Source organism: Bubalus kerabau, chromosome 21, assembly GCF_029407905.1.
Source record: "Bubalus kerabau isolate K-KA32 ecotype Philippines breed swamp buffalo chromosome 21, PCC_UOA_SB_1v2, whole genome shotgun sequence".
NCBI classification, from domain to species: Eukaryota; Metazoa; Chordata; class Mammalia; order Artiodactyla; family Bovidae; genus Bubalus; species Bubalus kerabau.
The window spans coordinates 5738931-5881660 of NC_073644.1; the positions used below are offsets into that span (position 1 = coordinate 5738931).

Here is a 142730-nt window from a genome sequence, read left to right on the forward strand (position 1 = left end):
AACTGAACTGAATGGTTGATTATGCGTATTTTCTCTGTTTCTTAATTAGACCTGCCAGTGTTTATCTGTTAATTTTCTTAGTTTTTCTGTTGAACTCAATTACTGATTACTATTATTTTTATCTACCTCATTAAGTTGTTTGACTTTTACTCTTTTTCTTCTACTTTTTTAAGATTGATTTTATTTCATTTTTTTAGACAGCTTCCTGATTTGAAACCTTAGTTCATGTAGTTTATAATAAATGTATTTCTATTTAAGACTTTGATATGCAGAGCTGTTATTTTTTTTCTAAGTAGTTAGTAATTTTCAACTGGTTCTTCTTTTAAACATGTTTTAATTTATATAAGGTATTTAAAATTTTTGTTCAATTTTTAATTACTTTTTTATATTAGGTGGTTGGCTATCTCTGTATCGTTAAAGTTGTCTGCATATGGCTCAGAAAAATGCCTGTATGATTTCTGCACTTTTCCCTGGCTTTTTTTTTCTTCTTTAAAATGATTGTTTCCTAACTATTTTAAGAGAGGGTGTCTCCTCCCTTCATTAGCTACAACATTCCATATTAGCTCATCCTTATGAATTGTGTCATTTTCAACTATGTTTCTTCACCCTGTGAAGATGTGTGTTAAGTCCTTTAATATAACTGATGATTTGTCTATTTTCTTGATATTTTTTAGTGCTTGCTTTATAGTGTTAGGTATCTAAATATCCATGACTCTAATCTTGTAACGTTTACCAGTTTGAACTATCCCTTTTATTTCTTCTCATCATAAATTCTATTTCATCTGCTGTTTCTATTATTACATTTAAGTCATTCTTATTAATACTTGCTGGATGTCCACTCTTTCATACTTCTTGTTTTGTTTTATAGTTGTCTCTCATGAATAGCATATAACTAGATCTTAGACTCTCACTTCTCATTTATTTTCAATCTTAGTATAAACCCTTTTTGCTCTGTGTATTTTCTGTTTATCATGATTTCTCCAAATTTCTGTTAGTTTTGATCAAATTTTCCTCCTTTTGATTCCTTTTCAAGTTGTTACTCCTAAAGTTTGAACATATATATGAATGCTTCTTTTTTCTGTCCAACACACAAAAAAATCTCAACATGTTTTTTCCTTTCTTTTTAGCCACACTGTATGGCTTGCACAAGCTTAGTTCCTCTACCAGCGACTGAACCTGAGACCCGGCAGTGAAAGCTCCGAGTACTAACCACTGGACTGCCAGGGGACTCCCAGCAAGTTTTTAAAAATCTGTCTCCCCTGGTCTTGACATTTGGGGAGATTATTCTTCCAGATAGGTTTTTCTTATATCTTTTACAACTTAATGTAGTAACATGTTTTATTTCTGGTTTCTTTAGGCATCCCTATTTCTCTCCCTTGTCTTCTTTTAAACCTTCTTCTTCTTTTTTTTTTTTTTTAAATTTCCTTTAGTCTGTGGTTCAGAAGAAGAACCCAGGCCCTGAGGTTGGCCAAAGCTCGGTGAGAGGAAAACATACAGCTCCAGTTCTACATTTTGGGGGGATTTTCATTAGGGAGGCAGCAGGGACGTCCACAGAATAGGCGCAAGGTCTAGAGTGAGCGTCAGGATGGGTCTCGGGCCTCAAGGACAGGAGGACAAACGCCGGGGCGGGTGGCCCAGCAGCCACGACGTGCAGGGCCTCGGGACGGGCCTTTGGAGAAGAGGTCCCAGGGCGCGCTGGGCGCAGGGCGGCTGGCGGAGCCCGTGCTGGTGCCCCCACGCCGGCACCACGCTGGCCGCGTTCCCCGGCCGCGTCCGCCCCAGTGGCCGCGTACCGGGAGCCCACGGCGGTGTCCCAGAAGCCTGGTGCCTTGTACGTCCTCAGCCTCCGGAGCCCTGTCGTCACTTCTTCTGACACCTCTGCGTCCCGTCAGACACACTCATCAGAACCACAGAGATAGAGAGACCTCGGCCTAGACCCCAGCGCCCTTCCACGTAGGACCTCACCGCCAGCCTCTCCCAGGTCTCTGAATCGGAGGGCACGGCGCGGTCTGACCCCTTCGGCCCTTCTCTCTTCCCCAGGAGGCCTCTTCCGCCCCCAGGCAGCACTCCGCAGGCCTTTCTCCTTTCCAGTGTTCTTTCTGGACCCCCATCTTCTGCCCAACCTCTGGATTTTGATTTTCAAGTTTGGTGGGCACTTAGCTCTTATTGGATTTCTCTGACACTAAATCTTCCTTCTCACGGGATCAGTCATCTTTAGGAACATATCTGATCGTGTCCTTCTGTGGTTGAAAGTGCTTTGGTGGCCGCCCAGTGCCCGGAAGTCCACCTTCCTTCTGCAGTCCCCACGACCCGGGCCTTTAGAGTGTGTGTGTGGTTTTACTGGTAATGGGTGTATTTAAAGTCAGCTGTTTTTGTGTTCCATTAGTCTCTTAAACTTTGTTGAATATCATTCTTTTTTTTTTCTTTTCTTTTTTGAAGAGTGTTCAGGTTATTATCATGCGTGGCATTGACACTGGTGGAGAGAGTTGACTCCTACCAGGAATTATTCCAAATTTGCAGCTCATCACTGACTGCCATATTTTGCAAGAAAATCTTGTCTAGAGAAAGAATCAGCACTCTTTATTAAAATTTCTCTGTGTCCAGTTTAGAAACTGTAGAGAATACGACAAGGACATGAGTGCCCAGTTGCTCACGTCATGTCTGACTCTTTGCAACCCCATGGACTGTAGTCCACCAGGCTCCTCTGTCCAAGGGTTTTTTTGTTTTTTGTTTTTTTTTTAAGGCAAGAATACTGGAGTGGGTTGTCATTTCCTTTTCCAGGGGATCTTCCTGACCCAGGAATCAAACCCATCTCCTGCATTGGTGGCAGGATTCAGTTACCTGGGGAGCCCAGAACAAGGATATTATTCTGCCCTAAACAGGAGTTGGTGATGGACAGGGAGGCCTGGCGTGCTGCAATTCATGGGGTCGAAAAGAATCGGACACGACTGAGCGACTGAACTGAACTGAACTGAAACTTTCATAACAGGGCAGAGCAACACAACTGGAGGAAAATCTTTCCTGTGTACATGGGACAAATGGATTTTAAGAGCTCTACTCTCAGACACATGATTCTTAAACACATTATGTGAATTCAAAACAATTCTGCTTCTAAATGACTGCACCACAAAGAAACATAACCACTTTGCTATGAGTTTTCAACTTTTAAAGGAGTTAATAGTTGTGAGTCATTTCACTTTGCACTGTGAGCAGAATTAAACTAAATGGAATAAACTTTAAAAAAATGTAGCATGTGTAATTATTGTAATTCCATAGACAAACTCTCTACTTCTCCTTTATTTATTTTTTTTGTTTTTTTTTTTTAATTTTATTTTATTTTTAAACTTTACATAATTGTATTAGTTTTGCCAAATATCAAAATGAATCCGCCACAGGTATACATGTGTTCCCCACCCTGAACCCTCCTCCCTCCTCCCTCCCTATACCATCCCTCTGGGTCGTCCCAGTGCACTAGCCCCAAGCATCCAGTATCGTGCATCGAACCTGGACTGGCGACTCATTTCATACATGATATTTTACATGTTTCAATGCCATTCTCCCAAATCTTCCCACCCTCTCCCTCTCCCACAGAGTCCATAAGACTGTTCTATACATCAGTGTCTCTTTTGCTGTCTCGTACACAGGGTTATTGTTACCATCTTTCTAAATTCCACATATATGCGTTAGTATACTGTATTGGTGTTTTTCTTTCTGGCTTATTTCACTCTGTATAATAGGCTCCAGTTTCATCCACCTCATTAGAACTGATTCAAATGTATTCTTTTTAATGGCTGAGTAATACTCCATTGTGTATATGTACCATAGCTTTCTTATCCATTCATCTGCTGATGGACATCTAGGTTGCTTCCATGTCCTGGCTATTATAAACAGTGCTGCGATGAACATTGGGGTACACATGTCTCTTTCCCTTTCTACTTCTACTTTAGAAGGAATATGATGGTCTTCTGTTCTGATCACAGCTGGTGTGGGGACCACAGACTCAAAACAGCAACATGCCTCGGTCGCTGGAAGATTAGACATCCCACAATAAACACTCTCATTTTTTTTCACTTGTAAAAAATCATCTATAATTCATGGTTCCTACCTTCTTGTCTATGGCATTCTCTACCTGTTAACTTTTGAGTTCGAAGGTAGGTATCTCCACACACGAAAGAGAACAGTCATGGGGTTTTTATGACTCCATTTGAACATGGACAAGACTAATACATATGAAATTCCCATCACATTTTGGAAATAAGTGTTTCTGCAGTGTTTATTGAGCAAAATTTTGTTTTTTACTTGGTTTCTATATTTTTTCTCCGAGTATTAGATGACCAAACTTTTTACAGTCCCCTGTGTAGATGTTCAGTGTTTATTCCCTGTTGGTTAATCAAGAGTAAAACAGTACTGAAATGAGTAAGTCATGTGTTCACACCATCAGCTTACTTGCAATTTTACACAGCAAGGAAGGGTGAAGTTAGACGGCACAATGATGTGTCGTGGCACAGAGAGACATTGATTCCATTATAGCTTCTTCCAGTGCAAATTTTTAGAATCCTTTGGTGGTGTTGGGATTGAAAGAAAATTTCATCAAATGTTCATTTGGAGGTAACTGTAAGCACATCTTTGCATTCAAAAATAAGATAAAAATATAAGATGAAATTTAATATAGTTATCTATATAATACTTTACAGATACAGTTTTTTTTTTCCATTAGACTTCTTTTGTATTGTTCTGAAGAAATGTCTTTTACCATGAGAAATATTGCTAAAACCATGTTTTAGTGATGTGTCCTAACGAACAGAAGGCCTAGGATGGAAGTTTACGATCAGTTTGCCTAAAAGTTATTTCTGTGCTTCAATCTAGAAAGCCCCAACATAAACAACTAGATAAGCTCAATTGCAAACATAAACTCAAAAAAGTGTAGGCAAGGGGTTGAAAAGTGGAATATTGTTTTCTGCCCAGTAAATATGGGATAACTTATTTTTTTTAAAAAGACATGACATATAGAAAACCGTTTCATTTTTAAGGACTGCTTTATTTCTACCTCCACCCCACTTTACTGAAGTATGATAAAGTCGAGCAAAAAAGAGAAAGCCACAAGCCGCTGTCTGTTGGCCCACTTTGGCTGCACGACGGGGAGACCCCGCTGAATGGTGGCCCCTCCTCTCTGAATTTCCTCGCTTTTGTAAATTTGTCAGTCTGTCCATGAACCTTGTTTGAACAGAGTTTGGTACTTAATGGATGATTGTACTGTATTGTAACTCACGGTGTAACACATCTTTTCTGTATTTATTTTAAATAAAGGCTTTCTAGAAACCAAAGGGCTTAAGCTGTAGGAAGTACAGAAGAAAGTGTGTGTCGTGTTACTCAAATGCCCCAGAAGTTTCTGCCAACCCAGGACCATGGGGAGGCCTGGCCGGCGGCAGGAGGCAGGGCTGGGTAGTTCGGAGTTAGCCAGGGAGAAGCCGGTGCTGACAAGTTCTGCAGCCAGAGGGTCTGTGGCCCCAGGGAATCTGATCTCTGCCCAGGGACGTGGGCAAAGAGCCTGGCGGGGGTGGAGCTTACATTTCCCAACAAGTAGAAAACCTCTAGATCAGGTATTCAATGGAAACGTTTCTTATTGCAGTTTAGGGTTTAAATCCAATATTTGTCTAGGCTCGACTATACCAGTGGAATTTTATGAAGACAAACAAGTGTTTGAAAATCAATGAGGGTGGGGTTACTAGATGCAAAATCACACATACAGAATGGATAACTAACAAGGTCCTACTGCATAGCACAGGGAGCTGTACCCAAAAATCCGTGATAAAATATAATGGAAAATCCTATGAAAAAGAATATATAAACACACATATATATGTGTGCGTGCTCAGTTGCTCAGTCATGTCCGACTCTTTGCAATCCCATGGACTGCAGCCTGCCAGGCTCCCCTGTCCATGGGATTTTCCAGGCAAGACTACTGGAGTGGGTTGCCCTTTCTTTCTCTAGGGGATTTTCCTATTTCAGGGATCAAACCCAAGTCTCCTGCATCTCCTGCATTGGCAGGTGGATTCTTTATCACTGAGACATATAAAACTGAATCACTTTGCTGTACAGCAGAAGTTAACACAACATTGCAAATCAACTGTACTTCAACAACAATAACAAAAAAAATAAAGTGACTTGGACAGTTGAAAGAAAAAAAGGAAAATCAATGAGGAAAAATCAAATGGTTCTAGAAATGATCCCCTTTCCAAGAGTACTAATACAGTTTAGGATAACACTTCTGATGTCTTCAGCTATTTTAAAACAATGTATTAAAGGAATGTATACTTTTATAATATTGATTACATCAGCAGCTATATGATGAGGAAGAACATGCATATTCAGAAAAGAACTTAAATTTCTCCGCATGAACACACTATTAAAACAATTTCAAGTGATCACACATTTTTCTTGTTCCTAATAACTTGAAGTGGAATTCCCACTTTGTATATCAGGTAATTCATGTAAATTCTTCCTAAATTATAGGTTGATAGTCTCACCTCCAAAATACAGTGAGGAACACTACGGATTTTTTTTCCCCCCAACTATTGTTGGGAATGCAGTCCATTACAGACTGAAATCTCTTCTTTTTGAGAGAGTGTAGGATAAATTTCACTTAGATACGAGTATTAGGATATAATGTGTTTTTTTGGTGGAAAAAATGGACTTCTCATTTTTTAGATCGTGCAAATCTTGTGAAGAACAGTATCCCCTCTTTGTGTTGGGGCTAGGAAGCTGCACCTTAGAATCCTCTGTGAAGTCGCTGAGGCCGCTTGCTCTGGTTGGCGGGTGGGTTAGTGATGCTCTTCCCGGGCTCGTCAGCCCTCCCAGCTGGGTGGGGTCGCCAACTCTGAACTCGAGCATCCGTGAAATAGGACGATAGTGGCGCCTATCTCGTGGGGCTCTTGTGAGGATTAAAAGACATAAAATGTAAGTTCCTATATAGTAAATATTCTTTTTAAATAAGCACCTAATCTAGTACTTGGCTTAGAGTAGGGAATGTGGAATGAACGAGGGAAGGCAGGCACTGCTGTGCTAAACCAGAATTTAAAAATTAACTTCTGTCATCATGTGCTTTCAATGATGACGGCCTACCTGAAATATTTTTAAAATGGTCCATTGTATAAGCTGTCTCAGCGATCTGACACGACTCCCCCAAGTCACCACCCGACCCAATCACCAGGATGCTGCTGTGAAGAACAAAAGCTTTTTGGTGGCTCAGCGAGTACAGGTTGGTGGTTCAATAAGAGATTCAACCACTGGTCTCTCTCAAAAATGTCATCCTGGCCCCCAGGTTAAAATGAATGCCATGGGTTCTCTATCTACTGGGGGGCATACCAAAACACCTCCATGCACCCTAGAACTGAATATCGGCTCACAGCCGGGCCCCAAGGCCCCCGAGACACACAGGAGCCCTGGTTCCAACCCCACAAAGACAGACCCTCTTAACCACTGGTTTTCCTTCAAGCCAGAAGCCTGGCTGCCTTCATGAACTCATCTAAGGTGCCTATATCAACTTCACTGTTTGTTTTTATTGGTTTTAATTTTTAATTTTCTTATTTTTAATATGCTTCCTCCATTTTAAGGGGGACATAGCCTGGTTATAAGTCATCAGCAACCATGAAAATACTAGCCAGCAAGTAGTTAACTTCAATTTAGCCTCAGGTTTGCTTTGTGTAGTTTCTGCTGCATGGGTTTGCATTTGGTAAGAAGATGCAGCTTCCTTTCGTATTTCTCTTGAAACTTCTAAGGAGGCAAAGACAAGCCAAGACAGCCAGATAAGAGAAGATACATTTTCGAGAATGGTTTTTGTTGAGATTATAGTCATTTGGTTAATCAGTTTGTTTGGCAAAGTTCTTGCCCACCTGTATATATAAACACTACATTTTTTACAAAGAAGGCAGAATTGCACCTCATTGCATGCTACGGCATGGATGGACCTTGAGGATGCTATGCTCAATGAAATAAGCCTGACACAGAAGGACAGATAGTGTGAGATCCCACTGACAGGAGGTTCCCTAGAGGAGTCGAATTCATAGACACAGAAAGTTCATAGACACCCTGGCCCCAGGTTGCAGGGAGGGGAGTGGGGAGTGGGACAGAGTTTCAGTTTTAAAAGATAAAGAATGTTCTGGAGATGGATGGTGCTGTGATGATGGTTGTTCAACACTGCGAATGTACTTAATGCCTTTGAATCGAATGCCTAAAAATAGACATAGCAAAATGTTATGTCTGTTTTATATAACAAAAAGCCACTAAAAAAAAGTTGTACCCAGCTCTCCTCATCAACAAAATGCCTTGACTTGTTAATTATGACATTGATTCATCCATATCCTGACAACTCCTTTTCTTACTGTGCTGATTCTAATACCATCGACCACGTAAATGCTGAACTCTGTTTTCCTTCAAACTGTACTCTGTGAGGTGCCCGATGAGACCTCAGGCAAAGGTTTCCGAGCATTTGTTCCCACCGTGGTTCTCTTTACAAGTGCATCTGACAACCCAGCAAAGAGATGTTGCAGCTTCCCGTATTTTATTTTCAGTTCTCTTAGAAAAGTTTGCATCAACGTGCACATGGAATCAGTGATGCATGGGGAAACATAATGAGATTTGGGGGCAGAGAAAGTCAATGGTTTTGCTGCTGTAAGAACATCTGGTGTTAATAACAACCTATCTGTTAAGTTATTAACATACTGTGGGGATTATAAGAAGAGGTGCGGAGGAAAACACTCCCTCCCTTCTCTAACACGGGAAATTTTTCCCAAGAAGGGGTCCTCCCTGAACTTGTCTTTCCTTCAGTGAAGACTGCTCTGTGGCCTACTTCCTCTCTTTCCAAGAAGACATGCTGTCACAAACCACATCTGGGGAATTCTGTATCAGCTCTGTGCAGCCAGCTGTTGCCGAGACCCTTTGATTAAAGTTGAAATGAGGAGCCGTTCTGAGGGCCCTCCACCTGCTGGGAATTCCTGATGGAGTCATCCCAAACTGCAGACTGTGAGACAACGTGCCTGTGAATCCTTGCGACTGAGAGTGTATTTGCCATGATGCTTTGGCCTCCACTGTGGATCTGCACGAACACTGTGACTGAAAGTTATTAATGACATCTGTGTCGTTAACCAAAGTAGGTGCCCAAAGTAAAAGAGAACCCATGTTGCAATAAGAATAGGATTAGGGGGTCATCGTGGAGTTTTCCTCTGAGCAGGAAACCAGGACAGATTGTTTAAATAGCCGATTCCCTGGGAAGGCTAGGGTTTCTGGCGTGGGGGAAGATAAGGAAGGCTTTCTCTGTACATGCATCTGGGTCCATTTTGCACAAATCTGGAAGAGATGACTGGCTGATTATCAAACTATTGAGAAATTCAGGTAGGCACCTTAAAAAGGTGACTTCAGGCTCGGATACCACGGAGAGATGAAGAAATCGTCACAAAAGTCTTTTAAACAACATGCAGGTTTCCACTATGACCAACTAAGCCCAGACAGACTGACCCCAGATTCTTCAAGTTACACAAAAGATGGTCCCAGAGGAAGCAGCTCAGTGAGAAGCTGGGAGAACCTAGGCAAGGGTCACATGAGGGATAATGGTGAGTGTGTGTTTGTGTGTGTTGAGGAGAAATGTATAGTGTCTATTTCACTACTACAGGATTCATCCCCTTCCAGAGAATTAAAATTTAAGAAACAATTGAAATCATTTTCAACACCAAGATGAAAAATACTCTGTTGGTTAGGTTCAGATTCCAGCAGGCTGAAACCATTTTGTAAGGACTATTTAGAATATAATCACAACTTCGCCTCCCATCAGGGCACGGGATCACCATATGCTGAATTCCATACTGAACCACTCATGCTGACGGGCTGTTTTCTCTTCCTCCGTAATCTAAACACAGAGTTGTAATCTCTGAGTCCCCAGGTTCTACGAAAGGGAAAGATTTCAGGAAAAAACAGCTCGTTAGGATTGCACTAATGTGTTCCATTTATACGTGAAATTGTTACCTACTCCAAACAGTATAAAAGCAGGCAGCATATGTACTGTTCTTAAAACAGCCTTTATTGAGGACTACTGGTTGACAATTTATATCAAATATATCTCTAATCCACTCTGAAATCTGTAAAGTTAAGTTAGTTCAGAGAGCTCAAGGTTATTCTTGGTCTTAGGTACACAATGTCACTCTCCTTTCTCAGATATAATTTAGAAAATCCCAAGAAATTCACGCAGAGACTTAACATTAAATATTCATTAATAAGTAGTGCACTTAAATTCTTGAGCATGCATATTTAATAAATATTTTTAGTGTGTCTTAGATTTCATACTATAGTTTAGACAGTTTCACTTCCAGCTTTCAGACAGACAAGGCCTTTTAGAAGATTCTCTTTTTTGTATCTGTTTTTCACTTTTAACTATTTAGTGGAGTCTCTTAGGAACCTTTCGGATCTAAATGTCCAACAATCACACACCATTGCCTGACTTAGGCAGACAAGCAATTAAACATTGTTTCATTAAAATGCCATTTTCCTTAGCTTGAAGGAACAGAGCCCCAAATCCTGTACAAATAATTCAGTGGACAATAACAAGAGAAAATAAGTATTTTTCTCCATCTATTTCACTAACCAGAATTCTTGTTTGTTATAAAATTATAAATAACCAATATATATCCAAACATTAGTCCATTCGACTTGCTGATTTCTTTCCACCCAAATAGTCTAATTTACTTAGACACTCCAAAATGAATTTGGAGAATTTCAGGGAGTTACAGAAACAGTGTTCTTAATCTTTGGTGGGGACTTTAAATGTTTGGAGATATTAAACAGTTGACATTTTGACAACGCTAAGTATGTTACAGAAGTGGTATGAGAACTCAGATATTTTGTTTTTATGCCATTTTTTAAATCGTGTGTTGACAAACGAACAGTGCTGTAAACATGCTGGGCTCGGGAATGGCGCTCTCAACAGTAACAAAACCGTCCTGGCCCTCAAGCTGCCATTTTCCAGGATGTACCTCCTGCCTCTCAAGTTACATTCTCAGATTCTGCATGCATTGTAAAGAAACGGGTAGAAAGGAAACCTTTTAAAAGTACAGTATCAATATTATTGCAGAATCCGCGTGGCCCTGAGTGAAATCATATGTGGGTGATAAGCGGGTGAGAGAAAGAAGGCAAGTCAGGAAAATCACAATTTTATGAGGAGGAGTGCGGAAGTTTTGCTCACTGACTGTTGGTCTAACTTGTCAATTTTCCACACATGGAAGTTATTATTGCAATACTGTTGTCTTAAACAGACCCAAGGATTTTCACCATGGACTCACATCCATTTCAAAATATGACAAAAAAATATTAAAGCTTCCAGTATGCAAATTTTAATCTCTTTGGGTGTCCACAAATATATATGTGTGACAGTATGTCTCTATATGACATTAATATCCATGTCATCAGTTGCAATGCGTGACACTTTTATTTGTGCATGTTTACTCTGCATGATAAAGAATGGTGGGCACTTCAATACTTTTCTGTGAATCGGACTTAAATCTGATCAAGAATACATCGCACTTAGGCATTCAGGCTGAAAGCAATAAGAATTGTCAACGACCTTCTCCAAGCCTGCTCTCGCGGAGTTAGTGCAAATCATTAATCATATTTTATAAACAGGGATCCTTCTCTCGAAGCTTCTCAGCCCTCTTGCTGCCTCCCTGTCTCTCCCCCCCGCTCCAGCCCCTTCCTGCGTGGAAACACACGCACATGCACACACTTCATACATGCATGCAGGCTGCACTCACATTGCACACATGCAGAATGGCCCCTGGCTGAGCGTCCAGCTTTGCAGGCACAAGCCCCTCCCTTGGCGCTCGTCCGGAGTAGTTTCTGTTGCAAATGCCCTAAGTTGGAGAGGGCCCCGAGCTGCAGCAGCCGGTTACGTTAGCGAACGTTAGGCACCGAGAGAAATGCCACGGCGGAAGGTAACGCCTGGACTGAGGCGCGGCCTCCCCTGAGAGCGCAGTCCGGGTCCTGGATGGAACCCATGTCCACCGCGGATCGTCACGAGGTCAGCGGAACACTGCCCGAAGCCCGGTGGGCGAGGGCTGTCTCACCCCGCGCCCAGATCTACGTCACCGCGGGCTCCGGGTGGGGGGCTCCGGCTCCCAGAGCCTCCCCCGGCCTCCTCCCCGCCTTCCCCTCCATCTGCCCGCTCCCGCCCCTTCTCCTTCTGCACCACCCCTCCCCCCACCCCATGGAAGCTTTCTGGGGTCAAACTGGAATTTCTATTCCCAGACTTAACTTAGTGCAACTAACTATGGCCCACGGAGAGTAGTTGAGATGAGAAAATGGAGTTTGAAATACAAAAATCACACTGGAACTTTTCAAGGATTTAAGAAAAAAAAAGTTGTATTTTAAAACTGATATCCAGTAGAACGCTAGTTTTGAAGTCTTCCCAGTGGGACCCCATCTTGATCTGCTGTTAATCTGCAGATACTCTGCGCCTGGACTCCCCTAAGCGCCTTTAGCAGGAAGTTAGGTGAAACGCACACCCGGAGCGGTTGGTAAAGCACGCGCGGCTGGGACCACCGGAAGGATATCCGAGTATAAATCTGGATTCGAGGCTTAGCGCTCAGGTGCCCGAGTCGGCTGGAAATGCATCCCCAGCACGCCTGCACGTATGGATGCGTGCTCGTGTGTGTATCCGTGTGTGCGCGTCAACAGCTTCCCCTAACTGGATCTGCGGCAGCGCTGGCCCTCGGGAAGCAGGGGCGACAACTAGCCACTGGGATCGTGATTCAGTGCTATTAGGGGAAGAATTATCTGTGTCTGAGTCATCGCGAGCCTCCAGACTTTCCCCGCAGTGTGGCAGAACTTTGTGCTGATGAGACAATAGTGGAGCGTGTGCGTTTCCTACAGGGCAGACCATTCCGGTGCTGGGGGAAGCCTCGGGCCTGCGCCCAGCTGCTGGGGCCCGGCCCCCTCCCCGCGCAGCGTAGCCCCCGGAGCCCGGCCGGCGCCGGGGTCCCCGCGGGGCGGGCGCGTCCAGGGCGCGCGCGAGCGGCGCGGGGAGGGGGCCGGGCGCGTGGCGGGCCCCGCGCGCCCTCGCGCGTCCCCCGCGCCCGGGCGCAGCTGGCGCGGTCGGTCTAGTGCAGCGCTCGGCTCCGCGCCTCGGGCGCTCGGCTTCACCTTCAGAGGCGCGGGGCGTGCGCGTCCTTCTCCCCTGGCCTCCGCCTCCCCTGCAAGGTAGGGGCTGCGGTGGGGGCGCGGCGGGGCCGGCGGGGGCGGAGGGCGCGGGGACCAGGCCTCGACGTGTGGGGGACCCGGCGTGCGCCGCGGGGGTGGGGGCGCCGGGGAGGGGCTCCGGGGCGCGGGGAGGGCTGCTCGCTTCCTCGGTGGGTAGTTGCTCCGCTCCGCAATTCCGGGAGAGGGAAGATGCAACTTCAGGCGGCCGGGCGAGCGCCGGAGAGGTGGCTTTTACCGCAGTGGAGGGGCGGGGTGGGGGCCGGAGGGGAGCGCGGAGGAGGCGCTGGCTTTGTACACTTCGTCAAAGGCGACGCGGGAGGAGGGGAGCTCGGATGCGCTCTCCATCCATTAGAAGACAAAGAGCAAATTGCCTTACTTTAAAGTAAAACGCTCCGGCTAATGAAGGTGGGTGATGGGGTTGCGGGGCCGGAGGAGCCGCTTCAGTTATTAAGGGTTCGGCGGATGGGGTCGTTGCCTGTGGGCACCGAGCGCGGCTGCCTCGGGGACAGGTTTGCAGGAGGGGCGTCGCTTTGCCTCCCCCTTCCCTGGCTCCCTGCCCGTCAGCTGGGAGCGCAGAAGTGACCCTAATGTTAAAAGAAGTGAGAGCTCTGAAGGGAAGTTGGGGCAGGGGTGGGGGTGGGGGCGAGGGTTCTTGCAATGACTCTGAGGAGCGGTGGGGAGGGGCTCTGGCAAGCGGGGGCTCCTCGGAGATGCACCCAGCCTGCTAAGGGTGGGAGCAGGGGTGGGGATGGTACTGATCGCTATTTACACCCGGGCATACACTAGGAAAGAATACCTGGGGTGTGTGTATTTGGGGAGGGGAGGGTCGAAAAAGCGCCTGGTCTGCCATTTCCAGGGAGAGCTAACCTACTGAAGAGTTACGATCATTATTTAGATTAAACCGCCTCGTCAAGTTTTAAAGAATAAGTTTGAATGAATAAGTTTGTATGAATAAGTTTGGTAAAAGCCAGCCGAGCTGGGTATTTAAAACAGTGGTTCGTGGAGGAGGTTTGGTGTGCGGTGACAATCAGCGGTGGTGGGCTAGGGGGCCGGTGGACCCTGCTATCAGGGACCAGGGAGACTGAGCCTTTTACCCGAAAAATGTGGGTCTGTTCGTCAGCCCCGGTTATTATCGGCGTTAACAAGCTCCCCGCTGCAGACCCGGATCTGACCAGGAGCTTCTGGGTTCTGTGTCTGTATCCTACTCATTCCGCTGGGCTTATTGATAAAGAAGTAATTGGTCTCCGGGTGTGCAGAGATCAACTTGCTCAGCCCTCTTTTTAAAATATATTCATCCTGTGCCTTATTTAATCCAGATGCACAAAAAGCCATTTGCTGCTGCATTGTTGGTTTACATTTTTTGAAAAGGCGACTGGTGTAACCTGTGGAATTTGAAATGCAAATAAAAGCTCGTGGGAGTTGAGGCAGAACAAATCAGCATTTATAAAGTGAAAAAGATTTAATGTCTCTGAAATCATTGCGGAGGAAAAAAAAAAAACTGGAGAGGGGGAGTGCTTTTTCAGGGAGTGAATTGTGACGTCAGGTCTTTTTGGAAAAGATGTTATTTTTAAGGTCTGAAACCCGGGTATGTAAAGTGCTTACAGGAAAAACAGATTACAAGATTAACATCTGTTAACATGATCGTTTATCTCCAGCCAAAAATAGGTCAGTTCTTTCTTAAGGAAACACTATGACTGGCGCATGCTTAAATAATAAAATTAAAATAATGAATTCATAAACTAGGACCGGCGATGGTAATACTCTGACCTGTGAAGAACATTTTTTAATTTCGAGATCAGTGAAAGGTCAAAGTTCCTTTTGGGTGTTGAGGACAACTTCACCCCGCGTCCACTACCCGCCCCCCCACCCATGACCCCTCCTTTTCACAGCTAGCTTCCTCTCCGCCCCCACCCCGATTGCTAATTTTCCCTTTCATCCATTGTGGAAGTATAAAATATATTTAAATGGATATTGTCTGACGCCCCCGTAGTTAAAGAAGGCAAACTCTCGGCGCAGATGGCTAACTTTCAGAGCTCTGCTGTTGTTTTACCAATAAATGAAACGGTAGGGAGGGGGGGATGAAAAGGAAACAGCCTTGCAAAGTCTCCCTGCCCCCTGGGTGTGAGTGACGGCTCTCCTGGCCAATCCGCAGCGGCTTTCTCCATCCCGGAGGTAATTTGGGGTGTGAGTGTGTACGCGCGCGCGCGTGCATGCGCCCATGTGTCTGCACACTGTTAAGTCCGACCATCCCCGCGCATCCGCAGGCTCCGGATTTGCACAGTTGTGAGCTGTAGACGTGGACACGCTTTTTTCCGAGTCTGTGCAGCTAGGTAGGCACGCAGCAGTCTCTCCTCTGAGTGTCTTCCTGTAAAGAAGGAGCATCAGAGGTGCTTTCGGATTCAGGGCGAAACCTGCAGAAGGGGAAGCCAAGGAGTGATGTGATTGTGCTTCTCAGAGATTATCGAAATGTGTGGTTTCTCCCGTCTCGTTCCCACGCGACAGATGCGCCCCGCTTCTTGGGGTTAGAGTGTTGGAGCCCACTCGCCCGGCGCTAAGCGTAGCGAAATCGGGAATTGTTGAAACTGGTGTTCACTGTGAAAGTGAAGGGCAGCGTGTACCTTCCAACTTCAGATTTTTTTTTCCTCTATGGCAGTTGATACTCCGTCCGTGGCAGAGCCTAGAATGTGATCAGTTCACGGTCAGGGAAAGTTCAGCTGCCCACCCGACTTACGAACACGCAGCGCTGGCAGTGCGCTCGCGCACAATGCGCACATTCACGCGCGGAGAGCGTCCCGGGCCGCTCCGCGTTTCCTGCGGTTTAGCCCGGCACCCACTTTCCTCGGAATATGAGTGGTGGTGGCGTGTGGAAGTGTGCGGGCCGGACTGGCCACGCAGCATCTGCTCAGTGTTGGAGCCGCGGCGCCGCTTCGCCCCGGGGCGGACGGCGGTGCTGCGGGGAACGGGTTAAGGCCCCACTCGTGCCCCCTCCTTCCTGGAGACCTTCCCTGGGAGGGACCTACGCCCCGGCCTCGTCCACGCGCGGTGTATCCGGCTGCGGGGCCGCGCAGCGGTCACCCGGACGGTCCATGGGCGATCCCGGGCGACAAGATCCTAACTGGGCGACGAGGTGGTGTCCAGCCCCGCACCCACCGCCCAGGCCGTTCCCGACCCCTAATCCGAGTAAGACTCGGTCCTCCCCCCCGCCCCCCATCTCTGTGAGCTCGCGGATGGAGGAATGGGTAGCAGGGGGAGGTGTCGCTGGATTAAATCATTCCTGTTTCTGCTCCTCCGGGGGTGCGGCGCGGGGCCCGGGGCGCCGGGGGGCGCGGGGGCCGGGCAGGGGCGGGGGCGCTTACCTGCCCGCCCCGGGGGCGGGGGCGGCGGCCGCGCGCGGCCTGGCTCACTGGGGGAGGGCCGGGGGCGGGGCGGGCGGGGCGGGGAGGGGGGAGGGCCCGGCCTGCGCCCCCGCCCCCCGGCGCCCGCCCCCCGCCCCCGTCATGTGGAGCGGACGTCACACGCCTGCACTGTAACCCAAGAAGTGAAAGAGACGGGGACCCACGGCCCAACTTCGCACCGTAACAAAGGCGGGGGTCCGTGCGGGCCGGAGGGGGTCTAGCTGGGGAGGGATCGGGCTCGCCGGAGCGAGTGGGGGATGGAGCTGGGGGTGGGGCCGCCCTGGGGGGAGATGTTGGGGGGGGGTGCTTGGAAGGGGCGTGAGGGCCTGGTCTGGGAGTGGGGTCCTGGCTGGGGCCGGGGGAGCGGGGACCCGGGCAGGGGTCCACGGGGAACGGGGCAGTGAGGGCCGGGGCGGGAGTCCATGCGGAACGGGGCAGTGGGGGCCGGGGCGGGGGTCCGCGCGGAACGGGGAAGTGGGGGCCGGGGCGGGGGTCTGCGGGTGATGGGGCGGTGGGGGCCCGGGCTGGGGTCTGCGGGGGTCCATGGCCCGGCGGGGATGTGCGCGGCGGCGCGGACCGCGCTCCAGGGGCCCCGGCGCCGCCAAGGCCAGGTAATTGGTTTCTATTTTAAACTTCACTTTGTCCTGGCGGAGGTGGGGCGGTGGGAAAGGCGTGGCCCCCGGGCGATTACATAAGGGTACGTACCTGATCCGGTCCGGGCGGCTTTGGGCGCGAGGGGCTGGTGGGCACCGGGCCCGGGCGTCCCGGTGCGGGGCTGCAGGGCGTGGAGTTGCTGCGCCCTGCCCGTGGGTCCTGGTACGTGTCGGCCGTGGGGGCCCAGGTGCACCCCACGCTGGGACTGAAAGCCCCGGGGGCTGGGGGCTGGGCCTGCCGGAGGGGTCCACCGCGTAACAAAGGGCAGGGCTGCGGGACCCTGGGCCGCGCGCGGCGCTGACCTAACGGCAAGTCACAAAAGTCTCAATTAAGCGTGCAACAGAAAGGCATTTCCCCCGTGAACCTGCCCTTATTCTCCAGTCTTGATTAAAGATGATTTAAACATTGAGGTGCTCCAACCCGGTGGCTGTGTGAGACATACCATTAAAGGACTGACTGGAGGAGAATCTAGGGTGGTTATTCTCCCAACAGGATCTTCTCCGGATTATTTTTCCTGCCTCCCTATTAATACGATTGGAGTATTTTGGTTGAGGAATGTAAGTGCTACTTTAGGGAACTCGGCATGCCTGCTATTCGGTAGGATCTTTCTGCTGCTGCGCAAAAAAGAGCTGATTTTATCATTTGTTTGTTCCTTCATTTTCTCTGGCATTCTTTGATTGTGGCGTCAAAATAGCTGTGTATTTATATTTACACAGACCGGCCGGAATTAAGTGCCCCGCAAGCCACTGCTGCGCAACTTTCCCTGTGTGTGAAGTGGGAGGGGCGGAGCTGGCCCGGGTCTGAGGGCTCCGGTTGCGGAGAGGGACAGACAGTTCCTTGAGAGCAACTCCCAGCTCCCTTGAATGGGCCCTGGGAGACCCTGAGTTCTGAGCCAGACTCCAGTATTTTGGTAATGGAATTCGAAGTTTGATGTGTTAAGATACAAATATATCATGTCTGATATTTTTCTTGGTTCATTAGTAGGGCTTTGTTTTAACTTGCCAATTTGAATATAATGAAACGCTTAAACCACAGTAACATTAAAAAAAAAAAAATCCCAAGGGATGTGCCCTCAAACTCACAAAGAATGGGGGAAGTCTCTAAAATGAAACAGAACAGTCAAGGAGCCTATTTGGTAGGTAAAGGAGAGGAGTGCTGCTTCGTTTTATTTCTAAAAGCTGTTGTTTGTCAGAACAGTCTTTCCCAATGGCTTAATATACTGAAACTTACTCAATCAAGAACTTTTAACGTTTGGATGTGTAATCGATATTAGTCACTGATGACCCAAGAGTAGTTTTCATCACCAGTCTTAATCCCATTGTTAATTTGTAAAGGACCTTTAAAGTTGACTAATTTAGAGATTAAAGTTTTCTAGGTCTCTGAAGTCCCACATGTCTAACTTTGTAACATGTCCACAGACCAACCCAGGGTAAATTAAATGGGTGATGTTTGTGAAAACAGGTCGATGCTGAAATTGCCTTGTCTCCACTTCCATGAATTAAACTTTAACTTTACTTACCTTACCTGCTCCTACTTGAAGATATCTGAGTCTTATAGGTGGAGCATTTGGTGTGGAGATTAAGTTTAGCAACAATTATGGAGAAAAGAAAAGGAGACTTCTTGAAAGAAGAACTCAGAGTGGGGTAAGCTCTAACAGATGGTTTTCAGCCTTACTAAATAGGGAAAAATGATAATGTGACCTAGGAATTTAAGGAGAGTTTAGTCATGGATAGTTCTTGAAAAACCAGTACTTGGTTTATTGGGTCATTGTGGATTTTTCTTTATTCATTTTCTAGGATACGTATTGGTCTTATTCATAAGTTACCAGATCGGCTCTTTTATAAAGAATTTTGTGAGAATGCCTGTAAGTCTGGCCAGAGATTGTGTTTAGAGTTTCAGCTGCATTATACCTTAATGGCATAGAAATAGGAAACTGAAATAGAAGCCGATTCCGTTCAGTGGGAAGGAGCTTGTCCAGCCGTGTCTGCTTTCATTTGTTAATATGTTTGTTGTCAACATTTAGGATACTACACTCTTGGTTTTTATTCCATTTTCAACATTGGTGTTAGTTATATCGTTAAAAGTGGTATTTTGCTTATAATGTCGTTAGAGTTCTAACTGAATAAAGCAACTCTGTTGTGCAGGAAACATAACTTTTTCACTGGTGTTTGATGGCCACATTTAGCTGGAGACAGCTAAAAAATTTTCTCAGTAACAGGCATAGATTTTGGCAGAAGGAATAGAACTAATGAAGAAAGCAGAAGAAAGTGAAAAGATTTTGATCAGATATATGCAGTCATAAATATTTGAACGTAGAAGTAGCATTCCTTCTTCAAAAGGGGATACTGTAGGTGCTGTGAATGTTTCTACATCCTAGCTCTTGGATGGAGTTATTCTGACACAATTCTTTAAAAAATGCATCCCTTTGCTTTCCTAAGCCCTCCCCCTCAGAAGTTCTAGAAGATGTGGGAAGCATTTCTTTAACTCTCTTCTTGCTGAGAGCTGTTGGGAGATACTAGTGGTTCCCTGTGCCGCCCTGGCCGTCTGCGCTGTGCTCCTCTCGGGGTGCTCACAGCGGAGCTGGCACCCAGCACGTGGACCTGGCTTGGCTTGCTTAGCACTGGGCACCTTTCATCTTCTTCTCCAGAATTCTGAATGTCTAAATAGGAAAAACTCATTGCATCACCGTCGTTAGCTCCCAGATCCTTACTCTCTTGGTAGGAAACCACATCTCACTTGGCTTTGCATCTTTCAAGTGAATAGCAGCGTCAGGATGTGGCTTCCTTCTGCAGTCTGATCGGAAAATGCAGAGACCGGCTAGCAGGATGGAGCTTTGGGATGGCAGATGTGAATGTGGGGTGTGCGTGTGCGTCCCTGGGCACCTGGAGTTTGGGTACCAGCAATTTTTTGACTGGTCGCTGGGTTTGGCGCTCACTGGTGGTGTGAGTCACTCGTGAGACTGTGGCCCTTTTCTCCTTCCGGTCTCCTCCTTGGGGATGTCACCCCTGACCTTTTCCAGCTGATGGCCAGCAGTATGTTGGCAGAGGTCTGTTTGGGATTAAATGAGCCTTGGGACCATGAGAGTGACAGCATTTTTCAGATTCAAGCCTTGGTGTCTCTTCTGTCTGCCTCCAGGAACAAGTGAATTTGGGGAGGGGGGAGGGGGGACTTTTCTCTTTGATGGAGGGGTGACCCTTGCCCTGAGTGAGATTCGCTCCCCACCAGAGTGAGTGTGGGGGCACTGATTTATAGGAGGGCATCCTCTTTATTTTTGGACTCCAGCTATGAATAACTTGCAGTTTACAGAAATGCTGGCAAATTGTCACAAGCCTGTATTAAGAGAGGAATCCTATCAAATGTTTATTTATGAAGAATTTCTTAATAAAACTAACCTTATGGGAAGAATAAGGAAAAAGTTTCACTATAAATTTGAAATGTCTTACCCAGTTCTTTAGAAAGCATCTTTATTTTAAAATTAATTTTCTTCAGGAGAGAGCTGTTTTAGGGTCTCCACTTAAATAGCTATGGGAGGAGTATGCACGCAGGCCCCATAAATGCATTACTTGTAAGTGCGAGTTACACTCTCTGCCAAGGTGTACCAAGTGTGTTTCAGACAGACTGGTCAGAATGAGCAGTTGCAACTGCCTGTTTGGTGTATTCCTCATCCCTCGCATCTGGCTACCTGTGATTTGGGCAGCTGCAGATTCTCTTTCCAGAGCTAATGCTGGTTGTCATGTTTATGTCCAGAATGAACTGTTTTCCAGCAGCATATATCGGAATGGTAACAAAGTGTAATTTTTGTGGCTCTCGACATCCCTTAAAAGTAGTTTTCCAAAAAAGAGCTGGTGTTTAGTCTTCGATTCAAATGGCACTGAGAATCACAAAGCAGAAGTAATTAGAAATGCAACTCTTTTTGGAACCCAAACATGTAAATACGTGTAAAATGATGAGTCAAGCACCACCGCAGAGTGTCGAAAAAATCAATTCAAAAAGCAGCTCCATTGGGTGTAGGTAGATTTTCTGTGTATTTCAAATATGTGTTCATTCTGGTAGGTTTTCTTTTTCTTTCTGTTCTGTTGTGGTTGATGATGTTTTGCAGTCAGGAATTTGATCCAGTTGTTACATTCTGAAAACAGACTTTAAGAAATAGGTATTACATGTGACCTGAAGTTCAGACACTTCCTCAACGGAGGGTTGAAAGGAGGAGACCTAATGTGTTTCCTTCAGGAGGAAAGTAAGCTGGCGCTCTCTTCCTCCAGAACCAGGTAGGCTGCCTCTCACCATTGCTGGCACCGGAGACTGCTGTTGTCAGCTCAGCCCTCCGTGCAGCTGTCTTGCTCTTTTCTTGCTCACTCAGGAGATGGGGAGCGTAGGCTAACGTGGTGTTAGCTTTCACGACATAGTTGAAGGGAGACTGAAAAATTGAGGTTCTCTGGTAAAACGCTAGTTTTTTCTTAGGCACTTGGAATTAAAAAAGAAACCCTTTCCCAGCATTATTTGATCTTCACTCGAAAAACCCTCCCTCTCCAACTCTTCCCATGTGAAAGGAAGGATATTTGTTTAGGAATTTTTGTCCTTTGTCTCAGAGAAGGGCAACATGTGCCTGTGTTTGCCATATGGCACTGTTTAACCTATGTTGCTCGGACTGACTGGGGCTGCGTGAGGCGCTGATTCCTTTCAACATTCCAGAATGTTCTTTGAAAGTTGGGACAGTGAAGGATGCATCCAGAGCTGTGCTGAGAGGCCGTTCCTGGCTTCCGCAGCTTCTTGTTTGGTTGGTATTTGAGGGCTGTGAGCAAGTGTCGCTTTTCTTTTTTTCCCCTGAAATAATGTTTGTGGGAAAAGAGTTTGACATTAAATGTTGGCTGATTGTGTGGATTCAGGAAGACACACAGCCCCATGTGAGTAGTTAAAACTTCTGCTGGTTATAAATGGGCTGAAAGTTGGGCTGGTGAGACAGGATTTCCACTGTGTAGTTCCTAATTATTTTGGTGACTTTAACCTAGAGCTAAAAAATATGTGTTATTTTCCTTCTTAAAAAATTAGATTTTTATTATTATTTTTTTTGATGGATGGATGAACCCTTGAACAGATGGGTGATCCTAATTTATAGTTTAAACTTTTGTGGCTGCTTTTGTTCTGGGATTATCTAAAGGCAAGTCTGTGATGTTTTCACTGAAGAATTTGTTTTATTTACACATGTTATTTGGAATGTTTAGATAGACATGTATGTGATCACAAGCTTCTCTGTTACATGCTGCATCTCTGGAATGGATGGATGTGGGCATGGATGAAGAGTCTGCCTCCAATATTTTGGGGGGGATGTTTTTATTAAGATGTAATTGACATTTAACATTGTATGAGTTTAAGGTATGCGATATTTTGGCTTGATATTTATTTAATTGAAGTATGGTTTACAATACACATAGGTATCAGGTCTATAACATAGTAATTGGATATTTTTATGGATTATACTCCACATAAAGTTATTATAAAATACTGACTACAGTCCCTGTGCTGTGCATTATGTCCTTACGTCTTGTTTGTCTTCTGCCTATGTAGAGGTACCTTTTACCTCTTGGTCCCCTTCGCCTATCTTGCCCGTCCCCCACTCCGCTTGCCCAGAAACTACTAGGTTGTTGACTGTAACTGTGAGTTGGTTTCAGTTCTTATTTATTTACTTTCGGAGAAGGCAATGGCACCCCACTCCAGTACTCTTGCTTGGAAAATCCCATGGACGGAGGAGCCTGTTAGGCTGCAGTCCATGGGGTCGCTAAGAGTTGGACACGACTGAGCGACTTCACTTTCACTTTTCCCTTTCATGCATTGGAGAAGGAAATGGCAGCCCACTCCAGTGTTCTTGCCTGAAGAATCCCAGGGATGGGGGAGCCTGGTGGGCTGCTGTCTATGGGGTCGCACAGAGTCGGACACGACTGAAGTGACTTAGCATAGCACTATTTACTTTTAGTTGGGGGGTGGTTACTTCACAGTGTTGTGTTGGTTTCTGCCATACATCAGCAGGAATCAGCCATTGGTCTACACATGGCCTCCTTCTTTTGACTCTCCCTCCCACCCTCCACCCCATCCCACCCCTCCGGGCCATCACCGAGCCCCGGGTTGAGCTCCCTGTGCTATACAGCGCCTTCCCACTAACTGTTTCACATGTGTAATGTGTGTTTCAGTGCTACTCTGCCTGTTTTTAAGGTCCCGTATGGCTGCAGAGCTCCTGGGTCTCTAGACCGTTTCTTGCTGAGTCAGCCTCCGCAGCTTTAATCATGCTGAGTTCCCCGTTTTAAGAAAAGAAGTGAACACATTACCTTCATCCATGTGTGCGTTGCCTGTAAAGTGCACGTGGGCACGTGAGGATGGGAGGGTAGTGCTGGGCACCACTCAGGGAGTCAGACGGATGAGAATCACGCAGGTGGGCACGTGAGGATGGGGCTGGGGTGGGCCGGGTACTGCTCAGGGAGTCTGAGCGATGTGAACGGTGCAGGTGGGCACGTGAGGATGGAAGGCGGGGCCAGGTACCGCTCAGGGAGTCTGAGTGATGTGAACTAAGGCCACTTTGCCTGACACATAATTCCTACTGACACCATCAGTGACCCAGGGAGATTTCTGTGCCAGTTTGAGAAAATATCATCATTCACATTGGTAATCATAGTCCCAGCAGATTTAGACTCATCACTCCAAGGCTTTCTGTGTCTTTAGCGTGACCATTAGCATAATGGTGATAATTTGTTCCTTTGACTCACACTGAGCGTAATTGAAATCAGTGTTATTGTGATGAGCATAGCACAGCCCAGGTGCTCAAGTGGCTTCCTTAGCTCAGAAACGGCTTTTTATGCTTTAAAACAAGAGGCAAGGATAATGATCTCATTCCAAAAAACAAAAAACAGAACTCTAAGTAAATAACTGAATTCCTAATGTAAAAATACTTGCCATAGCAACGTAAACTTGGGACAATTCTGTAGAGTCATAGGATTAGTGGTTTAGTGGTAGGATTAAAATTGGCCTCAGTAAATTACCCTGGTGACAGAAAAGCAGAGTCTGTTAATGGTTTTACAGGAAGATTGGCTTATCAGTTATTTTCTAGGTTGACGAAAGATTATGGGCTGCTTAAAATTTGAACTTGACAAAGGACGGTTAATTTTCCTAACAGCTATTATACACTTGAAAGTATCTGTAGGGACTGGTTAAAAAAAGAAGATACTGCAGTTAGAATTTGGGATTTATTTTGTGCATGTGGGTGTCGGTTGATGGACGGTCCAGTGTTTGTTTAGCTACGAATGTTCAGGGCTGTTGAGAGAGTGTATTTCAGCCAGCGGTTAAATGAGGTCTTCCCAGTGTCCATGGAAATAGTAGACTATTTTGGAAAGTGCGTGAGCTCTTTGGGGCCACAAAGGCACCATTTAGACGAGCACTGAGCTGCACGTCGTGGCCCAGGCAGGCTACGGTGGCCCACTGCTGCCCAGGGCGCTTGTTACCTCTGCGGGGTTTTCAGTTGATTGTATAGAATGACCGTGAAAGGAAACACTTACTTCCCTGGTTATTTACCTTTCTTTGTGCATTGATGTTATTTCTGTTTGGGCTTGTTTAAAAGGGTTCATATGGAGAGTTATACTTATGTCACTGGCCGGCGGCTTAGGGATGCTTTGGGGTGAATTGGACTTTTTACAGGTCCTGAAACACAGAAGGATTCAGTGACCCAGCGAGGCCACGGTGACGGAGTCGAGCTCACACCCAGGGCTCCTGAGTCGCAGTCTTGTGCCCCCACCCCCGATCACCACCCCCCCTGCCGATGCGCGAAGCAAGGTTGCAGCTTGTTGAGAAAGCTCAGGGCTGATCGGACCTCTGAACTCTGCGAGTGTAGACCCAGCAGGCAGGTTCTTTACCACTAGCGCCACCTGGGAAGTAAGGTGTAAATGAAAGTCAAGAACCAGGAAGTGAAATAATAGGTCCTGATGAGGGGATAGTAGGATTTCGCATCCAGCTCATCGTGTTCCCTCCAGCGGATTTACTTGAACTGAAATGTAGAATCTGAGTCTTCTGGCCACTAAAAGTGAGTGAAATAGGGCTATTGATATGTTGACTAGATGATGAGGACAGAACTCACGAGCTCTTCCGTGAAGGAGGAGGGTTTTGTCCTCTAAGTTTATATGTTGGGCTTTTTTGCACAGGCCTTGTGTTTTCCCATAGCTGACCTTCAGCGGTGCTCTTGGAGAGAGTCTGGTGGCTTGCAAAGGGGGTTCCTTGGAGCTCCCCTGGAGCAAGGGTGTCAGAATACAGCATCCCGAGTTGAGAGCTGTTTTTTGAGTCCCCATGACAACATGATCCCAGGTATTGAGCACTACAGTTTATCGTTGTAAATTGAGTTTTTATCTTTAAGGGCCTAACACAGACTTGAATCGAATTGAGCGACCACCTGAATAACCGGCCCCCCCCAAGCAAATAGCTCATAAATGTTCTATCAAGGCTCATTCCTTTTTATGAACATTGGTTCCACGCCTGCCACGTTCTGTGTGTTGTTTGGTATTCGTCACAGTTGGGAGAGAGGAGCTCATTCTAGCCCCTTGCCCCCAGGAGGATGCTGAGACCCTCGTGGTTAAGGAACTTGGGTCGTCTGAGCAGACCAGATTGTGGGTGGTCACCTGGAGTCTGACCCTCCTCATGCTTGCTGAAACCTAACTTTGAGTCTTGGTCTGAGCCCCCTGGAGTTGTGTCTCTCTGTGGAGATCACGTCGTGGAAGGCCAGTGTCCCTCCTCTGGGCCTCTGTTCGAAGTGGCCTGGGTGACCAATGCGTCACCGGGGGGACTGGGAGCCAGGGTCAGGGTGCCCTCAGCGGGGACCGGCCCCCGAGCAGGCGGGCCTTGTGCAGTGTGTGGCTGTGTCTTATGTGAAGATGAGCAGAAGGAGGAATTTACAGGGTGGTCTGGGGATTTGAAGCGAGGAGACCCCTGCGTCAGCGTCCAGTCATCCATCCAGCCAGGGGTCCCAGCCCCTCTCCTTCAGGTTGGCTTGCGGAGCCTGCACCAAAGCCCAGGAGGGCCCGATCTTGGGAAGCCAGGTCCTTGTTGGGCAGGGGTCAGCAGCCTTTTTCTGTGAAGGGCCGGATAGTAAACATTTGGGGCTTTGTGGGCCAGAATTGCTCTGCAGGGGCTCATTCTGTCTGCCTTGTAGCAGTCAGAGAAGCAGTCACAGACAGCGTATCGGTGAATAAACAAGCTCTGTGGATACTGAAACTTGATTTCATGTCATTTCACATGTCATAAAATGCTATTCTCTCTTTGATTTTTACCCCAGCCACTGTCCTCAGCTCATACACAAGCTGCACAAAAACAGGTGGCTGGCAAGCTGACTGGCCCCAGTGGGCTGACCATCCTGCTAGGCCGTGCTGCTTGGTAGTAGAACATTTCAGTTTTGATTTTCTAGTTACCCCGTGCAAAAAGGGTAAAGAAATGGTAAAATTAATGATATGGTTTATTTAACCTGGGAGATCCAAAATGTTCCTTGAACACGTAATGACGTAAAAGTTACTACTGAGATGTTCTTGGCTCTCTGTCTCGCTCTGAGCTGTGGAAATCCCCGTGGATCTTACACTCAGAGCTCAGCCCGACGTGGCCTTGCCCCATTTGGCCCCTGTGGGGCTGGAACAGCTGTGGGGCTGGAGATGCTGTCGGGGGTGGGAGCCGGAGCTGAGATTCATCAGGGACTTGCACTCCCCCAGTTCAGCTGTTGGTAGACAAGGATTCTAAGGGGCGGTGCAGGACACTTTGGAAATATCTCAGATATTTCCAGAATCAGAGGAGCATAATTAAGGGATAAAAGTTCCCTTCTACCATTCTCAAGGTCTGTGCAGGAGCAGTGTGTGTGGGGTGCTGGGAAGGGCAGCTGAAGGAGGCACTGGGGTGTCCAGCAGCCCGAGGCTGACCCCGCCTCGTGTCTGTCCTCCGGAGAGTCCCTGGTAAATCGGCCCAGCACCCTCGGAAGCAGGAGCCGGCCTGTCCAGATATTCCTCTGGATTCCTGCAGCTGGGCCCCTGCCTCTGATGTAGCATCCGGTAACTCAGGTGTGTTAATCCTGGATTATAGGCGTGTGGGAAGCAGTTGTAGTGCAAGATGCAGCCTCTGGCTTCCTGTCTCATATCCAGTCGTGTTGACTTCTGGCCGGTTGTGAAGCCCATGTGCCTTAACTTGTTCATCTGTGAAATGGGGTCAGACGCTGGCCTCCCCCGAGGGCCCGCAGAGCACAGTGTGCGGTGCACCAAAAAGAAAGGGAGCCCGAGAGCAGACTGAACTGCAGATGAAGGCCACTCAAGAATTTCAGAACACAGAAGGAAAGTTGTGATGGTTCCGGTTTATTCTGTCTCATCTAGTGGTAATTTTATATGTAGCATGTAAAAATATAAACTTTACATCCAGCATAAAAGGCATTTAATTCTTCCTACTTTTTGCACAGTAAAAAAAAAGTCTGTTTATTTTACAAGCAGGTGAGACTTGTGGTCTAATTCAGTTAGATAGATGTTCTTTATATTCAGCATATGTGTGTGCTCAGTTGCTCAGTTGCATCTGACTCTTTGTGACTCCATGGATTGTAGCCCGTTAGACTCCTCTGTCCCTGGGATTCTCCGGGCAAGAATACTGGAGCGGGTAACCATGCCCTCCTCCAGGGGATCTTCCAGACCCAGGGATTGAACCTGGGTCTCCTGCAGGTGGATTCTTGATTGCTGAGCCACCAGGAAAGCCCTCCCTGGGAAGCCTATTAAGGCTTAAATCCTAATTCGCCTCATTTTTGTTTTATTAACCTCACAATACAGAGAGCGACTGTATAAAATATAGAAACTGTCTAGTTTGCCTGGGGGCTTCAGGCGAGCCTGGAGTGTAAACCCCAGGCAGAGTTCACTGATAATGTTGTGTGTCGTTGTGGCAATGACGATCAGGCACCAACAAAATGCTCTCTGTGCGGAGGAGCAGAGTGTTTTTCTGAGATTATGGTTTTGCAGAGCCTCCCCTCACATTCTTCACGGATGACCTCGTGCCCATCTCGTTTCTGCTCCCAGGTCCTGAGATGTGAAATACGGGGGTTGGATGAGAACTCAGTGCGCTTTGAGCTCTGTATCAAAGCTCGTGGAAATGCCATCTTGGGGGCTTTTCACTCAGGAGGGCGATGTGGATGCAAAGGGAAAACCTCTTTCCCTCACGATGGACCTGGAACCAGTGTCCTTCATCAGTCTTCTTAAAGTAGGTCATTTCAGTGTAACCCTATTAATAATAATAACAATGAAGATTCCTTTTCCCCAGATGGGCAGCAACAGTTCAGAAAAGCTACTTCTCAGAGGGAAGAGTCAAGTCAGTAATAAGAGCAAATGGACCTCCTTTAAGAGGGTGATGCTGCTTTTAAGGAGAAGAGGGTTAAATGTAGTGTCATGATTCCGTTCCTTCGTATCCGCAGTGTTTTTGAGGATGGTTTGTGTCTTATTCCTGCGCTGTAAGGAATCACAGTGAGAGACACGGAGGTCCTGCCCTCGTGGGCTTTACAGTGGGCCATGTCGTGAGTGTGGCCGAGTGTGATGGGGGTGTTTGGCTACCAGCTGGAAGGGGATTTACGGGTTTAAAATTGCAAGAGAATCACATTGTGTCGGTATATTTATTACCTGCCACAGTCAGGCACAAAACCCTGCCGTTCCAGGAGTCGGCGCAGAGCGAGTCTGTGTCCCCACGAATCTTGAGACTGCTGCTCCTGCTGGCTGTTAAGCTGTCACGTTTCTGAGGTGAGACCTGGTTAAACTGCTTCCTGATTGTGGGGCTGGTCCTGCTCTTGGCCTCCAGGCTACGGTCTACCTGCTGCTCCTGCCTGAGAGTCCAGGTTCCAGTCAGCACATTTTGCATTTAGACTTAGTATTTAGACTGAAGGTCACGTTGCATTTCTTACCCTATCGATCACCGCAGTGCTTCTTTGGATAGATAAATGGTGTTGAAACAGACTAGAATTCTGTTGATTCTCTCGCCTATGGACTCACAGTATCAGTGTTCAGGAAACTTACCGGGCCTAGAAGAAAAAAAAAGATCGACTGGCATTCCTGCGGGATAACAAAGTCCAGGTCAACGCTGTTCAGCTCTGAGAAAAAGCGCTGGTTCTCTTTTTCTGTTTCAGTGGCCCAGCTAAACCATGCTTGAGATGTGTGCAGGTTGAGGCAAAGGGATATTTCCACTTAAAGGAGAAATGAGAACTGTCGGTGTCAGGATCACCATTTTTTACTGTGTGGACCTGACATTTTTAGCAGAGTTTTGCCAATTGACATGCATCTCAATCTGTTGGATTTCATCAGTTAGTTCAGTTCAGTTGCTCATTCGTGTTCAGCTCTTTGCGACCCCATGGACTGCAGCATGCCAGGTTTCCCTGTCCATCACCAACTCCCAGAGTTTATTCAAACTGATGTCCATAGAGTTGGTGGTGCCATCCAACCATGTCATCCTCCATTGTCCCCTTCTCCTCCTGCATTCAATCTTCCCCGGCATCAGGGTCTTTTCCAATGAGTCAGTTCTTTGCAGTTGGATTTCATAAGTGGATCCTTTGCTAAGAAAAGATTGAAGGCCCCGGAGATGGTCACCCTGAATTGGCTGCACATCTGGGGGCTCAAAGAGCTTAGGCGGTTTCTACCCGTCATGTGAAATTTATGGGTATTCATTTGCCTGAGGATCTGCTAGTCAGATGGGACTTCAGGATGACAATAAATTCAAGTGTTCTGATTAAAACATCCCTTTCTTAGACAAACCATGGCTGGTCTTGGAGGTTAGTGGGAAGCAGACACAGGATTGCAGGCTTACATTTAATCACACAGGGCAGAATTTCTTTCCTCTCCACTTGCACGCTTAATTCACCGTAAGATGTCTGAAGTTGAAGCTGTGAATATGAGCTCCATCCTATTTTTAATTTTGAGGATTCGTGGGAGCTGAGCACAAATGATGTCCTTTCCCATTCTCCCAAAACTTTGTCTTCTTTGGTAGCATCCCATTTTCTGGCAGAGAGTTGATCTGAATGTCATTATTCTGGAAATTCATATGAAGCTTCACATTTTAATTATCGAGCCAGAATTAAACGTGGACATCTGGGGCCCGAACCTTATGTTGTGTTTCTCTTGTGTAAGGGGGTAAAGACTGACACAGTACTTCACTTTGAAGACGTAGAGGTTTTCAAAAATAAGTTACATATAAGTTCACAAAATGGTACGAAGACATGGCACTTTTCCTTTAGGTCTGCTTCTGCTCCTTCATTCAATCATGTCCGACTCGTTGCGACCCCTTGGACTGTAGCCTGTCCATGGGATTTTCCAGGCAGGAATACTGGAGTGGTTCCCACTTCCTTCTCCAGGAGATCGTCCCAACCCAATCAAACCCAAGTCTCCTGCGTCTGCTGCATTGTAGGTGGAGTCTTTACCACTGAGCCACTGAGGAAGCCCTCGGTGGGGGTGGAGTTCAGCATAAATAACTTGTTAAAAGCAAGAGACTTCCAGAAGACCATCTATTTCTGCTTTATTGACTGTGCCAAAGCCTTTGACTGTGTGGATCACAATAAACTGGAAAATTCTGAAAGAGATGGGAATACCAGACCACCTGACCTGCCTCTTGAGAAATCTGTATGCAGGTCAGGAAGCAACAGTTAGGACTGGACATGGAACAACAGACTGGTTACAAATAGCAAAAGGAGTACATCAAGGCTGTATACTGTCACTCTGCTTATTTAACTTCTATGCAGAGTACATCATGAGAAACACTGGGCTGGAAGAAGCACAAGCTGGAATCAAGATTGCCGGGAGAAATATCAATAACCTCAGATATGCAGATGACACCACCCTTATGGCAGAAAGTGAAGAAGAACTAAAGAGCCTCTTGATGAAATTGAAAGAGGAGAGTGAAAAAGTTGGCTTAAAGCTCAACATTCAGAAAATTAAGATCATGGCATCTGGTCCCATCACTTCATGGCAAATGGATGGGAAACAGTGGAAACAGGGGCTGACTTTATTTTTTGGGGGGCTCCAAATTCATTGCAGATGGTGACTGAAGCCATGAAATTAAAAGACGCTTACTCCTTGGAAGGAAAGTTATGACCAACCTAGATAGCATATTAAAAAGCAGAGACATTACTTTGCCAACAAAGGTCTGTCTAGTCCAGGCTATGGTTTTTCCAGTGGTCATGTATGGATGTGAGAGTTGGACTGTGAAGAAAGCTGAGTGCTGAAGAATTGATGCTTTTGAACTGTGGTGTTGGAGAAGACTCTTGAGAGTCCCTTGGACTGCAAGGAGATCCAATCAGTCCATCCTAAAGGAGATCAGTCCTGGGTGTTCATTGGAAGGACTGATGTTGAAGCTGAAAATCCAGTATTTTGGCCAGCTGATGTGAAGAGCTGACTCATTTGAAAAGACCCTGATGCTGGGAAAGATTGAAGGCAGAAGGAGAAGGGAACAACAGAGGATGAGATGATTGGATGACATCACCGACTCCACGGACATGAGTTTGGGTAAATTCTGGGAGTTGGTGATGGACAGGGAGGCCTGGCATGCTGTGGTTCATGGGGTCGCAAAGAGTCTGACATGACTGAGTGACTGAACTGATAACTGATGACTTGTTAATTGATTTTCAATCACGTATTTGAACAATTGAATTATAGAGAAATACTTAGGGTAGCATTCTCCTTGCTGAAATTAAACTATTTCTTTTTGAATAATTGTACAAAATGCATAGCTGGTAGACTGAAAAGACTCTTACTATCTTTGCCATCGAGATATTTGCAATCCAAAGTAAAAGTTGCATTTTGAGAAAAAAGGACGTGTGTGACATTTCACAGTGTTTTTGTAATTTTTACTTTATGCAGTCTGCTGTGTACTGACTGCCTTCTCGATATCAATCACTGTATTAGGCATTGAAGTCCATCAGCTTCATGAATGTACTTGGATTTTTAATATACATACATGTTGTTCAGTTGCTAAATCCGGTCTGACTCTTTGTGACCCCATGGACTGCAGCATACCAGGCTTTCCTGTCCTCCACTATCTCCCAGAGTTTGCACAAACTCATGTCCCTTGAGTCAGTGATGCTATCCAACCACCTCATCCTTTGTCACCGCCTTCTCCTCCTGTCCTCAGTCTTTCCCAGTATCAGGTTTTTTTTCCCCAAAATTAAAATGGGAGTTTTCCATCAACTTATTTTCTCATTTTTTTTTTTGGCTGCATTGAGTGGTTGTGGGATCTTAGTTCCCCAACCAGGGGTCGAACCCTCAGCCCCTGTATTGGAAGGGCAGAGTAGTAACCACTGGATCACCAGATAAGTCCTACAACATACTCTTCTTAAGGGATGAGCAGAGGGTAAAGGCTGGCACACCCCATCCTGGTTTTTAAATGCCCAGTACCCAGTGTGGTCTGCTCTGAGCCACAGGGAGGGGACCTGGGTGGGAGCAGCCAGTGGGCAGGGCCCATAGCCAGCAGCTGGATGTTGCCCTGGAAGCTGCACTGTGTGTGTCCCCGTAGTGGACTCTTGTGCCGCTGAGGGTTTCCTAGTGTGCAGAGAGCCTCTCTGACACACATGGTTTTGTGCATGTGTTAGAATGTTTCTTTGGGATTAGGTCCCCAAGATGGAGTTTTTGGCCGGAAGGGGCGTTTTCATTGAGTGATATTGTCGAGTTTCCATCAGGATATCAAACTGTCGTTCCACACCCTCAGCAGCAGTCAGGGACATGAGGCTTTGTCTTTGTCAGCTCTTGATGTTATCAGTCTTTCGGTCTTGGGCAATCTGATAGGGAAAATACGCACCGGATTTTAAAAATTTAAAGCCACATCGAGCATTTCCTAGTGTCTACTGACTATTATTTCTCTTGTGAACCACCTCTTCACTTACTCGGTCAGTTTTTCACTGAGTTATTTACGATTTGTTGCTTTGTAAGAACATTTTCTTTATTAGGACAGTAGCTCTGTGCTCTGTTGTCTCAGATAACTTTTGGTTTCAGTTCAGTTCAGTTCAGTCGCTCAGTCGTGTCCGACCCTTCGCAACCCCATGAATTACAGCACGCCAGGCCTCCCTGTCCATCACCAACTCCCGGAGTTCACCCAAACTCATGTCCATTGAGCTGGTGATGCCTTCCAGCCATCTCATCCTCTGTCGTCCCCTTCTCCTCCTGCCCCCAATCCCTCCCAGCATCAGAGTCTTTTCCAGTGAGTCAACTCTTCGCATGAGGTGGCCAAAGTATTGGATTTTCAGCTTCAGCATCAGTCCTTCCAAAGAACACCCAGGACTGATCTCCTTTAGGATGGACTGGTTGGATCTCCTTGCAGTCCAAGGGACTCTCAAGAGTCTTCTCCAATACCAAAAAGCATCAATTCTTTGGTGCTCAGCTTTCTTCACAGTCCAACTTTCACATCCATACATGACCACTGGGAAAACCATAGCCTTGACTAGACGACCTTTGTTGGCAAAGTAATGTCTCTGCTTTTGAATATGCTATCTAGGTTGGTCATAACTTTCCTTCCAAGGAGTAAGCGTCTTTTAATTTCATGGCTGCAGTCATCATCTGCAGTGATTTTGGAGCCCCAAAAAATAAAGTCAGCCACTGTTTCCACTGTTTCCCCATCTATTTCCCATGAAGTGATGGGACCAGATGCCATGATCTTCGTTTTCTGAATGTTGAGCTTTAAGCCAACTTTTTCACTCTCCTCTTTCACTTTCATCGAGAGGCTCTTTAGTTCTTCTTCACTTTTTGCCATAAGGGTGGCGCCATCTGCATATCTGAGATTATTGATATTTCAACTGGCAATCTTGATTCCAGCTTGTGCTTCTTCCAGTCCAGCGTTTCTCATGATGTACTCTGCAATATTAAGAAAAGGTGGCAAGAATGCACAAAAGAACTGTACAAAAAAGATCTTCACGAATAAGATAATCACGAAGGTGTGATCACTCACCTAGAGCCAGACATTCTGGAATGTGAAGTCAAGTGGGCCTTAGAAAGCATCACTACGAACAAAGCTGGTAGAGGTGATGGAATTCCAGTTGAGCTATTTCAAATCCTGGAACATGATGCTGTGAAAGTGCTGTACTCAATATGCCAGCAAATTTGGAAAACTCAGCAGTGGCCACAGGACTGGAAAAGGTCAGTTTTCATTCCAATCCCAAAGAAAGGCAATGCCAAAGAATGCTCAAACTACCGCACAATTGCACTCATCTCACATGCTAGTAAAGTAGTGCTCAAAATTCTCCAAGCCAGGCTTCAGCAATACGTGAACTGTGAACTTGCAGATGTTCAAGCTGGTTTTAGAAAAGGCAGAGGAACCAGAAATCAAATTGACAACATCCGCTGGATCATGGAAAAAGCAAGAGAGTTCCAGAAAAACATCTCTTTCTGCTTTATTGACTATGCCAAAGCCCATGACTGTGTGGATCACAATAAACTGTGGAAAATTCTGAAAGAGATGGGAATACCAGACCACCTGACCTGCCTCTTGAGAAACCTATATGCAGGTCAGGAAGCAACAGTTAGAACTGGACATGGAACAACAGACTGGTTCCAAATAGGAAAAGGAGTATGTCAAGGCTGTATATAGTCACCCTGCTTATTTAACTTATATGCAGAGTACATCATGAGAAACTTTTTATCTCTTTTCTATTCTTCACTTTGTGTAAGGTCTTTTCGCTCCAGAAACATTCAAATAGCCTCTATCTAAGTTGTTTCTCAAAATCTGTATGACCGTAACTGATTTTCTTTTTTTTTTTTTTTTTTGCATTTGAGCAAGTGAATAAGTGTGTGACAGGCCTTTTGATTTCTTACCTGATTATTGTTCTGTTGCTGCTTCTATTGACTGCTGAATAGATTTTGGATGTTTATTTAGGGCTTACCTAGTGGCGCAGGTGGTAAAGAATATTTTAATAGAAAATTAGTAATTTCTTTCAATATTATCACATTTGTTAATGTAGAGCTTTGAAGAACATTATATTCTTTTAATTCTCCTTACTTTGGTGGTCCATGGATCTAATTTCCCCCAGCTCCTACTTTATTTTTTGTTTTTGATTAGGCCAGATTGTCAATTTTCTCATTCATTGGGCTTATCAAAGAGCCAATTATTGACTTTATCAATTTTGCTGTTTTTTTTTCTCATTTGTAGTTACCTTTTAAAATTCAAGTTTAAGGCTTTTAATGCTTTTTTGGCTACTTCTTGACTTGAATACTTCACGTACATGTTTTCTCTATGTTTAATCCCACAGCTGGTTACCCTTTCAGCTTCTTTGTGCCCCATACATTTTGACACAGAGGGGTTCAGGAGAGGTTTGCAGTTGCCCCATGATCTTCCCCTGCCCCAGGAGTTGTTACGGAAAGTTCAAAATTTTCCAAATGGCTGAACTTTTGTTAGTGTTGTTTTTGCTTTCACTTGGTAGTTTTTGCTGTCACATTACTATATCTGAAGCTTGGGAGACCTGCGCTGTTTCTGATTTATGGAGCCGTTAGAGCCCATCTTTGTGGTCAGCATGTAGCCGCCTTATGTTCTATCCTTAGTAAAGCAAACTGGCCAGTACGGTGTCTGACGTTACATACTCGATAATCCCTACTGTTTCATTCACGTCTACTGTTGTTTTTGCCTTTTTAATCTCTAGGTTTAAGAGAGATTTGTTAATTCTCCCAGATCCATTTTGTCTCTTGTGATCTATCCATGTATTCACTGGGGTGTTTGCTTTATGTATTTGGTTCTGTGTTACATGATTTTAACATGTAGGACAGCCTCATCCCTGATGGTTTCTTTTTTTACCCTTAATCATTATAATATGACTTTTGTGCAATTGAATACCTTTTTTAAACCATGAATTAAACTTTTAGTGATATTTCTATTTTCACTCTTGTTTATTTGCATTTTTGTTTTATTTTATCTATATATTATCCAGCTTTTCTGAATTTCTTCATTTGGGGTGTCTTTTGTACAGGGCCAAGAGTTGGATTTAGTTGTTAAGCCCTTCATTGAGTCTTTTTAAATAAATAAGTTGATCCATTTATATTTTTTGCTGAAACAGATTTATTAGATGTTCTTTCCTACTTAGAAAAAACTTTTTATCTGATTTTATGCTTTCTTTTTTATTTATTGGTAAAAGAATCATGTTTGTCTTCTTTAATCCTTGAAATCAGAAGGTAGATAGAAGGTTCAGTGTTTTCAGTTCTATCAATGGTTATATTTATAACTTTTGCTTAAACCCCTGTTTCTCAATTTATCGACTTCAGTAACAATGTAATTCGAAGGGACTTCCTCTTCGGGGAAGATGAAGAAATGAAAGCGCCTCTGTTCCCTTCCTCCCTTTCTTCATTTCTTCCCCTCTCCCCTCATGCTATTGTAGTTCCTTTTCTGCATGTGGTTTTAGTCTACAATTGTAAATTTATTATTCTTACGTTGTATATAATGTCTTGCAAGAAATGTAACAATTGCATGTTTATATATACCTCACAAATACTTAGGCTTGATTCTATCTACACATTTCTTTGCCTGTTAGGTTCAATAATCATTGCCAGATTTGTTTCATTTTTACTGTTTTGCATGTGAGTTCTCTGAGTCACCTGTTTGACTGGATTCTTTTTCCCAGTAGATTGTAAAGGAGGTTGTGGTGAGGACTGGGGCCCTTGTGGAAGTTGGTTCTCTGAGGAGAGGGTGCTGGGTGAGGACGGAGCTGTGGGCAGCGGTCAGAGCCTCAGAGAGCCTGGAGGGCATGTGGGTGCATGCGTGTGCGTTTGTGTGTGTGTGTGTACACATATATACGTGTGTGAGTACAGCAGGTGGTGTCTGAGAGGTCTCTAAGGGCTGTGAGTGATCTTGAGGACGCTGGGCTCTCACCAGTTATGAGGTGATGGGTTCTGGGTGACCCCTCAGTGTCTGCAGCAGAGTGCTCACCAGAGCAGGGGACTGAGAGGGGTCCATTTTCAGAAGATGATGCCGGGCAGTGCTCAGGGAGGGTGGTACTCCCGGCAGACCAGTGACCATAAGACTGGAGAAAAGGGGGACCTGAGAGAGGTGTTGGAGGGTGCAATCCTGGAGATGCGGTGATGGATCGGGCAGGTGGGAGATGGAGGGAGGCCCAGTGTAGACATGGTGCGTGTGGGGCCCGGGCCCCACTGGGCCAGGATCACTGTCCAATTATCCCACACAGCGGTGTGAGGCCATCACATGTTCGGGAAGAGGCCTGACCGCTCTTGCGAGAATGCTCGGACAGCAGCGGCTTGGGCCTGCCGAGTCCCAGAAACACTTGGTGTTCCCCCTTCTTCCTCAGAAACGGGCAGGTTACAGAGCACCCACTCCGCACACCGGCACAGTTAGGGCCCGAGAAGTGCAGAGGCCACGCCTCTCGTACAGAGAGCACGCCTCTGGCGCAGAGACCACACCTCCCAATGCAGACGCTATGCCTCTCTTACAGAGACCACGAGTCCTGAGGCAGAGGCCATGCCCCCTGCCGCGGAGGCCACGCCTCCTGGTACAGAGACCACACCCCCAATGCAGAGGTCATGCCTCTCTTACAGAGACCACGAGTCCTGCCGCAGAGGCCATTCCTCCTGGTGCAGAGACCACATCCCCAATGCAGAGGCCATGCCTCCTGCTGCAGAGGCCATGCTTCCTGGTGCAGAGACGGCACCTCCCAGCACAGAGGCCACGCCTCCCAGTAGTGTCCCCATTTTCCAGTGCAGGGGCCATGCCTCTCTTACAGAGACCACGCCTCCTGGTGCAGAGGCCACACCTCCCAGGAACCCCTGAGAGCGGTGGCTCCCACCTCTTGCCAGGTGTTGGCTGGAGGATACAGTCTGGCCTTCTCTCCTTTAGTGCCAGGACACTGGTGGTAGAGGATGCCTGCCTTCTAAGTGCAGGAGGTTGAGGGTTTGATGAATGTCGCAACTTCTGAATTGCTGATACATTGTGCATACTGGTAAAATTATTCTTTGAAAATTCTTAATAGCAGTAATGTTTTTATCTGTTTCTAATTTCTTCTGGCCCATAGGTTGGTGAGAGAGACTGCAGTTCATGTCTTTGATGTGGGTAGAATAAGACATTTGAAAGTTGTCTTTTAATCAACTTAGAAAAATACTTTTTAAGAAAATTACTTAAGAAGGAGAAAGGAATATAAAAGGAATTTAAAAGATCAGATTTATTGAACTTTATGGAAGCATTGTCAAGGGTAGTGTAAGCTATGCAGTATGTAGGATTTATATAAAATCACAGATAAGAAGTTCTTAATGTGAATTAGGTCAGAACTTAAGGGCTTTTGGCTTGAGGATGGTTGTAAAATATTTGTTACAAAAAATGAAGTGGATTAAAATTCTCAGAATAAACCAGAGAGCACAGAATAGGATTCGTATGGAATTTCGAGTCAGGAAGAAGTGGGACATTCCAAAGCTGATTTATAAAAGGGCTCCTTGGATCAGAACACCACACGGTGTCAGTTAAACGCTGCCTCTAAAATAACTTGAACTTGGAATTTCTCAAGCTGTTAGTGCGAAAAGAGTCACTGTGTGGAGGCATGTTTGTGTTGGATAGAAATATATCCTTAATGGAACTCCTCTTTCTGTATTCGAATTCAAATTGTATTCTGAAAACTCTTGACTTGCTCCAGAGTTAAGTTAAAATTATTGGGGGGGAGGGGTGGGTGGAAAGGGACACTTTTCTGTGAGTTTTCGGCCCACAGGGTTCAGCAGAGCGCATGAAGTGTAACAGGGAATTTAGAGACAGGCTGTTCCAAATTTGGCATGAAAATTGGCTGCCTCATCTAGAGGAAAACTTTTCTAAACAGTTGGTGGGTTCTAGCGATGACCTCTGACATTGCAAGGTCTAATCCTCACTTGGCATAATACTGTTCCCAGCGCAACAGATTTTATGTAATTTTAAGAGTTGATTATTGACCTCATGATGCCTATAAATATTGTTCATTTATGTTTTGTGTTATGACTTTTAAGGGAGTACAGAATTAAAACATTTTAAATGATTTTAAACATTGAAAATCTACACTTTTGCATTTTTTATTGTGGTAAAATATATATAATGTGTATGTGTGTGTAGTGTTTACCATTTTAACAATTTTTAAATGTACTCAGTGCTTATATTGGTTTTTAAATTAATGAATATTACTTGAAAGGAACATAAGGCAAATATGTGTGTTTTTCTAAGTACAGTGTGACTTAACCTTTCAGAAGCCAGGATTTGGGAAGAAAAGATGATAAAAAGAGAAAATGAACTCTCTGTTTAATCCCAGCATGAAGATTATATTTTTTAAAATATTAAAGTTTTGTGGTCAGGAGACGAAAATTACCTAAATCCCTTTTATCTAAAAAGTGAATCTCCTCCCTTGGCCCAACCCAATAATTTTATTAAGTTTCTTCTTACATTGAAAGAAAGCACTTTTCCCCTAAATGCAGTAGTGGAAACTGTTACTAGATTTTTGGTTCTTTCAATGTCGAAGGGAAAATATGTAAGCTAAAATCATGAGTACTTTCTTGTAACTGTCTAACTCTGTACAATACAGACATTCATAGATCCGTTCTCAAACTTATTTTTAAAAAGCCCTCTAAATATAAAGCTATAATGAGTGTAACTTTCTTAGCAATAGAAAAACAGGACACCAAATCCTTAATAATAATAAGTTTGGGTGTAATTTTGGGCTGGTGACCTCACCGTGCGGCACGGTTTACTAATTTTACATTTTGCCGGGAGAAGGCAAAACCTCTCGTAGCAGGCGAGGGAACTCTGCACACAGCCTGACTTGACTACATCAGCTATTTATGTTCAGGCAGACAGAGCTAAACCGGTACAAAGACTGTAGCTTCAAGAAAAACTCTTCAAGAACGAACTTTATATGCTTCTCAAACTGACAGGGAAGGTTGGAGGCTTGAGACCTGGAAGTTCTCTTTCAGCGTTCCTCCTTAGTCGTGTTACACTGAGACGGCCCAGGTCCCTCGTGGCTGGGGAGGCATAGAGAATGGGAAGGAGCCCTGGGACAGGCTGTACACCCTGCCCAGGCCCTCCTTCGAGGAGTAAACCGGATCGTTAACAGGGGAGGATGGATCAGCATTTCCATTTATTCCCCCCAAGTGAGAGTTTGTGTCACACAAATAACTAGTTTGGGTGGATCTCTTATTAAGTGGACATGGATCTGCTCCTCATCACACACAGGGGACACTGCCAGCCTTAATCCTGGTGTCTCTAATTTCAGGTAAATGAACACACTTCTGCAAAAGTGGGGAGCAGAGGTTGATGGCCCGTTTCTTGCCCTTTCCAGTCCAGGAGCACGTGTCTCACTTTCATGTTGTCACAGGTGCCCTGGGAGGCCCCCTCCAGGTGCCTGTCTGTGTATCTGGAAGGGGTGCTGGGCAACCTGCGTGCAGATGGGTGCGGACAGGGCTCTGGTCCCGGAAATCCAAGGTCCCTCAGGGTGTCCCCTCGTTCTCCAAGTACAAGTCTGGATCAGGCTGTGGGTGGGCTGTCCATGCAGGACTGAGGGAGCGAGAAGTGACCAGGTGGTGGTCAGAAGCACTCAAACTGCCCCGCCTTGACTCCTACGTTGAATGGAGCTGCCTTGAGGGGCTGTGATGCATGTGGCTGCCCTATCCACGGAAATGCATTTGTCTGGTAACAGAAAAAATCAGGAATTGAATGTACTGACAGTTTGAACGTGTCTACAGATGCAGGAAATTACTAAACTTCTGCTTTGAAAACGAGGCTGCCTATGCGGATTGCCAAAGGCTTTTGAGGCTCAGACTGTATGTAAGTTGATGTGACATGTCATGTCTTTCTCAAGATCACGGTCAGCACTGGGACCAGAGCCTGGCTTCGCGTCCCCTGACCAGCACTTGCTTCTGAGCCGGTTGTCACCTGCAGCTGGTGGGGAAAATGGTCACCCCTGCTCCCGGTGCTCAGTGGGCGGAGGGGAGGTGGGCTGGCAGGAGATCTGGTGGGAGGCAGTTGTTCTCTGAGGCAGAGAAATGGGACCTCCAGCCCTGGGTTCATGCTCCTCGGGCCCTGGGCTCCAGGTGATGCTCCCCGAGACCCAAGGGTGCCTCTGATGGACTCTGCGTCCTGGACACCAAGGCCTGAGGTCAAGCCTCTGGGGAGCCCTGTCCTGGCCTCTCTTTTAGTCTCTCCTTTGGAAATCTCGTCCTCAGCCCCTGCCCTGTGGGCCCCATCCTCGTGTTGCTGCCGGCCCTTGGGCCCGGCGCTGCAGGTCCCCGGCCACGGGACATAGCTTTCTGTGTTCTTGGGAGCGTGACTGAGGTCACCCTCACGGTGAGGACTTCCGTTGCCTTGGCCTTCTCTGTCCACTTGTCCCTCCGGGTCCTCCTGCCCCCTGGGGCCTGCTTCCCGGCCAGGCCTGCCTCGCCAGCTCTGTTCCCCAGATGTGGGCTATGAACCTGGAAAGTCCCCTCTGCCTTCCAGGTCTGCCTCAACATCTCCTCCGCATCTGCTGGAGCCCTCCTCCGCCCATGTCCCCTAGAGCCGACCATGTGCCCAGGGCACCCCCCTGCCCTCCACAGGTTCAGACACCGGGGTCTGATTTGACCCACTGGGCAGGGCTCTCTTCCGGATCCTCCCCCCACGTCCCAGGGCCCAAGGGGTGAAGTGTGTGCGAAGAGAAGGGCCTGTGTGCGCATGTGGTCGTCATGGTGTGGGAGCCTAGATGGTCTGGGCTGCATGGGGTGACACGGGGGCACGGAGGCACAAATGCAGGAGGAGCCTGGGGGAAGCGTGTCCCCGGGTGACGTCATGGCCCGGAGTCGCATGGGGAGGCAGCCACACAGTCATGTGCTGTGCCTGTCTTCTGCTGGACCCCAACCCTGGTTAATGTAATTAATATCCCACATCAAGAAACTGCGGGAGCTTGAATTAATATTTGCTCCCAAGGGACCTCAGCAATTTCCAGCAGTGCTCAAACGAGTCACTGGGGACCAGGAAAGTCAGAAGAGCAGTGGTTGGAAACCTGGGTGTTTTTAATCCAAAGAGCCTCTGTGTTCCTGCAGCTTGGATCGGGGTGCGGTAGGCACGGGAGCGTGGGCGGGACCGGGGTCTCTGTGGTCCTCCCCGCGTGCTCCAGCATATCACATGCCTCTGGATTTAGAAGCTTCTCCCTGCCTGGTCTTCCCTTGGCCTTCTCCTTCCCGCCCCTGTTTCTCTTCTCCCTTTCATCTGCTGCGTTCTGCCGTCTTTATTTCCAAGGTGGCCTCTTAAATATCCGAGCGTGGAGCTCCTCCAGAGCAAGGCACTTGGCCTCCCTGCCCGGCTACCTCCATGCTGTGTGACCTCAGCCAGGTGCTGGCCCTCTCTGTGCCCCACTTGCCTTATTCATAAAGTGGCCAGGATGACCATAATTCCTTCGCAGGGGAGATGGGTTGATGGGTGGAATATGCTCATACCTGGCACCTGGAAAGCACTCAAAACATGTTAGCTGTTCTTTCCCGACAACTCAGTGACAGCTTCCCGGCGTGGGAGAGCAGGTGCCCCCAGGAAGATCTGGGAAAGAGGCGGCAAGGACCCTGGCTCTGCAGAGGCGGGTCCATCATGTGCTTGGCAGGACCACACCAGTGGTGCTCACATCCCCTTTGTTGGGAGGGGCCTGTGTCTTCCAGCTAAGCCTGGAGATGAGAATATGTCACCTGAGCGAGTGAAGAAAGGGAAATTACCATGAGCTCCGATTTCCGGGGATCTCTGCCCGCCCTTGTCATTTATCAAAGTGTGTTTAATTTATGATGGAGAAGCTAGACTTCCACGCACTGCTTGTGGCTCATGCAGCAGAAATACTTCATTTTAGACTTTAAAAGATGTTTGCAAGAGCTGTTCTTGTAGCTCGCTGTAAGATATGTCTGGCAGGACTTTCTGGGGGGTGGAGCGGGTGGGATCACTAGTACACCTTGGTTGCAACTCCGCTCCAGTTCTCTGCTTGGTTAGCGCGGATGGCCAGGGCCGGGCAGCCTGGAGGTGCTGCCCCAAGATCCGCGGTCCAGGATGAGCCACTCGGGGTGCAGTGTTCCTGGTGGGGCTCGGGAAGCTGCACAGCAGGTCTTTGTTGGCCATGCGCTGACAGCTGGCATTGACGGACAGTCAAGATTTTGAAACCAAAGAAGATGTGTGAGTCGCTCAGTCGTGTCCGACTTTTTACGACCCCATGAACTGTAGTCTGCCAGCCGCCTCTGTCCATGGGATTTCCCAGGCAAGAATTCTGGAGTGGGTTGGCAGGGAATATTATTGACCCAGAAATCGAACCTGCGTCTCCCACATTTACTGTCTGAGCCACCAGGGAAGCCCATGAAACAAAAGGCCCTGCAGAGCGTGGTGTGAGCGGAGAGGTTGAGGACTCTCAGTTTTACTGTCTGGGAAAGCCTTGCGGGAAGGATATTTGCATATGAGTAGGATTTTTTTGCCCACATCTGTGCAGCTTGTTGCTCCTGGGACAGTATTTTTGGGCAGAGGGCTTTTGAGAGGCACAGCACTTTGCTTCTTTCTTGTTGAAAAGCAAGAGCAAACGTTTCTTAAAAAGGTAGTTACTTTAATACCGACTTCTGGTCATTTCAGACTCTGAGAGGCTGGGGGTGTCTTCCCCTGAGCACCAGCGTCACCTCCACCCTCTGGGAAAGTCAGATTTGGTTCCGCGAGCATTCCTTCCTGTTTAATCCGTTGGACTTCTCTTTTGCAGTTGCGGATTGAGGACAGGCTAATAAGACCGGGTGTTACTTTGACCTTGGCATGGGACCGCTCTTCCCAGCTTAACTGGAAATGTGTTCAAAGGAGTCTGACAGTAAATAGAAAAGTAACTGAGCACACACACCTCGTGGTGAAGCCCTGTGGTCACCTCTGTTGTTGTTAGGACCGAAGGATCAGAGGGTGAATTCCAGCACAACTCTGCAGGAATCTCTCCCTGAGAGATAGCTGGGTAAGCAGCTCTGCAGAGAGAGCGTGGTGCGAGCGGAGAGGTTGAGGACTCTCAGTTTTACTGTCTAGGAAAGCCTTGTGGGAAGGATCTTAGTTTGCATATGAGTAAGATTTTTTTTCTGCCCACATTTGTGCCGCTTGCTGCTCCTGGGACAGTATTTTTGGGCAGAGGGCTTTTAAGAGGCACAGACCTGCCCTCTCCCTGCTGGGAGGAGCCATCTCAGTGCCGAAAGCAATGATGTGATCAACTAGTTACAAACTCTGGGATGTCCCTATTTCCATCTTTGGTTTTATGGGTGGTCTTTAATGAGCAGGGCTGCACATCTTTCTCTGCACCCCGTGTGTAGCGGGGACACATGTGTGGACTCAGGCCTTTGTGGCTTTGGGGTTTTCCCCAGAACAGACATTCTAGACGATCAAGTACATTGTAGTTGCAGTTAAGGAGACTGTGGTGGTGACTCTTTTTCTTTCGCCAGTAATCGTGTAGATTGTCCTGTGTGTAAAGTCATGAGATGGTTTGCTGTGAAGGAGACTCTGACTTTGAAGAACGGAAACTGCAGGGGATGTTGCTCGTCTGGGAGGATCGCAAGCAGCGCCTGGCGTGGCGATGGGCGTGCGTGTGACTGCATGGTTCCGTGTGGCCATGGCAGGCCCCCAACTGCCAGGGAAGCCTGGACAGCCCTGCCATGATGGAAATGCTCAGAAAAACATTTAGAAGCCCAAAGGAAAATACTAACTTTGATTTTAATCTGAAAGATATTATGATGCAAAATAAGGCAAAAAGGGCAAGCTCGTATGTGGCTCAAAACAGTAAGGGATTTACTTGCAATATGGGAGACTGGGTTTGATCCCTGGGTCTGGAAGATCCCCTGGAGAAGGGAATAGCTACCCACTCCAGTATGCTTGCCTGGAAAATCCCATGGACAGAGGAGCCTGGTGGACCACAGTCCATGGGGTCTCAAAGAGTCAGACACAACTGAGCGACTAACACTATACAGTTTCTTTGTGGATTTGGGGAAATCACCGGGTTTTCAGTGTCAAAGGAGGAAGCAGCAGAAGCATTTCTTTAAGCAGTCGTCCGCCCCCGGGACTGAGGCCAGCATCCTGACTCGCAGGTACTGATGTCCGTGTGAGCCAGCCACTTGCCCAGGTGTGAGCGCCACCTGGTGGCCCGGCTGGCCCAGGTGGGCCCGCAGCAAACATCTCCAGGCTGCCGAGTCCCCAGACCTGGGATGTGGGCTCACGCCCGGCCTCTGACCTCTCTCCTGTGCAGTGGCCTTGGTTTCCACGTGCTTCCACCTTGTTGCTGTTGTTTAGTCTCTCAGTTGTGTCCGACTCTTTGCTTCGACCTTGAGTTTTACGTTGTTACCGAATCTTGGATTTGGGTTGGAAAGAAGAAGGGACCTGAGTTCTCTGAGAGCCTACGAGGTCCCAGGCACTGGCCCAAGGACCTTGTGGACACTTCTATTTTACATTTGTGAGACAAGATTCCCTGGTGGCTCAAAGAATCTGCCTGCAGTGCGGGATACCCACGTTTGATCCCTGAGTTGGGAAGATCTTCTGGAGAAAGGAATGGCTACCTACTCTAGTGTTCTTGCCTGGAAAAGAGGATCCTGGTGGGCTACAGTTCATGGGGTCACAGTCAGACAGGACTGAGTGACTAACACCAAAGATGAATTTCTCACAACTGCAGAAGCTGTGGGTGACAGATGACTCTCCTTTAAAGGCCACCGTTACACAGGGCTTCTCAAGAGCGTGGGTCCAGGCACGTGAGATGCTGACCCCTCTGACTGCCCCCCCGCCCCGCCCCAGGCCTCCTTCACTTGCCCGCACGTAGGATGGATGGTCCTGTTTTCCAGGGGTCGCTGTCCTGAGAGGTGGGGGAGCAGCCATGGTTCCCAGAGGAGTGTCCTGCAGCGGGGGCCTTGGTGGCGGTAACCAGTGTCCAGTTCTGTGTCAGAAACATCACTGAGGAGTCTGGTGGTGAAAGTCCGTTCTGCCCTCCTCGTGGCTTCCAGAAAGACAAGGAGCAAGGCAATGATACATGGTGAACGGAGGCAGTCATGTACCATGGATTCTGCGGTGTGGGAATCACAGCTCTTGTTTTAATGCAACTTCTGTCCGGGGACTGGCCCCTTGTTCGGGGGAGCGGTGGTGCCCAGAAGGCCACTGAGGAACAGGTCAGTATCTGCGACCTGGCGCCAGGCGTCTGTTGGGCTCCGATGCTGGGACTCACCAGCTCGCATTGGGCTACTTGGGGATCGGAAGGGGCTGGAGCTCTGGGCTCATCATTGGGTTTGCTCACTTCTCTTGCCAACAAGTCCCCGGCGATGGTTCAGACTCGGATTTGGATCCCCGTCGGTGAAGCGGTACAGCTGCTGGTTACGGGCTCAGGAGGGTGGACGGGTTCCGCTGGACCGAGGCTGGTTTGGAGTGAGAGTGGAGGAAGCACCTGCCACTCGGGCAAGGAGGGGTGGGGAGACATAGCATCTTCCTCTGGGAGTGGGGAGCCCTGTGAAGGCATCTCAAGTTGAGGGGACCTGCTTGCTCCTTGAGCTGGACAGGAACTGTTAGTCACCCTCGCGCCCAGTCTGCTCGGGAGGTCAGGGCAGCTTCTGATCATTAGTTGTGTTTATCACGTAATGTGATAAGCTCATTTAGACGGTTGAGTTGGGAACGCGTACTTTAGGGCGATTGCATTTTGTTTCGAATTGCGTGGGCAGGACACACAGGTCCAGCTGTTTTCTTTCCCAGGCCTGTGTAACTTTTCCTGGACCAGGGTGTCCATCACCTGGACGCAGCCCCTGACAGCCCAGCAGCCACCGGCCTGGCTTTGGATTGTCGGCCACCAGTGCCCACGTGGCCCTTCACCTGTTCTGGGCAGCTTACAGCACCTGGCTGAACAGAGGAAAACCCTGTCGAGAAAGGGCGTCTGGGGTCTGATGTGTAGTAGCGAGTGGAGGTGGGGAGTGAAGAGAGGTAGGGGCACCCCAGCACCCTTCAGTGTGGACCCGGTTCTGAGTCGGAACCAGACCGACGTGGTCGCTGATTAGGGATCTTGGCCTCTGGGTTTCTGGAAAATGTTTGCAGCACCTGCTCTGCCCCTTGCTGCCTCTCTGTTCACCGTAGGCCTGTCCTGAGCTCAGAAGCACAGCTCTTCCCAAATATTCAGGCTCGACTGCCAGTGGAGAGACTCCATTTCAAGTTCGATACCATTTCTCTCCAGGGACCAATGTGGTGGGGCTGGGAGCTCTGAAATTAAAAAAAAAAAAAAAAAAAAGGAAAAACTTGATTGTATTTTATATTTACTGTTTCCAAAAGCTGATGCTGGGTAAGATGCTTCAATTTAGGAAAAACACTTCCATCCTCATTTCTGCAAGTTCGTCTATGACCTTGTGCAGAATTTTCTTAACTTTAGTAGCTGAATCACACAATAACGTTATTGTGGGGGCTGAAAGTGGATTTTTGTTTGTTTATTCTTTTATCCTTGCAGGGAAAGTATAGACAGTCTTTTATCTGTAGAATTCAGAACTTGCAGCGAGGTGTCATTAACTGTGCTTGAAAGTATATTTTTAGACAGGAAGGAGGATACGTCCTACAGCCATGTGACATCATGTTCTTGTCAAGAATTGTGCTTTGTAAACATTCTCTGATAGATCACTCTCCTTAAGAGGCTGGAATATCCAGCTGCTTGGGTTAGTGATAAACCAGGTCATGTTACAGTAGTTGTTGGCAGTCGTGGATCTGAAAAACTTAAACTGGTTATGGTATATGTGCTTTATATAGGAAAGCATTTGGGGAAAGATTTGTCCTTTTGTTGGAGAAGGAAATGGCGACCCACTGCAGTATTCTTGCCTGGAGAATTCCATGGACAGAGGAGCCTGGTGGGCTACAACCTATGGGGTCGCAGAGTCGGGCACAGCTGGGCAACTATCACTCACTCACTTGTCCTTTTATAATTTTGACCCTCTTACAGTATCGATTGGTGTCGGTACAGTGGTAAACAGAATCTTAAATAACTTCTTGCATGAGATGCCTTTCTGCTGTCCTGCCAAAATGGACTCAATTCAGTGTACCCTTACAGAAAATGCTTGTAAGCTGTTGCTTAGAATTTAGTACAATTGCTTCTTGAAGTATTTATCTGCTGTGTGCTCCTCACAAGGCATTTCTGGGGCTGAGTTCTGTGCTCACAGAACTACCCCGGAAGGTAATGTTTAACAGGATGGTTTATGGCTTACTGCACGCAATTATCTCCCTCTGTATTCTTGGGCTCAATTCTTTCTTTTACTCGGTGGTGGGGACTTCCAGGTGCTTTCACAAAAGCACAGAAGAATGAGATAATATTTGAGAAGTATTAATGGCGATCTGTTTTCTTATACTGGGAGAGAAATGTTGCTTTGAAGTAAAAGGCTAGAAAGCAGGTCAGTGTGTGTGTGTTGGGGGCAGATATTGCCCTTTGCTGTTGATTTACATGAAATAGGATGCAGCTTATTTCTAGAAGCAAATTTCAGTTAAAATGTATTTATTATACAATGAGTTAATAGGTGTTTCAAAAAGGCGTGTCATTAGACCAGGAAGTGTTCCATAGTAAGAAAGTATAATGTGTCTGCCCAGGACAGTTTTGTTTTCACCACTGATTAATTTCTAAAAAAAAAACAAACTAAAATTGGACACCAAATTGGTGGCCGTTTCTACACGTTTGAGGTTTGCCTGAGTAAAGACCTCTAAACAGGATTTTCCCTGCCGTTTGTCTAAGGCCTTCTGGTGATCCATGTTTGTTTTAAAAAAGAAACTGATGAGTCCTCATTTTCTCGGTATCCATGAGTTTCCAGTGTTTCTGAGTTAGTGGAAATGTTGCCTTTCATCGTCTCAGTGCAGGATGGAAAAAGAGTGAAAGTAAAAAACTTGTGCTTTTGTGGCTGCCGAACTGAATAGCGAGTGATTTTCCTGTATTTTTTTTAATAAAGCCCTTGGGCGACGACAGATTTCGGGGAGCCGCCCAGCTTGGGGGAGATACAGTTCTGAGCTCCTGGAAGCCCGGCTCTTATTGGAAATGTTGACAAGATCATTAACTACTCAGCCGTGCGGGGCCCTCCAGGAAGCTGGGTTTACCGCCAGATCGCCAGCTCTTTGTGGTGGACTTGGGGCTCCAGCAGGACCCCTATCTGCAGGAGACTGCAGAGCAGCCTCTGGCTCCAGATACTTTTCTCCCCAACACCCCCCCTCCTTTTCCAGTTTTGTGAAGTTTCCTTTTTAAAGGATAAATAGATTGCTAAGGCCACTATTTAATATGAGACTTGGGAACTAGTAAATAAAAAGCTTTGCTGGATTCATTTTTGGAGAGTAGCAGAAAAAGCAAGGAAAAGGACCCCTGTTTCCTTTTGAGACTAAAAAAAAGAAAAATCCACCATCTTTATTTTCACGCGGATGCCTCGTTCTCAGGCTTAACTGTTTTGGGTTTTCCAGAATATGTTACTAATGGCCAGGAAAGAATATTCACAAGTCCTTCCTTGTTTATTCTGGGCCTTTTCTGAATGTAATCAATAATTATATTGTGTATTCATCTGCTTTTGTTGTTCCCCTGTAACGTCAGAGCTGACTGCGAGTTTTTGTATTTTAGTAAAAGGACATGTGGGCAGCTTATATGTTCACATTAATTTATATTTCCTTTAGCAAGGGTCTCGGAAGGCTGCCTTTTCTGTTAGGGGATGTTCTTGTCTCTGGAGGCAAAGATGGCATCTCTGTCTGCTCAACCAGTAATGTACTGGGTTTTTGACACATTGTGGTAAACAGCCTCATCAAAGATACCCTACTTGTGGAATGACGCTGAGGTCTTCTCTGCATTTCCGCGTGAATGGGTGGAAGATTCAGAGGCTATGGCCTGAGGTACAAGAATAGAAACGAGTCTTGTTTTTAAGTGACCGCAGAGTTTAGTAAATAAACCCTTATCATAGATGGTTACGTGTGGGGATTCGCGTTGGCACTCACATTGGTTTATTTAGGCCTGCCAAATAATCTAAAGGAAAGCTTTGTTTAGGAAGATGGACTTTTATCACCATTGTGTCTGTGGCCTGGTCAGGTCACCTCGTGTCCTGAACAAAGCATTTTTCAGGTTTACCTTTAAAACGAGTGCTTTTGGCAGAAAAGTCCGAGCACGTTGCTCTCTGGCTGCCGGGTGCAGGGGAGTGTCCCCCAGGCGCTGGGACGTCAGTGTCCTCCTCCGCTGGGGGAGGCCAGCGGGCTTCCCAATGAATGCCCCGATTCTCGGGGTCGCCGCCTCCGCTTCGCCTTGTGCGAGTGGAGCTCGCTCATAATAGATCATTGACCGGCCTGAGCCAGGCGGCCCGAGGCCCTCGCGCCGGGCGGTGAATGCGCCGCTTCACGGGCGGCCCGGACCAGGGCTGGGGGCGATAAGCCGGGATTGTTCATCGGGCTCAGACCGGCGCGTGGGGAGAGGGCCCTCGTCGTCGTGACGGAGCCCTCCGCGGTGGCTCAGAGAAGGGCCTTCTGTCTCCGCGGTAGAGGAGCCCGTGCGGGGTGTCAATGGTGCATGTTCACTCCCGGCTCGAATGCCCCAGGCTCGCTGGGAAGGCCCCCGCCTTGTCCGCTGGAGGGCAGGTGGGCGTCTCTGAGACCCACGGGCCCAGCCCCAGGAGAGGGTGCCCACTGTCACCCCGGAGGCCGCTCTGGGAGTTGTGTGACCTGCCTTCCGGAGCCAGAATACCGTCAGTATCCTGAGCGGCCTGCCTGTCTGCCCCGAGCTGTCTCCTTCGTGAGGGCATCTTACTCTCAGCACCGACTCCTCAGTTTCCACTTTCTCCACCAGCGCCTCCCCAGTGGCCCCCCCGCCGTGAGCCCAGCCCTGTCCTTCCGCCTCCCGGAAGCCCCCCACCCCCAAGGTGACCCCCGGAGAGGAAGGGAGGGGAGACCACAGGGCGTCTGCAGCCCAGCTGGTTCTTAGCGTCACAACGTGGTTAACCCGGACTGAAGGGACTTGGTTTGCAGCAGCTGGAGCCGCAGCTTTGCCTCTGTCCACATAGCAGCCCAGACCCAGGACAGGAAGTGCCCTTCTTCCTGCAGCTCCAGGTCTGGAGTCTGGTTTGAGTCCCTTGAAAGAAACGCTCATCTTTTCCCCACCCCCACCCCCAAACTTGAAACTTTTTATTTCGCATGGGGTTATAGCCTATTCGAAGCTTCCAAGATGGCGCTAGTGGTAAATAACCTGCTTGGCAGTGTAGGAGACTTAAGATTTGAGTTCGATCCCTGGGTCGGGAAGATCCCCTGGAGGAGGGCATGGCAACCCACTCCAGTATTCTTGCCTGGAGAATCCACATGGTCATAAGAACCTGGTGGGCTACAGTCCATAAGACTGCAGAGAGTCAAACACAACAAGCGATTTAGCATGCATGCGTGGGTAGCCAATTAACAACCTTGTGGTAGTTTCAAGTGAACAGTGAAGGGACTCAGCCGCACATATACATGTACCCATTCTCCCCCAAACCCCCTTCCCACCCAGGCTGGCACATAACATCGAACAGAGTTCCGTGTTGCATGGGTCTCTGATTCTTTTCTCAGGATGGGACCTGGATAGAACAGATTTTGATGGTTTTGGGAGAAATGAATACAAAGCTTTGTGTTGGTGAACTTCACAGAGCAGAAAATGGCGACATTTCCTGTTGAGTCAGGGCTGAGCTTACTGTGTGAGAATATAGGACATTCTGCCTTCTCCCCTGACAGTGCTGCACTGAACCGGTCAGAAGGTGACTGTTTAGGGAAGAGAAACCTCAGCCGCCTTGCCAGATTTTTGCCCTGGGACGTGATGGGAGGGTCTTCCTGAGCGCCCACATCCTCGTGCCTGACTTTGCCCTGTTGGCACAGAGGCTGCACCCCACGGAAGTTTGGGGGCGTCCCTTGAGCATCAGCAAGCAGCCTCCTAAAGTAAATGCTGCCTTCACTTTAAAGTTTCATATTATTCACATGATTTTTTTTCCTTTGAGTTTTGAATACTAGAATTTAACAAAAGGTAATTTTCCCAAAGTGCATTGCTTAGAGACCCCTGCGATTCCTGGGGGCCTGGAGAGGGAGAGGGGAGACAGGTGAGGGGGAGGGCCCACCCGCTCCACCCAGCTGCCCCAGAGCAACTCTGTTTCCCATTGTGTTACTTAACCAGAGTTGCAAGGAGTTATTATTTTTTTTAACTTCTTTTGTGAAAACTATCCAAAACTCCATAAAAATGGACAGAGTAAGGGAAGAGCATCTATACACCCACCATCCAGCCCAAGCACTTGTTAATGGTTTGACGTATTTGCCTGCTCCTCTCTTTTGTAACCCACCTCCAAAATATTTGATTATACACCCCGCAAAGCTAGAAATGTTCTCCTGTATTACTGACCTAACAGAACAGTAATTCTCAAATATAGTCTAATATCCCATACTGTATGGGGCCTGGATGGAGCCAGAGCAGGTTGGATCCTGTGCACTGTGGACAATTATAGCTGTTGGGGGAACACTGTGTAATTGTATTTAATGACCTCTGCAACAAACCCTCCAGGGTCCAGTGAAGACACAGGGGTTACTGTTTAGCCATTTCCATCCTAGCTTCCTAAACTTTCATTTCCCCCTTTTGAACCAAACAGTGTCACTGTCAGGGACTCAGTATCTTTGCGTGCTGCACTGCCATTTCATTAATTTATTTAATGATTATTAATAACAACACCTACTATATGTTGACCATGTATTATGTGCTAAACATTGCACCTTGCCTGCATTTATCCTCACAAAAATAATGCAGTTCACATCACTATCATTTACACTTAAAAAAATGAAAAAATGGACCAGGGATTTAAAAGACTGAGACACTCGCTCCCGGTCACACGGCTGATCCCAGGGAGTGGCAGAACTGGGTTTGGATCTTGGGTAGCCCAACCTCAGAGCTCATGGTCTAGACTACCTGTTATGGTGCTGTGATGCCCGCTGCCTGCTTATCTCCGCTCTGGCATCAGGATTCAGTGGTACTTGGCGAACTGGCCTTCTCACTGTAGGATGCCTAACCCACGAGTGACCCGTTAAAGAAGCTGTTACAGAACCATGTCCAGACAGGCACTGGAATTCGTCCAGGGCTGGCGAGGGGGGGAGAAGCAACGTGGGTCTGACCTGGTCACAGGGCCAAAAGGGGTCAGGATGGTGCGGAGAGACCACACCTGAGAAAGTGGGCAGTGCGTAGGACCCGCACGCCTGAGGGCTCAGAGGCGGGAGTGAGCAGGTGTGCAGCGGGGTGTGGGGCAGGCACTATCACTGGCTGAGAGCCCAGGGACCCCAGCGATGGGGGTTCAGGCCTTTAGGAGCCCACTGGGGGGAGTCTGGGCCTCATTTTCCTGGTGTGAAAAGCCTGCAATGAGCTGAAGTCTGAGAGAGGGCCCCAGCTGGGAGGCCCACGTGGGTGTGAGAGGAAGGCAGGCGTGTGGGTTTAGGTGTGAAACAGAGGTCCAGCCCACAGGATGTTGGGGTCACTCCTGGCTGGGGGCGAGGGGCGAGGGGCTCGTTCTGAAGGCCCGTTGAGCCCACAGCCCCCTGCTCCCAGGCTGCCCGGGCTTCCTGGGCAGGTCGTCGCTGCCCTCCCTGCCCCGTGGCTGCCGTGTGGCTCCGTGTTCCTTTCCGACATCTGGGACCTGCAAAGGCAAGCCTGTTGCTTGGTTACCCGTGCGCGTAGGTCCCCAACGTGGCCTGGCACCCAGTCGGCCGTCAGGGACTGTGATGAAACCCTCGCTAAGTTGCCCGACGACCGCGCAGTGGGGATTCCACCGGCGGAGCGGTTCCTGGACGGGGGTGGGACGCAGACCGTGGTCGTGTGTTGGTTCTAACAGGTCTGACAGCTCGGTGGTCACAGGGAGTTTCCTCCTGGTGTGTGTCCTGGGTCCCTGCCTGCAGGGCTTGTTCAGAAAGGCCTTGCTGTCGGCAGGGGAGTGGGGGGGGCTCGCTGGGTCCCGGAGCCTGTTCTCAGGGTCGCCGGGGGCCCTGCAGGAAGTGACTTCTCCGCGTGGTGTCTGGTCCAAGACTCAGTTCCCAGGGTCCTCACTTACAGGAGTGATTTATTCGCTGAAACATTTACCCACAGATTAAACGTATCCCAGCTCCAGTGTCAGCAGTCTTGAGAAAGTCCACGTATTTCATTTGTGCTGTGCAGGTGTGAGAAGAGAGTCTCTCTAAGGCGTGGCAGTGCCTCACATATATTCATTCTGACCTGCTGCTTTGCTGTTTGTGCCTTCACAGGATCATTTCTTAAAGTTTAGCGACGTGTTTTATTTCCAAGATGTTGATATTTTTGCCCTCTTTTAAAACCCTCCCCCATCCCCATGATATGCATTTTTAAGTTATGAATAGAGTTATATTTTCTTTAATAAATATTTTACTTTTTATTATTGTAGTTATCAAATAATATTGTTATTGTTGTTTTGTTCCTAAGTCGTGTCCAACTCTTTTACGATCCCATGAACTGTAGCCCGCCAGCCCCTCTATCCCTGGGATTTCCCCCCTAGAATACTGGATTGGGTTGCCAGTTCCTCCTCTAGGGCATCTTCCTGACCCAGAGATTGAACCCTAGTCTCCTGCATGGCAGGTGGATTCTTTACCACTGAGTCACTTGGGAAATAATATAAACCATAAAATAATATAGGTGTATATAAATACAAATATTTATATAAATATAAAATTGCCTAACCTTTTCAAAAAGAAACTTACGTAAGGCATTTTTAAAAAGTAGCTTCAAACTATTTGTTACATTCCTTTGAGAAACACACACACACACACACACACATAAACGGAATGATGCACTGGAAATCTATTTTAAAACCCTAATCAGCAAGCCATTTTCATGCCTAAACAATTAAATTACAGGCTTGTCTGGCAAGTTCCCAGGCAAGTTCCCAATTACAGCCTTGGAAAAACTTTGTAACACAACAACAAAAGTGGTTCTTTATGGGCCAAATGTGACTCCGATGGGGCTGTGCTTCATGTGTGTATGTACATGGGTCGTGTATCAGCTAAAACACACGTAACATGCATGTTCTCTGCCCTCTTCCTAACGTTTGTGTTGTTAGAAGTATGGAAGGTCTGAGTAAAAAGCTCACATTTAGTGACGCGCTTTATAAGGCTAGTTATCTTAGGTTAAAGTGTTTTAGGAAAAGTTGAAGCACCAAGTCGCACATGGTGTGCGTTTGCCTGAGAGAGTGTAATAGCGGCTGTTTAGTACCTGGATGTATTTGCTGAAAACTTCTCTCAAAGGGCAGTGTTTGGAGGAGGACCGCTCACCACCAGAGCAGGGTTTGAGAAACCATCTGAGACCCTCAGGCTCACGGAGGCTGGGGATGGCTCAGTCGCTCAGTGGTGTCTGACTCTTTGTGATCCCATAGACTACAGCCTGCCAGGCTCCTCTGTCCATGGGATTCTCCAGGCAAGAATACTGGAGTGGGGTGCCATTTCCTCCTCCAGGGGATCTTCCCGATGCAGGGATCAAACCTGAGTCTCTTACATCTCCTGCATCGGCAGGCAGATTCTTTACCACTAGTGCCACCTGGGAAGCCCAGTGCTATGGAATATGGGGCCAATAAGGTCCTCCTGAATCTTCTAACTGGGGCTGCCGCCCATGTGCATTTTTACATTGGAAGTCCTGACAACACCATTCTTTTCTTTTGTGGAAAAGAAGTGATGACCCGTCTTAAGCAGCGATTTTTGCTTGCAGCTAAAAACGATCGTGCAGATTATTGATTGGGCCACTGACTAAGGAAAGCCAGTTGTGGGAAATTCCATTTTGACTCTTTCTTTAAACGTTTGCAAGAAACTTTGTGAGTCAACCGTGGGCTTCAGGAAGGGGGTCACTTAGTGGTGGAGCCAGTTTTGTTAACGTTATGATTTCCTTAACGATAATGGTGTTCTGAGCTTAAGTGGTCATTACTCTTATGGTGTTTTTCCATTTTCTCCCTCCAAATATTTTTAAGTTCTTTAAAAAGACATCCCAGGTCATTCTCAGAGGGACAGCAGGGCTTAGTGTTGAATGATGGGGGTGGGCAGAGAAGTGGAAAACAAAAGAGAAAGAAGAGCTTACTGTGCTGGTTCACGGGCACCATGGACACCCTGCCTAAGACTTTTCCTGTAAATTGCAGGACCCTGCTGCCTTTCGCATGAAGCTTTTAAGCTAGTTTTTCAGGAAGCCCAGATAAGAAATGAAAAGTATATTCTCTAGCATTGGGTTTCTAGAGTGGAAGCATCTAGTCTTTGGCTGGGAGGTTGGGGGTGTTGGGGAATCAGAAACTAAACATCAAGGCTGTAATAAGGAAACAAAATGTGGATTTCTCTGGCAGCAAAGGTGGCAGCATTATGCCCCCCCCCCCCCCATGGAAAGGAGGACAGTCCAGCCGCATCCTTGGGATCCAGGTGAGCCTGGATGCTGGCTGGGACCACCTGAGCCGCCTCTCCTGCCTCTGCTAGAATGGATGGGGCTGCGCTTACAGTCAGTCCTCTTTGCTCTGTGGCCAGCTGGGAGGCTCCTGGTAGTAGAAGCGAGGCCCCAGTGGGCAGGTGTCTCACTGTCTGTGACTGTTGGCTTGGCCTGTGCCCGGGGGTCTGAGTGGCCCTCAGAAGCTGTGCTTTGCAGGGGGTTTCCTCATGTCCTTTCCCGATTCTCAGCACCTGACAGGTGAGGGCATGCCCAGATGGGAAGGACATCTCCTGAAATTCACGCCCTGGAAACAGGAGTCAGCTCTAGGGTGAGTTCTGCCCACACCTGAACAGCAAGGTTGGGGTCTCTGTGCAGAATCCCGAGAGCAGCCTCTTGGCTCTGAGAGCATTTCACTTTCTGTGGCCCCAGTCTGCAGGGAGGAGCAGAGAGGGAAGGAACACTGGCTACAGAAGGAGTGTTTGGAGATTGGAACAATTCTTACCCCTTGAAATTTTCATTTAATTTCCAGGTGCATTCATAGGTTGCCTTTTACGATCCCTAATCAGCTGAGTTTTTCTTGTTCCATGAGTCTTGTCTTTGTGCCTGGGTTTCAGATGTTTAGTTCTCAGGAATTGGAGGTTCTGATATTTAACATCCTTTATGGACCAACTTGGGGCTTCCCAGGTGGTGCTAGTGGTAAAAAACTTGCCTGCCAATGCAGAAGATGTAAGAGACATGGGCTCCATCCTTGGGTGGGGAAGATCCCCTGGAGGAGGGCATAGCAACCCACTGCAGTATCCTTGTCTGGAGAGTTGCATGGACAGAGGAGCCTGGCAGGGTACAGTCCAGGGAGTCGCAAAGAGTCCGACACTACTGAAGCGGCTTAGCACCCACGCACGCACGCAGGGACGGATATCTATGACGATAAATGACTTTAGCACGCAGTCAACTACAATGATTTATTTTAACGATTTAGCACACAGTTATTACCAGTCATTGATTGTTTAGTGACTGATCTTTTAAAGGAAACAGCTGTTCGTTGGTCGGTTTAAACTTTGCTGGATGCTTCTTTTCTTTAAATAGGCCAGGAATGGGATTCAGAACGAGCAGTGTGTAGACGTTATATATCCGCGGACGTTATGGGGCCGCTGTTCCCGCGGGGAAGCCTGGTTCCTAAGGCCTTTGTGTCTTTTCTGTTCCAGGTGCTCGCCGCCAGCGCCATGCTCTCCAGGTAGGACACGCCCGCCTGCGGGGCAGGCGCACCTCTGCAGCGGGGCAGCGGGAAGCATCTTCTCGCCTGAACATGGAGAGATAAGGCGCCCTCCGGCAGGCAGGCCCGCGTGACCAGGAGCTGTGCCCGCCGCGGCCGTCGAGATGGAGCACTCCGAGGCGGAGCTGAGAGGGGGCCGCAGCCCGTCCAGGGCCAGCCGGAGCCCTGAGGCGGACGGGGACAGGGCGCTGAGCCACAGCTGCTGTATCTGCGGCAAGACCTTCCCCTTCCAGAGCTCGCTGTCCCAGCACATGCGCAAGCACACGGGCGAGAAGCCCTACAAGTGCCCCTACTGCGACCACCGCGCCGCGCAGAAGGGCAACCTCAAGATCCACATCCGCGGGCACCGCGCGGGCACGCTAACCCAGGGCCGCGAGCCTGAGGCGGCTGAGACGCGCGTGTCTGAGGGGCTCGGCGGTTGCACCAGCCCCACCAAGAGCACGTCGGCCTGCAACCGCATCCTGAATGGCGCCACGCAGGCGGACACCGGCAAGATTCTGCTGCGCAGCACGCGGAAGGAGGCAGAGGGCGTGGCGGCGGGGCAGTGCGCCTTCTGCAAGAGCAGGTTCGAGCGCAAGAAGGACCTCGCGCAGCACGTGCAGCAGGCGCACAAGCCCTTCACGTGCCGCCTGTGCAGCTACGCCACCCTGCGTGAGGAGGCCCTGCTCAGCCACGTGGAGAAGGATCACATCGCGGCGCAGGGACCGCGCGGAGACGCCTTCGCCGAGAACGGCAAGCCGGAGCTGCCGCCTGGCGAGTTCCCCTGCGAGGTGTGCGGCCAGGCCTTCAGCCAGACCTGGTTCTTGAAGGCGCACATGAAGAAGCACAGGGGCTCCTTCGACCACGGCTGCCACATCTGCGGCCGGAGATTCAAGGAGCCGTGGTTCCTGAAAAACCACATGAAGGCACACGGCCCGAAGGCGGGGAGCAAAAACAGGCCCCGGAGCGAGCTGGAGCCCGTGGCCACCATCAACGACGTGGTGCAGGAAGAGGTGATTGTGGCCGGCCTGAGCCTCTATGAAGTCTGCACCAAGTGTGGGAACCTGTTTACGAACCTGGACAGCTTGAACGCGCACAACGCCATCCACCGCCGGGTGGAGGCCGGCCAACCACGGGCCGCCGTCGGGGAGGGCTCAGCGCCCGGCCCCGCCGATTCCCAGCAGCTCTTCCTTCAGTGCCTGAACCTGCGCCCGGCGGCCGGCACGCCCGCCCGCGGGCAGACCGGGCGGCGCGTGGCCGAGCTGGACCCGGTCAACAGCTACCAGGCCTGGCAGCTGGCCACCCGGGGCAAGGTGGCTGAGCCGGCCGAGTACCTCAAGTACGCGGCGTGGGACGAGGCGCTGGCCGGGGACGTGGCCTTCGACAAAGAGCGACGCGAGTTCATCCTGGTGAGCCAGGAGAAGCGCAAGCGCGAGCCTGAGCCGGGTGCACAGGGCCCCCCGCGCAAGAGGGCAGGCGCACCCGGGGACCCCGTGCCTGGGCCCCCGGATCCCCGGCCCGCCGCACGCCCCAGCCGCCGCGCCGCCGTCCCTGCCGGCCACGGCAAGTCGTCCGAGTGCTTCGAGTGCGGCAAGATCTTCCGCACGTACCACCAGATGGTGCTGCACTCGCGAGTGCACCGCCGCGCGCGCCGCGACCGGGAGCGCGACGGCCCCGGGGACCGTGCACCGCGTGCCCGCTGCGGCTCTCTCAGCGAGGGCGACTCGGCCTCGCAGCCCAGCAGCCCTGGGTCGGGCTGCGCCGCCGCCGACTCCCCGGGCTCGGGCCTCGCTGATGAGGCTGCCGATGAGAGCGGAGAGGAGGCCCCGGCTCATCCCACAGCAGGTGAGTGCGTGCGCCCGGGTGGCCCAGGTCCCAGTAGCCCTGCGTCCGGGTTTCCCTTGCCCTGGTATCTCACGTCCAGGTGGTTTGGGCTCAGGTAGCCCTGTAGCTGGGTCGCCCTATACCCAAGTGGCCCGCGTCCAGGAAACCTTTGCCCGGGTTCTCATGCTCAGGTGATCCAGGCTCACTCAGGTTATCTTGGACGCGGATGGCCCTGTGCCTAGGTACCGTTGAGCTGGGGAATTCCAGATCCAGCAGACTGCTGCTGCAGGGCGCAGGCATCATTAATGCCCAGGCAGTTAAGGTCAGGTAGCCTTGCCCCCAGGTGGCCCAACATCCTTGGTGCTCAGATAGCCTCATCCTTCGGTGGCCCTACCCCCAGGTAACTCTGTGCTTGCTACCTTTTCCCAGGTATTCCAGGCTCGGGTAGTCCTGACTCAGGTGCCCCTGCACTCAGAGAGTCTGTACCCAATGTGTACTTGGAGCGTGGGCTGGTGGGTCCAGACCCAGGCCCCTGGCAGCTCCACTTGAGGCTCCTGTTTGCTGACTACCTATAGTGTTTGCATAAATCAACCCTGGCTGTTGAGGTCATGGTCTCTTTGGAGCATCAGATATTTCTGAGTGAAGACCGGGTGATGGAGCCCCTCCGAGGTGGGCCCTTCTCTTCGCACCATCAGCTGGGGCACACACGCTTTCCTCTGCTTCTCTCCTTGCACCAGACAGCTGAGTGAAAGAGGACCTTCATATTGTGTGCAGTTATAATTAATCTCCTCGGATTCCAGTAACCCTGTGGGTTTAGAGATGGCTAATTGGAACCAGATTACTTTCCAAGTTGCAGCTATGTAAATATTTAAAGATGCTTAGCCAACTTTATTCCCACCATGTTTCTATTTTTTAATAAATTTTATACATTTTGGTATTTTCTTCATTAATTTTTGTCTTGGGTCATTCCTTTAAATGGAGGTGATGTTTTAGTTACAAGCTTGTAACTTTCTCCCCATAGCCAGGAATGTTTTCCTTTCTCCCTGAAAATTGGTTTGACTGGATGTTACTTTTAGGGAAAGATTGGCGATGATGGAAATCCCAGTGCTTCAGCTTGGTGTTTTGTATTCTGTAGTGAGGAAAACCGCCCCTGTGCACCTCTTTAAAACAACACATGAGTGTATGTCATTTTCCCCGTACTGAAAATGAAGCTAGTTCTCTTGAACAGAGTTTAATTATTACAGGTCTGGACAATGTATTGTGTGAGCGTCTGGTACACTCAAGTATACGCAGAATCAGTAGAAGTGTAGTAAAAAGTTTCTCTGATCCTGCAGGGCAGTCTATACTGAATCTGCACACGTGTACATGTCCATAAATGAAACATAGCACATTATGCATCAGCTCGTATTTTGCATTTCATTTCTTAGTCATTCACCCGTGGGAGGAAGCAAGATAATATCCCTTTCTCTGAAACTGTACTTTGCATTCTGGGAGATCGTCTGGATTCTAACAGCAGTTGATCATGTATGACCTGGGGAACCCAATTGTGACCCCGGGTGGCATGTTTGAGGACTAATTTTTGTTTTTCCTTTTTAAAAATGTTGACAACTTTAGATTTTACTGGTCACATACCAGTAACACTGTGTCTACTTTTTGGAGCACATTTGGATAAAATGCTAAGCTGGTAATAATTTTTTGTAACTTTGAAGACAAATATTTTTAATATTTGGAAAAGCTGTCCTTCACCTCATCTATTATGATAGATGTGAGATGCCCAGTAATAAGCAAATTCAGCAGTGCCTTTAAAGTCAAGATGTGGGAAAGATCAAATTATATTCACTGTAAGTTGAAATTTACTCTGTTTTTTTCCCTCAGGTTCATTAAATTTTAGAGGTTATCATTTACTTCTTAATGAGATTATATGTGTTTTCTCTATATGTAATCTACTTTTTGAGAAATTTGGTGCCTCTGATGCTTCCATAGCAAGATTATATATAGTAGTGAATTTTGCAAGTTGACAACAGAATATTATAGCTTGTTGAGGGACTAGAAAATTTTATGTTATGACAATGGTGTAAAATGTTGAACATTGTAGGTCGCACAGGTCATTTTTTGTAGCCCCAAAGGACAGTATCTTTCCTCCTAAAGATACCAATTTTATATCATAGCAGGCCTTTAATATTCTTCTTGTTCAGTTGCTCAGTCGTGTCTGACTTTGCAGCCTCATGGACTGCAGCACACCAGGCTTCCCTGTCCTTCACTATTTCTTAGGTCAGTGATGCCATCGCACCATCTCATCCTCTGTCACCCTCTTTTACTCCTGCCCTCAATCTTTCCCAGCATCAGATAGCTTTTGCCAGTGAGTTAGTTCTTCACATCAGGTGGCCCAAGTATTGGAGTTTGAGCTTCAGCATCATTCCTTCCAATGAATATTCAGGGTTGATTTCCTTTAGGATTGATCTCCTTGCTGTCCAAGGGACTCTAAAGTGTCTTCTCCAGCACCATGGTTCGAAAACATCAGTTCTTCGGCGCTCAGCCTTCTTTATGGTTGAACTCTCACTTCTGTACATGACTACTGGAAAAACCATAGCTTTGACTCTATGGACCTTTGTTGAGAAAGTTATGTTTCTGCTTTTAATACTGCCTAGGTTTGTCACAGCTTTTCTTCCAAGGAGCAAGTGTCTTTAGCTGGTGTTAGATCTCAGATCTCAGATGCCCCTTATGGAGAGAGGAGTGTTACATGGATTTATGACTCACAAAACAGTTTCATTGGCCGGGATTGGCGAGAACTTGGAAACAACCATTAATACTTGGGAAAAGCAAATGGGTGCTTGGAATCCTCTATTTTGATCTGCAGTGAACCTTTCTTTTGTTTAAAAAAATGCATTCATCTTTGGAAAATATTTGCCTTTCTTATCACTGAAAGATGACTTATATCTTCAAACATTGAAATGACTTTAAATTCTCATAGAACCTGGGTGGAATGACTGGTTAAAATTATGAAAGGAAACACATAGGAATTGAGTCATAGAAAGATCAGACTGGTTCTCATGGACGTGAGTTCACCTGTGGTGGCAGAGTTGACATCAGAATTCAGATTTTTGTGACCTTTCCAGTAAATTCCCATCATGCCATAATTTCCTCCAAAGATTTTTGACATCCAGGAGTGGGTTTGAACGCTGCTTCTGAATCTGGAGACAATTCGCATGATCAGATTAATTGAAAGAAACTTTTTTTTTATGAAACATTCTTTGTTGAGTGTTGCCGCCTCCTACTTTGGAAAGCGCTGATTGTCACATTACCTGTATTTCCACATAAGACTGAGTCACTGCAGCCCTCATTAAGGACTTAAAATAGTCTAAGAGCAAAGCTGTGAATAAAACTCAATAATTTAAAATGTGTTAGTGAGCTGGATTTAAGTCTCCATTGAGAAAGTGACTTGACACCGATGGAAAGTACACTTCTGGAGTTCACAAAAATTAGTCCTTTTAATTCGGGAAGAGGAGCCTTGAAAGGGCATAAAACTGAAATTAGAAAAACTAATATTTTCAACCACAGAGTAGAGTGCTCACAAGTCATCACTGTGGACTGGTGAACAGACCAAAGAGGAATTCTGCTCAGAAAGCATTGGAATAGGTGGCTTCCATGACAGTCCAGTGGTTAAGACCCGGCACTTCCACTCCCACATGCCTCGTGGTGCCGCTTGGAGAAAGAATTGAAATCACGAGAGTGCTGGGATGACTTAGGAGTGATGGAAGCCCTCTGAGTGTGTCTTGAAGGACTCTCTTCATGAGCTCACTGTCCTCTAAGACATGGCGCCCGGGGCAAGCCTGGCCTCATGCTGGGGGCCCTGACTTGATGCAAAACCCATTCCCACTGGGTATCTCCATACCGTTTCTGCTAACACTTAGGTGATTGATTACCCCAGGTATTTTTGTTGTTGTTGTTAAAGTATAATGGCTTTACAATATTATATTAGTTTCAAGTGTATGACATAGTGATTCAATATTTTTATAGATATATTGCAGTTAAAGTTATTACAAAGTAATGACTGTTTCCCTGTATTGGATAATATATCCTTGTTTTGACTATCTTCTGTTATTCTAACTTCTTCTATCACATCAAATCCATAATCCACTGAGCCCAACCTCTCTCTGTATCTTTGGATGATGGCTGTAACGTAATTGATAGTAAAACCCCAAGTTTTGAAATTGCAGATAATGAAATTGCAAATATTTGACTGTTTCTAACTGACAAATCATGACTCAACTTTCATAGAATGGAAAGTTCTGTGAACAATGACACAGTATTATATGTAGTTGGAAGAATTAAGGAGAGAGTTTTCAGGATTAAAAAGTACAGTCAAGGGAAGAAAAGACCATCAGAAAGAGGAAGTTATTTATTTCAGAAAGCCTCCATTTTTCTGATATTTCTTCATTTGCTTCCTCCAGTCTAACACTTTGGGACGTTACAGCTCATCTTTTTCCTGTTGTAACTGCAAGAAGGGCCACAGTGTTCTGGTTGTAAAATGTTGGTGGAGCATGTGCTCTGAGCCCGACCGCTCGTCCACATTGGTGTATGGGTGGGTGAGGCCGGCCAAGCCGTGGTCACCCAGCTTCCAGAAGGGTTAACTGGCTAGTCTCCTCTTTTTTTTTTTCCATAGAGTGTGGGCAGTCATTAGAGCAGTTTAGGGAGGAAACATTGCTACGTGTCCTCCCATTGTGCCGGGATTTGGGGGGACTCTAGAGGACAGTAGTCCCAGTGTGGAGTGTAGGGTGGGCCAGGGGGAGGCGTTTACCGGCAGCTGGGCCTGCTGGCGTGGGAGGCTTTTGTTGTTACTTAGCGCTTACTTTGGACAGAGCAGGAGGGGCTCTGGGCATGGATGCTCCCCACTGTCTTTCTGTCTGGATCCATGTCGCGGTGTGTTCTGAGCCAGGGAGCTGGGCCCCACTTGCAGACCTACCTGGTTCCCATCTCTGGTGCTCAGTGACCGGGAAGGACTTCTGTCCCTACGCAAGGCTTCATCAGTGCCTCCCCCACTCAAGAAGCTAAAAATGATACCACAAGAAAGGGGCTGGAGGCAAGGAGGAGAGACCATAAATACAGTGGAAGGATGGGAAACAGGATGTGTGTAACTGGCTTGGGTAGCTCAGCGGGTAAAGAATCTGCCTGCGATGAAGAGACCCAGGGTTCAATCCCTGGGTTGGGAAGATCCCCTGGAGAAGGAAATGGCAACCCATTCCAGTGTTCTTGCCTGGAGAAACCCGTGGATGGAGGAGCCTGGCAGGTTATCGTCCCCGAGGTCATGAGAGTGGGACACGACTGAGTGACTGAACCACCAGCACCACCTCTGGGGTGGCAGGCGCATCCAGGCACAGTCGTGTGCCTGAGACGAAGCCCCACTCCCCGGGGCCCTGGGCTGGGGCAGGAGTGAACCTGGGACCCCGGGCGGTGTCCGTCCTGCGTGGTCCTGGGACCCCGTTAAACGGGAGCCCGCGGGATGGGTCCGAGTGAGACCAGGAGGTCGGCTCCCCTCGGCCACGGTTCCCGCTGGCACGCCGGGCCGTTTCCCATCCCTGGCGGCCTCGGCACCTTGGGCGATGAGAACCTGATAACCGCACGTGCGGGTCAGTCAGCCGCTGCGGCAGTGCCCGGCCGCGATGCTGGCCCCGGGCCAGGCCCTAGGGCTGGGGTGCTCCCTGCACCATGCCCGCGAGCGCCGGAGCACAGCCCCGGGGTGGGGGCCCAACGGGAGGAGACTCGGGACAGCAGAGGGAGGAAGGGAGAGCAGGTTGATCCCAGACCACAGAGGAGGGGCTGCGAATGCAGGCGGATGCCTCTGAGCTAGACACGAGGGCGACCGCCCCGCTTCGTCTTTCCTGCTGGACGAAACACCAAGGTATTTACTTAGGTGGGAGTAAAGCGAGAGTTGTAAACCCTCCTATCAAATCCTTATTCAGTAGAAAGATATACTGAAGTTCTTTAAGAAAAATATCCAGATGCACTTGACAGCCAACCGCAGAATGCCCTGTGGTTCAGTCAGCATCTTAGCAACCAGGAGCAACGCATGCAGACACTGGTAATTATTCACCGGCCCTGCAGTCCCCTGGTAGGCCTGGGAATTATCACAGCAAGAGTGAGTTACGATGGGAATAGAGCCTCAGAAGTGTGTTTTATTCTATTCTAATTCTTCAAACACTGATCATCTGTGCATGGCGTGCGTGTTCATATTTGCTTGATCACCATGCTGTGTCCTCTGACCTTCCAGAATGAATGAATTACACTGTGAGACATATCAGACTCTGGAGATGATGCTCTGAGCTTTTCTCTTGATGCTGAGGCACCCACGTGGGATGCATGGTCCTCGGGCTGTGAAGCGGACGCCGTGCAAACACTGTGCCTTCTTAGCAGGATCCAAATGCTTCTTTGTTGTCTGTCTCTGTCTCCATTTCTCTCTTTCACACAAGATGTGCTGTGCTCTGCTAGATCGCTTTAGGACTGTCCAGCTCTGTGCAACCCTGTGGACTGTAGCCCGCCAGGCTCTTCTGTGTATGGGATTTTCCAGGCAAGAATATGGCGTGGGTTGGCATTGCCCTCTCCAGGGGATCTTCCTGACCCAAGGATCAAATCCCTGTTTCTTATGTCTCCGGCATTGAAAGATGGATTCTTTATCACTAGCACTACCTGGGAAGCCCTTCACACAAGACAGAATCGTAGAATCTAGAGCTGGAGGGAACTGGGGAATAGTGGTCTGTCCCCTGTTTTAACAGAGAGGAAACCAAGGCACAGGGGGATCCTCGTGGCTTGCCCAGCGTCTTCAGGCCTCCAGGCTGCGGTTCTCCTTGTGCATGAAGTAGCGGTGTGTCTTCACCCTTCAGCCACTGGGGGTCCGGCTTCCTGGGCTGAACGCGGGGGCCAGAACCCGCCCCCTGCGGGGTTGTTCCTGCCGTATTCCTTGCGGTGCCCAGCTCCGCCTGGCGTCCTGTCCACACGGCTCTTGTTGGTGCCAGAGTTAGAACCAGAACCGACGTCCACAGGGTCCGACTCCCAGCCTGGGAGAGGATGTCTGTCTTGGCTTGTCCCTTGAGGGGCAGAAGCCTGTGGTCCTAGATACACGGTCCTAGAAAAACGCACTGAAGTTCAGGCCCCGCCCGGGGCTCCAGATCCACAGTCTCCACGGCCACCGGCCCCGAAGGCAGCCAAGATGGAGTGGAGGCTGAGCTCTGCAGTCCTCTCTGGCCCTCATTGGGGTGGGCACACCGGCTCCATCCTGTCTCCAGGAGGCTGCTTGTGGGCAACATCGAGTGGGTGTTCTCTGGAGGAGAAATTAATGATATTCCTGGATGCCAATGAAAAATGCATGCCCTGTGTCCATAGAGGCTTACTTGATGTGACGCCTATTCAGTCTGTCCTGTCTCTGCGTTTCCTAAAGTCCGTCATCCCCCGTTGTCCTGCTGGCTGTCGGCTTCCCCTGTGCGCTGTGGTGCTGCTGGCTTTGATTTTCGGCTCCTCCCCTGTGGTCCTCTTGTCACAAAGAGGAGCCTGGTCTCCTCCAGTTCAGACAGGAGCTTGTAACTTGACGTGAAGTGTGAGCCCCCTCTTTGTAGATGTTACCCCTCTGTGTGCATACATACATGCTCGGTCACTTTGATCACGTCTGACTCTGTGTGACCCTGTGAACTGTAACCCGCCAGGCTCCTCCGTCCACGGGATTTCCCAGGCAAGAATACTGGAGTGGGTTGCCATGCCCTCCTCCAGGGGATCTTCCTGACCCAGGGATTGAACTGATGTCTCCTGCATCTCCTGCATTGCAGGCGGATTCTTTACTACTGAGCCACTGGGGAAGCCCATTACCCCTCTGTAGTAGAAACAAGTGAGTTTGGGTCTGTCACCCCAGACCCCTGAGATGTGGCCTTCTGTGGGAAGAGTTGGATTGAACTGATTTTGCTTCTGAACCAACTGATTTTGCTGGTCGGCAGGGGGTGTCCCGGGCAGCTCTGCAGGAGGATGACCTTGGGCTGCGGAAGCGGGGTCACACCTGGTGAGCTGGGGTGTCCACTCCACTGACACCTGTCTTTCTGGGGGAATCGTCAGGGTGCAGATGGTGAGAGGCTGCGAGGACCCAGTACCTTTGCCCCTGGCCCTGGGGTCTTTGCTGCTGAGAAGAGCAGTCCTTTTCTGCTTCCACCGTGGCCAAGCCCACTGGGAGTCTGAGGTTCACGGTCCTCGCCTGTGACCTCAGAAGCAGACCCACCTGGAGCCCAGGCGACCCCTTCTTTCAGGATGTACTGTCCTTCCGAGGCACTCTGGCCCAGCCAGCTTCGTACCGAGGGTGCTATTTGATTTGTATCACCCTTGGTCTGTGTGTTCATCGTGGGCAGTGAATCATTTATATCTGAGATTCTCTTTAGTCAAGTATTTAGGTTTTGTTTGATAAGTATGTTTGTTGTGTACATGTCTCTGGCACAGGTTCTTAAATTTTCATTCGTAACTTTGGTTCAGTTTTTTTTTTTTTTTAATTTCTTAATTTTCTGTGCACAGATCCTAATCCAAGACTGGTTTTTGTGAAACCTTTGCAGGCTCCTGATACGATCCAGTATTTGCATGCACAGTTTGCATACTTTGCATATTAAAACAGATGTCGTTTCAGATCTGTATTTTATTAGAATTGAAAAAGCTTGGGATAGTCTTCTCTGGATTGAAGGTTAGAAGGTCAGACTTGCTTTACTGGAATTTTACCTGGACCTGTGTGTGCGGTCACTGTACTCATGTCCACTCAAAGGATGCCTCCTCTTCTGCTTTGTTTATGAAGGCAGCTGTTGATCTGAGAGCAGTGTCTTCACAGATGAGGAAGACATTCAGGCTAACTACTAGCTGCCAAGTATGTTCTCCTAACAATGTACCAGATTTGAGTATTACTCACGCTCTTTTTGCGAACTCCAGACTTTAGGCCCTGTGGATAAACTGAGTTCCAGTTTTACTCTGACTACACTTTTCATTTTTCAGTCTAATTGGTTACCGAAATATACCATCTAAAAGGGTAGCCCAGTGGGACCCTCTGATGACGGGTTGACTGTCCTGGAGAAGATGGTGTATGTGGCTGGCCCTAACGTCCGAAGCCTGCTGGGAACTGCGGCTTCCTCCCCAGAATCCTGCAGGCAGGTTGTCCTGCAGACGAACGGGCAGTTCACTGATGGGCTGGACCGCTGGAGAATGCCATTTTGGATGTGGGAATGATGACTTCTGGATGCTATAATTGCTTCCATTCAAGGCTTGTCTGTGATGCTCTTGGCTTTTAAAAAACAGATTTCTGCAGCATTCGTGAGATATGATTTACACAGGTTATTCTGGCGTAGGACTTGAAATGTACAGTAGTGGGGGTGGATCAAACGTTTTCGTCTTTAAGAAATAGAATTTGGGGCTGTTTTTTTTAAAAAATGGTGAAATTTGGTAGGGTAGGGCCATGAAGTTAAAAACAGGCATTAAACCTTTAAAAGCTCTTTTTCTTGTAAAGCTCCTTGGCTGATAGAGAAGTGTTGTTACTGGCCGCACAGTGCAGTTCAGGGTGTCACCGGAGGTGGCTGACAGAGCTCCTGAATTCCAGCTGCGAGGAAAGGGGTTGCACAGTCCTTGACTTGGGAATTTTGTAAACTCTGAACACAAAGTTCTGGACAGGTGGTGTGTAACACCAAGGAGAGAAAGAGTCTCTGCAGTTTCCATGGTGACAGCCTACTCACCACTTAGAAACAAATTCTTGCTACTGATCACAAAAGGGCCCTGGGCTTGCACATGAGTGGGGAAGAGAGAAAGCTACCCCCAGAGCTGCCTCCCGAGCTGGAAAGCACCAGGTGGATGCAGGGTTCCTGTATCCATTTTAAATATCCAGACTTCTTTCCCACTCTGGATCAGAGTTCCTTGGGTTTTTCTTCCTTGAGTTCAAGATCCTTTTCTCTGGGTTTGAAGGTCTGGTGTGTTGGGGGCGCTGTTTTGGAAGCTTGTAGGTTTTGGAGCAGCCGCACACGAGGACACCTCCCAGAGCAGGTGTGGGGAAGGCGGGGGAGGGGCTGGTCTTCCCTCCGTCCAGGGGTCCAGCATCAGCCTCGCCCACCCCGCTGCCCACCGGTCACCATCTCCCCCCATCCTGCTCAGCCCCTTTGCCCTCCCTCTGGCCCCTTTTCTATCCGAGGGCAAAGGGAGGGGACAGGATACCGGGTCACACTCAGTGCCCAGTGTGCAGGGCGAGGCATGGTGTTGGGGCGCGGGGGGCTCGGGTGATGGTCCGTCCAGCCGCAGAGCCTCCTGTGCCTGTTGTTTCTCTGTGACCCGAGGCCAGGGACTGGCTGCGGCCAGTGCGCCCGGAACAGATCGCTGCGACTCTGCCGTTGTCATTCCCACAAGCCTGCTCTGGGGAACCCCCGGCCCCTCCGCCCGGGCTGCAGGGGAATGTGCCACTTCTCAGCTCCCTCTGATGCCCTCAGTGCAGGGCAGGGCCGTCCAGGGAAAGGTTTACTGTTCAGTGGCTCAGTGGTGTCTGACTCTTTGCGGCCCCATGGACTGCAGCACGCCAGGCTTCCACGTCTTTCTTTATCTCTTCGAGTCTCTCAAATTCATGTCCATCGAGTCGGTGATGCCATCCAACCATCTCATCCTCTGCTGTCCCCTTCTCCTTTTGCCTTCAATCTTTCCCAGCATCAGGGTCTTCTCCAGTGAGTCGCCTCTTCACATCAGGTGGCCGAAGTACTGGAGCTTCAGTTTCAGCATCAGTCCGTCCAGTGAATATTCAGGGGTGACTTCCTTTAAGGGCAAGGTTAGGGTCCCTTTCACTTTTCACTTTCATGCATTGGATAAGAAAATGGCAACCCACTCCAGTGTTCTTGCCTGGAGAATCCCAGGGATGGGGGAGCCTGGTGGGCTGCCTTCTATGGGGTCGCACAGAGTTGGACATGACTGAAGCGACTTAGCAGCAGCAGCAGGGTCCCCCAAAGCTGGTCTTTTGCCTTAGAACTGCTCACCCCCAGCTCCTCTGCCCCCAGATAAGGCAGGGAGGGGCCAAGGCCCCCTGAGTCCAGCCCCACTGCCTCACCTGCACAGGAGGGACCCTTGGAGCCACCGAGGCTCTGAGAGGCCCATCTTGTAGAGACTGGTCATTGGTTAAATGCCGCCCTGTGGTTTGGGTCCCCTGAAGGCAATACCGGCTTCTGCTCTGTCTCCCATGAGTACGTTCCCTCTTCTCACTGAACGAACGATACTGCGTATAGATGAAAAGTAATTTTCTTCATGACATGTGATGCTGGCGTTTACATCACTATAGACACTTTTTTTTTTTTGGACTGAGCGTCTGACTCATACAGTGCTTCCTTTGAAGTCATTCATGTAAATAATATATTTGTTTAGCTTAAAACATGTTAGAGGTTCAGTGCATAAAAAATACAGGATGCCTGGTAGGTTTCACATAAACATCTAATAGCCTTTTTTAGTATAAGTGTGCCCCATGTAACATTTGAGACATAGGCTAAAAGTGACTTGCCTTTGGTCTGCAGTTCAGATTACCTGGCTCCCCTGTGTGTTCCCTGGTTTGTGTCTCTGGGTGAATCTTCTGGCAGGTGGTTATTTCAGGACACCTAGAAAATGCCTGGTCTTGCTTCCTGGCCTTCTTGTTGGCTGACTGAGACCTGTTCAGCAGCTCTGTTCACTACTGGATGGAGATGCTGGAGACCTCATGCTGTGACTGCTGGGATGATAATTAGCTGAGGAATAAAAGGGGACGGCTCTCTGGTGGAGATTCCTTGCTCTCTAGTTTACAGGTATCGGTACTTTGAACATGTGCATCACCTGCATTGAGGGTCAGAACAGTGCTGGTGGAGAAAGAGATTCAGGAGAAGATGAAAATTGCATTTATTCTGTTTGGTGGATGAAAAAAATCTTAGCATTTTCTAACACAGAACGTGTTCCACGCGCTTCCCGGAGTCAGGACCGTGTGACATATTTGAGTGTCCCGTAGAGCGTGCGGCCGCTGTGACCGTGGTGCTTTCTGAAATCCGTCCTAGAGAATAATGCTGCCCTGGCGTGGCTGCTCCAGCATGGATGGCAGTCATCAGAGGGAAGTTCCGTTTCGCCTGGAATTTGGTAGGTGGAGTTTGTTGCTCTCTCATAGGTCCGTGCTGTTCCACAGTGGGGTGTCAGTATTCCATGATGTGTGTAGTATTGGGGTCACAGCTTTGCCCTAACTCTGTGGGACCCTGGTAGATGCCCCCAAGGATCTGGTAGCTTGGTTAGTAAAAGGCCCCATCTAGCCTGAACTGCTGAAACTTACCCTACATGCAAGGGCCCCTCTCCTTAATTCAAAATAAAAAGAGCCCAGGAATCCTGCAGACCATACTCTAAGAAAGCTGTGGGGCATGTACACAACGGAGCCATTAAAAAGAGCGCATCTGAATCAGTTCAATTAGGTGGATGAAACTGGAGCCTATTATACAGAGTGAAGTGAGTCAGAAAGAAAAGCACCAGTATAATATATTAACACACATATATGGAATTTAGAAAGATGGTAACGATGACCCTGTATGCAAGACAGCAAAAGAGATACAGATGTAAAAAACAGACTTTTGGACTCTGCGGGAGAAGGCGAGGGTGGGATAATTCGAGAGAATGGCACTGAAACATGTATATTATCATATGTGAAACAGATCGCCAGTCCAGGTTTGATGCACAAGGCAGGGTGCTCAGGGCCAGTGCATTGGGATGACCCTGAGGGATGGGATAGGGAGGGAGGTGGGAGGGGGGTTCGGGATGGGGGACACGTGTACACCCGTGGCGGATTCATATGGCAAAACCTCTACAATATTGTAAAGTAAATAGCTTCCAATTAAAAAAAAAAAAAGAGCCCCAGGAATACTTCAAACCATACTCTAGACCTAGGCTGCCCAGATGTAGGGACAGGGTCCTGTAATCTCAGTCTGTGATCTGCAGCCTGTCATTTGCACAAAAACAGTCAATAATGACCCAGGACTCACGACCATCCCCCAAAGCAGCATAAGAAATTTGGTTTATTTACTGGGTGTATTTCTTCTGATTCTGATTTTGCCTATGCATGATCTACCCTCGTTCAGTTTTGGTTAAAAAAAAAAAATTCTCTAAATATGGGTGGAGAAAATCTGGCAGATCAGTGTTTTCCTGGGACTCCCGCATCCCTGGTTTGAACCCTTGGAGAATTTCTGATGCCCCTGCCGTAGCTTCCACAGTGCAGATGGACAAGCTCTAGAAGCAGTGGCGCCTTCCTTCCCTCTGACCTCTTCCCTCTGACCTCGGACTGTGCAGAGAGCTCCCGAGTTCATTTTACAAGACTGATCTGTAATTGAAATAGAGAGTTCTGGAATCTGGTGTCGCCTTGAAGCGAGGCCTTCGTGAGTCAGTGAAGGTCCTGACTCCACCTGAGTGGGGTTCGGAGGTGAGCGCTGTCTCCTGCCATCGAGGTCTTGTCCCGTCTCGTTGCTCACTTGGCATCGGAGGCGAGGTCCCGCCAGGCACACCAGGCAAGCGCCTGTGGGAATGCACAGCGAGGCCTGGGCTGCGTGGACCTTTCCCCGAGGAGCTGCAGAGCTACAGGCTGGACCTCTGCAACTTCTTTTTCCCACCTGTAAAGGGGAGGGGGGGCGTTGTCTTCCTCCTGAGGACCCTTCCCTTGGAAAGATGCAGTGAAGCCCTGCATGGACTCCTGTGATTGCCAACCTTACGGGAGGGGCTGCCTGCTGCCCAACAGACTCCCGCCACCTCTGAGCTCACAAGTGGAAGCCTCCAGACGCACTCAGCACAGGGTTTCCATGCCAACGCCAGGCGGCAAGGTGATGCAACTTTTAGTGGTAGGATTACAAGTGGTTCTGAGAGGACCTGTTGGCTTCTTTCATTAGCTAAAACTCAACCAGCCAATCACAAACATAGGTTTTCTTTGTGTATCTTAAAGATTTGTGCAGAGGAGAATTAATGCTAGACAGTTTTATTTTTCCATTTTGTCCTGTTTTATAATCTGAAATTCCTTCTCTCCTTCACTGCCTGTCATTTAAACTGTTTCTCTTGTCCTTTCGTTGGTGGAACTGGGAAAACACTCCTTTCCCGTCTCCCCAGGATCACCTTGCTCATCCTCCTTGACCTCCCTGATGGGGTCCGTGTGCAGAAGTGTGTATGGTCCATGATTCCTTTGCATTTAGTGTGTGGTCATCTCCTGTCCTCCCTTCCCCGTAAACACAGAGGCTCTTCTCCTATAGCCTTAGGACTGCCTCATACTTAGTTCTTTTAGTTGGAGACCATACTCGATTACCATTGCAGTCACTGCATGTATGATCCCTCGGTTTCCAGAATGTTCGTCCCCAGCCTCATGGTCTCAGGGACAGCCTGCTTGTGTCTGATCCCCACCATCCACCTGTGTCCACTGCGGGGCCCTGGGAGCTGAGTGGCAGAGAAAAGTGAGTGTCAGCCACTCAGTCGTGTGCAACTCTCTGCCACCCCGTGGACTGTAGCCCGCCAGGCTGCTCTGTCCATGGGATTCTCCAGGCAAGAGTACTGGAGTGGGTGGCCATTTCCTCCTCCAGGGGATCTTCCGGACCTGGGGGCTGGACCTGGGTCTCCTGCATTGCAGGTGGGTTCTTCACCGTCTGAGCCGTGGGGCAGGGTGGCGGGAAGACGTGTGCTTCACCCTCAGCTCTTGCCGGGGCAGTCCTGAGCCCTGCGCCTGGACGTGCAGCCCTGCAAGGGGCAAACACGCGGGGGCTGGGACAGTGCTGCCCGCGCTTCTCTCCGCGACCTGTCACCTTAGCCTCGCCTTAGGGCAGATCCTCCACGTCTGCAGCCAGCAGCTCTGACTTATGAGTTCCAGTCAGCCACCAAAGACCAGGTCGGCCTTATTCGCGTGTACAGCAACTCGGCTAAATTTGGCTGGTTTTTATGATAAATTGCTTGAGTGGCCATAATTTTATTTAAAATGGAAATAATGATCATTGGTTGTCTGGTGCCTTAATCAATATTAATATTAAATAAAAGGAAGCTCTGCCTCAAAATGGCCAGAGTTACACAGTTTGACCCACGTGCGAAGCAGAAAGACCCACAATGGCTTGAGTGCCAGTCCCACCTGCGGACTCAGTTCTACAGAACCGTCTTCAGAAACTCCTTTTACCTTTGAAATACAGAATCTGTGGCACAGTGTCTCTACTTTTTTTTTTTAACTGTAAGTAAAATCAGAGAACTGTGAAGTGTCTGACTCTGTGACCCCATGCGCTGCAGCATGCCAGGCTTCCCTGTCCTTCACTGTCTCCTGGAGCTTGCTCAAACTCATGTCCACTGAGTCACTGATGCCATCCAACCATCTCATCCTCTGTTGCCCCTTCTCCTGCCTTCAACCTTTCCTAGCATTTATTTAAATACTTTAAATATTTATGGATTATGCATTTATTTAAATACTTAAACAAAGTGTGTGTTAGGTAAATGGATGCATTGCTCACACATCTCCTTGGTAAAGACAGAAAGCCCTGAATGTTTCCACGCTAGTTGAAAGCAGAAAAGTGTTCAGATTTTGAAGGTCCAGAATTCCTGGAGTTGTTCCCGATAGCTCTGATATCCACGTCTTCACGGGTTAATACAATTTTGAAAGAGCAGAGAGGATCGTGGAGTAAAACATTTAAGGCTGAAGCCGTGCGTGCAGGTCTCTGCCCTTGCCGGGGACAGGGCGAGCCTGTCCTTTGAAGCTGGGAGGCAGGGACCAGATGAACCACTGGGTAAGTTGCAGAGTGGAAGCACTCGGAGTTCAAAGGCATCGCACGGAGACCCGTTGCCAAGTTTCATTTCAGAACCCTACAGCAGTCCTCAAATGGCCGCAAGCTGAGAAGCACTGTGAAAATCTGTTTATTTCTCAGTATCCCAGGCTGCCCTGACCCTGTGTTCTCCAGGTTATTTATGGAGGTCTTTGGGGCCACGCTGGCCAAAGATGAGAGCGGCTGGACCTCCCTGCCTCATCCTTCTCTCCTCTGTGCTTGCTGATTAACAGCGGCTGAAACTGGAGGTTGATCTGGAGGAGGGAGAATGGAGAAGCAGAGTTCTTGTTCCTGTCTCTAGGATCAGGTTGGGATGGAGGCAGTGTTTAAGATGGAATTGTGTATCTTCAAACATATTTTTTTGCCAATGATGAAGACTCTCCCAAGTTTTCCTCCCTACGAATCTGGCAGCCATGGTCTCCACTGTGGAGGTTCAGTGTCTAGTCGTACGTGCGTGCTGAGTCACGTCCAACCCTCTGCTACTCCTTTGTCCATGGGATTCTCCAGGCAAGAATACTGGGTTGCAGGCCCTGCTCCAGGGGATCTTCATGACCCAGGAACGGAACCCACGTCTCTTGTGTCTCCTGCACTGGCAGGCGGGTTCTTCACCACTAGTGCCACCTGGAGAGACCTGCTGCTGGGCTCAGGGAGCTCCCCGGCTCCACTGGAAGAGGGGGTGCCGCGCGGCTTGTGTGGTGTGGCACCCAGGGGACCCTTCTCCCTGTGGAGCTGGCCACCTCCAGCGGGGCTTTCATCAAATGGCTCAGCGCCGCGTGGTTTTCGTCCCTGGGTTTTGCTTGTCTTTCCTGGGAGCCTGGCCTTGCCTCTCAGACGCAGTGATTCAGCGAGTGGTGTGGGAAGTTGGTCTTTCCGTCTGTACATCTAGTGTGGGAGGATTGTGGCAGGCGCAGCTCACTCTGCTCGGGTCAGTTAGTGACGGGCCTCCAGGTATCGAGAAGGCTGCTAACAGCGTGTTGACTCCTTTGCCAACACGTATCATTTCATTTGAATAAAGGATTCAAAGCCAGGCTCACTCTGTTTAGTGGGAACAGGAATGGCAGGTGCCCGTTTGTATCATCCTTCTCGTGACCCGTCATTAACAAAATTAAGACCGTCATTTAGGAACAAAGCTAGAATTCTCTGGCTTATTTTACCTTTCCCATGGTTAAATGATTCTAAGCCAGTTTGGCAAGATGAAGAATGCTTTAACAAGCTTCAGTGCTAATGGAGTGGCCTTTTGTGGGTTGATGATAGTCTTAAGAAAACCTAAAAAAAAAGGAAGCTTGGACTGACAATTCTGAATAGGTTGGAATCTGTAATACGCTGTGGCTCAGATGTCAAGCTTTGAGAGTCACCAGCCCCAGGAAGGCTGTCGGGCGTCTGCCTCGCCCCCCCGGCTGCAGTGGGTACCCTGCCCAAAGCCGTGCCTCTCATCAGCTGACTCCTGAAGCCTCACATTAAACACAAGGGATGCGGACACCTGAATGAGGACGATCATAGCTGGTGTGCCAGCTTTACATAAGATTATTTTTTTCAATGAAATCTTACTTAAGTGCGTGCTCATGTGCTATTCATGAAAAAAAGGAAAATGCCCTGTTTCAGAAGAAATAAGGTTTTTTCCCAGAGTGGGATTTTGAGCCGTCAGTGAGTAATGCTGAAAGCCAAACAGTAATAAATGACGTATTTACTCACGTACTTAGCAGTGTACACATGTACACTGTATATGTAAGCCTACATGTATATATGTACATGTATATATAAGCCTTTCCGGCTCTGGCAGAAGTACCGTTGTAAACTGCATTTGTTCAGAGTGAGGGCAAAGGATCAGGTGGCTTTGGTGGCATCAGTTTCTCCAAAGCATCTTTTTGTTTCAAATGTTTAATTTTTTAAAAAAAAAGGTTACATAAAATTCCTTAAGCTACTTGGTAGTTATACAAGCTGTTTAAATAGTGTATCAATTTGAGAAAATATTTGCAGAACCTTTTAAATAAACAGATGTTCACTCAGATACCTAAAAACTGTGTTGGAACATTTTCATTCATGGGTTTTGTAAAGATGTTTACTTCTTCACTAGTGTTACATCATTCTTTAAAGACTTGTTTCGGTTTTAGTTTTATCCAGTGACACTTAACCCATGCCAGAAATGGGTTAGATTAAGAAAACATTTTCTGTCTTAGCATAAAGTCGGTGTCTGTGGGGTGATGCCATGGGGGGTGTACGGGCCTGATTAGTTGAGAGAGTAAAATCGGCTTTTAGTTTTATGACAGAGCAAGCCATGCAGGAGCACCTCACAGCCCCACAGCCTCACCTGCTGGGCCAGCCCTGGCCGCCTTGTTCCAGACCCACCCAGGCGTCTGATACGGGGAGAGTGAGAGTGCTAGTCGCTTAGTCCTGTCTGACTCTTTGCGACCCCTTGCGACTCCATGGACTGTAGCCCGTCAGGCTCCTCTGTCCATGGGATCCTCCAGGCAAGAATACTGGAGTGGGCTGTGATTCCCTTCTCCAGGGGATTGTCCCGACCCAGGGATCGAACCTGGGTCTCCTGAATTGCAGGCGGATTCCTCCCCGTCTGAGCCACCACGGGGATCTGGGCATCAGTGGGGCTGTGGGGCTGTGTGGGAGGCACCTTCTTCAGCTCCAGAGTCTCCACCTCAGGGAGGCTGGTGGAGGTCGGCTGAAGCAGGGTCCTGGGCAGTGATGTCAAAGGGCCTCTCGGAGCCTGGCCCTACGGGGTGTTTTTGGTGTCATATTGGGTGTAATTCACTTTGGTACGTGAATGATGTTATCCTTACCAGAAAAATGATTTCTCCTCAGGAGATATTCAGAGGCCTGCCTTTTTTCCCCTCAAAATACTGTTAACTTCAAAATTATCTTCTTAGCTGATGTAGGAAGTGGCAACCCACTGCAGAATTCTTGCCTGGGAAATCCCATGTACTGAGGAGCCTGGCAGGCTACAGTCCATGGAGTCGCAAAGAGGTGGACACGACTCAGCCACTGAGCATATATCTTCTTAGAGTTTTTTTCTTTTTAATTTCACTGGACAAATTAGTTGTGCCAGTGGTAACATTTTCTGTAGTCTTTTGAGGGCAGGGTTAAGAAATAGAATTTTATTAATTTTGGTTATGCATTTTAATTAATTTTGATAATGAAATTTTTTGTCATTAAATTTGGTCATCCGAGTTCTGCTCTAGTATCCTTGATCTACAAAAATAGAATCTTTATACAGTACACACCCATGCGGAGGAGACGAAGTGAGCAGGCCTGTTATGGAAAGTTTTACCTGAATTGTTCTGGGCTGTCCCGCACACTTAAGGGCTCCACGTCTTTGAGAAAGCCACACTGTCCGTTTTAGGATTGTCAGTGGATTCAGGTGGGACCCGATGCTGGTGGTGAAAAAGAGGGTGTTACTAACACCTAGGAATTTGGACATCTCTTGTGTCGACAAAAAGGTTTCAGCGAAAGCTCAGAAATCCTCATCTGTGCCAATAAGTCAGCAGAACCTCGAAGGGGTGGCCTGGAAAGGGGAGGCCTTGGGGAGGTGGGAAAGCGCCTTTCACAAGCTGTGCTGTTTAAGAAGAATAAGACTCACTAGGGCCTCTGGAGCGGAAGCAGGCAGGAGGTACCGGGAGGTGCTGGTTAGGGGCTGCTTCCTCTCAGTGACCGTGACCTTGAGGGGCAGTGGCTGGGATGCCCTCCTGAAGGAGAGGCTGGTCAGAGGCCACAGGCCTTCCTGCACCTGGGGCCCTCGCTCCGTGGCAGGAGCTGGCCTGCTATTGATGCGGGCACGGCGCTCCCGTGGCCGACTCGCGCTGGACGAGTTGTCCGAGCCTGGTGCTGCTGGCCGGCCGGCGGGGACCAGGTCCCCGCGTGGCCATCGCTGGATGCGGGCAGGATTCCGAGCCGCGGGTGAGACGGCCTCTGTCCGCCCGGGAGCCCGGTGACGAGGCTGCAGTCATGACACGTGCCTCTCGTGCACCGAGTGGGTGACTCAGACTGACGCAGGGCCCGTCGTGGAAACACAGAGGCTTTATGACTGAGGTTGTCTGCAGCGGGTGGATGCTGCTTCACTGTGGTTTCAAATCAGCCGTGAGCAGCACCGCCGCTAGGACATGACGGCCTTGACAGTGTGGAAGGCGAAGGGCATGAGAGGCTGTCCCGGCTGCCCCCACGGATGCCCCTGGCCTGCCCGGCGTCCTCTGCCCCCCGCCTGCCTTCACCTCCAGACCCGTCTGTGTCGTGCTTCTGAGCCTTTGTTGTTCAGTCACCAAGTCGTGTTAGGCTCTTTGTGACCCCACAGCCAGCCCTCCCTGTCCATCACTAACTCCCGGAGTTTGCCAAAACTCACGTCCATCGAGTCGGTGATGCCATCCAACCATCTCATCCTCTGTTGTCCCCTTCTCCTCCTGCCTTCAATCTTTCCTAGCATCAGGGTCTTTTCAAGAGTCAGTTCTTCCCATCAGGTGGCCAAAATATTGGAGCTTCAGCCTCAGCATCAGTCCTTCCAGTGAGTATTCAGGACTGATTTCCTTTAGGACTGACTGCTTGGACCTCCTTGCTGAGCCTCCCCTGTCCTGCAGACAGGGCTCCACGTGGAGCCGGAGTCCAGTCCGAGCCCGAGCCGGGCCCTGACACCTTACAGCCCGTGCTTGTGACGCCGGCTGCATCGATCGCTCCACGGCCGCGCCGGCCTAGTTGCTGGGGACACATCACGACCTCTGGTCCCCGGATCTTCTGTGTGGGCGTCCGGGGCGGGGGTGCAGTGTGCGGGGTTCCTTTGACCGTGGTGCCTTTGCAGACCCTGCGCCGGGGGCCGTGTCCCCTGTCACTTGCTGGGCGTGCCGTTGCCCTGGCCCTGGGAAGCTGGTCACCAGGCGTATCCCGGGAAACTTTGTATGCACAGATCCTGTTCACACCTGAGCTGTGGGCTGGAAATGTCTTCAGGGAACAGGGGGTGGGTGTGCATTGCAGAGTTTGCTGCGGGGCTGCGAGGGTGTGGCACCATCGCCCATGGCTGAATAGACTCTGTGTTCTCCGTGGGACGACAGTGCACACGCATGTACGCACGGGCATGCATACGTATGTGCACACACATGTATGTGCACACATACACTTGCACACAGTGGTGATCCCAGGATCTTTGAGGCCGGAGGGGGTGGTAGGGTAGTGACCGGGGTCCCCTGGGCTGGCAGTGAGGCCATACTGGGAGCATCCCCGTGTCCAGCTGGCAAGGAAGGATATGAGGGAAATGTCCACCAGGGGCCTTACTTTGCTCCTGCCATTTGCTGAGCTGTGTCTCAGGCAAGTTCCCAGGGATTGGTCCGTGCCCCTGGGTGCTTTGCAGAAGCTCCCGAGAGGGGCAAAAGGCCTGTGTGCTCAGCCTGGCCAGCTGCCCTTGGCAGAGCAGAGAGGTGATTTCAGCCTCAGGCCTGGTGCCCTGAATGTGTTCCGGGACCTCACAGGCGAGCAGGCCGCGTGGGACTCGCGGGGGCTTTAACCTCGTGCAGGGACCCGCGTGGACGCAGGGACCCGCGTGGATGCGTAGCCGTGGAGCAGTGGTTCCAAAGACACGTGACTGTGCTGGGTGGCCGTGTGGCTTTCCCCAGATTCTGTAAATAGTAGCATTTCACTTTTTGCAGCTACGTGTTTTAGGTTTGGTGTGTATGTTTCCTGGAACCCTGAAGTCTCTTGACGTCTGTGAGTAGAACAGGAAGCAGGTTCCCGCCTGTGTAGCTCGTGGTGGGGCTGGGCTTGGCCACGCTAAGGTGGTCAGGGTGTGGATTGATACGCTCAGCTTCTAAAAATAGCCTCAACACACACATACACACATTTTCAAAGAATGGTGTATTCACTGGGCTTCGAATTCTGGAATTTGTAATTGTCTGGTTGTGGGAAAGGGAGAGCGTTCTCAGGACTTGAGGTCACGTGGCGGCTACCTGCTGAGCCAGCAGCCGCCCCAGTGGTCCCCCAGCCCAGACACACAGCCGTTGTCTTGTGGGAGGCTGCGCCTCCGTGAGCCTGTGTGTGCAGGGCTGCGTGTGCAGGGCTGCGTGTGCACGGCGTCTGCGTGTGTGGCTGGACGTGCATCTGCGCACGCATGGCTGTGACTGTGTGTGGCCGCGTGAGTGGATGCTCACGGGTCATCTCTGTGCCTGGAGGAGGGAAGGATGGGGACAGACAGACAGGGAGGGAGCGGGCCGGGTGGTTGCCCGGCATATACGCAGGCTTTGGGAGCGCCGTGTCTTTGAATGAGCTTTGCTCTGGCTTCAGCTCCGCCCCCAGGACCAGTGCGTCTCTGTGTGCTGTGTAAACCGTAAGCTGCTGCACCTGGAGCGAAGCGGAGGCTATCAGTGACGGGTGGTGGAGGCCCAGCAGCCTGGCAAAGGGTTTTCACGTCAGAGCGAAGACGTGGCATCAGGGGCTGTGGTTCTGAAAACTGGGTCTAGGTCCCAGAATCTGGACGTCGGTCAGCGGTGACTTTGCAGGTCACTTCCTGTTTCACGTCTTACTGTTGTTTGGGCCTAACTTAGCGTTCTGGGGAGGATCCGGGGCCCTGTTCCCCAAGGGGCCTCGGGGGCGGGGTCCTGCCCTCGTGTGGGTGCTGGGGGAGAACACAAGAGGTCACAGGGCAGGTGGAGTGAGGACGCGGGGGAGCTTCTGGGCCCCGGTGCGTGGCTGGGCTGCTGCCTTCATCACGGAGCTCTCTGAGGGCCACGTGTGTGCGCCGCTCACCACGTGAACCCGGCCAGAGCACCGCAGCCACGCCTGGGTTTTGTTAAAGAGAATGCGTTGGTTAGTATTGACCTGTCTGGGGCTGAATGAAAGTGTGACCAGTTGTGTTTGTTGCCCCCTGCCCACCTCCCCCGATGTTTCTCCTTGCCAGTAGGTGAGTTATTTTGGGCTGGGCGGCTTGATCCCAAAGCTGCAGGTCCCCTTGGACAGCCCTGGAGGGGACGCTAGGTCAATGGAGGTGGAGTTGGCCCGAGGGCCCTTTCTTTTGAGTTCAGCTCATAGAATGTTGGAAAACCCTTACTTAGCTTTAAACGTTTTTAATTCATAGACTCACGGCTCCTGCTTAGCCAGCGAGCTCCTGGAAAACAATCACAGAAATATGATATTGCCACTCCTTCTTAAAATAGAAATATGACTAAAGGATTGAGAAAATAAACATTAGTAAGTGGGGCTTTCCTGAGATTGTTCTGTGCGGCATTGGTCCACTGGGGCTGTCATTCTTTGTCTAGATTTTTAAGTAACTGGATAAGTTGAAGGGGAGCTCATACAAGGCAAGGGGAAAACCAAAGATATGTATGCAAGAAAGGGGAATACAGTTATTTCCTCTATTAAAAAAGGGGAGAAAATGAAAGCTAAGGTATGGAGAAGTACATGAAGAATAAATGTATATATACCTTGACTTTGCATTTTAATTACAAACAGTTTAAGTACAACCCATTATACTGCAGCCTGCTTGAGAGTCCAGAAACAGTTTAGTGATGTGACTTGGAAAGATTTGCTGCAATTACTAAGTAAAATATAAAGTAATTCTTTCCACTCAGTGTCTCTAGGGGGCTGAAACATTTGAGATTTATTATTTATAAAGTAGCTTGAACTCCTCATGTGAGCAATACAGAAAGTCTCTATTTTGTATGCACACATGTGTAACCATCAAAGGCTCCAGGACCCGATGCCCAGCTTCTGGTTGGGATGAGACGACTTGGCAGACCAGCCAGCGCTGCTTAGTTAGCGTCCCCGTGGCTCCTTCTCTGGGGTCAAGGCTCTGAATTCGCAGGTAACCCTGTGCGAGGCCAGGACCACCCTTGTACACATCGGTTGGAGTCCTAAGAGAAAAGATGAGGAATGAGCCAGGAAGGTGTGTTTCCTGCACACAGTCAACCTCATGAAATAATAAAATTTTCACTTTGTGGGTGTGTGGGTGACAAGTCCTGCCAAGTGCTGCTCGGAAACTGTGTCCGCGGACCATTCAGCCTCCGCCCCCCGCTCTGAGTGCACATACACCAGCACTCCAGGAGTGAAAAGAATTTTGATTTTGATGTAGACAACGGTTCTGTGGGTGAAAAAGTCAGGCCCCGTCATGCCTGTGTTGGGCCAGATCTCTCCCCTTTGAGGTGCCGCTTTTCTGTGCGTTTCTGTCCCCAAACTGGACATTTGACAGTGCTGCCTTACAGTCTGAGCCCCACAGTCCAATGCGGTAGATCCATCATTTTAGCTAAGTTCATTTTAGCCAGATGATTCAAGGGCATCACTGGTTTAAAGCTGTGCACATTTTCTTCTCTGAAAATACTGGTGAACTTGCTTTAAGACCTTTGGATGAACTCCTTTTATCCATTTCAGATACGTTCTGTACTAAGAGGTGAAAACTGCGTGATTGTACTGATGCACACTCTAAGCGAGTTCTCCGCGTCCCTGCTTGGCCCGCCGGACCTGAATATTCTGTTTAAAGGTCGATGCCGCCTTGGCCCCTTCTGAAAGCCAGGCCGCGCGCGGACAGCGGGGAGCGCCCGCCCTCTGCTGGCCAGGCCCCCGCACGGCGCCGGAAGCCGCGCCCCTCCCCCGCGGCCGGCGCTGGGCCCCGCGGGGCTTTGTTCTGCAGGTCGGCGTGTGCCCGGCGTTGCATCTGAAGGCGGTGCTGAGAAATAGCCCCGGTTTCCTAAAGAGGGTCGTTATAGTTCGTTCGTAAATGCATAGAATGCGGGTCTTAACTATTCTGGGATAGTTACGCAGCATAAGAACTTTCCAGCCACGCAACTTCTAGTGTGTATCCACAGCCCTTGTTATATGTTGGAGATTTGCAGGTCCCTTCTCTTCTGCAGTCTTGATCCGACCTGGCTCTCTTAAAACGCAAAGGGTGGCACAACAAACACAGGTGGTTTGAGTGGAGTGGGTTCCTTGTAGAGGTTGAGGGGCAGTTCCGGACGCCCTGTCCTTAAGGAAGCTTTGCGGAACAAGCTTCACATGCGAGGCTCCCCTGGGCTCCTTCCTCTCCCTCAGCGACAGTTTAAAATCTAAAGTGATAGAAACACCCTCTTTCACCAGTTCCTTCAACTTTAACATGCTTCCTTATGGTAATCGATTTACTATTTGCCTTTGTAAAGTGGAAATATTCAGTATTCTTAAGAGTGTGGTTTGTAAAGTTTTGTTTTGTGGTTTTCTTTTTACTTTTACATTTGATTGAACTTTGTCAAATGGACAACTTATAGTTTCCTGTTAGGATTTGGGGTTGAAGGAGGGTGTATAAAAGGTACAGTAGCCATGAAAGTATTAATGGACTTGAATTCTGTTCACTACAGCATAGATTTGATTTTTTCAAAAATACATCAGTGACCTGAGTGACATATTTTTTTGGCTGTGTCAATGAGGAAGCAGTAAGTTCTTCATTTCTAGAATGTGACTGTTTTATGGCAGGACACACTGCTGTCCATTAACTGGAAGCTTGGGTGGACACACGAGATATTTGATCAACCTCTAAAATGTTGACTGTAATCTCTGAACAGGAATGTTCTTAAGAAAGTTATTTCCCAGGTTGCAAGTGTTAACTTTTCTTTTGGCACCTGGTTACTTGGTTTAGTCAGAAGTCCTGTATTTAATCTGTAACTTTTTTTCTTCAGAAATCAAAATCTGGCTTCCAGAGTGCTAAGATATTTATTGAATACATGTTTTTCCATAAACGCAAATAAGTTACAGTTTTGCGAGTTATTTATGTGAATAGATTAATTACTGAAAATGAAAACTTGAACATTGCATTCAGTCAGCAGAAAAAGGATCAGGAACAATTTAGGGAATAAAATATTTGTTTGTGTATAAAATATTTAAGCGTGATTATTCAGTTGTCATTGTTCTAGTTGTCTGGTTTCCTTATCGCCGAGACCTTATTATTATTATCGTTGTTCACGTTGCACATGTAGTGAGTGAGAAACCTTTGAGAAAGAATGCTCGTCTTAAAGAGACACTTTTCTGGCTGTAGGACCGAATCGTTCTGGAGAGATACCGGGCCATCAGAAGTGGTTCCTGCGCTGTTCGCTGTGGAAACAAAGCCTGTGCTTTTACAAAGGGCAGTGAGGCTGAGCTGGGGCTTGGGCTTTATTGCTGGTGTCGTCTCCGGGCCTGGAAGCCTGGCGATTCCTTGTTTGCTGTGGCCCCTCCTCCCAGCGGCCTCGCAAGTAGGCCAGTTGGTCACGTGCTCTCCTGGGTGCCCTCTGTGATGGCAGACTCGCCGCGTGTCTTCGCCCCTCGCTGATTTGCCCTTTATTCTCCCAGAAGAACTTCCCCATCGAACCAGCCCGGGGCAGGATTTTCAGCATTTCCTTTGCTTCACTTGCACAGAAAGCTTATTAAATCGTGTTTGAGAATTGAAAAGCCCCATGGTTGTTGTAGCTGAAACTTTTTAAGTCATTTTTGCGTTGTATCCAAGATGTGCTGTGATGATAATTCTCCCCATTACATTTCATTGAGAATCAGTGTTTCTGAGACACTGAAATATCTTTTCAGGGACTCTTTCCTGCCCCCTCCCCCACCACACCTGTGTGGTTTTCTCTTTGTTAATTTCTTGCATTTCGGATGGGTAACTCTCAAGTTTCAGTTAAACCGTGATGTGATGCAAAATGGCTCTCATTTCTCTTACAACATCTTACCTTTTATTCTGCCCTGTGTTTATATTTGTCCCCTTTTAAGGCAGGGTAATGGCAACCCACTCCAGTACTCTTGCCTGGAAAATCCCATGGACGGAGGGGCCTGGTGGGCTGCGGTCCATGGGGTGGTTAGGAGTCGGACACGACTGAGCGACTTCACTTTCACTTTTCACTTTCATGCATTGGAGAAGGAAATGGCAACCCACTCCAGTGTTCTTGCCTGGAGAATCCCAGGGACGGGGGAGCCTGGTGGGCTGCCGTCTATGGGGTCGCACAGAGTCGGCCACGACTGAAGCGCCTGAGCAGCAGCAGCAAGGCAGGGTAAACCATTATTAAAGAAGGCTCTTTTGAGAAACATTTAAAAACCGATGTTGTTGCTGTCACAACAAGTTTTTGGTAACTGGTAATAGTAGCAAAAGTTACTGGGAACTCACAGATATTAAAAAATTAAAATAACTGCTGAAATCTCACAATTAGTTTCTACAAAGATGAATGTGTGTGTTTTTTATTTCTCTTGGTGAGGAGCTCAGGCCCCATAGCTGTGGCTCCAGAGCGCGGGCTCGTAGTTGTGGTGTCCCGGCTTAGCTGCTCTGAGGCACCTGGGATCTTGCCGGACCAGGGATCGATCCAGTGTCCCTTGCATTGCAAGGTGGACTCCTAACCTCCAGACCACCAGGGAAGCCCTCAAAATTACTTTAAACACAAGAGTTCTTCATTGTGGGAATTCTCGGGCTCACAGTAGTTGGGATCTTTTATCTTTGTGGGGAGGGTTACGGTATGTCCCAGACACAGCGCAAATCACTAGAATAATTTGTATTTAGGCTCTTTTCTGTCTCAAGAACCTCCTCACTGTCCCCACCCCCCATACACTAGTTTGGTGGGTCTTTTTTTCCCCCATGAAGAGGAACAGCTTGGAAGGGGCACCCTCACAGCCTTTGGGGTGGGGAGACCCGGTTCCCTGAGCATGCAGTTTGCTGTCCTTCCTGAAAGCCAGCTGCCATTTAGGGGCGTCACGGCAGGTTTTGGGCTTCCCAAGTGGCTCAGTGGTAAAGAATCCGGCGGCAGTGCAGGAAACACAAGAGACTCAAGCGCCATCCTTGGGTCGGGAAGATCCCCTGGGGTAGGAAATGGCAACCCACTGCAGTATTTATTCTTGCCTGGAGGATCCCATGAACAGAGGAGCCTGGTAGGGTCACAAAGAGTCGAACAGACTGAGCAATTGAGTGCACGCGTGCTCATACACACACACAAACACACACACACACATACTGCAGATATTACATCTGGGTTTTAAGGAAGGGAGTGGGGCTGCTAGGCGAATCTCCCACTCAGATTGTTCCAGGATCACCTCCCGGGCAGTAGGGGCCGCAGGGGGGTCTCTTCCTGACCCCTCTGCTGCTCTGTCCTGTTGAGTTTTACTGCATCACCATGTGCGTGCACCCCCGCTTTTGGAGAGAAAGTCTGTCTTCTGGACTTGCAGACCTGAAGTCTTTCGGGGTCTGGTATGGAGAATTCTAGAAACTTGCTGCGCACGCGAGGCTCAGCTCTTCCCCTTACGAGCCCCTGACCCAAGGATGGTTCAGCGTTTGGAACAGTCAAGCTGAGTTTACCCCAGAGCACCTGCCTCTCCCCCGGCAGCCCACTGGACAGGGTCACTCCCATCCCCTGGGCCCCTCCCTGACCGAGGGTGCAGCAGGTAGGCGAGGGCTCCACCACCCACCATGAGGCCTTCCAAAGCCGCGTCGTCTGCGTGAGCCTGCAGGCAGGCTCCGGGGGGTGGGAGCAAGGTCCCCACTCAAGGAGGGGCACTGTTTCTCCGGGGCACTCCCCCCCACCCCCACCCTGGGAAGCAGATCGGGGGAGGTGAGGGGAGGGATGGTGAGACGTAGGCTTACAGGACAGTCACGGGGCCCATCCTGGGCCAGACCAGTGGTCCATAGTTTCTGAAGCAGTCGCAGGCTCCCTGGGGGTGCAGTGGGGGGAGAACACTCTTTCCTGGCCCGCCCTCTGTGTGACCACGGGCTGAAAGTTGCAGAAAGCCCTATCTGTCATAAAGAATTAAGTCCTTATTTCTGTGTTTTGATACAGCTGGTCCCTGTCTGTTAACTAGTTATGGGGTAGTTACATGTCACTAGATAGGCAGCTATGTTATCTTTCTTTGCATTCTACTGAGTCACTTAATTGAGAAATAAATATTAAATAATGCTGGTTTGCCCTCGAGTTTGGTCTGCCCTTAAGAGAGAGCTGCTGATCCATCCGGGCACTGGACTGCACTGTTCCTGAGCTCCACCGGCTCCCCTCTGCGGGGCGCAGGGCAGTTTGGGTGAGCTCCGTGGTCTCCGGTCCTGATGAGAAACACTAACATCACATTTTGCGTTTCGATCCTCCAGGAGCAAAGCCACACCGTTGCTGCTTCCCAGAAGACGTCTCCTTGACCGTGCTCTCCAATGGAGACCAAAGCCACACACTTGGAAACAGCCCATCAGGAAGAGCGGCCGGGGAGCCCGGCGCGGGGATCGCGGCCTGCGTGTCCATACTTGAAAGCAGCAGCAGGGACGCTCCCAGGAGACCTGAGCCACCTCGGTGTTCTGTGGACTTGAAGACGCCAGCGTGTGGCCCCCAGCAGGAGGGCCCGGGCCCCAGGGACTCGGCTGACCTCCCTCCACGCCTGGCCCAGGCGGCAGGTCTGCAGCCGCCCTCTGAGAGCCAGGCCGCCTACCCCCGGGAGAGGCCGCCGGATTTGCACACCAAGGAGCATCCCACAGCGGGGAAGCGGGCGCCGGCCCCAGACCTGGTCCCACTGGACCTGAGCGAGCGGTCCTCGCGGGACGACCCCGGCCGCCGGGAGCCAGCCTCCTCGCTGCAGGCGGCGCTGGCCGTGCACCCGTGTCCATACTGCAGCCATAAGACCTACTATCCCGAGGTGCTCTGGATGCACAAGCGTGTCTGGCACCGGGTCAGCGGCCAGGCTGTGGCCCCGCAGTGGACTCAGCCCAACGGCTACAAGAGCATTAGGAGCAACCTGGTGTTCCTGGCCCGGAGCGGACGCACGGGCCCCCCGCCTGCACTCGGGGGCAAGGAGTGCCAGCCTCTGCCCATCTCCCGGTTCACTCGCACCCAGGTGCCAGGCGGGGCACCGGGCCCCAAAGGCAGCCCCTCGCCCCTGGGGGTGCCCACGAAAGCCGCCGGCCTGCCCCGGAGCAAGGAGGGCCACCCTGGGGCGCCCTGTACACTCTGGACGGCCGGCCCTGACGGGACCCGGCAGACCCGGCCTGGCCCCAGCCCGGAGCAGCCTCTGCCCAAGCCCAAACAGGAAGCCAGCCCCAGACCCGGGGCCACGGGAGGCAGTGGGGGCTTCAGCAGGAGCGCCACCCCAACGCCCACTGTCATCACGCGGGCAGGCCCCCAGGCCCCTGCCAGCGGCAGGCAGGGGGCGGGCCTCGGGCCCCCAAATAAGCACAGTGCCCCAGACCCCCCCAAAGCCAAATTCAGCCCTCAGCCTCAGGGTCAGCCGCACGGGAAAGGCGACGGGGCCGCCCCTCTACCTCCCCGGGAGCCCCCCTCCAAGGCCGGCTCCAGAGGGCCCGCAGCCTCTCAGGGCCCACCCGCCCCACACCCTGTCAAGCAGGAGCCGGCGTCCGAGGGCCCTGAGAAGCGCCTGGACCTCCTCAGCATCTTCAAGACATACATCCCGAAGGACCTGGCTTCCCTCTACCAGAGCTGGGGCGCCAGCAGCCCTGTGCTCGAGCGCAGAGGTGAGAGCTGCGGCCTGGCCTGCCTGCCCCCGGGACCTCAGGGGGAGCCCCCCGCCCCCCTGGGACCTCAGGGAGTCCCCCACCCCCCCAGACCTCAGGGAGCCCCTATCTGCCTGCCCCTGGGACCTCAGGGAGCCCCCGTATGCCTGCCCTTGGGACCTCAGGGAGCCCCCACCCTCCCAGGACCTCAGGGAGCCACCTGCCCCCCGGGACCTCAGGGAACCCCCGCCTGCCTGCCCCCAGGATCTCAGGGAGCCCCCCACCCCCCAGGACCTCAGGGTGAGCCCTCCGCCTGCCTTCCCGCCCGGGGACCTCAGGGAGACCCTCGCCTGCCTGACGACCTCAGGGGAGCCCCCCGCCTGCCCAACTCCCGGGGACCTCAGGAAGCCCCCCACCCCCCCGGGGACCTCAGGGAGCCCCCGCCTGCCTGACCTCAGGGAGCCCCCACCTGCCTGCCCCCCGGGAGCCCCCCACCCCCCAGAGGACCTCAGGGAGCCTCCAATGCCCCTGGGTACCTCAGGGGGAGCCCCCTGCCCCCCCACCCCCTGACAACCCCAGGGGGAGCCCCCAACCTGCCTGGGGACCTCAGGGGGAGCCGCCAACCCCCCCAAGGCCCTCAGGGGGAGCCCCCCCGCCTGCCCACCCGCCTGGGGCACTCAGGGAGCCTCCTCTGTAGAAGGCCGTGGGCTGTCTGCCTGCTGGGTCTGGGTCCTTAGGCAGCTGGCCTGGCTGCTGTGCCCTCCTGCCCTGCCTGCGGGTGTGGGTGCTTGCTTTCCTGCCCCTTCCTGCCTGCCGGGGGCCGGGGCATTTGGCATTGGGCCCCCTGCTCCTTTGACACCCCTGCACTCCAGTCACATCTCCTCAATGCCGAGCAGGCGGCCTCCAGGGCGCGTCCCCACTCAGCCATTTTCAAAAAGCGTCAGTAGACATCCACTGCCTCCCATCTCTGCAAAGACAGGATGTTCACTTGAAGTGACTGTTTACGCTTTGCCTTTATACGTTTGTAATTTTAACAGGCACATCAGTGCACAGGGTGTGTTAAGTGGAGCCTCTGGAGAGCAGGAATGTGCCTTACAGGGTTTGGGGAGTTGAAGTGCGCTAAAATTCCGGAAAAAATTATGCCTCATACCATTGTCTTTGTATTTCCCCAGTGTCTCAGAATTCATGCCTGTTGGGGTTGTTAAGTTGCTCAGTCGTGTACGATTCTTTGAGACCCCACACCAGGCTTCCCTGTCCTTCACCATCTCCCAGAACTTGCTCAGACTCATGTCCACTGAGTTGGTGATGCCATCCATCACCTATTACTGATAATGATTAGCAATTGCAGCAAGTTTGCCAGCTCCACAGAACACATGCATGGGATCCGATGCGCTTGTTCTTGATTATAAATTGAAAGGACTTTCCTGGCAGTCCAGTGGTTAATACTCTGCACTTCCACTGCAGGGGGCAAGGGTTCAATCCTTGGCTGGGGAATTAAGATCCTGCACGTCCCATGATGTGGCCAGAAAAGAAGGAAAGTTTAAAAAATAAAACTTTGGGGCTTCCCAGGTGGCACTAGTGGGAAAGAACCCGCTTGCCAATGCAGGAGACATAAGAGATGTGGGTTCGATCCCTGGGTTGGGAAGATCCCCTGGAGGAGGAAAAGGCAACCCACTCCAGTATCCTTGCCTGGAAAATCCCATGGACAGAGGAGCCTGGCAGGCTACCGTCCATGGGGTCGCAGAGGCAGACACGCACGCACAGCTTCACGTTCTCAGCAGCGTGTCCGAGAAGTGCAGGTTATTCGCTCTGAGACGGAGTAAAGGTGTGTAGGTTGGCCCTTTGCATCTCATGCCAACCTCAGTTCTTTCTTAGATCGGGTTCTTGTGGCCCCTGAAGCAGAGAGGACTCAGATGCAGATGACAGTGAGTTTTGTGGGCGCTGTGTCCCTGGTCACCTTCTCCCATCCGTCCAGGGCTTCCTGGAGTCTGTCCCCCCGACCCTGCATTTGCACCGGTGTTGAAGTGACTTCCACTTGAACACCAGACTTGAACTTCATGTACTGTGTCCCACGGCCCGCAGGACTCTGCTCTAAACCTACCAGTCGGCCCCTGGTGAGCGGCACACACTCCCGCCTCCTGAGGCTCTTTGTGCTGCTTCTGGGTCTGCTTTGTTGCCTCTTCCCCCCAGAAGGAGATGCGAATTCTAAGTTAAGGTTTAGAGAACTTCAGATGACAGAATTTGAAGTCCCAGTAGCCTGAAATGTTTTCCTTAAGATTTTTAAAATAAACCGTTCTAAGGCTTTTCCCCCTTAAACAGAGGTTCCATGTTGATCTTTTAAAGTGAAAAATGCTAAGTCGTTGTGAAGCCTCTTTGCTCTTCTTGGATGTTTCACTCCTCTCTTGGATGCACTGAAATATGTCAGGCGTGAGTGTGCAGATTAGTGGTGTTTTTGTTCACCCTGGTTTGGGTTTCTTAGGTGCGCGCATGCTAAGCCGCTTCAGTCATGTCTGACTCTCTGTGATCCTTTGGACTGGAGCCCGCCAGGCTGCTCTGTGGAATTCTCCAGGCAAGGACACTGGTGGGAGTTGTGATTCCTTCTCCATGGGATCTCCCCGACCCAGGGATTGAAACCAGGTCTCCCGCATTGCGGGCAGATTGTTTACAGTCTGAGGGTTTATGATGCTTTTAAAGTGTTGCGGCTGCAGGGAAACAGCAGGTGTGCCAAAGTCGCATTTAGAGCGGTGAACAGGACAGTGGTATTTCCTGTGACGGAGACGATACCTACTGTTGCAGCTTGGGGACCAAGTGCATCCGCCTCCCAACAATTACATCATTGACACGTTGCTGAATTGGCAGTAACTAAACTGTTGCAGTTTTGGTGTCCACTCCTTGTTGAGCACCCATTTTTCCTTTTCCTTGAGTACGTACGTGTTTGACTTTGGCATCAGGAATCTAGAACCTTGGCTAATTCGTCTCCATTCCAGCTAATCTTGTAGTTCAGTTCAGTTGCTCAGTCACGTCCGACTCTTTGTGCCCCCATGGACCGCAGCACGCCAGGAAGGTCCATCACCAGCCCCGGAGCTTGCTCAAACTCACGTCCATCGAGTCGGTGATGCCATCCAGTCATCTCATCCTCTGTCATCCTGTTCTCTTCCCGCCTTCAATCTTTCCCAGCATCAGGGTCTTTTCCAATGAGTCAGCTCTTCGCATCATGTGGCCAGAGTATTGGAGTTTCAGCTTCAGCATCAGTCCTTCCAGTGAATATTCAGGACTGATTTCCTTTGGGGTTCCTTGGAAGATAATCTTTGTAACTGTCCTATTCCAGGAGTCCTGGGACTTTGGGGTATCATGTTGTCCTCTGACTCAGTTTTTGTGTATTTCCCTGTGGGATTTGATCTGTGGGGTGAAGATCGCAGCCCCCCACCCCGGGATTGCTACGAGCATCACCTTGTAGGGGGGGCGATGGAAACGTGCAGAAGGGAATTTTATAAAAGGAGAGCAACTCATCTGTGGTGGACATGAGATCGGTCCTTGTGGAGTTGGAGGTATGATTCTGTCATTCTCCAGGGACGAATTGCCTTGAGGTAGAATGTTGCACTCAGGCGATGCCTCCAAGGCATCGAGGTTTTCTGAGGTTAAGAGAGAGGATTCTCAGAGAGCTTTTCCCCACCTGTGTTTTGACCAAATGATGTTTGTGTAGAAATGAATAGTCTGGAAGTTCTGCCAAAAGAGAAAAGATATCACATGGGAACGGTCACTGTCACTTCCCTTAGGGCTTGAAGCCTCATCGTTTAAGGATGAAAAGAGCCACATTTTCTGTGATCATTCTGCAGTGTAGATCCCTGGTCTGGAAACAGGTATGAGGGTAGCGTGAATGGTTTGTGGATAGAATAAGTCATAAAATAATACATTATCTGCATGTCCAGACTTTGTATCCAGCCTGCAGTAGATGATGACATGGATTTTAGAATAAAAACACTGAAAATAAAACAATAGGGTAATTCCAGATAGGATAATATATAAGGTTTTTCTTGTTGGGACTTTAAAAAAAAACCTCCTTTATGCCCGAGACACGTTGATCGGGTGATGATGGAAGAGGTGGGCTTCCTTTGTGCGCATCTTGGTAGAGTCTCTGCGGGGTCCTTCTCCTTGCAGGGGCCAGGGCACCTCACAGCGTAATGAACTTGAATGAGTGTTGGCAGGGCTTTAGGGGTGAGTCTGCAGGTGCCCCCCGAAGACCCGCCAGGCCTCTCCTTTTCCTTTCTGAGCCCACTTTATACACAACTTTACTTTTGAGGTCAGGGTGTCAGAGCCGCTTGCTCACCAGGTAGCCTTCAATTCAAATGAAGTGTGTAACCTTTCTTACTAGCTCAGAATTTTGGAGTAGCTTGGGCATAATATTATTGACCATAAAGGGCAAGGGTCTTTTCTTTAAAAAGTAGGGAGAAAATGATGTGATAGAATGCATGGAAGAATCTGTGTGCGCGTGTGTGTGCGTGTGTCTGCGTGTGTGCGCGGGTATGTGCGTGCATACTTAACATGAGGAAATCAGAATGGGTCCGTGGGTACACAAGCTCAGGGGTGGGTACAGAACCTTACTGTCCTGCTCTTTCTGCTGCTGGTTTGGATGGGAATTACTTAGAAGAAAAGCATCGCAGTGGTTTAGTTTCGCATGTTGCCAGGATTAGCTGCAAAGGCCGCTTGAAGGGAGTTCATCATCAGTGGGAGACCCAGAGGTGCACTGAAGACCTACATTCAGAGGCAGCCTGATTACTCTTTGGGAAAATCTGGGCACCCACAGCCGTTGTCCCTGAGGGTCTTCCCAGCGCCCAGGGGATGGTGCTCATAGTGAATGGCAGGGAGGAACAGAAGCACTGGCGAAGCTGAGATTTTCTTGGGCCAGAATTGGAGGAGGGAGCGACTGTTCTAAACAGCCGAGCTGTTGGCAGAAGGGGTCTTAACGCTGCCATGCTTGGAAGGACTGGGGAGTCCAGCACCCTTAGGAGCCCTCTCTTGAGCCCATCAGTCAGTCATCCAGGGATGTCCTCCTCAGCTTTCCATCCCACCCCAGCTTGATCAGAAAGCCAGGGGCGAGGCGGGTGGGCCCAGCACAGGAGCCCGTGGCTCCTGGGGTCGCCTGCCCTGCTGATGCTTGGCCATGTCTGACTGGGAACTGGGGACCCCGTCTTGTCAGTAAGGGATCTTTCATTGATGACGGGACAGGTGGGTTAAAACATGAGCTATCATTCTCCTAACGTCCCTGAAGGAGTCTGTGGGAAGCTGAGAACTTTGTGGGCAGATTCTTCTGTTTCTCGGAGACTCACATTCACGACTTGTCCCACAAGAAATCTGCCAGGATCTGCTCTGCAATTCACACATTTCCTTGACTGTTATCTCATAAACAGTATCTGTAACGTGGGCTTCCCAGGTGGCGCTAGTGGTAAAGAACCCGCTTGCCAATGCAGGGGACGGAAGAGATGGGGGTTCGATCCCTGGGTTGGGAAGATCCCCTGGAGAAGGAAATGGCAACCCCCTCCAGTATTCTTGCCTGGAGAATCTTGTGGACAGGGCAAGTAGCATTAATTTTATATTATTTTTATATGCTGTCTCTTCTGACTTAGGACGAGAAGCGTGATTTGGTTTCAGATAATTTGGCAAAGACCTTCGGTCATCCTTACACTCGCCTTTTGCATTCAAGTGTCAGGCTCAGGGTGCAGAAATGCTCAGCTCAGGGAACATCATTTTAAAAAATTTTGTTGTCATAGGCATAACTTTTTCTAGGTAGTATTACTGATTTTTGTCTTCCTATTGAATTGAGATACCATTGACCCATTGGTAGGGAAGGTCAGGCTCCAGAAAGTGGTTTGGGAGCTAATATTACATGAAAAATTAGCCCTTTCTTTAGAGTGTGTGTGTGCTAAGTTGCTCAGTCATGTCCAACTCTGAGACCCCATGGACTGTAGCCCACCAGGCTCCTCTGTGCAAGGGTTTCTCCAGGCAAGAATACTGGAGTGGGTGGCCATTTCCTCCTCCAGGAGATCTTACCAACCCAGGGATTGAACCCACGTCTCCTGCATTGCAGGCGGATCCTTTATCCACTGAGCCACCGGGGAAGCCCCTTCCCTCAAACAGAAAAGGCAGGCAAACAAGAAAGCCTCTTCTGCCTCCTTTCCTAACAAAAGCCGGGCGTCTTTGAGGGACAGGAGGGACGGAGGTCGGTGCTCAAGCCCAGCCTCCTTGCAGGTGTCCTGTCTGCACTCTGCCTGCTGCACAGGGCATGGAGGAAAGGGGCGGGGTGGGGGGCGGTGCACAGCTCTCAGGTGTGTGGCATCGCTACGTGGTCCGGGCTGGCCCTATGTTCTGGCCCCTCAGCTGTCTGGCCGTGTCACCCAGTTGCCAGATGCGGGGCGCCCGCTGCCCAGGCCCTGCCCGCCCGAGGGCACATCACGGGAGCGGCATTTACCTCGCTGTATCCTGTGCGCCCTCTCCGTCCTGGCGGAGGGCCTGGGGGTGCCTCCCATCAGGGCTCAGAGGGACTAATGATGCTTGCCTCTCGCCCCCTCTCTCCCCCTTCCCCGCACCTGCACCGCCCCCCAGGGACGCTCCGGACGCAGGCCCACCAGGGAGACTTCATCTGCGTGGAGTGTGGGAAGAGCTTCCACCAGCCCAGCCACCTGCGGGCGCACATGCGGGCTCACACAGGTACACCCACGGACCCCGGGGCCTGGGACGCAGCCTCTAGTTCCCGGGGTCCAGCCCCGGTCGGGGAGGGGACGGGGTCACGCTCTAGACTCTCCATTCAGCCCCTGCGTCTGAAACGGCTTTGCCCCTGCATCCAAGTGCCCTGTGGTTTGATCGGAGATCAGCCTGTTTTGCAAACACTGCGTTTTAATTGCATGCTGCCACCAGGATGAGCTGAAACCCGAGCTGTCCGTGGGCATGACGCACGCTGGCTCTTGCTCGCCGGCACCGGGTGGTGCTGAGTGGCACGTTCTCTCGGCCTGTGAGCAGAGAGCTGGCTTGCGACGGTGGCGTGTGTGTGTGTGTGTGTGTGTGTGTGTGTGTGTGTGGTGGGGACACAGTACGGCGGGGGCGAGGCGGCGGTCAGGCCCGGGTGCCCCCTCCAATACGGAGGGTGTATCCATATTCGGAGGGTCTGATGCGCAGTGACAGGCCCCTGCGCAGGGGTTGGGGGGGCCTCTGCACGCCCCCGCTAATTAATGCTGTCCCTGGTGGGGTGCTGCCTGGTGAAGCCTGAATTAAAAAGGGCACCGGCCGCAGGCAGCGTTTTCAGTCTCTTAGCATAAGTGTTATGGTAAATTGCTATTTCCCCGCCACAGGCTGGGCTGGCGTCTTTTTAGCCTGTGAGTGTTCGGTCTGTGCGGGGCGTGCATCCCGGGCGATGGGAAGCGCGAGTCGGCCTGCTGACGCGGGTCCTTGTCCCCACAGTGCTGTTCGAGTCTAACGGCCTCCGAGGTGCTGACGCCCACGCCACCTCCGCAGATACCCCCAAACAAGTAGGTCTCCCCGCTCCCAGGGGCTGTGGGTTTTCACGTGGTAGCTGGGAAAGGGTGTCACCGTGGTCCTCAGGGTACCATGCAGTGTTATACCAGGTGTGCAAGTAGCTCTTCGCTGCTCTGAATCGGAACCCAGCCCTGCTGCGTGGTCCAGGGGTGGCTGATAGTCCCAGAAGCTCCCGGGCCGTGAACGACACAGCTGGGGGTCCATGCAGCTGCGTTTGGTCCTGTTGGGGGTGATGAAAAGCTCTAAGGGTCAGACTTTTCCACTTGGGATGTTTTGCCTGAAAGTTATGACTTGAGACCAAGTTATGCTTACCCTCCCGTTTTGAGAATCGTTTTTTTTTTAATTTGTATCAGAGTGTAATTGGTTTACACTGTGGTGTTGGTTTCTACTGCACTGCAAAGGGAATCACTGTAGGTATATCCCCTCTTTTTAGATTTCCTTCACATAGGGCACCACAGAGCACTGAGTTATATGGCGGTTTCTGGGCTGTGTAGCGGTTTCTCATCAGCTCCCTGTTTTATACATGGTGTCAATAGTGTATACGTGCCCGTCCCAGCCTCCCGACTCATCCCACCTGCCTTGGTATCGTATGTTCGTTTTCTACATCTGTGACTCTATTTCTGCTTTGCATAGAAGTTCATCTGTGCGGTTTCTCGAGAGTCCAGACACGGGCGCTGCTCTCCACTGTCTCTCTCTGGGTTCCTTCCCTGTGTGTGACTGGGTCTGGGTCCATCCTCTTGGTCTCTGCAGATGTCTTTACTTCAGAATCGCATTTCTGAATCGCTCCATAATAAGCCTGCTGCTGAGTCTGGTCTCCCGTGGCCTCATCCTTGTCCTGATTTGATTCTTTGTTAAGCATGCCACCGACTCGGCCAGAATGCATAATACACGCGTGTGTGTGTGCATAGGCCTTGAGTTACCATAGATGTGTGGCCTCCGTGTGTAAACCGTTCGGCCCACAGAGCGTGGCGGCCTTCTGGGCGCGGGTGACAGCGGGGTCCAGCATGCAGCTCTGAGGTCGGGAGGCCCGCGCGTTCCTCGGTGGCCTCTCCTGTGGCTCTGGACCAAGACCCCGTGGTTCCAGGCTCCTCTTCCTTGAGTCCCTTTACGGGATGTCAGCCCACCCTCTGTTCTCCCACGAGCATTCTCTGCAACACCATCTTGCCTTCTTATTGGTTGCCCGGGACAATTCTGTAGCCACAACCTCCCCTTAGTTAGTGAAGAAGGGTTTCCTTGCCGCCAGGGTGCACATCCAGGATCCCGTCTGGGTGGTCAGGTCCACTTAGCATGCCCTCCTGTTCCCATGTGGGATTCCTGGTTGTTGACAGTGGTGAGGGAAGCAGAGGTAGCAGAGGAACCCAGTCTGTTTCTCAGGAAGAGAACAGTGTGTGGTAACCCTCCCCAGATCCTGCAACTCATTCATGACTGAACTGCCTTAGGATGGGCCGGACCTCATCAGAGCCTTTGGTTTTGTTTTTTATCCAGTTTTCAGAATCCCTGTTTGCTGTTGAAAGGTTTCTCTTCATGTATCATGGACAGAATGCCTTGCCCTTTGTTGTAGTTTTTCTAAGTGCCTTCTCTCTTAATAAAACCCATAGTTTTAGAATGAAAAGCTGTTACTTCAGGATGCTGTCACAATTTATGAAAAAAAAAAAAATCTCGCTGAATGCTGAATTGAAAGATCTGTGGACATATGTGACCTCAGTTCAAACTGGACTGCGCTCTCCTTTTTAACAGAAGTGAAACCCCCTTTCGACAGGAGTCACTGTGATGTGTACGGGTTGTATTAGCAGCGAGGCCGTGCCATAATTGCAGAATTGCACACTGACAGAGTGAGTGGAGTCGGTGCAGAGCGGCCCCTGCAGACACAGGCGACCCGTTCCGTCCCCCAAGGTGTGGCTTTTCCAGGTGCGTGCTGGGCGGGGCTGGTGGGGAATCACTGGCCGGCGCTCTGAACAGCACCGTGAGGCTCTTCAGGGACACACATCAGCTTATGAGCTGCATGTGAATTCCAGCTAAGTCTCGGCAAGAGGTTTCTGTTTAGGAGAAAGAGATCAACAAAGCAAATCACTGAGACTGTATTTTAAATTCATTCTGTGTTAACTATGGATTTCCCGGGTGGCTCCGTGGTCAAGAACCGGCCTGCCAATGCAGGAGACTTGGGTTCGATCCCTGGGTCAGGAAGATCCCCTAGAGTTGAGGAAATGGCACCCCACTCCAGTATTCTTGCCTGGGAAATCCCATGGACAGAGGAGCCTGGCGGGCTACAGTCCATGGGGTCACAGAGTCGGACCTACGTACACACACAAGCGATGGCATATTCAAGATCATGGTCTCTGAAAGTACTTTTTGTCGTTCATTACATTCAAAGTAGCTTTTGTTGGTTAATCGCTGGACGTTCTGGTTCTTGAAGGAAATGCTGTTTTCTTTAGCGTACTTTGGGATTTTAGAATTCTCATAGAGATGTGTCTGCCAGGGTAACTGCAAAACGTAGCAGTAGTAGATATCGGTTTACATCTTAGTGTTCTTTCTTATGGTGAAGTTCTCATTGTTTACAAAAATCACAATTGCTATCTGAGATTTAAGATACAATACAGATTCATAGAGTGATTCTGTAGTTATTTATGTCTAGAAGGGGACTCATTATATTGATCAGTCATGTTCTTTTTCATGTTGAGCTTGCTTTGCCAACATTAACTAATTAATATTTAAATCATATTCTTTTCCTGTGGGCTTTAAAAACTGTGGATCAAGGGATTTTTTTAAAAAATCATACAACACGGTGTATTCGTGTGGAAGTTATTTGATGTAGCACTTAAAATGGATGGACTTTTATAGATGTACATAATAGATGCTAAGTTATATAACTGAAACAGTATTTGGGAATGCAGTTTTATAATCATCATTTGTCCACTCATTAACAGTGTTAATTGAGCACCTCCTGTGTGCCAGGCTCTGTCTTATTGGTGGAGAATAATCAGGATTTAGAGGAGAAGGTAAACATCTTTCTTGCTTTTATGGTTTGTGAGGTCCAGTGGGTGGTGGTACCAGGGCTGCGATACAGGAAATCTGTCCTGAGTGCACTGGGGACCCTGAGCGGGGATGATGTCAGTGCTGAGTCCACGGTGAGTCGGGTTGGTCTGGGTCGGGGATGGACTGCAGAGATTCTGGACAGTGGAGTGAGCCCCGCTCTGGAGGGGCTTCGAGCGATCCCAGCAACACCCAGGACTGGGGGGAACAGATGGGTGTGGGGATGTTCAGGGGGTGGAGGAACTCGGGGATTGGATGTGGAGGGGAGCAGGGAGGGGATGGACCGGACCCAGGTTCTGGCGTCAGGCTCCAGCTCCTGAGAGGAGCCTGTCCTGGCACCTGGAATGTGGCCAGAGGAGCCGGACAAAATCTGTTCCCATTGACCTTCAAGTCAAGTTGGTGATGCCTCTTGGCAGGTGAATATGTGGGTTTGAAGCGGAGGAGAACGATCTGGGTGGAGGACATATGAATATTTCATAGCTTGCAATGTTGAAGAGCTGCCAAGATCAGCCAGTTCGACTCCAAGCGACTCAATAATATGAGTTATTAAGATGCTGGCTTACCGAGTAGGAGGCTGTAACCCAGGTCTCCCCTCAGGCAGGCGACCTTCACCTGAGTGTCTTCATCTGTAACGTGAGGACGGCAGCAACACGTCTTCTCGTGGAGAAAATTCTCGAGGACGGTGCGCTAAGCCTGGCCGAGGCGGCACGCCCAGTACCGTGGCGGCTGTCAGTTTCCTAGGAGTGAACCGTTGTCCTGAACAGCTGGGGAGACGAGGGGTCTGTGTGTGAGTGGCGCACATGTGTGTGAACATGTGGATACTTGTATCGATGCCATGGACAAGGGGTCCATGTGTGAGTGGCGCACACGTGTGTGAACATGTAGACAGTTGTATTGATGCTGTGGACGAGGGGTCTGTGTGTGAGTGGCGCACGCGTGTGTGAACATGTAGACACTTGTATCGATGCTGTGGACGAGGGGTCTGTGTGTGAGTGGCACACGCGTGTGTGAACATGTAGACACTTGTATCGATGCTGTGGACGAGGGGTCTGTGTGTGAGTGGCGCACGCGTGTGTGAACATGTAGACACTTGTATCGATGCTGTGGACGAGGGGTCCGTGTGTGAGTGGCGCACGCGTGTGTGAACATGTGGATACTTGTATTGATGCTATGGACAAGGGGTCCATGTGTGAGTGGCGCACACGTGTGTGAACATGTAGACACTTGTATTGATGCTGTGGACGAGGGGTCCGTGTGTGAGTGGTGCACACGTGTGTGAACATGTAGACACTTGTATCGATGCTGTGGACGAGGGGTCTGTGTGTGAGTGGCGCACGCGTGTGTGAACATGTAGACACTTGTATCGATGCTGTGGACGAGGGGTCCGTGTGTGAGTGGCGCACGCGTGTGTGAACATGTGGATACTTGTATGGATGCTATGGACAAGGGGTCCATGTGTGAGTGGCGCACACGTGTGTGAACATGTAGACACTTGTATTGATGCTGTGGACGAGGGGTCCGTGTGTGAGTGGTGCACACGTGTGTGAACATGTAGACACTTGTATCGATGCTGTGGACGAGGGGTCTGTGTGTGAGTGGCGCACGCGTGTGTGAACATGTGGACACTTGTACCGACGCTGTGTGGACGCGCCCCTCGGGGACAGCTGTGCTCAGGGACCCAGCGTCTCGGCTGCTTCCTCTCCTGCGGTCTTCCTGCCTCGTCCGGACCTGGCGGTGTGCTCGGAAGTGCTCTGGTTTGTCTTGTTCTAGTTGCCCCTTAAAGCGAGAATAGGAAAACTCAGTTTGAGGAAAGTCGTCAGCATAATGTGGTTCCTGGTGGACCCCACGCTGCTGGGCGGCTGCTGTATCTGTACCACAGGCATACAGCCGCTGCACTTACTTGGCAGAGATAATACTTGAATTTTCTCTGTGGGTTGATCCTAATGTCATAATATCTAGATGCGGGAATGGATTTATTCAGTTAATTTAGTTACTTGAGGAGGAATGAAAGAGTTTCCTCTTTTTGTTTTTTTGAACCAGGTCATACATGCAGTTTAGTTTTTCTTCTGTTCCATTATGGTTTATTACGGGATGTTGAATACAGTTAGCTCCATGTGCTATAGGACCTTCTTTATGCACCCCATACATAATACATAATAGTTGCACCTCAGTTCGGTTCAGTTCAGTCGCTCAGTCATGTCCCACTCTTTGCGACCCCATGAATTGCAGCACTCCAGGCCTCCCTGCCCATCACCAACTCCCGGAGTTTACTTAAACTCATGTCCATCATAGCCATCTCATCCTCTGTCATCCCCTTCTCCTCCTGCCCCCAATCCCTCCCAGCATCAGAGTCTTTTCCAATGAGTCAACTCTTCACATGAGGTGGCCAAAGTACTGGAGTTTCAGCTTTAGCATCAGTCCCTCCAATGAACACCCAGGGCTGATCTCCTTCAGAATGGACTGGTTGGATCTCCTTGCAGTCCAGGGGACTCTCAAGAGTCTTCTGCAACACCACAGTTCAAAACAATGAATTCTTCGGCGCTCAGCCTTCTTCACAGTCCAGCTCTCGCATCCATACATGACCACAGGAAAAACCATAGCCTTGACTAGACGGACCTTTGTTAGCAAAGTAGTGTCTCTGCTTTTGAATATGCTGTCTAGGTTGGTCGTTTCTTTGCTTCCAAGGAGTAAGCCTCTTTTAATTTCATGGCTGCAATCACCATCTGCAGTGATTTTGGAGCCCCAAAAAATAAAGTCTGATACTTTTTCCACTGTTCCCCCATCTATTTCCCATGAAGTGACCAGACCAGATGCCATGATCTTAGTTTTCTGAATGTTGAGCTTTAGGCCAACTTTTTCACTCTCCTCTTTCACTTTCATCAAGAGGCTTTTTAGTTCCTCTTCACTTTCTGCCATAAGGGTGGTGTCATCTGCATATCTGAGGTTATTGCTATTTCTCCCAGCAATCTTGATTCCAGCTTGTGCTTCCTCCAGCCCAGCGTTTCTCATGATGTACTCTGCATATAAGTTAAATAAACAGGGTGACAATATACAGCCTTGACGTACTCTTTTTCCTATTTGGAACCAGTCTGTTGTTCCATGTCCAGTTCTAACTGTTGCTTCCTGACCTGCATATAGGTTTCTCAAGAGGCAGATCAGGTGGTCTGGTATTCCCATCTCTTTCAGAATTTTCCACAGTTTATTGTGATCCACACAGTCAAAGGCTTTGGCATAGTCAATAAAGCAGAAATAGATGTTTTTCTGGAACTCTCTTGCTTTTTCGATGATCCAGCAGATGTTGGCAATTTAGTCTCTGGTTCCTCTGCCTTTTCTAAAACCAGCTTGAACATCTGGAAGTTCACGGTTCACGAATTGCTGAAGCCTGGCTTGGAGAATTTTGAGCATTACTTTACTAGCGTGTGAGATGAGTGCAATTGTGCAGTAGTTTGAGCATTCTTTGGCATTGCCTTTCTTTGGGATTGGAATGAAAACTGACCTTTTCCAGTTCTGTGGCCACTGCTGAGTTTTCCAAATTTGCTGGCATATTGAGTGCAGCACTTTCACAGGATCATCTTTCAGGATTTGAAATAGTTCAACTGGAATTCTATCACCTCCACTAGCTTTGTTCGTAGTGATGCTTTCTAAGGCCCACTTGACTTCACATTCCAGGATGTCTGGCTCTAGGTGAGCGATCACACCATTGTGATTATCTTGGTTGTGAAGCTCTTTTTTTGTACACTTCTTTTGTGTATTCTTGCCACCTCTTCTTAATATCTTCTGCTTCTGTTAGGTCCATACCATTTCTGCTAACCCCAAATTCCCAATCCATCTCTCCCCCATCCCTCTCCCTGAAAGAGCTTCCTTCTGATGTGTCTTTGGCCGTGGTCTCTTTCTGCACGCATGCTGACCAAGCCCCGTCTGTGTTACACACAGGCTTGCACTTGAAATTCTGAGATCCCAGATCGCTGTCTTTATCAGCACGTTCCTTTCATGGGTGGGGTGGGGAGGATTACTGACTCATTAGGGGTTAAAGGTCTGGGTTAGGAGAGAGTAGGGTGTCATTGAGTAGTTGGTTCCTGGGCATAGTATCGATTCTGTAGGCATCCAATTCCTTTGCATTTCTTGTAAAAGGGCTTGAGCCCTGGCACTGAGGAGCCTGCTTCATGAGTGAGCTTCTCTAGCCATGGGGATGGGTTCTCCAGCCCTGGGGGAGTAAAGGCACCAGCTGCTTGTGCTTGTATTAGGAAGATGATTCTGATCATAAGAGAAGCTAGTATTCCAAGCAAAACTCATATAAGAGGAGGGATTCATGCATGTCATCATTTTCAAAATGCTCTGCCATAGCTTTAACAAAATTGAGTGTTTAATTTCTAGTCATCATCAAAATTAATCATTAGAAAGAATACTTTTGAACATAATATGCTAAAATATTGGTATCATTGTGCTATGCATGTTAGAGAAAAAAGTAGGCTTTTTTTTTTAAATGTTGTGGAGAAATTGTGTTTTTCCACTATATTGTTTGTGAAATGTTAGAAATTAAGTAATGTCTAAAACCGAGAAAAATTAACCCACTCCCCTTCCATTCCCCTGGTTTTGGGATTTCAGAGACCAGACTGCCTTTTGCTGAAATATGAAATCTGGTGTTTTGATTTATTTGGATTACTTGCCAGAATTTATAGTCTATGATTAATAGTTTATTTCTTACTATTCTAAATGCTATTTTGAAATAGTTAAGCTGGAGAAATAATTCCATTAATCAAAATAAAGAGAAATGAGAAAATAAATGGCAGCATAATTTGTCACATTTTTAGCTGCGGAGGTTCTAATGCAAACAGTGGAGAAATGGTGTGGCTGGTAGATTTGAATCTCTGTATCTGTTTCCAGTGGCACAGAGGTAAAGAACCCGTCTGCCAGTACAGGGGCCACGAAGAGACATGGGGAAGCTCCCCTGGAGCAGAGAATGGTAACCCACTCCAGCATTCTGCCTGGGGAATCCCATGGACAGAGGGGCCTGATGGGTTACAGTCCATGGGGTTGCACAGAGTCAGACACGACTGAGCATGCACCCTACGTGTGTCAGCGGGCTTCCCAGGCAGCCCAGTGGGCAGAGAACCTGCTTGCAATGCAGGAGATGCAGGAGTCTTGGATTTGATCCCCGGGTCAGGGATCTCCTGGGAGAAGGGTGTGGCAACCCACTCCAGTATCCTTGCCTGGAGAATCCCATGGACAGAGGAGCCTGGCGGGCGACGGTCCGTAGGGTCACACAGAGTCAGACACGACTGAAGTGACCGAGCAGGCTCACACGTCTGCTTTTAGCATCCCTTTTAGATTCACTGTATCATGGATCACATTCCCAAATTCAGAGGATTTCTCTCAGCAATTTCTTACTCGTGTAAATCCAACTCATGTAAGCTCTTGAAACACAGCATGCATTTTCCCATTAAATATAACATAACGCCCAAAGTCGTGAATGCAACTAGTGATTTATCTGAAATGACCTGTGACACCGTGAGCCGCAGTGTACCGATGGCTTCTCGGGGAAGGTCCTTCTCAGCAAGACGTTCCGTGTACATCGTGGAGCATTTAGCATCACCGTGCATGTCTAAGGCAGGCCTCGTGTGCAGACTGACCTCCTTCTGGGGCCCAGAAGACTCATGCGTGTCCTGGGGATTCCAGCACTTGAGTGTGTCTGCACTGACCCCCATACATGAGCATGTATGCATTCCTCTACCTTCTAAGACAAAAGGGGTGAAAAAGTAGGTCTCATCAAATTCCAGAAGTCAGTATTCATCCCTAGAACTTTGAAATGCCTTAAAGAAAGATATGTTTCTTTCAGTCTTACTGAAGAACCTACAAGTCACACAGCTGCCGTAGAGAAAAGTCAAATTTTCTAAGAGCAGGCTTCTTATTTTCTGATGACTCTTTGTGGGAGAATAAGAACAATCTGTTTGTACTCAGATATCACGAGTCCACTTAATTTAAGTGTTTCTGTGAATGCTTTCTCCCACAGCTGCCTTTTCCCCTGCGTCTGATTGCTCAGATGCAGTGCATTCATTTCTTAACAAACCCTGTGGGACTGCCGCTGTGAGCAGTAAGGTGATGGGCCCAGTGAGTGAGGAAGTGAAAACGCCTCTCTCAAGAGTGATGTGCTGTTGGAACACATCCCTTCATTTGTGAACAGCAGGCATGACTGCCTCGAGATTGGTGGACTGAATTGAACACCCTGGTTATTTGGGTTGGATTCTGCAGTCCCCCCAAAATAAGTAGTGTAAAAACTTTCGGCGCCTGCAGTGTGCAGCGTTTGACACACGGCCACCCTCCTGTCTCCTCTTTAACAGCCAGTACAAGTTTGTGAATTCTGGCCCGGAGGATGGGAAATCCAGGGGCTGCCTGGGGTGAAGTCTGTGTTGTGTTTACAAAGTGTAGATGCCCACACACACACTACACACTCATGTTCATACACATTCTTCACACATTTATGGAATCCTCGGCAAGTCTGTTTGCTACATACAGTTACTTCCTAGAAATACTCAAGGCCAGTCACCTAACAACCAACAAGAAATCCCATTTTCCTGTTGTGAACACAAAGGCCATTTCCCTTCCTCTAATGAATGCCATTGGAGATGGATCTCTACCCATGTGATGTCGCTGTGCAAAAATACAAAATATCCTTCTCAGCTTACTGCAGGCTTTCCTTATAGCTCAGCTGGTAAAGAATCCGCCTGCAATGCAGGAGACCCCGGTTTGATCCCTAGGTTGGGAAGATCCCTGGAGAAGGGAAAGGCTACCCACTCCAGTATTCTGGCCTGGAGAATTCCATGGACCATACCCCTGGGGTCACAAAGAATTGAACACGACTGAGCGACTTCGACTTTGAACTTGCTGCAGGAAATTCACCGTCTACTTAAGGAGGTTTAATCACCTCTCGCATTCTGTTACTGTTTCCTACATTTCAAATAACCTCCTTTTCGTACCACTGTGCCCAGCCCCCAGCCCCGCACAAAATGTTGTTGGTATCTTTCTGACTTCCACTAGATGTCGACGGGAAATCTGAATGCAGAGCTTTCCACAGGGGTTTTCTGAAACTGTTAACTAAAGAGAAGCATTTAATTCATTATGTCAACCGGACCTTCCTCCTGAACTTATTTCTAGGCTTGCTGCAGGCATAGCCAGAAAGCAGTTAGAATTTCACATGAGTGCTGCATTTTATGTGTGCATGCTAATTTCAAGCTGTTGGTTTTATTTCATGGAGAATTCAGTTGAAGGTTAATGCAGTTAAGTGAGATTAATCTCGCCCTGTTGTGTTGTCCTCAGATTGTAAGCTCCATCGTTCAGGCAGTAATGCTTCAGACGTCGCCTGAGAGCCTGTCTGAAAGCTGGGGCCCGCCTTCCCTCTCCCTTGCATCTCCCTTCCATCTTATAGGTCCCATGACTTGAAAACACCCCTTCCGTTTTTCCGACATGGTCGTTACTTTTGGCGATGAGTGGAATTCTCTCAGGCCCCGACAGATCTGTGGGAGTGCTGTAGTGTTTGTTGATATGGCCTCCAAATTCTGTTCTGGAATTGTCATTCACATGTGAACCTACTTTGTACTACAGAACACTGCTTTAAAAAAATCATTGTTGTTCACTTGCTAAGTCGTATCTGGCTCTTTGCGACCCCATGGACTCCAGCACTCCCGCTTCCCTGTCCTTCACCATCTCCCAGAGTTTGCTCAATAAAAAATCATTATTTACTAAAATCCTTACTTGATTCAGATTTCCTCCATTTTCCCTTAATGTCCTTGATCCTTTTCCAGGGTCCCCTCCAGGATACGACATTATATTTAACTGTCATGACTCCCTAGGTCCCCCTTGACCATGATTTTCTCAGATTTTCCTTGTTTTTTCTTTTTTTTTTAAAATTTTGGCTGCATCATATGGCTTGTGGGATCTTAGTTCCCTAGCCAGGGATCACACCCAGGCCCCGGCACTGGAAGTGCCGAGTCTTAACCACTGGACTGCCAGGGAAGGCCCCAGAGCATTGCTTTTTTGAATCTTCCTCCGGTCCCACCTTGCCATTTTTTCAACCTTTTCTCCAGAGCTGGTTCAGACCCTAGGGTTTGCTGTTCTGGTGTGCGGACCGGACATGCCCAGTGCCTCTCTGTGGATCCCTGAGAGTTGCCCAGGCTGCCTTGGAAGGCATTACAAGCTCCTCCTGCTCGTGTGTCACGTTCGGTTCAGTCGCTCAGGCATGTCCGACTGTGCGACCTCATGAACCACAGCACGCCAGGCCTCTCTGTCCATCACCAATTCCCAGGGTCCACCCAAACCCATGCCCATTGAGTCGGTGATGCCATCCAGCCATCTCATCCTCTGTTGTCCCCTTCTCCTCCTGCCCTCAATCTTTCCCAGCATCAGGGTTGTTTCAAATGAGTCAGCTCTCTGCATCAGGTGGCCAAAGTATTGGAGTTTCAGCTTCAACATCAGTCCCTCCGGTGAACACCCAGGACTGATCTCCTTTAGGATGGACTGGTTGGATCTCCTTGCAGTCCAAGGGACTCTCAAGAGTCTTCTCTGACACCACAGTTCAAAAGCATCAATTCTTCAGTGCTCAGCTTTCTTTATAGTCCAACTCTCACATCCATACATGACTACTCCTTGACTAGATGAACCTTTGTTGACAAAGTAATGTCTCTGCTTTTTAATATGCTGTCTAGGTTGGTCATAACTTTCTTTCCAAGGAGCAAGCGTCTTTTAATTTCATGGCTGCAGTCATCATCTGCAGTGATTTTGGAGCCCAGAAAAATAAAGCGTTCCACTGTTTCCCCATCTATTTCCCATGAAGTGATGGGACCGGATGCCATGATCTTAGTTTTCTGAATGTTGAGCTTTAAGCCAACTTTTTCACTCTTCTCTTTCACTTTCATCAAGAGGCTCTTTAGTTCTTCACTTTCTGCCATAAGGGTGGTGTCCTCTGCATATCTGAGGTTACTGATATTTCTCCCGGCAATCTTGATTCCAGCTTATGCTTCTTCCAGCCCAGCGTTTCTCACGATGTACTCTGCATATAAGTTAAGTAAGCGTGCGTCATGAGTTAAAGCCAGGCATGTCTGCCGGCCGACTAGGCGGCTCTGTGAAGGTCACTGTTTGCGCTTTGGGTGACGCTAAGAAAGTAGTAAGACAAGTGCTCTTAGAAACAGCAAGGCAGTAATGAGTTTTTCTCTTGTCTCTTTTTTCCTCCAGGGGAGAGACCATTCTAACGCAGATGCTGTCCAAACAGTGCCTCTCAGAAAGGGAACCTAGAGATACACGTGGTCAGTTCTGGTGCCGTGACCTCGTCCGCAGCCCCCTCCTGGACGTCCCAACAGCCACCCTGGCTGCCCCATGGAAGACCCCCCCCAGCCGGACACCGCCTCGCATCCTGCAGCCGCCCGCCGGAGCGGAAGCTGAAGGGGGGGCTTCTTGTCACGTGTCTAAACATCGGCGAAGATGCTCTTCTTAGAATTACATGTAGATATTCTATACGCATCCACGTGCTCACCAACCATAGTCCGTGTTTTTTTACAGTAAGCGAGGTGTTGGCAGGCACGGTAGGAACACAGAGCATCTGTATCATTCAAGACATGTTCGAGACACTGGAAAGATGCTCGTGTGTCGGACAGACTGGAGCAGCCACGCAGGATTTTGGAGGACCACGGGGGTGACGTCGGGACTGACGGCGGGGGGCCAGGAGGGCGGGGTGCTGATGGATGCCCCGGCCTGTCCGCGTCTTAGTGCGTATTTAAAATAGTAAATAAGAGGCAGGACGGGCATTCAGGTGCTGTGGAAGCAGGCTGGAAGGGGCGGCGGGGGGCCCGGGTGACAAGGTCCTCCGTTTTCAGGGGTCCCACCACCTGTCCCAGCTGAGTTCCCCTCCCATCTGTGCCCAGTGAACCCGAAAGAGGTGACGCGGCCGTGGGAAGGCTTTGACTGTGTTTCGGGAAAGAGCACTAGTTGAACACTAAGAAAAGCAGGCTTCTTTGTTTATTCTCAGGACCTTCTGGTAACAGGGCTACATTCTGCAAACTGCTTACAACGGAAGACTGCCCGTCTTAACAAATGATCTAGCCACTGAACCCCCCCACCCCCAACCTGGACCCTTTGAGTCAAGCGGGAGAACCCCTGGAGCAGGTGGGGGGCCAGGTCACCCCTGGGCCCTGGCGCTCTGGGGTCCTCCTGCACCCCCGCCTTCCCGTCCATCTGTCCCAGCAAGTAGGCGTCTTTTCTTCTCGGGCCTGGGGGCCTCCACTCGTGAGTCTCCTCGTTCCCAGACCGGGGAAGCCCCCAGGCCCGTGGGTGGGGGCGGCTTTACATACCTCTTCCTCAGTCACGCAGAGGCAAGTTTTAGCGGGGGGTTAAGGCCCGTAAGAAAGGATCTTACGCCTTGCAGTGTATGCAGTTAAAATTGTACTCCGCAGAGATAAATGTTTTCTTTTCCCGTCGCCGTGACACTGTGTGTGATGGCGGGGTTTCTGAGACGTTCAGGTTTTTGCACATAGCGATCTTATGCATTATCACAAGTTACTGCTGCCTTGAATGAAAATGTTCTGTGAAATTTTTTGCAAAAGCTTTACTAGGTTTTTTTTTTTTTTAATTGTGAAATTTTGTAAAGGCAGGAAACGGATTAAAACGAGCATGCTAAATATATTTTTCAAAAAAGCAATAATTTTACATGTACAGAAATTATCCTAACCTTTAATACTGGTGAGAGCGACAGTTTACTTAATTCAGTAATGGATTAGTGCAGTTTTTGTAGAAATGGGCTTCGGATACAAAGAATTGTTTAAACACACACACATACAAACCCTGAAGTGTGGTTTTCCTGTTCTAATGATTTGTTGAATTATATTATTATTATTATTATTGTTATTGTTGTTGTTCTTAGTTAATGTTTGGTTCTGGATTCTACTTGTTACTGAATTTAAATTACTTGACGGTTCAGGTTACTTTGCAGCATTTGCAAACGATGCAATGTAACTGGCTAGCTTATATCTATAAATATATATACATGTATGTACACACACATATATATGCATATATGTGTATGTATATATATATAACTTTTTTACTTATTTTTTCTTGATATTCTTACACGAGATATGTTCCAGAATGACCTGTCGTGTTGGTGTCATTAGGGATGTCCGTGCAGATATGATCAGCGGCTGTAATTGACTGTCCTGTCAAGTTACTTTGAACAAAGCCACAAAGACACATTCCTTTGTTCACGCTGGGAATCAGAATGCCTTTCTGTCGACTTACGTTTGATCACGTCCGTAGTCTCCCCGCAGTGATCATTTCTGCATTTTCTGGCTTTTATTTTCTTGGCTGACAGTGAAGGGTGACAGTTCAGGGCCTGCTGTTTCTCTGTGTTTCAGTTATTAAAGGAGCTCTGTACACAATGTGGCGCAGAGGAGTTGCCTACGTGCGTACCTTCGGAGCCACAGACGGCATCCTGGGAGCCCCTCTGTGGGTAGCCTGCTGGAAGGGGTGCGTCCTGGGGCCCCGTTGGCCCGGACGTACAGCCCGAGCCAGTTGGAATACTTGTTTCTGCCCAGAGCACAGAAATAAAGTTTTCGCTTCATTCAGCAGACGGAGGGTGGGGGTCTCTCCAAGGACACTGCCTCCGAGACAAGCCGTCTGGGGCCTGACTGTGGTTCCTTTCTTCCACTGATCATCAGTATTGTATGGGTTTGCTCATGCGTTGATGTCAGTTCGACCCTAGTATTTAATATGGTTTGTGTTTTACTTATTTATTTAGCCAATGTGGTTTGATTCGCTTTTTCTCGAATGAGGATTTCCGCGTGGTCTCTCCTGTACGTCAGCTTCCGACTGTTACAGACTCTCTACTACCTCTCCTGATCTGCTGTCTCCTTGCTTCTCGACAGGCCCTTGCAGTGTTGGCGTCAGATGTAACTTAGACAATAAAGGGTTTGGTTCTGCACCGCAGCTTCTCCGTGTGTCTCCCCCCCACCCCACCTGCGCTCCCGGCCTGCTGGGCTCACTCCTGCTCCTTCTTGCTCACGCCTCTTCCTCCTCGTCCAACTCAAGTAACACAAATGATGAGCTTATAGAGGTCTTTCAGGTTATTCACTCTTATTCCTTAACTTGAAGAATGAGCATTTCGGTTCTGTGGACACTCAGCCGTTCAGCACCTTCTCCGGGCGTCTGTCCGTCCTGTCTCTCCTCTCCCTCGGCTCCTGGGAGGCCTGGGGCCGTGTCAGACGGATGCGTTTCCCCTGGGCTGTGACACAGTCCAGGTCCTCAGGCCAAGGGGATGGTGCCTCCTAGGCTTTTGAGAAGTTAAGTACCCAGTGCTTTAAGAGCTGCCTCCCCATGGCTACTTACTTATCTTTTAAACCAAGAAAGACACTCCTTTTCATGAAGATGCTCCGGGAAACGGCCCCAGGAATGACAGAGGCCACTTTGGTGACGTGAGGGAGTTTTGTGCCCAGGATGTCAAGAGCGCTCCGTCCCAGGTTGTACACAGACGCCCCCAGGCCGTGTGCGCTCCCTGAGCTGTCACCCAGCTGCACCCTCTGGGATGTAGTCACGCACGCGCGGGTGGCAGGTGAGGAGGCCTCTGCCGCCTCCTTGGGCCGCTGGTGCAGGCTGAGGCACCTTCTCTCCACCAGGAGTCAGGGTGTAGCCCGCAGGGTGGCGAGTCTAGTTAGAGCGAGGTCATAGCTGCACAGAACCTTCCTGGCTTTTCACGGGGAGACTCTCCACCCACATTCCATCTTTAAAGCAGGCAGCGCCCCCCGCCCCCCGCCCCGCTCCGGGAGGTCTGAACAATGCACAGAAAACAGCTGGGTCTCCCCAAGTTTGCTTTTCCACTTTCCAAACGTCTCCAGGCCTGAAGTAGCATGTGCTGTTCCACTGCTTCTCACCTGGGTGAGCTCAAATCGCAGGACATTTTATACACGGAGCAGAAAGGAAGAGAGGAAAACGACAGGCGGGGACTTCAGGCGATGGTTCAGGTGCCCCCGTAAGTGTGTCTTTGTGGAATGACCGAGGGAAAATGTTCATTCTTCAACTTTGCTAATTATGCTTTGAGGCAGTAAAATGCAAAAGACCACAGAATTTGTATTTCTTTTTTTAAAATACAATTTATAACATTATATTTTGTACTCTTTATATTAGAATTTGTAACTAGATTGATGTATTTAACTCTATTTCTGAAAAAAATAATGTTTCAGTTGTGTGACAGAAATATTTAGATAAGACATATTCATTTTATTGGAAATTGAAATCAATAAAAACATCTTGGAGTTCTTGAGTTCTTGAAAAGACCTTTTCCCCTATTTCAGGAGGTGGCTTGAATCGTTTGACAGCCCGTCAGGGTCTAGCGTTTGAAGATTTTTGTTGGCAAACCCAGGTATTAGTGCTCTTAATTTATATGTGCAGAAGAGTTTGGGGGATGATCCCACAAGATGGTTCATCTAAAAACGTGCTAAGATGTCCAGAGGACTTTTTTTTTCAAGTTTTTTGTGGACTCCGGGGCGCACACACTGTTTCTCTTTTCCAGAGGTGACTGTGTTTCTCATTCGCCCCCAGCACCTCTCATTCCCCGACACCAAATACAGCTTTCTTTGATTTGCAGTACATTTTCTGCTCAGATGGCAGAAACAGGACTTGGGGCCCTCGGATGCAGTAACAGAATTTCAATGTGGAAAGATAAACCTGAGTTTTGAAGTGAAAAAGATTTCTGTCTGAGCTGGCAGGGAAAGGCAGGGAGGGTGGGAACCTGAACGTGGCCTTCACATTGTGTCTGTCAGGGAAGAAAGGCGAGGCTGGACAGTGAAGGGGGCATCCGGGGGGGTCACGGACGGCCCCCTTGTGCCCCTGTGTTCTCGGGTGGAAATGAGTTTGAGGGGCTTTCAGAGAGTCTTTAGGTTTTTGCAGACATCAGACCCGGACCGTGTGTGGGATCTCAGTTTATCGTGACTCATTTATTTAGAATCCTGTGCTCCCCCAGGTGGCTGGGTCTGGTGAGAAGGGTGCTGATTCTACGTGCAGAAGCAGCCCGGTTCCCTCTCGGTATATGAAACAGGCAGAAATAAGCCCAGGTATCTCTGTGTCATCAGGTATGCTGAGTTCCCTCCAGGGAACACGGATGTGTGATTTCCATGGATCCAAACCACATACGCACATCTGGAGTGTCCTACAGGTGACTGCACTCTTTGCTCCAGGAAGACAGCTGTCCTTTCTCTCTGTCCATCCACTGGTCACCAAAGAGGCACGTGGGTGTCCCATTACAAGCCTGTGGACATCCTCCTTGGTGGGAATGAGGTGGCTGATGGTGTCTGCACGTTGACTGTGTCTGTGATATGCCTCTCGCGCTGCTCAAGGCAAACGTGGCTGAGCTGCACACACACAAGACAAATCCCTGCGCCAACCCCCCACCCCCCCGTGATGGGACCTTTCCTCCCCCTCACTGACTTGCCGTTTGAAAACAAGAGTGGTGCATTCCTGGTCTGCTACTCATGTTCTCAATCTTGTGTTTTCAAAATGCGAGGTATTCTTCCTAGTGGCTCAAACAATATAGAATCTGCCTGCAATGCAGAGATGTGGGTTCGATCCCTGGGTTGGGAACATCCCCTGGAGGAGGGCATGGCCACCCACAGCAGTATTCTTGCCTGGAGAATCCCATGGACAGAGGAGCCTAGTGGATATACAGTCCATGGGGTCACAAACAGTTGGGACACAACTGAGCGATAACACTTCCACTTTTCATTCTTCAAGAGATCAGCAAAAATACTGAAAAGGGAGTGTGAAACGCCCTGGTGTCTGCCTGCCTGTGTGCCAAGTCCTTGGTCTGTCTGACTTCCTCTCTGCCAACCAGTGTCCCAGACCTGGCAGGCTGCAAGGGCGGGGAGTCCTGCCGGAATCTGGAGTCTGGGAGCACGTGGCTGTCACACAGCCCTCCGGCCGGTTTCTTTTACAGGAAGACAAAAGATACAGTGAAAGGAAGATTGCACTCGGAATGTTCTTTCTCTCCCTCCCTCTTCTCTCTCTGTCTCTCATTTCAACTAAAGAGGACATGATGGAGAGCCCCCCAGCCCAAGCCCCCTCTCCCAAAGGGATGTCAGATCTGCCACGAGTAGGGCGTCCCAGGGAGCCCCTGGCTCGGCTGCCGACAGCTCCAGCCTCGTCAGGGCAAGAGGGTGCTCTCCTTTTCTCGTCCTGGGGTTCATCAACAGGAGTGCCGTGGTCAGGTCGCAAGAAGCCCCATTCCCACTTGACTCTGTGCCTCTCCAGTCTCCTTATTTTCTGTTCAGTTCTGGGAATGCCATTTAGAGAGTCGTGAAGGCAAACTAGATGCATTTCCAGGACGGGGTCACGGAGACTCAAAGAGGGGGTTTCTTTCAGGGAAGAAAGGTGTATGTCACATGAGACAGGAGAGTGGTTGTGAGGTCATCGGAGGTCTGCCCTGAGAAACAGCGAGTTCTGGATGTCTCGCATTGCAGACCTGAGACAGGCAGGTGGAAGGTACAGGCTGACTTGGGCTCAGTAGACAGGATGACCTGAGGGTCCGGCCATTTAACAGTAGGGGGACCTGCCCCTTGAACTGACAGATCTGACCCTGGAGCGGTAAAGCAGAAGCTTGGAGTGAGGGGAGCAGGACCAGGGTCCCTGCATGGAGAGGGCAGGTGGAACCAGATCTCCTCTGACTTGAGGCTCCTCTGAAACTATAGAAGTTGTGCAGAAAGTTTGTAACATTATAAATTCATTCAACAAATTCTGAGAGCCAGCCAGTCTAAGTGAAACCCTCACCACCAGCATAGAAAGAGGAGCAAAATGGCAGCTGCTCGTGGCGATCTCACAGTCGAGGAGAAGGCAGATGTCAGCACGAATTCTGAGCCAGAAGGGTACAAGCTCTGGGGGTGTGGATGTAAGCGGGATGGGGTCCGTGGGGAGAGAGGTCGAGGAGCTGATGAAATCAACCAAATGCCACGTGTCCCCGGGACCGGGAGGCATGCGCCTGAAATTTTGGAAACAAACTTGTAAAATGACTGGGGTAATGACTTGGAATTAAAAATGAAATTTGCATCTGATATCAAACCTTGGTTGACTGGGATCATCTGTGAGAAGATCTTGACATGAGGGAGAGAAGTGACGTGAGGTTCAGTGAGGCAGAGCCTAAGGAGATGCATTCTGAGAAATGCCCCTCGGAACGTTCAGAACATATTTTGACTTGTCAGATCTGACAGAGGAAAGGGACGGGGATCATTGTCAATTATCCCTTGATGACATTAACTCAAAGTGAGGCTTCAGGCAGAGATCCATGACACGTACCAGGGGGAAGACACTGACAAAACCCGGCATCAGCAGAACAGCCTGCATCTGTGTAGACTCCGGGCATCTCTCCTTAGCTCCCGTGTGTGTCTGTCGTCCTTCAAGTTCAAGGACTGGAGACAAGCCAGAGGTGGACAATCCAGGTGTCAAGGGGAAGCTTGAACATGAGACGGAAAAGGTGAAACCTTTTAGGCTGAGAAAGACAAAGGCCAGGAAGGACACAGGCCAGGCAGTTCTGCACAGGTGAATCGTCCCAGTCTAGGTCTAAGCGAGGCCCCTTTCCGTCTCGAGGTAAAGCCAGAACAATGACAACACCACCCTGTGTAAAAGGACTGTCGTGTGCCTGGAACCGAGGTAGAAGTTTTCCTCTATTTTTTAGCTCATTCAAGCCTCAGTGCTCTTCAGAGCAGGCATTATTAGCCCCACTTAACAAGTTAAAAAAAAAAGTAGAAGATCAGAGGTGATGCAGTCAAAGTGACACGGCCAGTGACTTGCAGCTGCACCGCTCTGTTTTGCCTTGACGCCCTGCGTGCAGCCTGTAGGGATATGAGCTTCCTATGACACGTTTCATCTTTTCGAAGCACAGAAACCGCCCCGCCCGTGGGTCACGGCAGCTGTCCGCCAGGTTAGGAGTACAGATACATGGCCCGTGTTCAAGAGACAGATGGGGGAATGTCACCAATCAGAACAGGTTTTGGATTTCTGGGATCGTATTTCAGAGGGATCAAAGGTTCCCTTGGTTGACTTTCTGTACGTGAAGAACAGACACATAGAGGGGTAAGGATGCTGATTTCTGAGTGTGAGTTCAAGTGTGTCCTGTCAGAACCATCAGCCGAGCTCGCCCAGAACCAGCCTTCCCTTCTCTCCTTGCTCCTCCTTTCACACTTTAGACGTCTGCTTCCTCAAAACTACCCCCAAGTGTGGATGAAACCCGTCCTTGTCCTCTGCTTCCTCTCCATCTATCATGTCTTGTCTTTTAATGTCAATCTTCCTAAAAAAATAGTCCACAGTCACTTTACTTCTCCCCATTGCAGCTTTGAATACAACCATCACCTTTGCTGAACTGTCTCATGTTATCAAGGGGGCTTCTCAGATGGCGCTAGTGGTAAGTAATACACCTGCATCGCAGGAGACCCAGGTTCGACCCCTGGGTCAGGAAGATCCCCTGGAGGAGGGCATGGCAACCCTCTCCAGTATTCTTGCCTGGAGAATCTCAAGGACGGAAGAACCTGGCAGGCTACAGTCCATAAGGTCGAAAAGAGTCAGGTACGATTGAATCGATTTAGTATGCACGCATGCAAATTATCCAGGACCTTACAGTTGTAATTGTTTTTTCCTTCTGTTCTACACGTATTCTAACTTTTTAAAATAGAAAAATCAGACACACACACACACTCATTCATATTCATCATCCAGATCCAACAATGACAACATTTTGCCAGCTTGTGTTGGTATCTTTTACTTTGTTGTCATGGTTGTTTTGACTTGGAATCATTTAAGTAATTCCCAGACGCCATGACATCTCAACTGTAAATACTTCAGTGTGCATCTCCAAGGGATGTATTTTTAAAAACCACTCTAGCTGGAATGTTGCATTCCTTATATTCCTTGATCCTTCGGTGGAATTTCTTCCAAAATCTCGCTCCTTGTTGGTTTTCCATCACCCAGAGTCTGAGTCTTGATCCCTAGTCTTATTCTCAGGAGTGAGGTGGTGGATGTTTGGTTGCTCTCTGTGGGGGGTGGGCGGGGTGGATGTGGGGCGGGTGGGTGGGGAGCAGGGGTGGAGACTTCCAGGGTCTGTGCTTGTGCCCTGGGATGCTCTGAGTTGCCTGCCCCATATGGCAGGTGGGTCAGGGTGCCCCGGAGGTACCCCCACAGCTGGAAGCGATTAGGCCGTGAATTCAGAGTGGGGTGTGGGGGTGTGGAGGGAACCTTCATAAAGTGAAGTGAAGTCGCTCAGTCATGTCCGACTCTCTGCGACCCCATGGACTGTGGCCCGCCAGGCTTCTCCGTCCATGGGATTCTCCAGGCAAGGGTCCTGGAGTGGGTTGCCATTTCCTTGTGAAGCTTCATAGCTTCCTGCTAATTTCCCCCTGCAACAGGACTGGCTCCAGTCTCACAACTGTCTGTGTAGCCTGAGGTCAAGTCATGCCCGGGATTTCCTGAAACGCTGGTGGCTCACCGCAGACAGTGATTCTTGATGCTGCTCACGACGCTCACGACGCTGTGTTTGGCCACCTCCAAGCCTGACTCACCCAGTACCAGGGAGATCACAGCTCTCAGCATGGCAGGCCCCCTCCCATCCCCTGCATCCTGTCTGGAAGTCCTGTTAGGGTTCCACATAACCCAGGAGCAGGCTAACGTATTAATGAATCATGTAGCATTTGAACCCGGATCACTGCCCTTGGATTTGGAGTAACTCCTATGGAAACAAAAGAACCATTCAAGGAAATATCTGAAAAGTTCACACCTGTCATGAATACACATTAAGGTTTTAGTTAGGCATCTGCCTGGAAAACGTGAGGGTTTCCCCCAGAGACTATGTAGGCTAAAATTCTATTTAACCAGAAGGAGGTTGGTGGGGGGGGGGGGAGTCCAGAGGGGTCACGTGACCCCACCCCTTCGCACCCACAGGTACTTGGAGTGTGCAGTCTCCATGCACCTTTATAATCTTTCATAGAGAGTGTGCATTGTGCAGGCATCTCTCTGACGCCTATTCCCTGCTGTCTTCACTTTCCCTCTTTCTCTTTCTTCTGAATTCACTTGAATGTTCCCCCATTGTCTGTGGGTTCCTTTAGGAAATACAGAACGCTGTGTTCCTGTATTTTTCAGTCAAAGTTCCCCATGAATCTGATCCCTGCAAAGCTGGGAGCAAAACAGATTTTTCCCACTAGAGTATCAAGCATAACCTTGAATATTGGCACAGTCTTCCCTGCTGGACCCCTGGAAACTTCACATGCATTTAACTGGGGCTCCTTCCCCCTTGCATCTTTTAGTTTGCTGTCTTTTCAAAGGTTTCCCCCTCCCCCCTCCACAGGTGCCAGGTTTGGCCCCAGGGCGGAATCCCCAGGGCTCCTTCCGCAGACAGGGGGCGGGGGTGGGGGACCTGCCCTGGAACCCACGGCCCCTCCTTCCTGGTCAGCATCCCAGCCGCGAGGCCCAAGCTTGTCCTCCCGAAGTTGCCCGCTCCCACCACTAGATGGCAGATGGGGGTCACACTTGAATGTAAAGTAACCATTACAAACTCACATTTTATTCCTCATTTCTGTCATCATACAGGTATTGAGCACCTACAGCATGCCAGACAGTGGGCTTGCTGCCTGGCGAGGGGGATGCTGAGGTGAAGATGTGTGAAGGCACGGAGGGAATCCTGTCCTTGAGTGAGGGCCATGAGTGAGATGGGGTTCCTCCCTCTGTCCCCAGCGTAACTCACGCCTGCCGGGCTCTTGCCGGGTCCAGGTGCCCTGGAGGCAGGGCTGCCTTGGGGGCTGAGTGCCCAGCTGTCAAGTGCTGTTATCTTCTCCTGGGGGCACACCCGGTGATCAAAATGACACAAGCACAAATCTAAGAATTGATGCTTTCTAACTGTGAGGTTGGAGAAGACTCCTGAGAGTCCCTTGGACTGCAAGGAGATCCAACCAGTCCATCCTAAAGGAGATCAGTCCTGAGTGTTCATTAGGACTGATGCTGAAGCTTCAATACTTTGGCCACCCGATGTGAAGAGCCAGTTCATTGGAAAAGACCCTGATGCTGGGAAATACTGACGGCAGGAGGAGGGGGGAGCTACAGAGACAAGATGGTTGGATGGCATCACTAACTCAATGGGCATGAGTCTGAGCAAGCTCCCGGAGATGGTGAAGGACAGGGAAGCCTGGTGTGCTGTGGTCCATGGGGTCGCAAAGAGTCAAGTATGACTGAGTGACTGAACAACACCACCAACAAATCTCAGAAGCAGACGAGTCCTGAAGAAGAGGGCATTGGGAGGCCGGCCGGGCTCCTGAGGACACATTCCCTCTGCCAGAAAGATGAGCATCACATCCATGCTGAGGGCGAGAAGGACAAAGAGCTGGAGGGAAACCCTCCGAGTGCACAGCCTAGGAGACCGCCCCCCTCCCCCCAGCCGCGGGGAAGCAGGGCCAGAGGGGCTCAGCCCTTGAAGGCGGAGGCAGCCGTGGGCAGACACGAGCTCACTCACGTTCATGGGAGGCCACTCTGCCGGCTGTTGGCCGGATGGGTTATCAGGCCTGTGGGAAGCATTTTGGTCGTGGAAAGAAAGACAGACCTCAGGCCCTGGGAGCAGATGGTGCGGCAGGGACTGGGGTCCCAGGGCCCAGGGTGGAGGAAGGACACCCAGGCTCCAGGGCGGACGCGCCCTAGCTCCGGAGCCTTCCTGCCACCAGGGGCCTGGCCGGGGCAGGGCCAGGCCTGAGGCCTCCACGGGGCCCGGGTCTCAGGGCACGTGGATGGTGCTCTTTGCGAAAACGCTGGGACTGAGACCTCGAGTCCTTGGAGGTTCAGGGAACCGGGCAACACCGCTCGCTGCGTGGCCTGCATCGGGTGGAGAGATGGGAGGGGGAAGGGTGAGCCGCCCCCGTCACGCAGCATCTCCGGGCCTGTTGGCTCTGGAGGACGCCAGCACGGCCCACGTGCGAGCCTTCTCTGGGGGCGGAGAGAGATCGCCGGCCCCGCCGCACGGAGGAGGTCGTGGCAGGGGGGCCCCGCGGGGGAGCCTTAGTGGGGCCAGGTCGCCGGGCGGCCAGGATGGCCGGGCTTCAGGGCCGCCTGCCTCTGGGGCAGAGGGCTCAGGGGGAGACGACGGGGAATGCAGGCCCTCTGATGGGGGACTAGAACTTTTTGCACACAGAGAACTGAATGTATTCGTCCGCTCAGGCTGCCTCTCAGAACCCGCACCCTGGGCAGCTTGGACAGCGAGGTTCACTGTCTACAGTCTGGAGGCTGGGCGTCCAGGACCAGGAATTCTCAGGAGGCCTCTCTCCTTGGCTTGGGGACGGCCGTCTCCTCGCCGTGTCCCCACGCGGTGGGGCGGGGTGGGGGGTTCTTTCTTGCTGTCTCCTTCTCTGTTTAGAAGAGCACCAGTCCTGTTGAGTCAGGGCCCCCCAGGAACTCATGGTGTGTTTCCTCAGTCACATCCCTGAAGCCCCATCTCCAGTCACACTGGGGGTTTGGTGTCTACCAGTGGACGCAGGGGGAGCAATCCAGCCTATAGCAATGAAATCTCCCGGGGGCGGAGGGGAGGGAGGGAGGGAGGGAGGGATGCTGGAGGAGAAGGGCGTGGCCATTCAGAGTGCAGCCTGGGGACAAGGCAAGGAGAGAGGGAGACCGCCCCCCTCCGCACGCCCAGGTTCTGCCCTTCTAGGACCCGCTGTGCAAAAAGCCAGACCTCATTTCTCTTCATGGCGCTTGTCACTACGTGTCTTGTGTATGTATATACCTGTGTTTGTTGTTTATTTGTCTCCCACCCTGGAGTGTATTTACCTTTCAGGGATCTGCAGATTTATTAGAGTAGGTTTGTTCTTTCTCCTTCTGAATGATCTTCTGAATGATCATCTTTTCTGGAGTCAGGCATTCTGTCCAGGACAGAGTGAGGTTCTGATGATGTCATCGTCACCACCATTATCACCATGACGACCATCATCATTACCATGATCATCATACCATCAGCATCCCCATCTCTTCTCTATTCCATCATCGTCATCACCGCATCCCCTTTACCATCATTATCACCACCACAGTCATATCATCATCCCCACGATCCCCCTCATCCTCACCATTACTGTATCCTCATGTGTAAAAGACAATGTCCTGAAGTAAAGTAAAACAGCTAGAAAGATGGACCTAAGATTTAGGGAGGAAGCAAGATTGAAAATAAAAATTTGTGTGTGATTAGGCATTCATGGCAAAAGGCAGGAAAATATGCGCACTCTTTAAAGAAAAAGTAAAAATGAAAAAGAGGTCAAAGTAGTATTAGCTGACGACGCCTCTGGAGAAATGAAGGAGGAAGTGCAGCCAGGTAGGGTTCAGACACAGAGCTGCCAGGGGCAGGAGCGTCCATGCCTGAGCGAGAAGAAGCCCGACACTGATCATGATGAGGCCCCTGTACTTTGGAAGAGGCCGGCCTTTGTGGGTGGGGAGGCAGGGGTTCTTGGGAGGACGCAATTGGAGGGTGGGTGTGCGCCTGTCACAGAGCTGGACAAGGCAGAACGCCTGCCACTCAGATGCCTTTGCCCCTCAGCAGAGGGACAAGTCTGGCCCTTGGCTAGACACCTGCTGGGTTTGTAATGAACCAAATTAAGGAGCCTCTTCTGACATGTTTGCTGGGAAAACTAGAATTTAAACTTGCACTATTAATAGAAAACATTTAGAAGCCACTTAAATCGGCTGCATAATTATTAAATAGTCTCTTGGAAGAAAGTTGTCTTTGGAGATTCTCAGATGATTTCTTTTATCCTATCACTTCAGGAAACCACGAGGAAGCATCCGTTATAATGTAAAACTTCAGAGAGAAGAAGAGTGAACTTAATTGTGGGAACTATTGTGATGAGCTTATAATGTCACTGGAGTACTTTCTCATTAAAATAATTTGCAAGGCAATAGGTAAATGACTATGATGTAAAATGTCTGACATCAATCAGGCTGATTATTTTCAGATAAATTCCAGATTCTGTAACTATGAACTTATATATTATAAAACGCTTCTCAAGGGCAGGCCATGTTTATGTGTCTAAGACCTTACACTGTGATTGGTACTTTGATGAAGGATGGGAGGGAAAAGAGGAGTTAAAAAGAATTCGTGGCAGTGTTTCCAAGGTGTTTGAATTTCCTCTGGAATGTCCTGTACTGGATCAATTCTGTCTAAAGACGCGGAAAGAAGTTCCCTATGAGGACACTGTTGGTGACCTTATAGGGACTGTGAAAATTGAGGATGTGCCAAGAAATGTACAAATGTCGCTCTAGTTTTTAAAAATAATAAGATGGTAGATTCACACCATCCATATTGGTTTGCTTGAGCAGTCTTCCAGAGACAGTGTTAAGGAGATGGTCTGAGAGTACCTGGACTAGGAAACATTTCTCAGAAAACTGTCACTGGCCCGTCCACACTGTCCCCTCCTGGCCTGGGGCTGACATGTCACTGTATTCTGGGAATGTCTATGGAATAAACACAAATTATTAAAGAATTATGCTGAGTCTCACCGCATCTCCTCTTTTGAACGCTTTAAAAATAGTAAATGAAAAAATTAAGAGAGAAAGATATATCTGGACGGCCTCAGGGGTCTGACCAGCTGGTCTTGGAGAAAAGTGAAAAAGATGGGGGGCAGGCATACAAATGAAAAGACCCCTCTTAGTGATTTACTTGTTTGCTCACAGGATATTTAAAGAACATCTCTGCAGATCCATTTATGATGACGATCGGATATTTTTAAAGCAAGGGGCCTGATTTGCGTTTGGGGGAAGGGAGTCTGGGAACTGTTATGCCAGCCGTGAAGGATGCGCCGGGGTACCTGGGAGGGGGAGGAGGGGTTGCAAAGGAGAAACCTAGCTCAGCGGGGAAACCAAAGGCTGTGGGAGCGCGTGGGGTCAGGATGTGCAGCGGCCAGAGCGGCGGCATCTGTGGTTACGTCAGGGTAAGGACTTCCAGTGCTAATTTTAAGTGAAGACATGCCGCACGGATGGTTTTCGAAAGCAGACGATAACGCGATCTGAACTGTATTTCTGAAACCTCAACGTGGTTGTTAGGCGAGGAGTGGACGGAAAGCGAAGGCTCGTCTGTAAGAGGGGAGAGGAGGATGGGGCAGCCCGGCTGTGCTGGTGAGCAAGGCCGAGGCGGACGGTGCTGGGGAGGCAGGATGCCGGCCGGTTTTGCGGGACGAGACCGGCGGAGGGAGAGGGATGCTGCGCCGGGATTTCCTGGTGCGCTGTGTGCTCAGTCGTGTCTGACTCTTCACAACCGCATGGACTGTGGTCTGCCGGGCTCCTGTGTCCACGGGGTTTCCGGGGCAAAGGAGAAGCCCGAGGGGCCCTTTTCTGAGGTGGGGGGTCAGTGAAGGGGAGCCGAGGGTCGAGCTTGAGCTGGCCCGCAGTGGAGCTGAGCGCACACCGTCACTTGTGGGGGCTGCCCCTGGCTCTGATGTCTTCCGCATCCACCTGAGAGACTCCTGAAGGTGGAGAAGACTACGAAGTCATTGGCAGCTGACAGACGCTGATGGGGATAAGAAGGAGCCCCTGGCAAACAGTGCAGGGACAAAGCAGCTCGCTCCCCGCCCTTCGCTGGCTGCTGTCGAGGGAAACTCCCGGAGTCTTCTCAGCAGCAAACTCCGCTCTGCATCCCACAAACACGGCCTGCTGCTCTCAGGTGGAGAAGGGGAGAAAGAAAAGCAGGAGAAGGACAGGAAGTTCAGACTGCTCTTCCTCCTCACAGCGGCGCTCCACCCGCTGCAGGGAAGGACCCGCTGCATCGGCTTGATGAGGCAGGTTCCTGTCCACGTCTTCCTGCAGTGGGCTGGGGTGGTGGGGCTTCCAGAAGAGGCGTGTTAATGCAGGCAGACTGTTCGGACAGTGAAGCCTCGGGAACTCCCCGTCTTCCGACGTCCCGGTCTGTGAGTTCCTCTGGACACGCCGAGGCGCAGTGGGCAGCGTCCGGCACGTGCCGGCTCCGCTCTCACACTGAGGCGTGGATGTCAGCGTAATGTTGTCAGCTCTGTCTCGTGGTTGGCACCCTGGAGCAGGTGGCGGGTGCCCTGTGCCCCTTGTGATGAGCTGTAGCTGGATCCGGCTGGTCCCTGCTTGGGTCCTGGGTCCTCTCCTGGTCCATCTCCCCGGGTCCTCTGCTTCAAACTCCAGCTCTTTCTTCTTTACCACCCGCATCCATTTCCCCGGGGCTTATGTTAGACGTCTGGGCTCTGCTGGTTTCCTAGGGGATGTGTGAGCAAGCGAGATTCAGTACCCAGGCTGATGCACTGCTTGCCTCCTCTCCCAGGAAGGGCCACGGTGTTATGGGGTTGTATCGTTCACCTTCCATGTCCCTCTTCTTGTGTAAATGTTTTCCCAAGCCTCCTTCACCTACAGCCAGAAACCGCAGAGCCTGGAAAGCAAGGTGGACTGAAAGCTTGGATGATGTCTGGGCTTCTTGAGAGAGCGAGCACCCTTGTGAGGCGCTCACTTGAACTGAGTCTCAAATAACTGAAAAGTGAGAGTAGGAGCTAAAGTGATAGTTATGGTTCCTCTGTGCTTTGCTTTAAAATGACGTGTACCCCTCCACGTGGTTGGAAGTTGCTTGGTCCCTTTTCCCACATGAAAAAAATCTGGTGCCACGTTTGCAGCTGGAAACCTCGCGGGCCTCAGGCTCAGCATGAAGCTGGGCTGGTTCTTCCAGGGACGTTGTGTGTGTCCTTGGCTCAGGAGAACACGCTCAGATGGTTCAGAGCGGCGCCAGGAAGCCGCGGGCCGTGGGGTTCAGAGCAAGAGCTCAGCTCTGGCAGGTCTGTAAGAGGTGGCCCTGGCTCCTGGGAGGCTGACCCAGGAAGCAGAGTGGGGTCACCGTCATGCTTATCCTCACTGTGCCTCTTCCGGAAAATGGCACTTTTGCAGGTTTGTCTCAGCAGCAACATCAAAACCATGCACATGATTTGGGGGAAAAAAAGAGAAGTGGGCGTTTCCAATAATCTGGTCTGGAGAAAGCCACACAAGATCCAGCCTGCTTGCTTTGGATTTGACTTCTCTGAAGAAATGAGGTTAGTGGAAGGAATGATTTTTACATGGGAGTTGTCATGGGAACAGCGTGGGTACCGACAAGGAGCAGAAGATATGTGAGGCCACGGCGGTCTCTGTGCAGGGATGCAGTCCTGGGCCTGTGTGGCTTCTGAGCCTCGCCTCTGCCTTGTCTTCCGACCCTAGGCTTCCCAGGAGAGGGCCAGCTTTCCCATCTGGAAGGGCCACCACCTCCACACAACTGCCCACCTCGTTGTGTGATGTGTCCCTTGTGTCCCTTGGCAGATAACGCTGTTGGCATCACATATCCAAACGTCTCCCTTGTCTTGCCAGCCAGGGTCTCAGCGTAGATCTGTGTGTGTGTGTCCGTTTCCACACCTCACATCCGTGTTTCTTTTAAAGACATGTTGCCTGTCTAATGAATGACTGTTGTCTGGGCAGCCTTGCCTGATTTTGGATTTAGTAGCACTAGTCTTTTAAATGAATTGGTAGGAAAAATATATCAGTGGCTCGAGTATTATGTGTGCTGCATCTCCAGCTAACGATGAACTAGTAAAGCTTGGAATGTGTCTCTGAAAGCCAACATCTTCTGCTGTCTCCAGGGCTGGCTTTTCAGGGTTTGCTTCTATTATGTTCAGTAACAGAGAAGGAGACTGTGGCCAGCGCCTGGTCTCACAGTTAGGTAACAAATGGATGGGGCTGACCATAGACTGAAGGATGGAAGCCCGTCTGTCTGTGGCAACAGCAGCTGTTTCTTCTGCTGTGTGTTTTGGGATTTTTAAATTTTTCTTTATTTTTAAAGCATTTGCTGTTGTTGGATTTCTTCCTGATCTTCTCTTCACTTCTTTTTTAAAATTCCCAATAGTTCCCCTTTAATATTAGACTAAGCATGTTAATTTTTAAAAAAAAAATTAGAGATGACTGGTTCTAAAAAACCAAAGTAGCTGTCTGAAATCCCAAGTGAAGAGATAACCACCACAGTGAGCATTTTTGTCAGTATTACTGCGAAGAGGTTTTCTGTGTGATATGATGGCTGATATAATAGGATTTGTGTGCTTGTGCTTAGTCGCTCAGCTGTGTCCAGCTCTTTGTGACCCCACAGACTGTAGCCCATCAGGCTCCTCTGTCCATGGGGATTCTCCAGGCAAGAATACTGGAGTGGGTGGTCATTCCCTCCTCCAGGGGATCTTCTCAACCCAGGGACTGAACCAGGATCTTCTGCATTGCAGGCGGATTCTTTACCAGCTAAGCTACCAGGGAACCCCAATATAATAGGATAGATAGTCTATATTCTCCAAAATGAGATATCTTGCATATGTTCTGTAACCTGTCTACTTATTTCTATGTGAGCCTCTTCCATGCTAATGCATTTTCATCTCCAGTGTCCTTCTGAGGGGTAGCAGTCTCTTTTGAAGATGTATTGCTTCCTTAACCAGTTCTGTTTTGATGGGCCTATGGGTTATTTTATATTTAAAAAAAAATAATATAAGCAGAATTCTGAAGAGCATTCTTGGCTCAGCCATCTCTGGGTGCTGTTCCAGTCTCTCTCGGTTACACACCTTAATCTGATAACGCTATTGACATCTTGTCCACGACCCTCCAGACGTGGGAACTCTATCAGTTCCCCTCTGCTCTGCCTTCTCTGCCCCCCAGCCACCACTTTAAAGATTTTCATTCATTTCATTTTAAAGCAGGCCCTTTCTTTTAAATTTTATTTCTATTAACTACCTGTGCCTGCAGGCTAAGTCTTTTCAGTCCTGTCCGACTCTGTGCAACCCTATGGACTATAGCCTGTCTGGCTCCTCTGTCCAAAGGATTCTACAGACTAGAATACTGGAATGGGTTGCCATTCACTCCTCCAGGAGATCTTCTGGACCCAGGGGTGGAACCTGCATCTCTTATGTCTCCCGCATTGGCAGGTGGGTCCTTTACCATTAACGCCACCTGGGAAGCCCATTGCCTACCTGGTTCCTGTCTATTTGCCATTCCAGTTTCAGGCCAACCCTCTCATCTCTGGTTAAACTCAACAAGATGGCAGTTCAAATGCTAAACCAGGCCCTGCCGTTCGGTGTGAACCTGACAAGTGTCTCCTTTCCCTTCCCTGTGCTGCCCCAGGGCCTTGCCACGTCTCCTGAGCCAAGGCAGAGTCCCCCCAGGTCTGAGCTGAGCAGTGAGTTGTGGTTAGGCCTGTGGGGCAACCCCGGGGTCCCCAATTAGAAAAAAGAGCATTGTCCTGGCTGCCTGTGCTCACCTTTCATCTCTGCTCAACTTTTCAGTCAATCCCTGAATGTTTCCACTGCTCTTCTCCAGGTAGTAGCTGCTGGTGGGGAGGGAGTTAAAGGGTTTGCCTCTACCCCATAATTTGTTTAGCTCTTTGTGCAATAGATTTAATTTAAAAAAAAAGGTTTATTTGTTTTGACAAGTCCACGTGCTACCCTCATGCTGTGCCATGAACATGTCATAATACAAAATAGTCCCTGTAATTAGCTCGGTGGTACTATGACTTAGAAAATGGCTGTTGGATCATTTTTGACAATTTGAAATGCAACCAAAGTGCTCCCAACAAACACCCTCATGTATGAGGCGGATGCTTCTCTGGCTTCCGTAGGGGCGGGGGCAAAAGAGACCTCCAGTCTCCAGTTCTCACGAGCAGCAGTGGGAGGAGCACACCGGGCAGAACTTAGGTGGGAAAGCCTACAGAAACAGCAGTCAGGTTGAACACGGGCGCCCCCCTCTCCCGGCCCAGCCTTCTGATGCCTTCCTGCGTCTGTCCTGAGCCAGAGGATGGATCCTGCCACACGGAACCTCCACGGAAGACAACTCTGACATTCCACATCCTCCCTCTTGGCCCAGGCCTGGATTCAGATCTAAAATACACAGAGACCTGGGTTCGATCCCTGGGTGGGGAAGTTCCCCTGGAGGAAGACATGGCAACCCATTCCAGTATTCTTGCCTGGGAAATCCCATGGACAGAGGAGCCTGGCAGGCTATAGTCTATGGGGTCTCAAAAGACTTGGGCATGACTGAGCATACATGTTTTTGCTTTACATGCTCACTGGTATTTCTAGTAATTTCTTCCCGAATAGTAATTGTTTTTCATATTTCTTGGCATTTCTGATGCCATATTCTAGCTTTGGCTGGAAATTTTTTTTTTTTATTAAAAAATTTTAAATCATGGGATAAAACACAGCCAGCAGCCACTCTCCTTCTCTTCTTTCCCGGACACTTCTCCAGGTGTTTTGGAGGGTGTGTGTGTGATCATTTGCTTTGTAAACATAAATCACACACAGCATGGCAACAGCACCCTGAACCCCACATTTGCTTTAAAACATCACCAACTCATCTGATTGAGACCATTAGGAGGCTGGCTGTATGCCTTTGTGATGGTTAAGTAAAAATAGAGACCATGTTATTGTCTGTGTTTGGTAAAATGTCTTACTCACTTAACATGCTTTATAAATAATAACATTAATAATAGTGCAGCTGAATCACTAAATGTCTTCACAGTTTTTTTCCTCTCGCCAAGTTCGAAACCACCCTTTCATTCTCGCCTCGTCCCACTCACCCTGGCTTTTCATGGCATTTTAATGAGTTATTTTCGTCTAAAGCATATTGTTGTGTTCTTCATATACATGTCTTATTTATATCTGCTTCTTAAGAATGATTTTATTATTTGCACTTTGGCAATTCGGAGGTATTAATATCCCCACTGTGAGTCTCAGAGAGGTTAATTAACTTATCAGATGTCACCCTGTGAAGAAGTAGCAGAACCAGGGTTGGAACTTGTGTCTGTCTGGCTCTGAAGATGACTCTTCTCTTCTCTCTGGCACTTTGGTGCTCTAATGCTCTGGGACCTCAGACTCAAGAGCTTGAGGTCTGCTGTGTCTTGTCTGGTGCGACAGAGCTCCTGGGTGGGGGTCACAGGGGATGTCTGGGACAACGTGCACTCTGCTTTCTTGGAAATCACAGTCATTGTTAAATGCAGCCGCGGGACCCCTTGTCCACTTTGCCGGTGTGAGCCCCTATCACAGGCTGCATGCCCGGCATCGCATGGTGTCGGGCACCCGCATGTGAGAAAGGAGGCCTTGATCCCTGGTCAGGGCGCTGATCACACTCAGACGGGACAGATGTGTGTGTGTCTGTCTGGGTTTCTGACTGGAAGCCCAGCGTCCAGATGGACTGGCGGGGCTGCACTGACATACGCCGGGCCAGGTGGACAGACGGGAGGCCAGGCGTCCTGAGAGTCAGCTGACCTCTCTGGCAGGGCCTCCCAAGAAGGCACACTGGTCCCCGGGCTGAGATGCGAGGGGCCAGTGAGACAGGAAAGGGGTTTTGTTGGGGGTCCACCTTTTGTTGGGGTCCCACTAGATCCACAGCCTCAAACCCAGGTCCGCCTTGTAGAACCTACACGCCAGTGAGTTAAGGCTGAACCTGTGCTAAAGCCAGTTCACAAAAGTCATTCTGTTTACTCATATCACTGCTAAATTGGGGCATTTGAAAGCTTTACCTAGTTCAGTTTTGAGTAGATCTATGTAACGAAGAAGCTAGTCTAATGGTTTCAGTCTTTCTCTTTTGACCACACCATATGGCTTGCGGGATCTTAGTTCCCTGATCTGGGGACTGAACCCGAGCCCTTTCTGTAGTGAAAGTGAGGAGTCCTAACCACTGAACCCCCTTCTTAGAACATATCGTAAAATTTTCAGGCAAAGTTCTGACTTCTGTTACCTTTTGTTCATTGTGTGGTAGTTTGATTTGGTTTCTTTAACAAAGAACAACTGCAAACACACTTCTCTTCAATTTCAAATATGTCTTGATGTTTTGGTCTAAACTCTGGGATTAATCCAGGAATCCTTGAGTTGGACCCTTGTTGATGATCTTTCTTCCCTATTGGCAAAAGAGAAGAGTTCTATACCAACAAGATTTTAGAAGGAAGAACACGTAGATGCGTGCATGCTAAGTCGCTCAGTCTTGTCTGACTCTCTGTGACCCCATGGACTGTAGCGCACCAGACTCCTCTGTCCATGGAAGTCTCCAGGCAAGAATACTGGAGTGGGTTGCCATTCTCTTCTCCAGGGGATCTTCTGACCTAGGGATGGAACCAGGCCAATTCTTTACCATCTGAGCCACCTGGAAGGCCACACCTTCAGGCTTGGGTTAAATCTTAAGTGCATGTGAAATGACGGGTCAGAAAACCTGGCTTCATTCCCTGCTTTTTCTTCTGGCATCTTCACCTTTGTAATTTCCTCTTCCTCTCTCTTTGCTCAAAAAAGAATAGGAGGCAAAAAGGTTATCGGTCTCTTGCCTAGTTCAGGCTCATCGAGCAGAATAAAGCCTTTAGAATGAGACCTTGATTCTCCCGCCCCGGGGGAGCGGTGAGTCAGGGGCAGGTATGTGAAAGGGAGGTGAGGAGGAGAGCCTGCTGTGCCTTAATCCACGGAGGAGCAGCCCAGAGCCCCCCTGTAAACCTGAGGACCTGAGCGCAGACACGTCCAAAATGCTTGGTTCAATCCTGAAACTATAGCAAGAGCTGAAAATAGGTCACATGTGGATATCAACAGCAAAAAACCAGCGCTGCTTCTGGTCTCAGGGTCCACCATCAGACCCCGCTGTGTGTGCCGTCTTTGGTCTGAACGGCCAGGGTTTCCTGAAATCTCGGCTGGGGAGTGCAAGCCCCGATTACCCACTTCTCTTCTCTCCGGCCTCCCTGGCTCTCCCCGGATCAGGTCTGCCACGTGCCTGCCTTGCTCCCTGAGAAAGTGTCCATCTGTAGGGATGTTCTCCTGCCGGCTGATCTGCCCTGGACTGTAATTTCAGACGTCTAAGCAGCGTTGCTTGAATAGACTTACAGAAGTTCAGCATCCCAGAGTCTGCAGGGTCATCCATCAGCTTTTCTCACAGTAGCCGTATACACCCTGCCTCCACGACTCTTGAGAGTGAATTCCAAGACAGGAATGAGATTTGGGGGAGACTGCTGCCGAAAATCAAACTGAAGACACAGCCGTGACACCAGCAACACATGACTTTAAGTTATTTATGGGGATAAAATACCGTTTGTGGCTTTTATCCAATGCCACGGAAATGACATGATTCAGGTCACAGGAATGAGGCCAGGATAACACTTGAGCACAAGAAGACAATGAAGGAGGAATCGTTTATTTTTCACTCAGTGGAAGGCAGGCCTTCCTCTTATTTTCATTGTAGTTTTTTTTTTTGTTTTTTTTGTATTTAATATACAAGAATTTGACAAAGTACTACAGTATAATCATCTAATAATATCCATTTTACCCCATAAAATTATTATATCCAGTCTTACGATGTTAAATATGTCACTATTATAAGAGAGTAACATAAAGCTCAGTTTATAATATTAGAACTCGTAACACGACACAAGGCTATCAATCACATTCCCTGGTAATATTACACTTTCCCCATTTTTCTTTAATTTTGCATTTTGAGTGTAACAAATTGGGATTAAAGCAGCAGGCTCTTGTTCGTCATCTCTTGGCAGTGAGTGGCAGAAAGTTATAAGTAGAGTGATGACAAAACAAATCACGCAAACCCCTTATATTTAATAATGTTTCAAACGGATTCCTGAGATTTAAGATCCTGGGTAGTCGTCAGCGCTGGATCGGTGTGGAGGGTCCAGTAATTGCAGGACCACTTTTGAATAAATGCAGACCATTAGAGAAAGGCTTGGATTAGATTGTGTAGCTTGGAAGAAATTGAGATATTCCTCTTGGAAGGTTTCAGTTTCCTCTCTGTGTTTTTTATGAACTCTCTGAATATTTTACTTTAAAGACAAAGTAGACTGCCAAACATGGAGTTATTTTTTAAATAAGCAGGTTAATACAGCTTAACACAAGTGACTGCTTCTCTGTACCTCCCCCTGGAACATTTAAATGGCAAAAATATTTTCCTGTGAATCTTTGAAAATGTCCCGGTGTGTTCACTCTTATTTTTTTTTTTAAGCATCAGAGCTGTAGATCTTAAATTTTACTAATAAATAAGGGAATGTCTTTTTTTTTTAATGTAGTTTTTAATTGGAGGAAAATTGCTTTTCAGTGTTATGTTGGTTTCTGCCATACAGTAGCACAAATCAGCCATAATTGTGCATATATCTCCTCCTTCTTGAGCCTCTCTTCCCTCCTCTGCCACCCCACCCCTCTAGGTCATCACAGGGCCAGGCTGGGCTCCCTGTGTTATATAGCAATTTCTCATCAGCTACAGGGTGATGTCTTTTAAAAGTTGTTAAGAATGGTTCTGAATTGAAGACTTCTAAATAATTACATTTGCAAACTGGTTGGTTGGTTGGGCTTCCTCGTTGTCATCATACACACATCAATTACTTTGTGATGAGTGATGTGGCTGAATCTAGGTCACCTCGTCAAAAATTTCCACCCAAGTTGTAAACCCAGCTGTATCAACCCCTGCAAGCTGTACTCCGAGCAGCACTTAGCCTGTCAAGAGAGAGGTCTCTCCATGGAGGGCTGGGTAAAGTTATTGTACGTGCAATAGCATTTGATCCGATTAGTCACATGGTGAAACAAGCTTGAGCTCTCCAAACAAAGAAAGGGCTCTGTGCTGTAATTTTCACGCTGAATGTTCTCCTCTGCACACATCTTGAACATATCCATTTAACCTTCAGTGTGCCTTTGAAGTTTTCATTAGAAGTTTGCAGTTCTCTGAGAAATTTTACGGCCGAGAAATAGAGGCTCTGGCTACCATGCTATAAGAGGAGCCCATGGTTTCTCTTTCATTGTAGCAAGAGTCTCTGCTTTGGCCGAGGAGAAACCTCGTGCACCCACAGCAAATTTAGAATTGGTTGCTTGCTTGGTGACCCTTACAGGGGCACTTTGCATCACGCTCACATCAGCGCCCATGGCCAAGACAGAGTCCTTGGCTGTGTTTCCAGAGAGGGCGGCACCTCAGGTGCCAGCCACCAGCCACGAGAGAGCAAGTTTTGCTCTCTCACTGAACACTAGGTGTGAGCCCCACTGTTGCAAATGCAGAAACTCCCATCAATCACGTGTTGTTAATGCCTTTTGTGTCTGTAAAGGAAATGCTATAGAAGGGGTTAGTTTTCCTTTGGGGATTGGAGAAGCAGGGGCTTCATGGGGTAGGGGGAGCGTGGCACTGGGGGTCTGCAAAATGATGAGGGAGGGAAGGGAGGTAAGGAAGCAGGGGTGACCTGCGAGGTATCCGGGATTCAGGTAAAGAGCAGTGTCTGCCAACTTATCCCCTGACTTAGCTCCTGTGCCGGAGACACTGGGGACGTTGGAAAAGCAACTCTTCCTGTGCACAGTCTCGTTAGCCCTCTGTAGGTTCATAGAGCAGGTCCTGTGATGCTGCCCCGCTGATGAGTAAACTGTGGCTTCAGGGCTGGAGCAGGCGGCCCTAGTCCTCAGGGAGTGGAGTGGCTAGGACTCACCCCACCAGGGCTGCCTGACCCCAGAGAGCAGTCTGTGCTCAGTCGCTCAGTTGTGCCTGACTCTTTGTGACCTCATGGACAGTAGCCCAAGAATACTGGAGTGGGTTGCCATTTCCTTCTCCAGGGAGAGGGTTCTAGAATGGAATCTATTTACTGAGACAGTCTATAAAGTGCAACATCCAGATATAATATTTAGGCCCTGTGGTGTTAAGGGCTTCTGGGGTGACTCAGTGGTAAAGAATCCACCTACTACTGCAGGAGACTCGGGTTTGATCCCTGGGTTGGGAAGATACCCTGGAGAAGGAAATGGCAATCCACTCCAGTATTCTTGCCTGCGAAATCCCATAGAAGTGTCTGGCGGGCTATAGTCCATGGGGTCGCGAAGAGTCGAACACGACTGAGCCCTGAGAAGGAACAGAGGAGCTCTGATGGCGTGATTTCCTCCCTACAGTCCTGCCCAAGTGTTTGGTCACTGATGACCTCCATTTATAAGAAGATTGCCTGGCACTAGGTGATCTGTGTGCGGCCCCAGAGGAAAACCAAGCTAAACTGGCCACAACTGGAGTCCACCGTCTGCTCCAGATAACCAGTCCAGTCATCTAGCCCTGGCAGAACCACTGCCTGGGCTAGAATTCAATTTGGGTCTAAAAGTGATATTCATGACTCTCATTGTGCATTTTATGGGCTCTGAGCATAAAGCAGACATATTTCATGAATTCTCACAGGTCTGCTCCACATCTTCGCTGCACAAGAGCCCACGGAAGAGGAGTAGAGAGCAATCAGGGCACAGACTCTATTTATATGATGGTTTGAACTTCAGCGCCTTGGTGATCTTCCCTCCGGGTAGGAGTGTTTTCTAGAGATTGAGGAAGAAGATAAATGTTGAGGAGCAGGGAGCATTTGGGTAGAAGAGGGTAACTGTTTGTTGTCACCGTGGTTACACCGGCTGAGCAAATATCTGGGCACACGTGGAACCAGAAGGAGGCTGCTCTTTGCTGAATGTCCAGCTCAGTCGCCACGTACAGACAGTCACGTGTATTTGTGCTTAATTTTAAAAATCAGCTCGAGACACGTCTGTGTGGTGGGGTGGTTCCTGTGCAGGCATTTTTGCCCAGGACTCGGGGCCTGATCTTTGATGGGGAATATTTTGGAGGGGAGACAAAATATCAGTCTAGAACCAAAGTGTATGCCCACGAAGCTTCCTCCAGCACCGTGATCAAGAGCCACACAGGGCCAGTGCTCCTTCAGCCTAACGTGTTAAGTGTTGTATATGGCTTTGTTTTCTTAAGCAAAGCATTTGTATGTGTTTCAGAAAATGTCAAGGATAAGTCAAGCAAATATTCCCGTGGAAAAGAGAAACACACATTTCTAAAGCTCAAGCAAACGTAGCCGTCTCTGCTGTAAGGAGAAAGCATGTGTGTGCCTGCCTTATAATAGGACCAGGAAGACTACACAACCCATAATAAAGCTGGAGGTGGTCAGTCTGTCTCTGAAAGTGGCGATCATCATCTTTTTATTGCATTTTGTCATTCGGACACCATTTATGACCCCCTTCAATGCCTGGGGTAGCGATCACCTGTTTTGGATCAGATCTTTTTCAGAACAAGGGCTTCTTCAATGAGGCGGTCGTCTCCTTGTGTCCTGTCCATCACAACTGAGAGGCAAGGCATGAAATGGATATGGAGACAGAAAATACACACTTATAATGACCTCATGGTCAACAACACTAGCTTGGGGTCACACCCAAGTGCAAATCTCTTTCTCGCCATTGCCAACCTAGCCACAATTTTAGACGAGTTAACTTCCCTCTCTGAACCTCAGGGTCCCCAGCTGAGAAGAAAATTCCCAGCCCTGTAGAGGTAATAACAGTGAATCTTAAGTAATATAGTGGGAATAACTCAGGTGACACCAATATTAACATGTAGTGAGGGTGATGGATAAGACTCTTGAGAGTCCCTTGGACTGCAAGGAGATCCAACCAGTCCATCCTAAAGGAAATCAGTTCTGAATATTCATTGAAAGGACTGGTGTTGAAGCTGAAACTCCAATGCTTTGGCCACCTGATGCAAAGAACTGACTTATTTGAAAAGACCCTGATGCTGGGAAAGATTGAAGGCGGGAGGAGAAGGGGACGACAGAGGATGAGATGGTTGGATGGTATCATCGACTCAATGGATATGAGTTGGGGTGAACTCTCGGAGCTGGTGATGGACAGGGAAGCCTGGTGTGCTGCAGTCCATGGGGTCACAAAGAGCTGGACATGACTGAGCGACTGAACTGAACTAAACTGAAGAGCTTCCCAGGTTGCTCAGTGGTAAAGAATCCACCTGTCAATGCAGGAAACATAAAGCTACACGCGTCCGATCTCTGGGTCGGGAAGATCCCCTGGAGAAGGAAATGGCAAACCACCCCAGAATTCTTGCCTGGAAAATCCCATGGACAGAGAAACCTGGTGGGCTAGAGTCAGACATGACTGAGCACACACAAAGCACGTTAATAAATGATCATTTAGCTTTGCAAACCAGCTTCCTGACAGATACTCTGAAGTCAAAATAAAAAAGCCTGAATGCTTCTTATGCTAAAGTGAAGATTCCTTGCCAAGACAGTTTGTATTATTTCAACCATACTCGTTTCTCTAACCAAGCTAAAAAATTAGCATAGTTTCTAGAAGCTAGGGAGAAAGGATTACTTTTTAAAAGTAAATTTTCTAGCTAATAAAGTGCAAAGATGATATTCTTTGTTTTTATAGGTTGAAGTATAATATAATACGTTGTCTACCATCTGAAATGTTTTGAAAAGGTAGCTGTATTAGATATAAATAATTTGTTTACAAGGTTCTGGGTGGATGATCAATCAGGAAGTTGAGAAAAGAGAAATAGGGTTGGAGAATGGGGAGTAAGCAGGAAAATCAGATGAATGTCTAGAAGCAGGCTGTGAGTAAAGGTCTGAAGTCGGCGGGAGGGGGAGGATGTCAGGCCTCGTGTGTCTGGAAGGAGGTGTGAACTGGGTGGAGTGATGTGAACGCCCACAAGATGCACACACTCTTGTTCTTCTCAAGCTGCCCTGGTTCTTGCCCTGCACACGCGTTAGCACTGTTGTCTTGACATGCGGGAGACGAATTCCCACTTTCCTCATCCAGGGCAGAGCAGACAGCTTAAACACATAAAATTTAAAAATACGGCTATTTCTGTATTGAACCATACATATTTTAAACAGTGCTCAAAAACTTCAGGTGGGAATTCAGATGTGTGAGAGGAAGCCCTTCTTGGAATGTGAAGTCCCACCAGGCTTCCACATGTGCCAACATCCCAGGAGAGACAACAATAACGTACCTGTCTTTGTAAAACCGCAGTGCAGCTTGAGGAGCAAATTAAGGGAGATTTGTAAACTGTGTTTCTGAAGAAGTCCAGGAGATTCCTCGGTTTCACTGGTAGAGGAATTCCAACAAAACGGCTGCAGTCTTTATCTTGGGTGACTTCTGCCACAGTTTAGGGACATCTTTTCTGAGTTAGATTTTATTTTTGTTTTAAAAAATCGCTCAGCAAAGTAACCTGGAGTTGATAGATCTGTTGGGCTGCTGTTTCAGTACTGAAGTTCGGCAGCCTTCAACGGTCCACCCACCAGCCACAGCAGCGTGCCCGAGGGAGGCTCAGCTCAGACCTCTCACCTGGGGGAGCTATGCGATTTGGCAATTTTTTTTTTTTTTAAACAAACACTGATCATGCCATGTAAGCAGGAGTTGCTTCCTGATTATCAAACAGCCCACAGTCCTTACTGGCGATCTCTCTTTCTAGATGACGATGCAATAATTCAGTGATGTTCTTAAAACTTCCAGTAAATTTCCACCAGTTCAAATCCTATTGAGGCCATTAAATCATGGCTGATTCGGACATAAATATTTCTCTCATACGGTAACATATAAATGGGATCAGATGGTCAAGGTAGTTCGGGTAAGTGGCAACTATTAATTTTATTGAAAGGACCTCCCTCGATTGATGTTACTGGTTTGAAAGGCTCGCCCATCTCTAAGGGGTTAACTGGCGTCCCATTAATGGAAACACTATCACAAGACAAAGTAATAGGGTTTAATGCGCCCCGCTTTGAATTCAGAGTTCACGCAGAGTCTAGACGAAAGGCCAAACAAATTTACAACACTTCATGCATTTCTATGGAGGGAAATTTTTACTGAAGGATATGTAAATATTGCACTAATCAGAGGTTCTGGAATTCCAAATGCCATAAAAGGTTATGACCCGAAGCCCTGTTAATATATGAGTGAAGGCGTCGGCTACATCCTTTTGAATGACAGCTAACACAGGGTGTTTTGCATGAAAAATAACCTCTAATAAATGACCTCTGCTTTTTTCTTTTCAAATCTGTGACAGTAATGAACAGGAAAGGGAGAGCCTCCTGTGAAGGCGGTGTTATTTACACCTAAACACAGGGAAGTCTTGCCTGAGTCTTGGCCTCCGTTCAGGGATACGGAGGAGCAGAGAACTGATCTCAGAGGGCGATTTATTCTCTTTCCTTTGGGGGGCTTCCCAAGGAGCTCCGCGGAAGGGGGAAAGAAGTGCAAATGCGTGCCAAGTTGTTAAAATGAGTGTTTCATTTCCTAAAGCGTCTGTTCTCTTGGAGGGTGTGGATGCTGCGTCAGGGTGCTGATAAAACTATTCTGGCTCTGAGAGCCCTGACCTTTACCCCGGCAGATCTGTGTCTCTTGCAGGGGGTGGGGGTGTTTCAGCAGCTCAGAAAGTTCGGTTATTTCCCCAGATTTCAGCTGGATCCCCAAAAGCAATCTATCTCCTTAAATGATCCTCTTTGCCCATGGGATAGGATTTTCCCATATTTTATCTTTTAAATCTGGCAAAGGATCCATTCTATTTTTTTTTTTTTTTTTTTTTTGGCTGAAAGCATTTGACCAGAGCTTTGACTAGCCTCCGCAGACATGAAGCCGTGTCAGGCCAGTGGCCATGATTACGTTCAGAGGTTTTTGAGGAAACATCTCATGGAGTTTGGCCAAAATTTTTCGTTTTGTTGCTGTTGTTCAGTTGCTCAGTCGTGTCCAGCGCTTTGTGACCCTGCGGACTGCAGCACGCCAGGCCTCCCTGTCCATCACCAGCTCCAGAAGCTTGCTCAAACTCATGTCATTGAGTCGGTGATGCCATTCAACCATCTCATCCTCTGTCGTCCCCTTCTCCTCATGCCCTCAATTCTTTACGGAATTTAAACCAGGCCACTTACCAGTTGCTCTAACTTTGGATTTGATCTCATGATTTCTTTCCAGGTGTCAGGTGTGTGCTATTTTGGTGTTTTCAGATGCTCGCATGGCCCTGGGTTTTCATTTTCGCGGAAACTCTTCCCCTCTCTGCTGCTCGTCTGTGAGTTTCCTCCACTCGCCCTCCTTCTGAGGCTGCGATTGTCTGAGCACTCTTCACCCACACAGAGCTCGTGCTGTGAGCTCCCCCGGGGAAAAGTTACCCCTTGAAGTTCAATGGCCTTTCATGTATTTACAGAACCACTGTGTCTGATTTTCCTCTCCTGAAACCTGCCGTCTGGGCACAGGGGCCGTGACTCTGCCTATTGGAGCTGGCGGTGCCCAGCCTGACGGCCTTTGGGGAGAGACGCCGGGGCTTTGCATTCAGGTTTGAACCCTGACCTGAGAACGGGGGTGTGGGAAGATTCTCTGGGAGGAACCTCCAAACCACAGCACTCACTTTGGTGGAGAGGCCCCTCCTGGCCTTTTAGGCCAGAATCATTCCTTCCAGGCCTGGGCCTCTGTACCCCAACACCGAATTAACTCTCAAAAACAGAGTTCCGGGTGAAGTAGAAAGAATAGCCTTATTGCTTTGCCAGGCCGAGGGCCTCAGCAGGCTGAGTGTGTCCTCACTCAGGTAGTGAGGAGCTTTATAGTCAAAGAGACTCAAAGAGGAGGACGATGTGATCCGCTCACAGACCTTCCTCTGACCGGTGGGTGGTGAGGCAGGCGGGAGTCTGCATCTTCAACCTTCTGGTTCCAGCAGGTCTGGGCTCCATGTGCTTGTGGGCGGCGCACAGTTAACTTCTCCCGCCTGGTGGGGCTCTCAGTGTCTGCAAAGCAGCTCAAAGATCCTGTCTGTGTATCCCCTGAGGGGATCAGCACCTGCCCCGAGGCTGCGCTGCTGTTTCTCTCGCTGCTCCTCCCTTGTCTCTGGGCCCTCCCTTCCCTGGTTAGCATCTGTCTGAACCTCCCGGTGGGACTCAGGGAAGGTCCTGGAGGCTGAATGAAGCCCACTTCCTTAATGAAGAAATGGGGCACTCAGAGAGGCTTCTGTTCGCCCACAGGGTCCTGCTGGGTTTCAACCTGTAGCCCAAGTGGAATCACCTTCTAAAGAGACTGCAACCATAACTACAGGACAGTTACGTACAGGTGAGGAGGTGGAGGGAAGACACTTCTTTGGTCAGATTAGGGGTGAGTCCCAGAGGTAAAGAACCTGCCTGCCAATGCAGGAGACTTCGGTTCAATCCCTGGGTCAGGAAGATTCCTTGGAGGAGGGCATGGCAACCCACTGCAGTATTCTTCCCTGGAGAATCCCATGGACAAAGGAGTCTGGGGGGGCTACGGTCTACAGGGTTGCAGAGAGTCGGACGTGACTGAAGTGACCTACAGACGGAGTCTCTTTATATTGTTGCTTCATTTTTCAAGGACGGCCCTCCTCTGTTACACACTTGGATGAAAACTTGACTGCCACGTTGGCCTCAATTGTTCACAACCATGCTAAAGCGGAAGCAAACACACCTTGAGATCTCAGTGCTCCTCGTCTGGACCCCTGCTTAGATTCAGTGAGCATTTTAGAGGGACTGGAGCCTGGCTGCCTCAGACCAGGCATCGTGAAGGGGTGAGAAATGAACCTTTTGTTCCTGTAAAGCTAGATTCCTGATGCTCCAGGTGGAGAAAAATAGCCATCGCCAACCTCATGCTAAGAAAAGGCTTAGACCTTGATTTACCCTCAGTCTTGTGTAGTGAATTCATCTTTGTGTTTTATTTGTTCTTTTTTTTGTACTTATTAATACTTGAATTTATTGGTGGAACAGCATGATGATACATAATATTCCAAACATGTATAAGTGAGACTGCACAAAATTTCCATCTGAGACTCTGTGTCTTGAGAAAATAAATTATAATCATGTTCTAGCTCTGCACATGCAGACCGCTTCTGTGGACTCTGCACAGCACAATGTTCACCCCAGCCTGAAGTTTAATCATCTGAGGTTTTCGTTTTGGAATATCACAAGAAAACTTTCCCATTAGCTTGAACAGAGCTTCATTTTGATAGTAAATGTGCTACAAAACCAGTATAATACAATCTCAGGACAAATAATTGGGAATTATGCACATGGATCTTCCTCAGTATTTGAGGAATCCATGAATTTATCAAACGTATGGGCTTGGTAAATTCTTTTTGCATGAGAAATTTAGGTAATTCTGTCCAAACAATCCATTTCTCTTTCCGTGTTCACATGTATTTTATGGAATTCCTTCTGTTTCTCCTTAACTCAAACATTCATATAGTTTATTTTCTTACAACTAAACAAGTAGCTGGAGACAATAGATTTGTATTGAAGGGAAGATATTTGTATCTTCCCTTCAGTTCTTTCTTCCTTATAATTGTATCTACTTCTTTTTGTGCTAAAGGTCTCGATTATGTGAAAACAGGCTGAGTGGGTCAATTGGAAAGAAACTTTATCTTGGTTGTTATGATTTTTTTCTCTAAGTTATCCTTCAGAAATAGAGGCAAATTATAATTTTATTAGAGAGTCAGTAATAATACTTTAAGTCAA

The 142730-nt window shown here is 49.2% G+C and overlaps 1 protein-coding gene across 3 annotated transcripts; it reads left to right on the forward strand.

Moving 5' to 3' along the window:
• The first annotated feature begins 13181 nt into the window (after positions 1-13181).
• Positions 13182-113792, forward strand: ZNF516 (zinc finger protein 516). Of its 3 annotated transcripts, none has more exons than XM_055559011.1 (6): positions 13182-13239; positions 57840-59731; positions 88541-89905; positions 96485-96589; positions 97337-97404; positions 109667-113792. In XM_055559011.1, exons 2-6 carry the CDS (start codon positions 58012-58014, stop codon positions 109724-109726), a joined length of 3318 nt encoding a protein of 1105 aa, XP_055414986.1. In that variant the 5' UTR covers positions 13182-13239; positions 57840-58011; the 3' UTR covers positions 109727-113792. The 3 variants fall into 3 exon arrangements, with proteins under 3 accessions (XP_055414986.1, XP_055414985.1, XP_055414987.1); XM_055559010.1 differs by lacking the exon at positions 13182-13239 and adding an exon at positions 16772-16829; XM_055559012.1 differs by lacking the exons at positions 13182-13239; positions 97337-97404 and adding an exon at positions 16772-16829.
• The last annotated feature ends 28938 nt before the right edge of the window (positions 113793-142730 follow it).

Coding starts and splice junctions, on each gene's coding strand:
- ZNF516 (XM_055559011.1), top strand. CDS start 58,012: ATGGAGCACTCCGAGGCGGAGCTGAGAGGGGGCCGCAGCCCGTCCAGG. Junction 59,732..88,540: donor CCCGGCTCATCCCACAGCAG/GTGAGTGCGTGC, acceptor TCGATCCTCCAG/GAGCAAAGCCACACCGTTGC. Junction 97,405..109,666: donor CCGCAGATACCCCCAAACAA/GTAGGTCTCCCC, acceptor TTTTTCCTCCAG/GGGAGAGACCATTCTAACGC.